Source organism: Dendrobates tinctorius, unplaced genomic scaffold, assembly GCF_039654945.1.
Source record: "Dendrobates tinctorius isolate UK_male_01 unplaced genomic scaffold, ASM3965494v1 ptg000155l, whole genome shotgun sequence".
NCBI classification, from domain to species: domain Eukaryota; kingdom Metazoa; phylum Chordata; class Amphibia; order Anura; family Dendrobatidae; genus Dendrobates; species Dendrobates tinctorius.
Genome location: NW_027361822.1, coordinates 18,475,415 through 18,619,593, shown reverse-complemented (window position 1 = coordinate 18,619,593; position 144,179 = coordinate 18,475,415). Strand labels below are relative to the sequence as shown.

General features: G+C 44.2%; 2 long non-coding RNA genes and 1 pseudogene across 2 annotated transcripts; 2 read left to right on the top strand and 1 right to left on the bottom strand.

Annotated features, from left to right (window-relative positions):
• Positions 1-40,814: 40,814 nt before the first annotated feature.
• LOC141051150 (uncharacterized) lies at positions 40,815-51,431 on the top strand. The gene is made up of 3 exons (XR_012220586.1): positions 40,815-40,903; positions 50,396-50,542; positions 51,061-51,431. It is a non-coding gene; the product is annotated as an uncharacterized lncRNA (long non-coding RNA).
• Positions 51,432-57,735: 6,304 nt separating this feature from the next.
• LOC141051127 (uncharacterized) lies at positions 57,736-126,720 on the top strand (annotated as a pseudogene).
• Positions 82,187-88,979, bottom strand: LOC141051143 (uncharacterized). The gene is made up of 3 exons (XR_012220579.1): positions 88,886-88,979; positions 84,642-84,693; positions 82,187-83,156 (listed from the first exon to the last, which is right to left on the bottom strand). It is a non-coding gene; the product is annotated as an uncharacterized lncRNA (long non-coding RNA).
• Positions 126,721-144,179: the final 17,459 nt, after the last annotated feature.

Sequence of the window (144,179 nt, the reverse complement as noted above, 5' to 3'; positions counted from 1 at the left end):
GTGGGTAACCAGATAAGACCTAGGCAAATCATTACCAAATACCTGAACTTTTCAGACAAAAATGATGTCATTCAGTCCTATAAAAGACTTAGACGACCCCTTGAAATTAGGGGGGAAAAGGTGCTCTTATTCGAAGACTTTTCTGCAGAAGTGACCAGGCAACGCAGAGTTTTCAGTGTGATCTGCACAGAATTACATAAAAACAATGTGCGATTCCAATTGAGATACCCGGCAACCCTCTACATCAGACATCAAGATGGCTCTTCACATTCATTTTACAATCCCAAAGAGGCAGAGAAATATCTCAAGACCCTGGGAGTCGACCACACAGAGGATGCAAGATCGCAGGGAAGCGCAAACAGTCCCAGAGATCATCTAAAGAGCTGGCCGACATACACTGAGGATAGAAGCCCGAATCTAGCATCGGATCTACCGAAGGCCCAGAGAACGTCCAAACAGTCCGGGAAGGTTTGAAGAGCGGTGTACGGGTTGCTACTGAGGACAGAATGGGGTCCTGATGTTTAGCTGTTTTTTTTTTTTTGTTTTTTTTGTTTGTTTTTTTTTCTCTCTCTTTCTGGGGTCTGATCACCTCTCGGACTGCCTGAGGTATCTGTTTTTTATATGTCTGACTGTCACTGATTACGCAATAATGGGAGAGAGGAAAGGGGGGAGGGGAGCAAGGGAAGGAAAATGTGCGGGGAAGAAGTGAAGTCAAGAATGGTATGCCAATCTGGACAAGGGTCCTGGAGACGTTCTTCAGGTCCCTTAGGGGATAAGGGGGCAGGGAAAATGTTAATTTTGGTTCAATTGGTTTGCTGGGGGTTTAACTGTAATTTTGATTTTTTTGATTTTCTTGTTAAGATACTAGCAAATGGCGCTCGTAGGCTATTAAGGCGACAGAAAACTGGCTCATATAGACAAAGCAGGATAGGCAGCTCCCATGTTCGTGCCCCTGTATTAGATGTCATTAGGACACCTATAGTTGGCCCACCTAAAAAAAAACAAATATTTATGAGGATAGTTACTTGGAATGTAAAGGGCCTGAGGTCCCCACAGAAGAGGCTAATGATTCTTAGACATCTTAAACGTATTAAGCCAGATATAGCCCTATTACAAGAGACACATTTGGAGTTGTCGGACTTCATGAGGATGGAAAAATTGTGGGTGGGCAAAACATATGGGTCTCCAGCTATTAATAACAAGGCAGGAGTACTAATTTTAATAGATAAAAATTTCCAACACCAGATGGTGAACACTACAACGGATCATGAGGGGAGGCTACACTCGATCACCATAACGGCATCTGGTAACACATACAAAATAATGAACGTTTATGCCCCCAACGAAAACAACAAAAAATACTATCATTATCTAGAACAAGAAATATTGAAAGATCCCACACAGAATCTGATAATTGGGGGGGATTTTAACTCGGTGGTGAATATCTTAGAGGATAGAAAAAACGAATCACGGGGGACACCGGGACTGAGAGGCCAAGATAAAGTAATTCCCCCATTGCTAAAAAACACGGGCCTGACTGACACTTGGAGATATCTGCACCCACAGGATAGGGAGTTCACTTTCTATTCACCCGCCAGGGATGCGTGGTCGAGGATAGACCATTTCTTTGTCTCCCCGCCTATCCTTAACAAATTGCTGTCGGCTACAATACACGATCTGGTGATATCGGATCATGCGCCCGTGATAATAGAACTGGCAGATACGTTCCCTAGAGGAACAGATTATCTATGGAGATTTCCTAGTTACTTATACGACAACGAGGATTTCGAATTAAAACTGAGGGAGTGGTGGGGAGAGATAAGAGAAGACAATAGGGCACACGAGACTAACTCACCCCTACTATGGGAAACAATTAAAGTAGTCATGAGGGGAAAAATAATTTCATACACGTCAGCTTTAAAAAAAAAACACAGGAAAAGTACACAGCACTCACGAACAGGCTCAGACAGACTTATACCCTATTTCAAAGCCACCCCAACAAACTAAATAAAGATAACTGGTTAATGGAACAAAGAGAATTTAATACTTGGATGGCAAAGAGGGAACAATTATTTAAATCATCTAGCGAGGCCAAATTCCACAGATACGGAAATAAAGCAGGAAAACTGATGGCCTCTATGGTCAGGAATAGATTCTTTGCGCAAGGCCCTTTTCATCTAAAAGATCAAAATGGCAACATACAGAATAAACCAAAAGAAATAGCCAGTATTCTGGGAAAATACTATAAGAACCTTTATATGGATAAGGCGGATCGGGGAATACCGACGACTACATTACTCGACCGACCAGATATCCCGAAGTTATCAGATGAACAAAAACAATTGCTAAATACATCCATCACACAAGAAGAAATTAAACAGACAATTAGGAACTTGGGGAATGGGAAAGCCCCAGGCCCTGATGGCTATTCGGGAGAATTTTTTAAGATTTTACAGGACGAAGCATCCCCTGTTTTAGAAAAATTATTTAACGGGATACTAGAAGGGAAACCTATGACGAGGCCCAGCAAATTAGCATATATCAAAGTTCTACCAAAACCAGGAAAGGATCCCCTGTCGCCGGGATCATATCGTCCCATTTCCTTAATAAATGTAGATAACAAAATAATGTCTAAAATACTGGCCGATAGATTGGCGGACATATTACCACACCTAATTTCAGAATCACAGGCGGGCTTTGTTAAGGGTAGGTCGGCAACGAGCAACATGCGAAAAGTCATGTTGGTTTTGGACAGGGTAAACCTCAATCCCACTCCAAGTGAAAAGCCAGCACTACTAACAATCGATGCCGAAAAAGCATTTGATAATGTCAGGTGGGAATGGCTTTTCAATGTATTGGCAAGAATGGGTTTTGGCGGCTCCTTCCTGACCTACATCACAGAGATATATTCAAAGCCGGAGGCCCAGATCTACATTCCGGGTTTCCTCTCGGACAGATTCCCACTGTCCAAGGGAACAAGGCAGGGGTGTCCTTTGTCGCCTCTGCTATTCAATATAGCTCTGGAACCTTTGGTGAGAGAGCTGTCTGACCCGCAGCGGTTTCCTGGCATTCAGATCGGTGGGGAGGCAGTGCGCGCTACTTTCTTTGCCGATGATATTTTGCTTTTCCTAAGGGATCCCTTTGTGCAGGTGGAATCGGCTATAGAAACGATCAATACATATGGGGACTATGCGGGTTTTAAAATTAACAAGATTAAATCCGAACTGCTTCCCCTGGGAAGGTGGGACGCGGCGAATAGACAGAAATTAAACAGAGCTCAATTGGGGGTGGGCATGGCGAAATCTTATATTAAATATCTAGGCATTAAAATAGGGGGGGAGCCATCATCTATATACAAATTAAACTACCCTCCATTAATAGCAAATATAGTAAATGATCTAGTAAAGTGGAAGGACCTGCCATTAAATTTGACAGGGAGAATACAGCTTATTAAAATGATGAGTACTTCGAAACTAATGTACCACCTTCAAACGATCCCACTCCTGAAACACAATGATGTAAAATCCTTGAATTCTGCGTTCTCCAAATTTATTTGGAGAAACAAAAAACCACGCATAAGTCTCGGGAAGTTGATGACTCCAAAGATGGAAGGGGGCTTAAACTTATCGAGTGTTAGAAACTATAATATAGCGTGCCTGACAAGGTATTTTTTAAACTGGTTGCATGGAGAGAGTAAATATTCGGCCTATGCCATAGAGAGGGATTATGCCCAACCTTGGGATCTCAGGTCCTTGTTGCACGCAAGACTAAAGATGCTTCCAGCCAAAATCAAAAATTCTTTGATATTCCGGGATACTATTGCCACCTGGAAGACGGTGAGAAAAAAATACAAACTTCCGTTCCGAATTTCTAAATACCTCCCATTGTGGAATAACATAGAGTTTTTACCGGGAGTAGAGAATAAATTGTTTAAGGAATGGAGAGACAGGGGTATACAGGAGATAGCTCATCTGACTCATCCTACAGAGAATAGATGGCTAAAACAAAACGAAATAATAGAAAAATTTGATCTCCAAAAATTTCAAACGGTACAATTTGAACAGATTAGGTATCATATCATGTCCCACTTAATTGACACGCAGGCGGAGTTCACATGCAACGAGTTCGATAGAATGGTGGATGCAGCAAAAAACTTCTCGTCTATCTCAATGTTGTACAGCACGTTGAGAGGGGTGCTTTTAGATAGTCATCCAGATACCTTCTATAAAAAATGGGAATCGCAACTGGAGGACAGGGCTATTGGAGACAAAATAAGGAAGGGGTGGACTAAAGCTCGCCAGTCCCTTATTAATGAAAGCTGGAGAGAAACTCAATTCAAAATAATACATAGGGCAATATACGCCTTCCAATTTCCAAGGAGCACTGATAAGCCAGAAAGACTCACGAAATGTCCCAAATGTAATACCCCACATACTGACTTACTTCATGGCCTGCTGATTTGCAAGCAAGTGGCGGACATGTGGGGTGCAGTTAGAAAATATATAAAGAACATTTGGGATTGGGGCGATGAAACCCCGAGAGATCTGGTTTTATTTCACCACTGGGAAAGGTCCCCCGATGCTCATGTAGGGGGGGGGGGCCCCCGCAGGTCGTCCACATAATCATAATGCTCATGAAAAAACTATTATTAAAATACTGGCTACAGAAGGACATGCCCACCATAAAAGAACTCTCGGGACGCCTGAAGCATGTAATGCTAATGGAGAGGTTAGAGGCAGAGAAGAGGAAGTCTTGCGAAACATCTAGATTTTTTACAAAATGGAGGCATTATATTGTGGAGCACTGTAATAAGGAGGAAATACAACGCATAGTTGGTCCTTTCAGAGACACAACGTGGTACCACAGGGAATCCTTGGGGGGAACACTGGGAATATTAAGCCTGAATTGAAGCGAATGATTTCTGTGAGCCAAAGAAAGTCAAAGACGGAAGGTCTTAGGGTCTGTGAGCGAGTAGGTTTTTTTTTTTTCTATAAAGCAAGGGAGGAAAAGGTTTTAGGGTTTTTGGGGGGCGGGAGAGATTGTTGGGAAGGGATAGGGGTAATTAGGTCAAGGTTGATCTTCTAATATGTAATCATAGGGAGGAAGTGAGACGTTAATGATTATTAGACAGACTGCTACGAGGGGTACATGTTTACAATTATTGCTGCGAGGATGTGTTTCTCCAAACTATGCAATTATGTACCTTGACTTGTATCTGGGGTTTCTTTTTCTTTTTTGTTTGGTAACAAAAATTTGTAATAAAAATAGAGTTTAAAAAAAGTCAACTATCACTGCAGCCCTCCACCAGTCGGGCCTTTATGGCAGGGTGGCCTGATGGAAGCCTCTCCTCAGTGCAAGACATATGAAAGCCGGCATAGAGTGTGCTAAAAAACACATGATGGACTCCCCGACTATGAGAAATAAGATTCTCTGGTCTTATGAGACAAAGATTTTTGGTGATAATTCAAAGTGGTATGAAAATCTGCAAGGAAGAATGGCAGAGGATCCCCAAATCTAGGTGTGAAAAACTTATTGCATCATTCCCAAGAAGACTCATGGCTGTACTAGCTCAAAAGGTGCGTCTACTCAATACTGAGCAAAGGGTCTGAATACTTATGACCATGTGATATTGTAACAGTCATAGAGGTTCACTCAGGAAACTCTTGGCTTGAGACAAGGCAGCAGAACCAGAGTTCAGTGTCAAGTCTGTATTATGCACACAAAACGTAGGTGCAGCGTGTGAACCCAGTTCAAATAAACAGCAGTGTGAAGTCAGAAACAGTTCATAAGCTGCACTGCTGCAGGTAGTGCGAATCAACGAGGATGCAGCACTAGAGCAACAGTTCAAATCAACACAGCAAACTAGATGGAATCAGAAGAGGTTCATAGTCAGCACTGCTGCAAGTAAGTCTCATGGGTGAGGCACTCACTGGGAAATGCTAATACGAAGACACAGTTCAGATCAAGGATGGCAGTCTTAGAATTAGGCCAGGGTCACACTAACCGACGCAAAATACGGTCAGTATTTTACATGCGTAATACGGATGAATGGCCCCTAAACAGTGCTCCGTATGTCATCCGTAATCAAGGTGTGGTCGCGTATTTTGCGCATGTAAGCATCCGTATGTAATCCGTATGTAATCCGTATGGCATCCGTATGGCGAGATTTTCTCGCAGGCTTGCAAAATGGACATATAATGGAGCCCTATGACAGGGTTTCTAACAGAAACCAAAGAATAGATATAGACACATAGAATGCATATATATATATATATATATATATGTATTCTATGTGTCTATATCTATTCTTTCTTTATTAAAACTGTCAGTGTGAGTTTACTGTATAGCGCACTGAATTGCCGGCTTTGCTAAAAGACACCTGGTGCGTATTTCTCGCAAGTCACATGTGTGGTCCGTGTGTAATCTGTATTTTTTGCGCACCCATAGACTTGCATTGGCGTACTACGGCCGTAGTACGCTGACAATCGCAGCATGCGGTGCGAGGGACCCCATAGAGAATCATAGGTCCGTGTCTAATGCGTGCTTTTAGCGCCTCTCACTCGGCCGTATTCCTCGCCAGTGTGACCCCGGCCTAAGGGCTCATACTCACTTGCGAGAGAAAACAAGAAAAAACAAAGAAAAAAGTATGTATAACAAGGGGATCCACATTGACAAGTATTTTTTATTAAGGTGCAAATACAAAAAAGGCATGGAAAAACACCACAGTTAAAATCATTTAAAAGCCAACATGGCAGAAAATAACAGACCAAACATGGTCCTCCTCAGGTGATAAATTTATGAACAAGTATATATCAAAACACTTTAAAGTGCACACATGACCTAAACAATGGGCACAGGTAAATACAATACTGACAAACGCCAAAGGCTATATGGTTAATAAAGACCAAATACACTATCAGCTATGCCTGAGGATATTATGTGAAAATCCAGAACCTAAAACATAGAAAAAGGATATACATCAATCACAATTATCATTCTGTATGGCATAGGCAAGCAAGGATACATCCATAAAGCCATGAATTATTGAAGAAATCCGAACCTAATACCCAGAGGCGCAGCTAGGGTTTTCGTTCAGGGGGGCGAAACTTCCGAGTGGGCCCCTAACCAGAGAACCTTGATTACAACTGGGTGACGCACCCTAATAATGGATGTAGGAGAACCTCAGCAGATAACACCACTGTTACTAAAAATAATCTCTATATAAAGACCAATATGGATATTACCACAATATGGTCACTGGTTGATACCAGTCCTACAGAACATATAAGTGATTACAGCAGAGTTACAGATAGTGTCTTACCGCTGACATTCTTTCTGATGGAATCGTTCACTTTTCATGTCTTTTCCATCTGGCCCAGAATGACAATGACAATTCTCCAGCCAGGACTCGGCTGCAGAGAATACAAGAAAGACACTGTTCTGTCCTCACTAAATGAAGCAGAATTCATGTAGTTATACAGGCAGCTAAACCGCTATACCGCGGTCCAATAAGGGGACTGTGGTTGAATCTGTGTTTTTATTAAACGTGATGATATATTGATGCGGTGAAACTACAATACAAACATATATACACTCAGTCAGTACGGGGTACATTGGAATACATATATACATTATAAATCAACATCTGCAATACTAGCTGAGCAGGTAAAAACTAACTAGGCAGGCTAATATGGGACAGAAATAAATACAGGAAGCATAATTACATACCAGCGATGCGCTCACAAGGGGAGAAGAGAAATGAGATGCTTCCAGGGCGCAGGCTGAGGGAAAATGGAGAACTGGAGGGAAAAAGGGGGCTGGACTAACCATAATTCTTTGCAAAAGCTTTCCAGAATGCCTTGCGATGAAGGGAAAAAGAGATTCAGAAAGTGAAAGTAAAATAACACAATAACACTGCGGTTATGACTCTGGTCAATAGATGGAGCCAAAAACAATGAAAACATTAACAAGCAGATAATCAGGATTATGAGTTAATGTCAGAGACAGAACACTCCCCTTCTGGCATCAGACGGATGTCACTATTATTTTTCTCTGAAGACAACAATAGGACCAGTTCAGTTACTGGTCTGAATAATGTCTTAAGTTCATTCCCTTTGGCCATCCTAAGTTCGACTTTGCGGACGTTGCCATCCTTACTCGGGAATGTTGCGGTCACTAGACCAAGTGGCCACTGGTTTCGATGGGCTTGACAGTCTCACAAGGACGAGGTCACCAATCCTCAGATTAGGCCTGATAGATTGCCACTTCATGGCTGCAGGGTAGACAAATATTGTTTGTGCCACCTGTCCCAGAATGTGTGTGGAAGACTTTGTACCTGTCTCCACTGGCGCTTGTAGAGGTCCTTGGCATCGAATCCTCCTGGAGGGGCACTGAATAGTCCTGTTTTCTGTGTAAGGAGAATAGCTGGAGTCATTATATGAAGTGTAGATACCTGAGGGTGGATTCCAGCATCTGAGTTCTCTCTCACTAGTTCAAACGTGTCTGGAAAGCGTTCCTCAGTGTACAATAATTTTGGTCCTGAGAGCCATGTTTTCCTCCCGAGTCGACTTGCATCAACTGCTCTAGTTGCATGATCTGCAGGATTTTGGTCTGTGGGAACGTAATGCCCCTGTTTTGGATGAACTGATCTCCTAATTCGTAGCACTCTGTTGTTGACATAAACATAGAATCGTCTGGTTTCATTGTGGATGTATCCCAGGACTACTTTGCTGTCTGAGTAGAACTTGGCTTGTGTCAGGTCGATGTCCATCTCGGATACGATGAACTCTGCTACCTCAACAGTTAAGACTGCAGCACAAATCTCTAACCTTGGTATAGTGTGCCCTGGTTGTGGAGCAAGTTTGGCCTTCCCCATAACGAATCCAATGTGGCTCTGACATTTGGAGTCCACAGTTTTGAGATAGGCAACAGCAGCAATTGCTTTGACAGAAGCATCTGCAAATACATACAGTCTTTGGCTTTGTATTTCTGTAGACAGCACAGGGGTGTATGGTCTTGGAACATTCAGGTTGGAGAGGGCTGCTAAAGAGTTCTTCCATACTTCCCACTGGATTCTCTTATCAGGTGGTAGAGGCACATCCCAGTCAGATATTTCCTTAGTTAAGTCTCTTAGTAAGGCTTTGCCTTGTATAGTAACAGGAGCTGCAAACCCCAGGGGATCGTACAGACTGTTGATCATAGACAGGACACCTCTGTGTGTGAAAGGCCTTTCTTCCTGGCTGACCTGAAAGGTAAAAGTGTCTGACTGTAGATTCCAGAGAAGCCCGAGGCTGCGCTGCATTGGTGTGGGGTCTGACCCCAGTTCCAAGTCTCTGAGACTTACATAAGTCTTGTGAAGGGAATGCTTCCATGAGTTCATGGCTGTTTGAGGCTATTTTGTTAAGCCTGAGGTTAGAGCAAGCAAGCATCTCTTGGGCTCTCCTGAGAAGACTGATGGCAGTCTTATTTGAAGGCATGGCTTTCAGTCGTCAACATAAAAGTCCTTTTCTATGAATTGTCTCACATCTGATCCGTATTCTGTTTCTCCTTCTTGAGCTGACCTTTTGAGTCCATAAATGGCGACTGCAGGAGGACTATTGCCAACGATGTGCACTCTCATGCGATACTCTGTGACCTCTTTAGTAGGATCATTGTCTGTACCAAAAGAACCTTAGGAAGTTCCTGTCTCTTTCACAAGGAAACAATGGAACATTTGCTGGATATCAGCGATGAAGGCAATGGATTCCTTACCGAAGCGCATAAGTACTCCCAGCAGTTTGTTATTAAGGTCTGGTCCTGTCAGTAGAACATCATTCAAGGAGACATCATAAAACTTAGCACTAGAGTCAAACACCACTCTAATTTGGCCCTGTTTCTTAGGATGGTATATTCCAAACATGGGTAGGAACCAGCATTCTTCAGAGTCTTTGAGAGTGGGAGCTAGTTCTGCATGGCAGTTCTCAAAAATCTTTGACATGAAGGAGAAAAAGTGATCTCTCATCTCTGGTTTCTTTTGCAGATTATGTTTAATAGAGGAGAAACATTTTAATGCTTGATTTCTGTTGTTTGGTAGACGTGGTCTGTGGGTTCTGAGGGGAAGAGGTGCGACCCAGCTGTTGGTCTCATCTTTTACAAGTCCCTTGTCCATTACTTCTAAGAACAACTTGTCCTCTACCGACATTGCTACTTGGTTGTCTTGCTTAGTTCTCTGGAAGACTGTGCACCCCAACTGATCCTCATAGCTTCCTGACACCATACTGCTGTCATGAGTAAAGTCTATTAAATGATTGGGCAGTCGGATGCTGTGTGGTAGTTCCTTGACATGGAACTTGTTGCAAGGTTAAGACAGAGATGGGCGTCCTTTCTCCAATGTATTTGTTAGCATACTTGTCACAGAAGATGGGGCGTGAATATATCCTAAGCATACGTTTCCCATTATGACCCATCCTAGGTGTAGCTTTTGGGCATAGGGAGCATTGTGGAGTCCATTGATGTGACTTCTCACTTTATGAACCTGTAGGATATCTCTTCCCAATAGCAGTATTATCTGTGCCTAATGGTCGAGTTCCGGTATAAAGTGTGCTATGCGTTTCAAGTGAGCATGATGGATTGCCACATCTGGCGTAGGTATTTCAGATCTATTGTCTGGGATCTGGTTACACTCGATGATTGTAGGTAGTGTTAGGCAGAATTGTCTGTCTATGGACTCAATTTGGTAGTCAGTGGCTTTTCTACCTGCAGTTGTCACAGTACCTGCATATGTCTTTAATGAGTATGGTGTGCTTGGCCCTTTGATGTTGAATAGGTCAAAGAATGTTGATCTAGCCAAGGATCGATTACTTTGATCATCCAATATAGCATACAGTGTTACAGTTTTGTCTCTATGACCCTTTGGGTACACTCTGACGAGGCATATTTTTTAACAGGACCTACTGTCTATTTTCCCTTTACAGACCAGTACATTGTGAAGTGATCTCTGGTGTAGCTGCATCAGTGTTCCTTTCCTCCCCACCATGCTCACTGTCAGCTGGCGTGTTTTGTGCACTGCATGGAGCTGGGCCAGGGTGTAGAGCAGTGTTATGATCTGTGGTGCCACATTCTGTGCATTTTACACTGACCTTACAATCCTTGGCGAGATGAGTGGTGGATGAGCAGCACTTGTAGCACATACCGTTCTCTTTCAGGAAGCTTCTGTGATCTCACATAGATTTTCCCCTGAAGGCTCTGCATTTCAGGAGAGGATGAAGCTTTTGATGGAGTGGGCTCTGCTTGTCAGGTTCTTGTACCTTTGTCTCTGATGGGGAGCAGCCAGCAGACTTGTAATTGGAACTTGGAGAAGAAACATAAGTCTTGTGCACTGCCACAGATGTTCTGCGTGGATTTGCAGCTGGTGACGGCGTGGCATATGACATTGCAAAGTCAAAGCTGGGATCGTTTCTAATTGTCACTTGTTCGTGTATAAAGTCTACAAAAACTGAGAAGGGAGGGAATGGAACACTGTGTTTGTATTTGTACATGGAACCACGTGTGAGCCACCTCTCCTGTAGATTGTAGGGCAACTTTAGGATTATAGGGTTAACACTTTTGGCTGTGTCAAGAAATGCAAGTCCTTGCAGGTCACCTTCACATTTGGCAACTAGGAATTCCTTTAGCAGGTCACTCAATTAGTTCTCTAAGTTTCTGGAGACCTTTGTTATTTTAAGAAAGTCATCGATTCTTTTGAACAAGGCTCTCTCTATTACCTCTGCTGAGCTGTAACACTCATCCAGCCTCTTCCAGATCTCTTTGAGTGTGTTTTATATTGTCTCTGATCCTTACTCCATGTTTGACTGACTCTTCTCCTAGGTATTTGACTGACTAAGAGGTCTGTCTCTTCCCTGTGTTGTAGCCCCAAGTCTCTACTGACATTTTGGAAGGAAGCTTTCCAAGCTCTGTAATCTTCAGTGTGGTCAGTAAATTTCATGAGTTCCTTGGCAACCAGTTGTCATGTGATGAACTTAGCAAATTCTGTTGTAAACCGGTTGTCAGCAGAGTATACTGGTGATGGGTCACCCTGATAGTGATGTGAGGTGCGTTCATACCTGTTAGTATCCTCAGGGTGGCGCCAGCCGGCACCATATTGCTTCGGTCTGATGTGTGGTGTGTCAGCAAGGTGATTCACGTTGGTTACCTGGTGAGGAGCAAGGTAGTCATTAGCAGAATTGTTTTGCTCCACATTTTCCTGGAGATTAGCCTCATGATGACTCTCACTCGCTTCACTGGATGTGTCGTGTTCTTGGTTATAGTTTGGGTCAGGAAGTTCATTAACATATTGAGATGTGCGTTGTGGCGAATCTTGCAGTGAGAACTACAGACTTGACGTACTGCTTCGGCTATGCAGCCCAGGGTTGTGCGCATCTTCTAGCGATTCTCCTTCGGCTAGTGCTCTCTTTTTACTGCAAGGCTCTCTAAGGTGGCTTCCACGCGTGCCATCTCTAACTGCGCCTTTCTCTCTTGGTCATCAATTTAAGTTGTATCTCTTCTTCAGCATAGCTTGCTCACATTTTGGCGGCTTCAGCATTTGCACGGGCAATAGCGACCGCGTTGCTGATGGATATAGTCTTTGAGGAGACGGAAGGAACAGATTTTGTCCTGTGTGATTTGTGGGACATGGTGTCTTGGGGAGATGCTTGGCTGTGCAGAGATTGCTGTAGCTATATTAGTCTCTGTTTAGCCGGTGACTTGAATCTCACTAGGTGGATTTCTGCAATTTCACTAGTTCCTGCAGGATGGAAGACTGTCTTTTCTCTAAATTCCCACTAGCTGGATGGCCGCTGTTTCACTGCGGTCCTGCAAGAGGGAAGACTGTCTCTTCCCTGAATTCCCACTAGCTGGTGGGCCGCTGTTTCACTGTTCTGTCCTCACTAAATGAATCAGAATTCATGTAGCTATACAGACAGCTAAACCGCTATACCGGGGTCCAATAAGGAGACTGTGGTTGAATCTGTGCTTATATTGAACGTGAAGGTATATTGATGCGGTGAAACTACAATACAAACATATATACACTCAGTCAGTACAGGGTACATTGGAATACATATATACATTATAAATCAACATCTGCACTACTAGCTGAGCAGGGAAAAACTAACTAGGCAGGCTAATATGGGACAGAAATAGATACAGGAAGCATGATTACATACCAGCGAAGCGCTCACAAGGGGAGAAGAGAAATGAGATGCTTCCAGGACACAGGCTGAGGGAAAATGGAGAACTGGAGGGAAAATGGGGGCTGGACTAACCATAATCCTTTGCAAAAGCTTACCAGAATGCCTTGCGACGGAGGGAAAAAGAGATTCAGAAAGCGAAAGTAAAATAACACAATAACACTGCGGTTATGACTCTGGTCACTAGATGGAACCAAAAACAATGAAAACATTAACAAGCAGATAATCAGGATTATGAGTTAAATGTCGGAGACAGAACAGACATGTTTCACTTCTCATATTCCAGCCCCATCACCATCTATCCCCAACCTGCACAAACCCCTAATCCTACTGATACCCCAATGCTGAGCCGCTGCTGCCATATGTGTTCCTATTACTGCATCTGCTGGGTGGTTCTCTGTGCCATTTAAATTCTAAACCCTCTACAATATAGTGATGCTGGGTGCAAGTGCCCTAGAAAAAAGTGCCCACACTTTGCCCCCTAGAAAGAAATAATTCCCTGTGTGTGCCCCTTTGACAGTCACAGTTACCCGAGTTAGCCTATAACAATAAGTGCCCACTTTACATTTAACAATGTCCAGAGTCACCCCTGTACAGCTCCCCTATACTTAGTATGATGCTCTCTTATACAGTATAATGCCCCCTCACTGTATATATACTGACCCCTTAATATCCCCCAAACTTTTTGATGGCTCCAACACTGTATGATGGCCCCCTTACTGTAATCTCCACACCGTATGATGGCACACTAGATAGCTCAATATAGTATAATGCACTCACCATAGGCAGACTCTACAGTATAATGCAGCACCCCATAGGCAGACTCTATAGTATAATGCAGCCCCCCCATAAGCAGACTGTAATGTAAGGCAGTACCCTCCCATAGGTAGACTGTAATATAAGGCAGCACCCTTGCATAGGCAGACTGATAGGTAAGGCAGCACCCCCTCATAGGCAGACTGATAGGCAAGGCAGCACCCCCCCATAGGCAGACTGTAAGATAAGACAGAACCCCCATAGGCAGACTGATAGGTAAGGCAGCACCCCCCATAGGCAGACTGTAATATAAGGCAGCACCCTCCCATAGGCAGACTGTAATATAAGGCAGCACCCCCCATAGGCAGACTGTAATATAAGGCAGCACCCCCCACAGGCAGATTGTAATATAAGGCAGCATCCTCCCATAGGCAGAATGATAGGTAAGGCAGCACCCCCCCATAGGCAGACTGTAATATAAGGCAGCACTCTCCCATAGGTAGAGTTGAGCGAAACGGGTCAAAAAATTTCAAAAGTCGCCGACTTTTGGCAAAGTCGGGTTTCATGAAACGAAACCCGACCCTAGGATGAGGTCGGCCACGAGGTCGGCGACTTAAGCGCCAAAGTCGCGTTTCAAAAGTTTGTTTGGCTGAAAAAGAGCGCAAATCGGGATCCACGGACACTGTGGGCAACGTGATGACATAGGCAGGGGTCACTACCATCTTTCAGAATGGCATGCAAGTGATTGGCTTGCTTTGGTGGGCGTCACAGGGGGTATAAAAGGGCGTGCACGCCGACCGCCATGTTACTCATGCTGATCTCAGAATAGGGAGAGCTGCTGCTGCTGATGATGATTTTGTAGGGAGAGCGTTAGGCAGGTAAGAAGACACCAAAAACTGCTTCTGCTGCTAGCGATTTTGCCTGTACAACACACCAGTCACTGTGTGTGCAGTGCAAGTGGAGGCTATATTTTGCTGGATCAGCGGTGTTGGTTGTTAGGCTGCCTTCTAAGGCTTCCTGATGGCTGCATTGCTGTTTACCCACTGCTCTGCAAACTGCTTTTTTAAAAGCAATCCCAATTTTTTTTTTTGTCCTGGTGAGGTACTGAGCGTGCATTTTTTCACACCATACAGCGGTGCACACTCCTCACACAGTACCGTGTAATGGCTGTTATCACAGCCACAGTGAAGCTATCTGTGTGTCACTCTGTAAGGATAAGTCAAGGACATGTTCCGTTCTTACAGACCTGCACCTTCTAGTTTTGTCTAGCTTTCAAACAGTTAAATATATTTGCTGTTTGATCACATTCAAAACTATAGAGAGACAGCGTGTGTCAGTCCGTATACTTAAAAAACACGGAGCTTGACAATTTTACGTACACCGGACAGCCGTGTACGTGCACGCTCCTCTCTCAGTACCGTGTAACGGCTGTTATCACGGCCACAGTGAAGCTATCTGTGTGTTGCTCTGTAAGGATAAGTCGAGGACTTGTTCCGTTCTTACAGACCTGCACCTTCTAGTTTTGTCTAGCTTTCAAACAGTTAAATATATTTGCTGTTTGATCACATTCAAAACTATAGAGAGACAGCGTGTGTCAGTCCGTATACTTAAAAAACACGGAGCTTGACAATTTTACGTACACCGGACAGCCGTGTACGTGCACGCTCCTCTCTCAGTACCGTGTAACGGCTGTTATCACGGCCACAGTGAAGCTATCTGTGTGTTGCTCTGTAAGGATAAGTCGAGGACTTGTTCCGTTCTTACAGACCTACACTCTAGGGAGATTCCTATTCTGCCCAATTCTATATACACCTTGTAGTTTGTCATACACTAGCCAATTTCTGCCTGTGACATAGCGCTGTGATATTCAGTGGGCCTCACACAATCCAAAAGTGTCCAGTGTCCACAAGTCTGTGCAGAAATTCAAAATCTCCGTTATCCTCTAGTCACATTTTTCACACCTGTGACATTAAGCCTGTGACATAGCGCTGTGATATTCAGTGGGCCTCACACAATCCAAAAGTGTCCAGTGTCCACAAGTCTGTGCAGAAATTCAAAATCTCCGTTATCCTCTAGTCACATTTTTCACACCTGCGACATCGAGCCTGTGACATAGCGCTGTGATATTCAGTGGGCCTCACACAATCCAAAAGTGTCCAGTGTCCACAAGTGTGTGCAGAAATTCAAAATCTCCGTTATCCTCTACTGACATTTTTCACACCTGCGACATCGAGCCTGTGACATAGCGCTGTGATATTCAGTGGGCCTCACACAATCCAAAAGTGTCCAGTGTCCACAAGTCTGTGCAGAAATTCAAAATCTCCGTTATCCTCTAGTGACATTTTTCATACCTGCGACATCGAGCCTGTGACATAGCGCTGTGATATTCAGTGGGCCTCACACAATCCAAAAGTGTCCAGTGTCCACAAGTGTGTGCAGAAATTCAAAATCTCTGTTATCCTCTAGTGACATTTTTCACACCTGCGACATCGAGCCTGTGACATAGCGCTGTGATATTCAGTGGGCCTCACACAATCCAAAAGTGTCCAGTGTCCACAAGTGTGTGCAGAAATTCAAAATCTCCGTTATCCTCTAGTGACATTTTTCACACCTGCGACATCGAGCCTGTGACATAGCGCTGTGATATTCAGTGGGCCTCACACAATCTAAAAGTGTCCAGTGTCCACAAGTGTGTGCATAAATTCAAAATCTCCGTTATCCTCTAGTGACATTTTTCACACCTGCGACATCGAGCCTGTGACATAGCGCTGTGATATTCAGTGGGCCTCACACAATCTAAAAGTGTCCAGTGTCCACAAGTGTGTGCAGAAATTCAAAATCTCCGTTATCCTCTAGTGACATTTTTCACACCTGCGACATCGAGCCTGTGACATAGCGCTGTGATATTCAGTGGGCCTCACACAATCCAAAAGTGTTCAGTGTCCACAAGTGTGTGCAGAAATTCAAAATCTCCGTTATCCTCTAGTGACATTTTTCACACCTGCGACATCGAGCCTGTGACATAGCGCTGTGATATTCAGTGGGCCTCACACAATCCAAAAGTGTCCAGTGTCCACAAGTGTGTGCAGAAATTCAAAATCTCCGTTATCCTCTAGTGACATTTTTCACACCTGCGACATCGAGCCTGTGACATAGCGCTGTGATATTCAGTGGGCCTCACACAATCCAAAAGTGTCCAGTGTCCACAAGTCTGTGCAGAAATTCAAAATCTCCGTTATCCTCTAGTGACATTTTTCTCCCCTGTCCTATAGACACCTTGTACCTTGTTTTACATTACTATATAGTTTATTGGATTTTGTCTACATTTCTACCAAAAATGAGGAAGGCTGGTGGAAGAGGCTGTGGAATTGGGCGGGGGTTGGCAGCTGGTAATGATGGTGTTGGTGGTGGATCTGATGGTAGCGGCAAAAGCAAAATAGGACCGAATGCAGGAGGTGTTGAGCCTGCGTCATCGTCTGGCTCCACAAGGCCCCAAAGGCTTAGTTTTCTAGGAGTTGGCAAACCGCTTTTAAAGCCAAAGCTTCCGGAAAAAGTTTTGTCATTACATTGCTCTATCGCCTCCTCTTCTGAAGTTGTAAAAAATAAGAGCACTGAGTCGTCATTGGAGGCTCATGTTCGTGAACCACACCTTTCCTTGTGTCCTTCACCCCAACCAAGATTGAAGGATGACGCAGGCCATACTACTGATTACTCCATGGAGCTGTTTTCACATGCCATGCCTGGATTATCAAGTGAAATGGTGAATTACCCAGGCCAAGATGAATCTGACATGGAGTGCACTGATGCACAGCCACTGATAGATGATTCTGCTGGTACATTCACTCAGAGCTCTACATTGTCCTCGCAGTGTACAGAGCCAGATTCTGACCCTGATGAGACTTAGGTGCCCCTTCCCGCACACTATACCACCATACACGGTGACACAGAGGAAGGTGCACATGACATTGAAGAGGAGGTGATGGATGACCCAGTTGTTGACCCAGATTGGCATCCATTGGGGGAAGAGGGTGCTGCTTCCAATAGCTCAGATGAGGAGGAGCATCCACAGCAGACATCGACATCGCAACAGCTGTTATCTGGCTGGCCCGGAGCACTCCAAAGACAGGTTCCAAAAATCAAAAGAGTTGCTGGACAGCTTGTCCAGAGGGTCAAAATATCACAGCGTGCTAGGCCGCAAAATGTCTGCCAAAGTAGGAAGAGTGCAGTGTGGCACTTTTTTGAACAAAATCCTCATGATCAGGCCAAGGTTATCTGTAAGAAGTGCGCAAAGACCTTTAGCCGAGGGAAAAATCTGAAAAATTTGAATACCAGTTGCATGCTTAGACATTTAACCAGCATGCACTTGCAAGCGTGGACACAACACCAAACCTCAAGTACCACATGTGCAACTGAGGTAGTCAGCAACGCTACATTGTTTCCTCCACTGTAAGCCCACCGGTTAGCACAGCAGCAAATGTTGAGGTGTCGTTGCAAGGCCACAGCAGTCAGGGAATCCCACTGTTATATCAACGAAAGACTGAATCTAGGCCATCAGAAAGAACAACTCCATCACCATCATCAACCCTCTCTCAGTCCGCACTGTCCACCGCTACTTCCACCATATGCAGCTCTCAAGTCTAGCTCACCCTCCCAGACACTATGAGTAGGTCAAGAAAGTACTCAGTCTCTCATCCGCGTACACTGGGTTTGAATGCCCACATTGCCAAACTAATCTCGTTAGAGATGATGCCCTATCGGTTTGTGGAAAGCGCAGCTTTCCGCGAACTCATGGCCTATGCAGTACCACGCTATGACCTACCCAGTCGTCACTTCTCTCGCAAAGCCATCCCAGCCCTCCACCATCATGTGAAAGACCACATTGTCCATGCACTAAAGCAGTCAGTGAGTGGAAAGGTGTACCTCACAACTGATGCATGGTCCAGTCGGCATGGCCAGGGCCGTTATGTGTCCATCACTGCGCACTGGGTTAATGTGGTGGATGCAGGGTCCACAGGGGACAGCGGTGGTGGGACAGTGCTGCCTAGCCCACGGTATAGGAAACAGTTGGCTGTAGGCGTTCGTCCCTCCTCCCCCTCCAGAAGCGAAAGCTCGTCCACAGAGCGCAGGCGTACGAGAACTCCATCTGCAGCTGCCACTGTTGCACACGAGGTGTCCCCCTATCGAACAGCTAGTGGAAAGCATCAGCAGGCTGTGTTGCAGATGATGTGTTTGGGCGACAGACACACCGCCGAGGTGCTGGCCGAGTACTTTCAGCGACAAACTGAGTCATGGCTGGGCAGTGTACATCTTGAGGCAGGCAAGGTAGTGAGTGATAACGGCCGTAATTTTGTGGCAGCCATAGCCCTTTCAAAACTCAGCCACATAGCTTGCTTGGCTCACACCTTGAACCTGGTGGTGCAGTGCTTCTCAATAATTATCCAGAGTTAACAGCCCTGCTCCAGAAGGTGTGAAGACTGTGCGCGCACATCCGCCGGTCGACTGTACACTCCATTCGTATGCAGAAGCTGCAGCGATTGCTCCACCTTCCCAACCACCGCCTCATTATCGACATTGCAACAAGGTGGAACTCCACCCTGCACATGGTTGAGCGGCTGTGCGAGCAGAGGCAGGCCATAATGCATTTGTGGGAGGATACACGGCCAGGCACTTTGAGAGCAGACATGGAGTTGACAGGTGTGCAGTGGTCGAAGCTGAAAGACCTCTGTAAAGTCCTTCAGTGTTTTGAGGAATGCACACGGCTGGTAAGCGCAGACGACACCATCCTAAGCATGAGCATCCCACTTATGCGTCTGCTCATGCAAACTTTGACGCACCTTAAAGAGCAGGCGTCTGCAGCCAATGTTGACGAGGAGGAAGAGGTGGAGGGAATCCTTGATGACATTCAGCCATTGTCTGCTCAGGGACCTCTCCTGGACGAGGTGGAGGAAGAAGAGGAGGAGGAGGATGATGATGGGGATGATTACTTAGGGGAGGAGGATGCATCTCGTGGGGCAAGTGAAAATGTTGGCGTGGCAAGGTCTGGTACAGGGTTTGTGCGTGACTGGAGGGATGTGGATTTGCCAGAAAGTGCTCCTCCACCCAGCACTCGCAGTGCATCATTGACACCGGGAACATTGGCCCACATGTCAGATTATGCCTTGCAGATCCTAAAAAGGGACCCACGCATTGCCAAAATGATGAACGATGGCGACTACTGGTTGGCCAGCATCCTGGATCCACGCTATAAAGGCAAATTACAAAACATCATGCCACAGGAAAACCTTGACCTAATATTGGCTACTAAACATGCAACTCTGGTTAACCGGTTGGTTGAGGCATTCCCAGCACACAGCAGCGGTGATGGTTCTCACACGAGCCGTACGGGCCGGGGGCAGCTTGGCAGAGGTGTTCGTGGTGCACACAGCAGAAGTGGCGTTGGAGACAGGGGTTTCATGACAATATTCTGGACTGATTTTTCACGGACCGCTCACACAACTGGTAATACTGCATTGATGGAAAGTGACAGGAGACAGCAGTTGTCAACTATGGTTAACAACTACTTTTCCTCCCATATCGATGTTCTCCCACACAGGTTATTCCCCTTTGACTATTGGGCCGCTAAACTGGACACCTGGCCTGAATTGGCACAATATGCCTTACAGGAGCTCGCTTGCCCAGCTGCAAGTGTGCTATCGGAAAGAGTCTTCAGTGCAGCTGGATCAATCCTGACAGAAAAAAGGACCTGTCTGTCAACCCAAAATGTGGATGATCTAACCTTCATTAAAATGAACCATGCATGGGTTTCCAAGGATTTTGTCCCACCTTGCCTTGATGACACATAGGTTGCCAGAAAAATGGCTTGCTTTGGTCCTCCTCCTATTCCGCGAACTTGACCTATTTCGCCTTTTGCAGCAGCTGAATGACCACATCTACATATGCCACTTTGTAAACCTCCCTAAGTGGGCGGCCCCCCCATGGCCGGGGTCACCACCTAGGGCACAAAACCGTGCGAGTGCCGTTGCCCTGGACAGGTGGGTAGGCCAACTCTTGGGCGCGGGCATTGGCATAGGGTCCCTCATAGTACAATCAAGTGTCTCTCACAGTGGTGGTGCACACCCGCCGTCAGACACACCGCCGTACTATGAGGGGCCCAGTGCCAGTACCGACGCCCACGAGTGTGCCCCCCTTGCTTGGGCAGGGCCCCAGCATTTGCAATGTTTACCTCTCCCTGCTCCTCCGCTGTGTAGTCTGGGCTGTCAAATCCTTCACTGGGACTGCCACTACAAATTGATTGAACTGAAAGATAATGGTTAAGATGTAGCTATGCCCTGTCCTGCTGGCCGGGCTCTAGCTCCAGATGATCAGTGGCTTCCATTTCTTATGGACGTCGACTCACAATTACCTGCAGTGGTGGTTTATCATCAGCTTTCAGTTTTCCTACTCACAAACGTGTGACATTCCGGCGCACATTTCAAAATGTGCCCTCTCATGCCAATCAAATAGAATCTCCTACGGCCTGTGGCTTCTGTCTTTTGCACTCCAAAGTTACGTGACAGATCATGATAGCCAGTGAGCACCATGTTTACATCGCTCCCTGTGATAAAAATTGGATTGAGATGAGTAACAGTGATGGAATCAACGGAAGTGCGATACAGCAAGACTTTATTCACAAAAAAATGTTTTCACTGTCTCAACACACAAATGAATTGAGGGTCAGCATCGCCTATGAGAATTGTGACGGAAGTTTTTCCCGTGAATAATAATTCCTAGATTTCTGCAATCAATAGCCTTTATGTCACTAATTGTATGCATCTCATTTCCTATTGCGGAGAGGCTGGACTGTATTACTGAGACAGAAATATATATGAAGATTTAAAAATAACACCAAAAGTATATAGTTGTGTACGCCTCAAATGCATTTCCTTTTTTCCACTTTTTAGATTGCTGTGTAATCCATACTGAGAACACGGAGATTTTACATGTTTAAACTATGCTATATATACCTGCTATCCAGTGATAAAGTACCCTTTCTCAACTTTGTACAATCTGGTCAAATCCATACTGGGCCTGAGAACATCTGAGTCTGCCTCCTGATCTATAGACATATATTTTTAATGTGTAAACTAGGCTACATATATACGTGTTATCCGGTGAAACTGTACCCTTTATCAACTTTCTACAATGTTGTTGAATCCATACTGGGCCTGAGAACGGCTGCCGAGCTGTTAAGCAAGCTACAGCACCTGTGGTTTGGACACGTAATTTTTTCAGGAATGATGGTTAGGCCTAACTCCGGAATTGCGGTTGACCTGAACTTACTGGGAAATCATCGTTCGCGGGGAATAATCTGAATCCCAGATCCCCATCACTAACGGAGTTCAGCAGGTTATCTGCACCTGTAAGCGACAAAAGCTGGTCCTTTCAGTGTAGCGTGCATGCAGCCCCGGACATGTACTGGAATGCTAGACCTGTTATTGCTTGATCTCACGTGCCACAGCCTCGCGTATCCCTCTAGTAAGCTTGACGCGTACCGCGGGGGAATGCCGGAGTCTCGGTCGTTAACGGAATAAAGCTGAGAAATCGCTAGCACAACTACAAACGGACATACCACACCACACACAGAATCGACAAAGCTTGCAATCTGTCCATCTTTTCTGTAGCTTGTATGGTAGTGGTTTCCCGGGTGCAGTCCAATTAAGCCACAGGCTCCACTCCTGGTGGTGCCCTTTTGGACATTCCTTTAAGGTTCAGCTTTGCAATCATACTGCCCCCGGAAACCAAAAACTTTGCCTTCAGGGACGCTGTTTGGAGGTTCGTGGGAATAATGCCGCCCGATCAGCAGTCAGCATATGGGTCGCCCTCCCAGGGCTGTGGGGTACTCGGTACCGGGCCGGTGTCAGTGGGATGTGTCACAGCAGCGGTGACCCGGACGGTGGCCCTGGGCGCCCATGTAAATGGCGTGGTATAATGGTAAAGAGTTTATATAGATGGTTTGACGCCACCTGTGGTGTTCGGCAACATAGATGTTAGGCCAACACTGCATGCAGATCCTCTGGGACTGATGGTGTTGTGCAGCAAAGATGTTGAAGCTCCCCACAGGTGGAGCTGGAGTCCCAGGGAAGTGTAGATGTAGTGATGGGGGAAAGGCACAGGCGGTGTAGGTGCTGGTGCCCAGATGTAGCAGTGCTGGAATAACTGTAGGACACCAGAGCGTGCAGTTCCAAAGCTTTACTCACAGTCTGCAGATTACACAGATGCCTGCCTCCGTGCTGTGTCCTCCGGGTCAGGACCTCTGCCAACCTCCGGGACCAGAATGGAAAGCTCCCTTCCAACACTCCGCCAACATGTACCTTCCTGAACGTCTCCTTTCTAGCGCTTGTGGGGGAAGCACTCACAGGCCCGTGGTTCACTGAAACGCCTCCTGTCTAACAGATGTTCCTCAGACTTTACTTGTATGGCAGACAGCTGTAGCCTTTTCCTTCTGCCTCGCACACGTCGATGCTGGGGCCTCCGAGCCTTAGTTGGGTACAGAGCATTTATAGCTGCTACTTCCCCCAGTTTCTGCTGCAGGAACGTCAGTGTCCCTACAAACTCGGAGACCGGAATCCGGACCATGCGCTCCAGCTAGGAGTGAGCCTTAACTCTGCTCATCCTCCAGCTCCCCTTCTCACGTCCACACACATCCCCTTCCCTGAACAGAGTGCCCTAACTTACCTCCTCACGATCACAGAGAGCAGCTCCTCAGCAGTCAGGTTCAGAGGTCTCCCTGCTGGCCTGGAGTGGGAAATGTGTTGTGTGTTGGTTTCACTGCTAGAGAGATCCTTCGTTGTTCCCAAGCTTGACAACACACTCCCTAGGAGGAAGGCAATGCCACAGTGGCGACCGTACTCTTGGGGACGCCACATGTGCACTGAGGCCAGCCACTGCTGGATGATGCTGCTGGTACATTGTCCCAGACCACTACATTCCCCTCACACTCTACACAGCCAGAATCTGACCCAGAGGAAACTCAGGTTCCCCTTCCCGCATACTATACCACCTTACACGGTGACAACGAGGAAGGTGCAGATGAAAGTGCAGGTTCCTTGAGCAGGTGGGGGGGCATACTCATGGGTGATGGCACTGGCACAGGGCACCGCATAGTACGCAAAAGTGTCTCTGCCGGTGGGAGGGCCTAAACAGCCAAGTGCAGTGAGATGGAAGATGGGGACGACAAGGAGTTCAGAGTAGTGCAGGAATTCCCTAGCAAGGAGACTTATGTAATTGTTTTCAATGTTGGGACAGCAGTTTTTGGGGAGCACTATACTCTGGTGAATGATATATGGGACCCACCATACACTGGAGCATTCCAAAGGTGGACATCAGACACTGGAGCAGCATTTACAGGGCCCATTATACACTAGAGCAGTAGAAATGGGGCCCATTATATATGGAGCATTATTTGGGCCCATAAGACACTGGAGCTTCATCCATTGGGACCAACATATACAGTCATGGCCAAAAGTTTTGAGAATTACACAAATATTATATTTTCACATGATCTGCTGGCCTCTGGTTTTTATGTGTGTTTGTCAGATGTTTTTATCACATACAGAAATATAATTGCAATCATATTATGAGTAACAAAAGGTTATATTGACAGTTAGAATGAGTTAATGCAGCAAGTCAATATTTGCAGTGTTGACCCTTCTTCTTCAGGACCTCAGCAATTCTCCCTGGCATGCTCTCAATCAACTTCTGGATCAAATCCTGACTGATAGCAGTCCATTCTTGCAAAATCAATGCTTTTATTTTGTCTGAATTTGAAGGTTTTTGTTTGTCCACCCGTCTCTTGATGATTGACCACAAGTTCTCAATGGGATTAAGATCTGTGGAGTTTCCAGGCCATGGTCCCAAAATCTCTATGTTTTGTTCCCTGAGCCATTTAGTTATCACCTTTGCTTTATGGCAAGTTGCTCCATCATGTTGAAAAAGGCATTGTTGATCGCCAAACTGCTCTTGGACGGTTGGGAGAAGTTGCTCTCGGAGGACATTCTGGTACCATTCTTTATTCATGGCTGTGTTTTTAGGCAAGACTGAGAGATAGCCCATTCCCTTTGCTGAGAAGCAACCCCACACATGAATGGTTTCAGGATGCTTGACAGTTGGCATGAGACAAGACTGGTGGTAGCGCTCACCTGGTCTTCTCCGAATAAGCCGTTTTCCAGATGTCCCAAACAATCGAAAAGGGGATTCATCAGAGAAAATGACTTTACCCCAGTCCTCAGCAGTCCACTCCCTGTACCTCTTGCAGAATATCAGTCTGTTCATGATGTTTTTCCTGGAGAGAAGTGGCTTCTTTGCTGCCCTCCTTGAGACCAGGCCTTGCTCCAAGAGTCTCCGCCTCACAGTGCGTGCAGATGCACTCACACCTGCCTGCTGCCATTCCTGAGCAAGCTCTGCACTGCTGGTAGCCCAATCCCACAGCTGAAACACTTTTAAGAGATGGTCCTGGCACTTGCTGGTCTTTCTTGGGCGCCCTGGAGCCTTTTTGGCAACAAGGGAACCTCTCTCCTTGAAGTTCTTGATGCGATAGATTGTTGACTGAGGTGCAATCTTTCTAGCTGCGATACTCTTCCCTGTTAGGCCATTTTTGTGCAGTGCAATGATGACTGCACGTGATTCTTTAGAGATAACCATGGTTAACAGAAGAGAAACAATGATGCCAAGCACCAGCCTCCTTTTAAAGTGTCCAGTGGTGTCATTCTTACTTAATCATGACAGATTGATCTCCAGCCCTGTCCTCATCAACACCCACACCTGTGTTAATGGAGCAATCACTGAAACGATGTTAGCTGGTCCTTTTAAGGCAGGGCTGCAATGATGTTGAAATGTGTTTTGGGGGATAAAGTTCATTTTCTAGACAAATATTGACTTTGCAAGTAATTGCTGTTAAGCTGATCACTCTTTATAACATTCTGGAGTATATGCAAATTGCCATTAGAAAAAATGAAGCAGTAGACTTTGTAAAAATTAATATTTGTGTCATTCTCAAAACTTTTGGCCATGACTGTACTGTAGCATTATGTGGAGCTCATCATATACGGTTTGAAACATTATATGGGAATAATGATTCCGTATGGAGAAATATATGGGCCTCATTACTCTGTATAGCGCGCTAAGCGCTGGCCATAATACTGTATGGAGTTATATACTGTCCGTTTTTGGAGGTATTGGAGAATTTAAAATGGATATCAGTCATGAGATGTAAGAAGTGAAGTATTTTTCATTGTACTATACTGCTATTTCTCTGCCGTATCGGAGCATCATGAGTTGTGGTATGTGTTAAAGGGGCGCTCTTTGGCCCTGGGCCCACGAACACCTGGAGCCAGCCCTCCCCCCCACAACTGTAGCCAAATAATCCCCATTTTTCAGTGCGTAACTAGTATTATGAAGTTAATTAAGGTTGACAAGCTTCAGTAACAAGAATTTATGCTTTTGGCATTCAAATGGGCACTGTTGGTGTGTTTCCTGTCCTCCTCTCACTGCCGACTTTAATTCTCCATTGACTTACATTGGGTTTCGTGTTTCGGGACGACCCCGACTTTTCCCTATAGTCGGCCGATTTTGCTCGACCCGACTTTTGGAAAAGTCGGGTTTCATGAAACGAAACTCGACCCTAAAAAAACAAAAGTCGCTCAACACTAGTGCTCGCACATCCGCAGGTCGCTCGTACACTCCAGTTGTTTGCAGAAGCTGCAGCGATTGCTCCAACTTCCCAAGCACCGCCTAATTATCGACATTGCAACAAGGTGGATCTCCACCCTGCACATGGTTGAGAGGCTGTGCGAACAGAAGCAGGTTGTATTGCATTTGTGGGAGGATACACGGCCAGGCACTTTGAGGGCAGATATGGAGTTGTCGGGTGTGCAGTGGTCGAAGCTGAAAGACCTCTGTAAAGTCCTTCAGTGTTTTGAGGAATGCACACGACTGGTAAGCGCAGACGACGCCATCATAAGCATGAGCATCCCACTTATGCGTCTGCTCATGCAAACTTTGACACACATTAAGAAGCAGGCGTCTGCAGCCGAGGAGGATGATGAGGAGGAAAGCCTTGATGACAGTCAGCCATTGTCTGCTCCGGGACCTCTCCTGGATGAGGTGGAGGAAGAAGAGGAGGAGGAGGATGATGATGGGGATGATTATTTAGGGGAGGAGGATGCTTCTCGTGGGGCAAGAGAAAATGTTGGCGTGGCAAGGTCTGGTACAGGGTTTGTGCATGACTGGAGGGATGTGGATTTGCCAGAAAGTGCTCCTCCATCCAGCACTCGCAGTGCATCATTGACACCTGGAACATTGGCCCACATGTCAGATTATGCCTTGCAGATCCTAAAAAGGGACCTGTTGTGAACTCATTTTCTGGTCTACCAGTTGTGAGTTCTCCTTCCAGGCTCCCTCTGGTGGTAACAGGAGGTAAAGTTGATTTAATTAGTAGAGATCCGCCACCTGATGATGAGGATAATGATTGGATCTCTGGAATCTCAGACTGGATTTAAGACAGCTGACACCCTATTCTGGTGCTGGTGATTCCTTCTGGCTTTTCAGGTCTTGGTTTTCAGCTCTGTTCCAGTCATCTCAAGCTAAGTGTTTCTGCTAATGTTCACACTCGATTTTGTTGGTCTATTCAGTTTTTTGTGTGGTCAGCCAGCCCCGGCTGGGGCTGTGCTGAATTTCCACTCTTATTTATCTGTAGTTACCAGTTTTGCTTTTTGTCCCTTATTAGATTGGCCTCTTTTTTGCTCTGTCTCAGAATATTTCAGAGTGCTGATATAGTGGGAGAAGTCTAGTGACTTCAGGGTTAATTTTGTTATCAGAAGTTTTGGACATTATTTTTGTAGGTTTTTTGGGGCAGATTGCAGACAGTGTCTTTCTTTTCCTGTCCTTTCTAGTTAGTTTGGGCCCCATCGTTTGCTCAGCCTATTTTCCTGCCTGTGTTTGTGTTTTCATCTTGTTTCACCGTCAATACATGTGTGGGGGCTGTCTATTCCTTTGGGGTCTCCTCTGGGGCAGTTAGTTTTCCCCTTTTCTTGCTTTTGGCTTATTTAGTCCTCCGGCTGTGACGAGGCATCTAGATTCATCGTAGGAACGCTCAACGGCTGCTGCTAGTTGTGTGGTTAGGATCAGGGGTCTGCAATCTGCATAGTTACCAACCTCTCTGGTCTTCTGTGACTTAGCTTGTTTAGTTTTCCTCCTCGGTGACCCATTCATAACAGAATCACCAGCCAGACCACAGATTCTAGGGTACTCAAAAGCAGGAAAAAATTGTTTAAAAAAAAAGTTAAAAAGTATCAGAATTTTTTTTTTTATGTATTTTTTCCTCTGGGGCCGTAGGAGGATTTTGTTTTTCCTAATGGAGATTAAGCAATTGTCTGATCGTGTGGAGCAACTTGCTGCTGAAGTATAGGGAATTTCCACCTACCTCATTCAGTCACATGCTGCTGAACCTAAGATCCCTACTCCTGATGTGTTTTCTGGGGATCGGTCTAAATTTTTGAATTTTAAGAATAATTGTCAATTATTTCTTGCTTTGAAGCCTAACTCATCGGGGAGCTCTGCGCAGCAGGTTAAAATTGTCATCTCCTTGTTGCGTGGTGATCCCCAGGATTGGGCTTTTTCTCTGACACCTGAAAATCCTATTCTGACTAATGTGGATGCATTTTTTTCAAGCCTTGAGGTTGTTGTATGATGAACCTAATGCTGTTGATCAAGCTGAGAGAACCCTGTTGGCATTGAACCAGGGTCAGGATTCTGCAGAGTTATACTGTCAAAAATTCCGAAAGTGGAATGATAGTGCTTTGGCAGCTCTCTTTCGGAAGGGTTTATCAGAGACCGTAAAAGATATTATGGTGGGCTTTCCTGTTCCCCCTGGTCTGGATGATTCTATGTCATTGGCCATTCAAGTTGATCGGCGTTTACGTGAATGTAAAACTACACAGGAGGCGCTGCCACCTTTTGAACAAACGTCTGAACCTATGCAATGTGATGGGGCTTTGTCTAGGGCGCAACATCAGGAGTTTAGAAGGCGTAATAAGCTGTGTTTTTTCTGTGGCGACGCCTCTCATACTATTTCTGTCTGCCCTAAATGACAGAAATGTTTTGCACACACATTTGCTGTGGGCAGTGTACAACCTAAGTTCCTTTTGGCAATTACTCTGATCTGCTCCTTATGCACGTTTTCCACTAAGGCTTTTGTGGATTCAGGAGCAGCTTTGATTCTGGTGGATTTGGACTTTGCTAAACGTTGTGGTTTTTCCATGATACCTCTGCGGACACCTATTCCTTTGAGGGGTATTGATGCTACTCCTTTGGCGGAGATTAAACCTCAGTTTTGGACCCAGGTGATAATGCGAGTTGCCCCAGACCACCAAGAAAATTGTAAATTTTTGGTGCTGCATAATTTGCATGATACTATTGTTCTGGGTTTTCCCTGGTTGCAAACTCATAATCCAGTTTTGGATTGGAAATCTGGGTCTGTGGTGAGTTGGGGTTGTCAGTGTGTTCTTAGGGACGCTCCTGTTTTCTCCACCTCTCCTCAGTCTCATGATATTCCTGATTACCTGGCCGATTTTTCTGATGTATTTAGTGAGAGTAAGTCTGCATCTTTGCCTCCTCATAGGAGTTATGACTGTGCAATTGAGTTGATGCCTGGGTGTAAATTTCCCAAGGGTCGGCTTTTCAACTTATCAGTACCCGAACATGATGCTATGCGATCCTATATTAAGGAGTCGTTGGAGAAGGGTCATATTAGACCATCCTCGTCACCTTTAGGTGCTGTTTTTTTTTTGAAAGATGGTTCATTAAGACCGTGTATTGATTATCGTACCCTTAACAAGATGACGGTTAAATATCAGTACCCGTTACCTCTGATGTCTGATTTATTCTCCAGAGTTAAGAGTGCCTGCTGGTTTACTAAGCTTGACCTCAGGGGGGCGTATAATCTTATTCGCATCAAGCACGGGGATGAACGGAAGACGGAATGGAAGACGGCATTGGACATTTTGAGTATCTGGTGATGCCTTTCGGGCTCACTAATGCCCCTTCTGTCTTCCTGTCCTTTATGAATGATATTTTCCGAGACTTTGTGGATAAGTTTTTGATAATCTATCTGGATGATATTTTGATCTTTTCTAGTGATTGGGATTCTCATGTGGAACATGTCCGGACTGTGTTCCGGATTTTGAGGGAGAATTCCTTGTTTGTTAAGGGATCGAAATGCCTCTTTGGTGTACAGAGGATTTCATTTTTGGGATTTATCTTGTCTTCGTCGACTATTGAAATGGACCCGGCCAAGGTACAGGCCATTTATGATTGGGTTCAGCCTACTTCTTTGAAGGCTCTCCAGAAGTTTTTGGGTTTTGCTAATTTATATCGGAAATTTATAGGTAATTTTTCTGGTATTGTCAAACCACTGACTGATCTGACCAAGAAGGGCGCTGATGTGCTGAATTAGTCTCCTGAGGCTGTCTCAGCATTTCAGGAGCTTAAGCGGAGATTTACTTCAGCTCCAGTTTTACGGCAACCTGATGTCGCACTTCCATTTCAGGTGGAGGTAGATGCTTCTGAGATTGGTGCAGGAGCTGTTTTGTCCCAAAAAGACCCTGTGACTTCTAAGATGAATCCCTGTGCCTTCTTTTCTCGAAAGTTCTCCCCATCTGAACGCAACTATGATGTGGGGAATCAGGAATTGTTGTCCATGAAATGGGCATTTGAGGAGTGGAGACATTGGTTGGAGGTAGCTAGACATCAAGTTGTGGTCCTCACCGATCACAAGAATTTGATTTATCCGGAGTCGGCCAAATGCTTGAATCCTAGACAGGCTAGATGGGCCTTGTTTTTCACGCATTTTAATTTTGTGGTCTCTTTTCTTCCAGGCACTAAGAATGTTAAGGCAGACACCCTTTCTAGGAGTTTCTTTGTTGATTCTCTTAATGTGACCGAGCCTACTACCATCCTAGGTGAGGGGGTAGTTCTTTCTGCCATTTCGCCCGACTTGAGACGTGCCCTGGAGGAATTTCAGGAGGATAAACCTGAGCGTTGCCCTATGGGAAAATTGTATGTTCCTGACCAGTGGAGAAAGAGAGTGATGTCTGAAGTTCATTGCTCCACATTGGCTGGTCATCCAGGTATTTTTGGTACCAGAGATTTGGTGAGTCGGTCTTTTTGGTGGCCTGCCTTATCTCATGATGTCAGGAATTTTGTACAGTCCTGTGGGACGTGTTCTCGGTCTAAACCCTGTTCTCGTTCTAGTGGGTTGCTGATGCCCCTGTCGGTGCCCAAGAGGCCATGGACCCATATCTCAATGAATTTTATTTCTGATCTTCCTGTCTCTCAGAGAATGACTGTTATCTGGGTGATTTGTGATAGATTTTCGAAGATGGTCCATCTTCTACCACTCCCAAAGTTGCCATCTTCCGCTGAATTGGTGCCCTTGTTTTTACAACAGGTGGTTCGGTTAGGCTAGTTTCACATTAGCGTTTTTTTGCGCAGCGCATCGTGCGCATAAAAAACGCAAAGAAAAACGCAAAACAAACGCGCGTTTTTTTAACGTCATATGCACGCTGATACGTCAAAAAACGCAGCGTTGCTGGCATTTTACATGCGTTTTTGCATGCGTTTGCGTTTTTTTATGCACATGCGTTTTTAGGTGTGACATTTTTTCCATTGTCTAGAGAACATTCTAGACTTGTTTCACTCAAAAACGCATGCGCAAAAAACCGCAACCGTGCGCAAGACCATGCGCACGCATGCGTTCCCATAGACTTCAATGTGTTGTTTTTCGCATTCCGTGCGCAAGCGTGCGCATGCGTTTTTTTGCCGAGACAGGGCGCACCAAAAAATGCAACATGTTGCGTCTGGCGCGCCTGGCGCAAAAGACAAAAAAATGCATGCGCACGAAAACGCAAGTGTGCGCAAGACCATGCGCACGTCATGTTAAACATAGGTGCGCAGTGCGCATGCGCACGGGTGCGCACGATGCGCTGCGCACAAAAGCGCAAATGTGAAACCAGCCTTACATGGGATTCCTGAGAACATTGTGTCCGACAGAGGAGTCCAGTTTGTTTCCAGATTCTGGAAAGCCTTTTGTTCCAATCTGGGAATTCAGTTATCCTTCTCCTCCGCGTTTCATCCCCAGACTAATGGGCAGACTGAGTGAACAAACCAGACCCTGGAGTCTTATTTAAGATGTTTTATATCTGCTGATCAGGATGATTGGGTCTCATTTTTGCCCTTGGCCGAATTCGCGCTGAACAATAGAGCTAGTTCTGCCAATTTGATGTCACCCTTTTTCTGTTATTTTGGGTTTCATCCTCGATTCTCTTCAGGGCAAGTGGAATCTTCGTCCTGCCCAGGTGTGGACACTGTGGTTGAGAGAATGCAGCAGATATGGGACCAAGTGGTGGATAAGTTGTCACTCTCTCAGGGAAAGGCCCAGCGATTTTCCAACCGGCATAGGACCATTGGTCCCCGGTTTAAAGTGGGTGATATGGTTTGGTTGTCGTCTAAGAATATTCCTATAAAGGTTGCATCTCCAAAATTTAAGCCAAGATTTATTGGACATTATAAGATTTCGGAGATTCTTAATCCTGTTTTTTTTCGATTGGCTCTTCCAGTTACATTCAAGATCCATAACGTATTTCAGAAATCACTGTTGAAGAGGTTTTTTGAGCCAGTAGTTCCTATGGCAGCTCCTCCTGACACTGTATTTGTTAACGGCAATGTGGAATATGAGGTAGAGAAAATATTGGATTCTCATTTGGTTAGACGGAGACTCCAGTATTTGGTCAAATGGAAGGGTTATGGCCAGGAGGATAATTCTTGGGTCTCTGCCTCTGATATTCATGCCAATAGATTGGTTCGTGCTTTTCACCAGGCCCATCCTGATTCGGTGACCCCTCCTCAAGGGGGGGTACTGTTGTGAACTCATTTTCTGGTCTACCAGTTGTGAGTTCTCCTTCCGGACTCCCTCTGGTGGTAACAGGAGGTGAGGTTGATTTAATTAGTAAAGATCTGCCACCTGATGATGAGGATAAAGATTGGATCTCTGGAATCTCAGACTGGATTTAAGACAGCTGACACCCTATTCTGGTGCTGGTGATTCCTTCTGGCTTTTCAGGTCTTGGTTTTCAGCTCTATTCCAGTCATCTCAAGCTAAGTGTTTCTGCTAATGTTCACACTCAATTTTGTTGGTCTATTCAGTTTTTTGTGTGGTCAGCCAGCCCCGGCTGGGGCTGTGCTGAATTTCCACTGTTATTTATCTGTATTTGCCAATTTGCTTTTTGTCCCTTATTAGATTGGCCTCTTTTTTGCTCTGTCTCAGAATATTTCAGAGTGCTGATATAGTGGGAGAAGTCTAGTGACTTCAGGGTTAATTTTGTTATCAGAAGTGTTGGACATTATTTTTGTAGGGTTTTTTGGGCATATTGCAGACAGTGTCTTTCCTTTCCTGTCTGTTATGAATGGGAAACCGAGGAGGAAAAAAAAGACAACAAGCTAAGTCTCAGAAAACCAGAGAAGTTGGTAACTATGCAGATTGCAGATCCCTGATCCTAACCGCAAAAACTAGCAGCAGTCGTGGAGCGTTCCTACGTTGGTCCTAGACGCCTCGTCATAACCGGAGAACTACATAAGCCTAAAGCAGGAAAAGAGGAAAACTAACTGCCCCAGAGCAGACCCCCAAAGGAAAGACAGCCCCCCACATTTATTGATGGTGAAACATGATGAAAATGCAAACAAAGGCAGGAAAACAGGCTGCGCAAATGATGGGGCCCGGCTAACTAAAAAGGACAGAAAAGGAAAGACACTGTCTGCAATCTGCCAAAAAAAACCCTTCAAAAATATCGTCCAACACTTCTGATAGCAAAATTAACCCTGAAGTCACTAGACTTCTAAACCTATATCAGCACTCTGAAATATTCTGAGACAGAGCAAAAAAGAGGCCAATCTAATTAGGGACAAAAAGCAGATTGGCAAATACTGATTAATAGGAGTGGAATTTCAGCATAGCCCTAGCAGGGGCAGGCTGATTACACAAAAAACTGAATTGACCAACAAGCGCAAGTGTGAACAATAGCAAAAAACAAACTTAACTTTAGAAGACTGGAAGAGAGCTGAAGTCCAGGAACTGAGAAGTAGACTGAATCACCAGCACCCGGAGAGGGCGTCGGCTGTCTTATATCCAGTCTGATACTCCAGAGATCCATTCGTTATCTTCCTCATCAGGTGGCAGATCACTACCACTTAAACCAAGAGCACTACCTCCTGTCACCACCAGAGGGAGAACGGAAGGGGAACTCTCAACTGGTGGAGCAGAAAATGAGTTCATGACACCTGTCCTTTCTAGTTAGTTTGGGCTCCATCGTTTGCTCAGCCTATTTTCCTGCCTGTGTTTGTGTTTTCATCTTGTTTCACCGTCAATACATGTGTGGGGGCTGTCTATTCCTTTGGGGTCTGCTCTGGGGCAGTTAGTTTTCCCCTTTTCTTGCTTTAGGCTTATTTAGTCCTTCGCCTGTGACGAAGCTTCTAGGTTCATCGTAGTAACGCTCCACGGCTGCTGCTAGTTGTGTGGTTAGGATCAGGGGTCTGCAATCTGCATAGTTACCAACCTCTCTGGTTTTCTGTGACTTAGCTTGTTTAGTTTTCCTCCTTGGTGACCCATTCATAACAGGGACCCCCGCATTGCCAAAATGATGAACGATGACGACTACTGGTTGGCCAGCATCCTGGATCCACACTATAAAGGCAAATTCCAAAACATCATGCCACAGGAGAACCTTGACCTAATACTGGCTAACAAACAAGCAACTCTGATAAACCGTTTGTTTGAGGCATTCCCAGCACACAGCAGCAGTGATGGTTCTCCAACGAGCCGTAGGGGGCAACATGGAAGAGGTGTTTGTGGTGCACACATCAGAAGTGGCATTGGAGACAGGGGTTTCATGACCATGTTGTGGACTGATTTTTTAAGTCCCGCTAACACGACTGGTAATACTGCATCGATTGAACATGACAGGAGACAGCAGTTGTCAACTATGGTTACAAACTACTTCTCGTCCCATATCGATGTTCTCCCTCAAAGGTCTGACTATTGGGCCTCTAAACTGGACGCCTGGCCTGAATTGGCACAATATGCTTTACAGGAACTCGCTTTCCCTGCTGCTAGTGTGCTATCGGAAAGAGTCTTCAGTGCTGCTGGCTCAATCCTGACAGAAAAAAGGACCCGTCTGTCGACCCAAAATGTTGATGATCTAACCTTCATTAAAATGAACCATGCATGGGTTTCAAAGGATTTTGTCCCACCTTCCCCTGATGACACATAGGTTGCCAGTAAAATGGCTCCCTTTTGTCCTCCTCTTCCTCGGACTTCTCCAATTCCTCCATTTGCAGCTGCTGAATGTCCAACATCAACATATGCCATTTTTTAAACCTCCCTAACTGGGCTGCCTCCCCCCCCCATGGCCGGCGTCACCACCTAGCGCACTCAACCGTGCGAGTGCCATTGCCCTGGACAGGTGCGTGGGTCGACTCTTGGGTGCCGGCACTGGCACAGGGTCCCTCATAGTGCAATCAAGTGTCTCTGACGGTGGGGGTGCACACCCGCCCTCAGACACACCGGCGTACTATGAGGGGCCCAGTGCCAGTACCGACGCCCATGAGTGGGCCCCCCTTGCTTGGGCAGGGCCCCAGCATTTGCAATATTTACCTCTCCCTGCTCCTCCGCTGTGTAGTCTGGGCTGTCAAATCCTTCACTGGGACTGCCACTACAAATTTGGTGAACTGATAGATGATGGTTAAGACGTAGCTATGCCCTGTCCTGCTGGCCGGGCTCTAGCTTCAGATGATCAATGGCTTCCATTTCTTATGGACGTCGACTCACAATGAGATGCAGTGGTGGTTTATCATCAGCTTTCACAGTTTTCCTATTCACAGACGTGTGACATTCCTGCCCACATTTTTAAATGTGCCCTCTCATGCCAATCCAATAGAATCGCCTACAGCCTGTGGCTTCTGTCTTTTGCACTCCAAAGTTACGTGACACATCATGATAGGCAGTGAGGACCATGTCTACATCTCTCCCTGTGATGAAAATTTGATGGAGATGAGTAACGGTGATGGGATCAACGGTACTGCGATACAGCAACCCTTTCTTCACAAATAACTGTTTTCGCTGTCTCCACACACAAAGTAATTGAGGGTCAGCATCGCCACTGAGAATTCTCCCGGGAGTTTTTCCCGTGATTTAGTAATTCCTAAATTTCTGCAATCACTCGACTTAATATCTGTACTTTTATCCATCTCGTTTCCTCTTGCGGAGAGTCTGGACTGTCTTACTGAGACAGAAATATATATGAAGATTTAAAAATAACAGTGTATACTGGTGTACACTTCAAAAACATTTCCTTTTTTCTACTTTTTAGATTGTTGTCTAATCCATACTGAGGCTGTGAGTGTCTTTGTCGGACTCCGGAAATAAACACGGAGATTTTAAATGTTTAAACTATGCTATATATACCTGTTATCCGGTGATACTGTACCCTTTCTCAACTTTCTGCAATCTTGTCGATTCCATACTGTGCCTGAGACCGTCTGAGTCTGCCTCCTGATTACAGATGAGTGGTGTTTGAGTGGAACTGTTGGCCAAGTTCAAATTCTAGCTGTTTTGGGCGGTGTTAGATCCGTTCGTCGAACTACAACACTTTGATTAAAATTCGGCTGTTCGAGTTTCCGTTCGAGAACGTTTCGTTAAACAAAAGCATATCTTTTTTTCACATTAATAATGGTTTTCAATGATAATAGACAGTTTTAGGGCATAGTAGCTGTGTCTGGTAGCCAGCGGTGTAGTACACCTGTGAAGGAGCTACACCGTGTGTGTTTCTAATAATTTTTTACCGCATATTGTCCTGAAAATCCTTTTTGGCCTAGTAACTGTGTCTGCTACTCAAAAGAGGAGCCCACCCGTGAACCGAGCTATGCCGCCTGTTTATAAAAGAAACAGTTTTTGACTGCATTTACACCACTTAATACTTTGGGCCTAGTAACTGTGTATGCTACTCAGCAGAGTTGGCCACCCGTGAACCAAGCTATGCCGCCTATTTATGTAAGAACTGTGTGCTACTCAGCAGAGGAGCCCAGCTGTTAAGCAAGCTACAGCACCTGTGTTTTGGACACTTAATTTTTTCACATTCTTTCTGGAATGCCGTTTAGGTCTAATTCCAGAATTATGGTTGACCTGCACTTACTGGGAAATGCTTGTTCGTGGGTAAGAATTGTAATCCCAGATCCCCATCACTAACGGGGTTCAGCGTGTTATCCGCACCTGTAAGCGATACACGCTGGTCCTTTCATTGTAGCACGCTTGCAGCCCCGGACATGTAAGGGCATGACAGACCTGTTATTGGCCGATCTCGCATGCCAGGGCCTCATGTGTCCCTCTAGTAAGCTGGACGTGGACCGCGGGGGCATGCCTGAGTCTTGTTCGTTAACGAAATTAAGCTTGCAATCTGTGCAGCTTTTTTGTGGATGGCATGGTTGAGGTTGCCCGTGTTGAGTCCAATTAAGCCGCAAGCTCCACTCCTGGTGGTGCCCTTCTGGACATTCCTTTAAGGTTCAGCTTTGCAACCATACTGCCCCCGGAAACCAAACACTTTTCCTGACAGTGACATTCTGGTCAGAGAGCGCGATGACATCATGTCTGCACGCCCTCTGCCTAAACAGTCCAAGTGCAGAGAGATGGAAGATGGGGATGACGAGGAGTCCAGAGTACAGGGATTCCCTAGCGAGGAGACTTATTTAATTGTTTTAAAGGTTGGGAGCAATTTTTGGGGAGCACAATACTCTGGAGAATGATATCTGGGGCCCACCATACACTGGAGCATTCCAAAGGTGGACATCAGTCACTGGAGCAGCATTTACAGGGCCCATTATACACTGGAGCATTAGAAATGGGGCCCATTATATATGGAGCATTATTTGGGCCCATAAGACACTGGAGTTTCATCCATGGTAAACAACATATACTGTAGCATTATGTGGAGCTCATCATATACTGTATGGAACATTATATGGGACCAATGATTCTGTATGGAGAAATATATGGGCCTCATTACTCTGTATGGCGCACTATGCGGTGGCCATAATGGATTGTGTCATGTGTTAAAGGAGCCTAGTGACACTCTTTGGCCCTGGGCCCACGAAAATCTGGAGCCAGCACTACCTCCTCCCCTCAACTCTAGCCAAATAACCCCCAGTTTTCAATGCCTAACTATTATTATAAAGTAAATTAAGGTTGACAAGCTTAAGGAATAAGATTGATGTTTTTGTCCTCCACTCACTGCCAACTTTTCTTCCCCATTGACTTACATTGGGTTTCGTGTTTCAGTCGGACTTCGACTTTTCACAATAATCGGCCGATTTCGTTCGACCCGACTTTTGCGAAAGTCGGGTTTCGTGAAACCCGACTCGACCCGAAAAAAGGCAAAGTTGCTCATCTCTATTAGTGAGTGCTGTCCAGCCCCTGTGTCTGAGGGATGGGGAAGAACCATGAGCCCAATTACAGGGCCTCTACCTCACCCCATGAAACATGTGGGAATCAATGACCAGAAGATCCTAGATCTCATCTACAAGATGATTGAGCTGCTGACTGGAGAGGTGACACTGCTGGGAATGCTGGGACATTATACAGTAATGCTAGGAAGGGATCGGGGGGATGATGGTATCATTGTATGTGTCAGGTTCCTATAAGATGTCAGGATGTCACCGTCTATTTCTCCATGGAGGAGTGGGAGTATTTAGAAGGACACAAAGATCTGTACAGCCCCTCACATCAACAGGTAATAGACAGGACTAAATACACACGGCCTATAATTATCTGTGTGGAAACAATTAATTCACTCCATGTACAGTGGGGCAAAAAAGTATTTAGTCAGTCAGCAATAGTGCAAGTTCCACCACTTAAAAAGATGAGAGGCGTCTGTAATTTACATCATAGGTAGACCTCAACTATGGGAGACAAACTGAGAAAAAAAAATCCAGAAAGTCACATTGTCTGTTTTTTTTTCATTTTATTTGCATATTATGGTGGAAAATAAGTATTTGGTCAGAAACAAGCAATCAAGATTTCTGGCTCTCACAGACCTGTAACTTCTTCTTTAAGAGTCTCCTCTTTCCTCCACTCATTACCTGTAGTAATGGCACCTGTTTAAACTTGTTATCAGTATAAAAAGACACCTGTGCACACCCTCAAACAGTCTGACTCCAAACTCCACTATGGTGAAGACCAAATTGCTGTCAAAGGACACCAGAAACAAAATTGTAGCCCTGCACCAGGCTGGGAAGACTGAATCTGCAATAGCCAACCAGCTTGGAGTGAAGAAATCAACTGTGGGAGCAATAATTAGAAAATGGAAGACATACAAGACCACTGATAATCTCCCTCGATCTGGTGCTCCACGCAAAATCCCACCCCGTGGGGTCAGAATGATCACAAGAACGGTGAGCACAAATCCCAGAACCACGCGGGGGGACCTAGTGAATGAACTGCAGAGAGCTGGGACCAATGTAACAAGGCCTACCATAAGTAACACACTACGCCACCATGGACTCAGATCCTGCAGTGCCAGACGTGTCCCACTGCTTAAGCCTGTACATGTCCGGGCCCGTCTGAAGTTTTCTAGAGAGCATTTGGATGATCCAGAGGAGTTTTGGGAGAATGTCCTATGGTCTGATGAAACCAAACTGGAACTGTTTGGTAGAAACACAACTTGTCGTGTTTGGAGGAAAAAGAATACTGAGTTGCATCCATCAAAAACCATACCTACTGTAAAGCATGGTGGTGGAAACATCATGCTTTGGGGCTGTTTCTCTGCAAAGGGGCCAGGACGACTGATCCGGGTACATGAAAGAATGAATGGGGCCATGTATCGTGAGATTTTGAGTGCAAACCTCCTTCCATCAGCAAGGGCATTGATGATGAAACGTGGCTGGGTCTTTCAACATGACAATGATCCAAAGCACACCGCCAGGGCAACGAAGGAGTGGCTTCGTAAGAAGCATTTCAAGGTCCTGGAGTGGCCTAGCCAGTCTCCAGATCTCAACCCTATAGAAAACCTTTGGAGGGAGTTGAAAGTCCGTGTTGCCAAGCGAAAAGCCAAAAACATCACTGCTCTAGAGGAGATCTGCATGGAGGAATGGGCCAACATACCAACAACAGTGTGTGGCAACCTTGTGAAGACTTACAGAAAACGCTTGACCTCTGTCATTGCCAACAAAGGATATATCACAAAGTATTGAGATGAAATTTTGTTTCTGACCAAATACTTATTTTCCACCATAATATGCAAATAAAATGAAAAAAAAACAGACAATGTGATTTTCTGGATTTTTTTTTCTCAGTTTGTCTCCCATAGTTGAGGTCTACCTATGATGTAAATTACAGACGCCTCTCATCTTTTTAAGTGGTGGAACTTGCACTATTGCTGACTGACTAAATACTTTTTTGCCCCACTGTATGTGTTTCCTCCAGTTCTATCAAGTGAGAGGACAACACCAGAGAGATGTCCCCGTCCTCTTCTTCCACAGGACTGTAAAGAAGAAAATCCCAATGTTCCTCAGGATTATCAGGTAGGTGGAGAGAAGGTGTCATGAGATCTCCCCTGATGTGTAGATGTCTGTGAAGGTCTTGTGCTCAGACTTGTTTTATCCACCAGTATTATTTGTTTTATATTTGTGTAATGAGAACGGTGGAGATGGCAGGATTAGAGCTGATCATAGATGTGTCTTCTCCATCTGTCTGTAACTTTTACAATATGTGTTTCAGGGTGAAGATTTGACCCATATTAATACTACAGAGACATATGTGAGGGGTGATGAGTGGTGTAAAGAGGAGATTCCTACAGATGACTACCCAGGTGAGTAGTACGTTAGTCACAAAATGCAGAGAAATCACAGATTGTACTACACAAAGGATAATGTGTTTCATTTTTTAGGGCTTGTTTACTCAGGATTTTTTTATGTGCATTTTTATTGACTGAAGGATTTAGTGCTTAAACAAAATAACGCACTATTTAGTATCTTTTTTTATTAAAGCATTTTAGCTACAACATTTCTCAGCCAAAAATAAAGTAATACAGTTTTCCCACTAAGAAGAATATAGGGCCGATCTCTGTACAATCTGCTTGTCACGTTCCATGCTGGATTGTGACAGATAAAGGCACATGTAACCTTTTTTTTTTCCTTTAAGCTGTTTGCTTAAAGTTAGTTTTGCCCCCGGTGGCCATTAGGGTCATTACACAGTGGTGTCTTTAGTTCTAGTTTTGCCCACGGTGGTGGCTAGTATTATTACATGGGAATCACTAGCAGGTGTGATGGCTCTGTCTCTTGCCTATAAAGGAGAGTCAGGTGGTCTCACTCACTGTTGGTGATATTGGTCATTTCCAACCATCCTTGGTAGAGGAAGGAGCTAGAGAAGAGTTCCTTGCAGCTCAGTCAGAGTCCTGGTGTGGAAGGAGCAACAGTGAGGAGTTCCTTGCAGCTCTGACAGAGCTTTGGTGATGTAGCAGCTATTCAGGAGGAAAGCTGCACTCAGGTGCTGGACTCTGTTGCTGGGAGCAATAGCAACAGAGCAAAGCTAAGTGGTTTTTCCCTGTTTGTATCTTTCCTTATGTGTGTTTTAGTGCAGTGGTAGGATTAGTTTCTGTACCTTCCAATTCATTAGAAAGGGATAGGTGCAGGGCGAGCTAGGGTTTTAGGTATCCTGCTCGTCGCCAGGTGCGGAACCTGTCTAGGGACCATCAGGAGTGTAGAGACACTGACTCAGGGGAGTGCAGGAGGACTCCACGTCCCCGTTCCCTACTGTAGTTCCCTCCAGTGTATCGGTTTCCCTGGTGTTTCCCTTAACTCTGTAAATTCGCCCTGCTGGAGGTGGTGTATCCAGATATATACATGTAACTATTGAAATTCGCCTGCTGGAGGCGGTGTATCCAGCTGCATGTTTCATTGTTTAAATTCGCCCTGTTGGAGGCGGTGTATCCAGGGTCACGGGTGTCATAGAAATTCGCCCTGCTGGAGGCGGAGTATCCAGTCACCCGTGACATTACACTGCTCTGACCGTTTGGTCATGTGATTGCTCCAGCCTAACTCATCCACAGCAGGAAAGGATTAGTCTCAGCTGCGGATAGTGATTGGCTACATCGATCACTAGTTCATCCTAAAGAGGAGGCATGGAGACTGGCGGGGCACCTGGCCATCAGTGGAAGGGGATTATTAGTAATAATTATATCTTATGAGCGATAAACCCTTGAGGGCCATGGACTTGGCATCAGCGTGTACAGGGCATGTGTTGTGTATTAGTCCCACCATGGACTTGATGCGGTGACTGTACAAAAGAGGTAAGTAACCCCTTATATGATGGACGTCTATGACCTCAAGTTAAGGATTCAGAGAATATGTAGATCCAGCACCACATAGAAAGGTTAAAACATGACTTTTATTCCTGGTTAAAACTATTCCTTCTGTGCAGGCATGTGCTAGCAAACAACACATACACTTATGGCCACTTCCCCGCCGACGCGTTTCATGCTTGTTCACAGCCCTTATTCATAGCTTGGGGAACAATACCCATTATCTGAGTATTAACCCCTTCACCCGAAGCCTGTTTTCAACTTCATGACCAGGCCATTTTTTTCAATTCTGACCACTGTCCCTTTATGAGGTAATAACTCTGTAACACTTCAACGGATTCCGGTGATTTTGAGAATGTTTTCTTGTGACATATTATGCTTTATGATATTGGTAAAATTTCTTCGATATGACTTACGTTTATTTGTGAAAAAAATGGAAATTTGGCAAAAATTTTGAAAATTTAGCAATTTTTGAACTTTGAATTTTTATGCCCTTAAATCAGAGAGATATGTCACAAATTTTAGTACATAAATAACATTTCCCACATGTCTACTATACATCAGCACAATGTTGGAACCAAATTTTTCTTTTGTGAGGAAGTTATAAGGATTAAAAGTTAGCCATGAATTTTTGATTTTTTTCAATAAAATTTACAAAACTATTTTTTTTTAGGGACCACATCATATTTTAAGTCACTTTGAGGGGTCTATATGACAGAAAATGCCCGAAAGTGACACCATTCTAAAAACTTCACCCCTCTAGGTACTCAAAACCACATTCAAGACGTTTATTAACCCTTCAGGTGCTGCACAGGAGCTAAAGCAACGTGGAAAGAAAAAATTAACTTTTAACTTTTTAGTCACAAAAATGATCCTTCAGCAACAATTTGTTCTTTTTTACAAGGATAAAAGGAAAAAATGGTCCACTAAAGTTGCTGAGCAATTTGTCCTGATGACGCTGATACCCCATATGTGGGAGAAAACCACTGTTTGGGTGCCATGGCAGGGCTTGGAAGGGAAGGAGCACCTTTTGACTTTTTGAACGCAAAATTAGCTGGAATTGAGAGCAGACGCCATGTCGCATTTGAGACCTCGATGTCCTTAAACATTGGAGAAACCCCACAAGTGACCCCATTTTGGAAACTAGACCCTTTAAAGAACGTATGTAGCTGTGTGGTGAGCACTTTGAACCCCAGGTGCTTCACAGAAGTTTATAACGTAGAGCTGTGAAAATAAAAAAGTCATTTTTTTTCCACAAAAATGATCTTTTAGGAACAATTTTTTATTTTCATAAGTGTAAAAGGAGAAAATTGTCCACTAATCTTGTTGAGCAATTTCTCCTGAGTACACCGATACCCCATATGTGGGGGAAAACCACTGTTTGTGCGCACAGCAGGGCTCGGAAGGGAAGGAGTGATGTTTTGGATTGCAGACTTTGATGTAATGGTCTGCGGGCGATCATGTTGCATTTGCAGAGCCGCTGAAGTGCCTAAACTGGAAATTCTCCACAAGTGACCCCATTTTGGAAACTACACCCCTGAAGGATTTTATCTAGACCAGACCTGGGCAAAGTGCAGGCCACATCTGGTCCTCTGGCTGTCTCAGTCTGGCCCTCTGATCAAGACAGCCGTCGGGCTGGAAATCAGAGGTCCACGGGCTGCATTATGCCTGTCTGGCCGCTCACTGTTTCCATGTGCACCATGGCTCTGTGTGGCGCTGCTGACTCCTGTGGTGGAGGAGGGGCCTCCGGCCACTTCCTCCACCAATCAGCGTGTGAAACAGCTGATGCAATGAAATGACGTCATCGCGTCAGCTGTTTACTCCAGAGAGTCCGTGCACTGGAGGCAGGGAAAGAAGCACAGTGCCAGGGAACAGGATGAGGTGAGTATATGGTGGGTTTTTTTTCCTTGTTTATGGGCTATTTGGGTGGGCATGAGGAGGCTATGGGGGTGATAACATGGTGCTGCACACATGGGGCCACAATATGGCTCTGCACATGGGGGGTAACATGGTGCAGGACATGGGGGATGACATGGTGCTGCACATGGGGGGGTGACATGGTGCTGCACATGGGGGGGTGACATGGTTCTGCACATGGGGGGTGACATGGTGTTGCATGAGGGTGACATGCTGCACATGGTGTTGCATATGGGGGAGATATGCTGCACATGGGGAGACTATGGGGGCAACATGCAGTGTATATAGGGAGGCTGTGTGGGGTTCATGCAGTGCATATAGGGAGGCTGTGTTGGGCTCATGCAGTATATAGGGAGGCTGTGTGGGACTCATGTCACATATGGAGGAGGCTGTGTGGGGCTCATGCCGCATATAAGAGGCTGTTGGGAGGCTCATACGATATACAGTAGGAGCTGTGCTCGGGTTCAAACGATATATAAGGGGATGTCGGCATACTTAATTCTGCTCAATATATAATTCTGATGCAATTAATATTAATAAAATTAGCAATAATATAATAATTATAAAATATCGATATTAATATTGAGCAGAATTCATTTTGGCCTATTGGTTCGGCCTTCCACAACAGTCATGGTCTTTCGTGTGGCCTCTCAGGAAAATTAATTGACCACCCCGGATCTAGAGGCATAGTTTTATAGTAATTATTATAATGCTTTTCGTTTTACTGGTATATGAATTTATATTGTGGTGTTATGTGTAAGATGTGCGGGGTACATCAGATTATAAAAGTGTTTTGTGTCAACAAGGTATAAACTAATTTAGCAATTTGTGGACGTGTCGTATGCTTTGAAACAATCCTTAATGCAAAGGCCAGGTTTCTCAGGGCTGGTTTCACAATAGTAAGTTGTGTCCTTTAGGATTCCCCTCTTGGAGCGTACTCTGCACCATTTTTGTGATCGTCCGCGCTGTTTGGTGAACCTGTCCTGTGAAATGATGACCTGGGACATTACGGGCACTATCAGATTCAGAAGTACTGGGACCCTCACCTCCCTGAGTGCCAAACATTAGTGCCTTGATGACTTCCTCCTGAAACTAAGCGAGATCCCCATATTGCTTGCAGATCGGAACAGCACAAAAGCATTGTACAGTGCCATCTGTACAATGTGCACAGCCAATTTTTTGTACCATACTTTGGCTTTTTGCATGGCACTGTATGGTTGGAGGACTTGATCTGAAAGCTCCACACCCCCCATGTACTGACTGTAATCCAAGATACAATCTGGCTTTGGGACTTGTGTTGTGGTCCCATGAACAGTGTTCTGTCCTCACTAAATGAAGCAGAATTCATGTAGTTTATACAGGCAGCTAAACTGCTATACCGGGGTCCAATAAGGAGATTGTAGTTGAATCTGTGCTTTATTGAATGTGATGGTATATTGGTGCGGTGAGACAGCGATGCTGTCACAAGGGGAGAAGAGAAATGAGATGCTTCCTGAATGCAGGCATAAGGAAAATGGTGGACTGGAGGGAAAATGGGGGCTGAACTAACCATAATCCTTTGCAAAGGGCTACCAGGATGCATTGCAAAGTGAAATAGCAAAGTGAAAGTAAAACACACAATAACACTGCGGTTATGACTCTGGTCACTAGATGGAGCCAGAAACACTGAAAACATTAACAAGCAGATAATCAGGATTCTGAATCAGATGTTGGAGACAGAACAAACTTTGACAAGGGTGCTCTTGTCACAGTGTTTGGTGGTCAAGATAAGAACATCCCTTTTGTCCTTATACCTGACCACCAGCATGTTGTCACTGCATTGGGCTCTGATTTCCCCATTTCTCAGCGTTTGCCCAATTAGCGGCTTAGGGAGGTCTCGCTGATTTTTTTCGCACGGTGCCACATGCAACTGTACCTCTGGCAGAGAGGGCCTTGAAGAGTGGGATGCTGGTGTAAAAGTTATCAATGTAGAAGGTGATAACCCTTATCCAGCAGTGGGTGCAGCAATTCCCACACAATTTTCCCACTCACCCACAGGACGGAGGGGGCATTCGGGGGGGTTAATCTGGGTGTCCTTCCCCTCGTAGACCCTAAATCTGTGGGTGTACCCTGAGGTACTCTCGCACATTTTGTACAGTTTTAGTCCATACCTGGACCTCTTATTGTGCAGCTATTGTCTGAATTTTAGCCTCCCTTTGAAGTGAACAAGAGATTCATCAATATAGATGTCCCTCTGGGGTGTGTACACCTCAGCAAATTTTCTGCTGAAGTGTTCAACCACTGGCCGAATTTTATATAGACGATCAAAGTTTGGATCGTCTCGGGAAGTACACTGCGCATTATCACCATAATGCAAAAATGTATGCATCCCTTCAAATCATGTTCTTTTCATGGCCATGCAGAATACTGCGGTGCTGTAGAGAATATCAGTACTCCAGTATTGCCCAAGCTCTGGTTTTTTATTATGCAAATATGCATCACAATTCCCCAAAATGTCATCATCTCTGCTGCATTTACGGGAGTCCATCTGGCGTATGATGACGTGGGATTTTGGGTGAAAAATTGTTGGGCATACAGGGTTGTCTGGGCCACCATAAGATTTATTATTTCATTACTGAAAAAGAATTTGAAGAAGTCAAATTCAGTGAGGCCTGTGGTGTCAAACTGGATTCCTGAGCTGCTGCTGAAATCCAGAATGACAGTCTGATAATTTTTGAGGGGGTGCAATCCATATGGGATCGATTGCTGCAGGAGTTGCCTGGGTCCTAGGGTGCCTTGTTGGGTGTCCTTCCTCACTAGATGAGGAGGAGGAATATAGGAATGTGGGATCTTCCTCACTGGCTGTATCCATGTCGCATGTAAGGATGGCGTAATGGGCCATTTTTTTTTATTTTTCCAAACCTCGGGGATGTATATGAAAATGGAGCTTTTACACGTGTAATGTGTGGGGCTTGTGTATAGGGTACTATTTATTATTACAAAAGAGAGAGAAAAAAATGTTGAGAGATAAATGTAGAAGGAAAAAATGGAAATAAAAATCAGATGTAAAAAGTTTGTATAAAAAAATACAGACGTTCACTACACTAATGCCCTCCCTATAAATTTACCCGACGCAAATTCTTTTTTTACAAAAGAAAAATGGACGTTACCAACAATGTGACATACACTCCCCTAATTCACTAGCTAAAAATTTACTCGACACAACTAATTATTTTTACAAAAGAAAAACAGACTTCACCAACAATGTGACATACGCTCCTATAATGCACTTTTTATGCAAGAAAAAAAGCTACCTCCCTACTTATAAAACTACTCTGCACGTTGTTTTTTTATTTTTCTAAAACAAGATCGGTCATCACTAACGCTGTGACGCCGGCTATACTAACACGCTACCTTGCTACCACTAAAACTATGCTATACATTTTTTTTTCTCTAAAACAAGATTGGTCGTCACTGACGATGTGACGCCGGCTACGCTACCTTGCTACGTCTAAAACTATGCTGTACTACCTACTATTATTATTTTTTTTCTAATAACAAAATTGTATGTCTCTTAGACTGCGATGTCCGCTATGCTAACTAGCTAAAAAAAAATTCCAGTGGCGCAGGGATGAGGGGGACTGGGAAAGGGGATGTCACCAAACACTGACACCGGCTATGCTACTTTACTACGTCTAAAACTACACTGTACTAACTACTATTATTATTTTTTTCAAATGCGGATCCGGCCACCAAAAAAACGTTTCATTGTCCATCCTGTCCTGTCAGCGGACGCCAAAATTTTGGCGGATCCGTAAAAAAACGGATCCAACGGATGACCATCCGTCAAGATCCGCTGATAATGCAAGTCAATGGGAAAAAAAGAAAATGGCGGATCCGTTTTTTTTGCAAAACAGCGGATTTTGACTGATGGACACAAACGGATGTGTGAAAAAGGCCTTAGAGTGCGATGTCCGCTACACTGACTAGCTAAAAAAAGAAAAATTCCTGTGGCGTAGTCTCTGATCAGCAGCGATACTGATCAGAGTGCTTTGGATACAGGAAGAGCACGAATGCTCTGTGCATGATGCCACATACATGAAAAAAAGTGCAAAAAAGTGCGCTAAAAATTAAATGGGGAGGGTGGTACTGGAACATAAATGGGTGGATTAGGAAAGGGATGAGGGAGGTGGTGCTGCTGTGATCACAGGAGTCACACAGCAGGCAGATCGCAGGAGGATCACAATGAAGCAGCAGCACTTGGAGGCAGGCGATCACTGGGGAGAGCACACTGGCCACCAATGGATTCTTTCACTCAGGTACACAGAGGGGCTTGGAGAACCGCTCTGCATGCCAAATCTTAGGTAAAGATGGCATGCAGGGCGGTGATCCCTATTTTAGATTAACCCCTTTGGCACTGATTGGCTAGAAGCTATTGTTCAGCCAATCGGTGCCATAGGGGTTAATCAGGTGAGTTGACATGGCAATCACCCCACCCACTGTGACAGCTGTGATTGGTGGTGTGTCACACAGCACAGATCATAGCCTGTCACATGCTTTTTTTTTTCCAATAGCTTTATTGGTAACATTGCTGTGATTGGCTGGTGAGAGTTCGCCAGCCAATCACAGCGATCGCAGACGCAGGAGGGCGGATCAGCCCCCCATGGTGACGTGCAGGGATGGTTTGCTGTCGGGAACAGCAGCCATCCTAACCGGATCACCGCACGATGCAGCGCGATGACCGGAACTAGCAGCGCCGTATAGTACTGCGGTTTGCGGGAACACAGCTCCCGCAGAGCCGTACTAGTACGGCGCATGTCAGGAAGGGGTTAAACACTGGTGATAACATGGTACAGGAGTAATCACTTAATCCAACGGTAGAAAATAGATCGTAACAACATTGAAAAGAGATGTAATAATAAAAAGAGAAATATATACTGTATATAAGATGTTGACAGGTTTACATGAGATCCGTCTCTTCGAGCCTCCAGATCATCGCCTTTTATAGATCTGTAGCTTTAGCAAAATTTTCCATTAACAAGCTGGACATAACAGGTCAATGTCCAAAAAACACATAAGCCTTAAGATATCTGTAATATAGCACAGTTGTGGTTCGGGATGTCATCTTGTCTTTTGCTATTTTTGCATATCTCGATTAACTATTTCACATCCTTAACAGATCAATATGCATTAATAAGATTTATTGCAAAAATGCATATATAGAATAATAAGTACTATTAGATCCCTCAGGATTGAAGTAATACAATCATATACATACCATTATAGCAGTAGAGGCACTAATGGATCATAGGTGAAATAAGTACAATCAGATATTAGATACTATCTAATCTTACCTTCAGACCCCACCAGTCTTTAAGGACAGGATGGACCTGCTGATAAGGAGAGCGTTTGATAATAACATCCTAAATAAAGAGGCTGACTTCCTGACCACCCACCATCCGGTAATACAAACGTTCTATATCTTACCAAAGGTGCATAAGTCTCCTACAAATCCTCCAGGTAGACCCATAGTGTCAGGAATTGGGGGCCTGATGGAGCGCCCTTGTATTTATATTGACCATTTCCTTCCACCTCTGGCCTCTTCTTTGGACTCTTTTGTTAGGGACTCAGCACATCTGATGTCCTTCTTGGAGGAATTTACAATCCTAGAGGGCACCACCTTGATTGGTTTAGATGTGCAATCGCTATACACAAACATTTCCCATAATCATGGAGTAGAAGCTGCCTCCTTTTTCCTTGATAAGCAATCTATAATGGATGGTGAGCATAAGAAGATTCTTCTAGAATTGTTGTATTTCATATTAGATAAAAGCTATTTCACTTTTGACAGGAAATTTTATAGACAGATATCAGGAACCGCTATGGGGGCAAGATGTGCGCCCTCATATGCGAACCTATTTTTGGGTTGGTGGGAGGAGCTAGTGGTATCAAGACATCCACTTTTTTCTGAGAAAGTACTGGCTTGGAGACGGTACATAGATGATGTCCTAATTATCTGGACGGGCACCCTGGACGAATGTAAACAGTTTGTTGAAGATCTGAATAACAACCCGTTAAATATTAAATTGACCTCTACATTTTCAGAGACTTCACTGGACTTTTTGGATCTCAAGTTCACGATCCAGGGTGACAAAGTCAAGTCTTGCCTTTATCGAAAGGAAACAGCTACCAACAGTCTCCTCCATTATGACAGCTTTCACCCAAGACATCTAAGAAATGGAATACCTAAAGGTAAGTTTTTAAGACTCCGTAGAAACTGCAGTTCTTATGAGGACTTCCGATCTTTAGCCACTGATCTCACCTCCCGGTTCACTAGTAGAAAGTATCCCAGGAGGGTAGTGTCTAGAGCCTTTCAATGTGCCAACAATACTGATAGATCTAGCTTGCTTCAGAAACGGGTACGGGATAGTAAGAGAGATCGTTCTCTAATTGCAACGTACAATAATCAGTAGACTGATATCCACAAAATTTTATCTAAAAATTGGAATATTCTATTAAGTGAGCCCAGACTCTCTAATTACATCTCTTCAACCCCTAAAATGGTGGCTAGGCGTGCAGAAAACCTGAAAGACCGGTTATGCCATAGCCACTATCAGAGACCAAGGGTACACATGGAAAGGGGAATTAGAATCTATGGGACCTACGCATGCGTAGGATGTAATGTATGCCAATATATGATCGGACAAGAGGGATATTCCATCCCCACAGTACCGTCTCAAGTAAGACCAAAATTCTTTTTTTAATTGCAGGTCTAGAAATTTGGTTTATCTTCTAATCTGTGGATGTCCGAAATCATATGTTGGTCAAACCACTCCAGAACTAAGAAGACGTACCCAACAACATCTGTCTAATATCTCTACAGCCAAGAAAGACAGGGAGAAAAATAAAGCAACCTCATCTGTGGCGGCCCATTTCCTGGACGTACATCAAAGTAGCACCAAGGGATTGAAGATTATGGGCCTAGAAATGGTTAACACCAATATTAGGGGAGGATACACGACCCTTAAACTACAGAAATGCGAATGGATATGACTTGTGTAGCCTTGCCCTGTTGGGCCTAAATGAGGAACTGTTATTCTCAGGCTTCTATAAGCAATTATAATGGATTGGTGTATCTATATTAATTGAAATTGAGCCTCTTGTTTCTTCTGCTTCGGCCATTTTTGCAGCTGTGTAACCCTTTTCACTCTATTTAGGCCTAGACGGCACCTTGGCAAAATTCCTATATAGGTTTAAATGAGTGCTTTACATGTTCCAGATGGATCAAACTATATATATATTAGATTAGGTTTAGGACAGTTGTCATCTTATATATTTTTAATTTGTAACATGTGCCGATCATAGTGGTTTGGGATGTGACTTACCCTACTTATTTAATCCCTTTTTTTGAATGGCACCAAATATAGTCCTTCTTAACACCTCTTTTGCCCCTACATAGGAAACTTTACTTCTTGGGACTAATCTTTCTCTTAATTTTGAGATAGATAAATATTCTTGTTACACCTTTTTCAACCATTAGGTTGGTTGATATGACATCTATCTTGAGGTGTCAATGTGTCACGATCACGTGTGTCTGGACGCAGCGAGTACCGCAAGGCAAAACCATATGACACACATGACCCTGGATACACCGCCTCCAGTGGGGCGAATTTAACTAATAAGATGTGCAACTGGATACGCCGCCTCCAACAGGCGAATTTAGGTATTACACGTAAATCTGGAAACCCCGCCTCCAGTAAGGCGAATTTAAATAATAAAGGGGGAACCTGGGTAACATTAACAATGGTGGGCCCTGCAATAGGGAATAGGAAGTGGAGACCTCCTGTACTCCCCTGAGCCAGTGTCCCTGCTCTCCTAACGTTCCTATGCCGGTTCCGCACCGGGCGATGCACAGGAACCTAAAAACCCTAGCTCGCCCTGAACCTAAACCCTCACTAGGGAATTGGTCGGTGCGGAAACTAATCCCACCACTGCACTAAACACACATGAGGGAAAATGACAATACAGGGGAAACACCACTTAGCATTGCTCTGTTGCGTACCCTCCTAGCAACAGAGGCCACCACCTGTGTGCATCTTCTCCTCCACCCGGATCCATCACCATAACTGGATCATTCACCATAGTGCAGCCTTGGAGCAGAGTCCACCACCAGTTGCAGCTGCCCAGTAAACAGAGTCCCAAAGATGAGTCCAGCTTCTGCCAAAAAGTCCAGTATGCTTGAGTCCAGTTTTCAGCAACCAAGTCCAGCATGCTGAGTGCAACTCTCACCATCGTCGCCACTCCACCAAGCCATGCCAGCACTTCCTGCCGACACCATAAACTGTGACTCCACCACGCCATGCCAGCCCTTCTTGCAGACCACATAGCTGCCACTCGTCCCCTCTGGCTGGGCTGCGCAGGACTCATGTTTAGCTCCTTCCTCACCCAGGCTTGCTTCCCAAATGACGAACACAATATCACCAACAGTGATTGAACACACCTGGCTCTCTTTTATTGAGCCTCACACCTGATTTATAATTACATGCACCAAACCAAAGAAACTAAAGTGCACTACCACTCACCACCACCGGGGCAACTTAGAATGAACGACACCACGTGTAATAATTCTAATGGCCACCGGGGCAATTACATCACTTTGGCACCTAGCCAAAGGAAAAAAAGTTCACTTATCCATTTAAACTGTCAGATCCACGCTGGATCATGACAGTACCCCCTCCTTAATGAGGGGCCTCTGGACCCTCAAGACCATTCCCCATTAGGGAAACACCAACAGCGGGGATGCCCAGATCCTGAGTTCACCCCACCACTACCTGACACTTCAGGTTAATGACAAACGCACCGCTGGTATTGGCAATACATGTTCTGGAGGCACCACTCATCTCCACAGTGCCGACCTGGGGAACGAGTTTATGTATGTGTATGTTTAGTATGCGCAGGTAACACTTCGCAACACTCTTCCACTGATGTTTTTTTTTTTTTGGTGGCCACCCATACACGCTCGTTCACACACAGGTCCAGACCTGAACATTTATTGCACACATTCGTTTGTCATTTATTTGGTGAACTCCTTCTGGACACGACAACAGAGGCGTCCCCCTGCTGTCACCACACTTACACCCCCGCTATTCACCAAGGGACACCACCCTCCAACCCTTTCACGAGGTCTACCCTCCCAGGTTTGGTTAATGGCGAGGGTTGAGATTTGTCCCTACTCCCCCGCAGCGCACCTGCTGCACACACCTGGAGGAGAAGGTGACAGGAATATGGAGGAAATATACACTCGCTGGTCGCCTTCCTCCAAGCGACCAGGAGGGGGCGGCCTCTTCGGTGGGATAGAAGATTTGGCGTGAGCCCTGCAGACTATCACCAGTCTGCTCAATACAGGGACGTACCCCTTCACCTCGGGGAACTCCAGACAGCACCATGGGAATCACCAACTCCACCCACCTGTCTGGTATGAACAAGTCCCGCTCCCCAGCAGTGACTCAAGGGGGCTTTTGCCAGACCCTCAATTTGCCAAAGCCGCCATTTTGATTTCCTGGTTGCCTGAGCAGAGGCCCCAGACCCTGATAACTGCTGCTGCAGCGGCTCTAACACACCTTACCGCTTCCCACTCACCTCAGTGAGGCCCGGCAGCAATTACTCACAGGTCTCCACATGGCCAAAGAACTCTGTATGATTTAAATGCACTTTTGCTTTTTACTTATTTAATTATAGCAGGGTTTTTATCATTTTGTCTTTTGTAGGTTTTGTATGCTTTTTGGCCATGTGAACATACATTTATATGCTGCATGTGTACCAACTCAAACCAAGCTCAATTTTTGTGTTTTTTCTTTGTATTTTTGCATTCTGTGCAAGCTGGGGTGTGGCCACCCTCTCCTGAGCTGGAAATTGTATTTAAAGGCTTCCCCTGACTGGTGTCCGGTGGTTGGGTCCCGGTCCTTGTCTGCCCTTATTCACACAGACGTCAACTTTGACACATGATAAGGTTACTAATACTAGACAGTGTAGGACCGCCCCGACCACAGAGTCACCTTGTCGATGGTGGGACGGCTTTTATGCTATGTTTGATCAAATACAGTATTACTAAGAACTCTGTATGATTTAAATGCACTTTTGATTTTTACTTATTTAATTATAGCAGGGTTTTTTTTATTTTGTCTTTTGTAGGTTTTGTATGCTTTTTGGCCATGTGAACATGCATTTATATGCTGCATGTGTACCAACTCAAACCAAGCTCAATTTTTGTGTTTTTCTTTGTATTTTTGCATTCTGTGCAAGCTGGGGTGTGGCATCCCTCTCCTGAGCTGGAAATTGTATTTAAAGGCTTCCCCTGACTGGTGTCCTCTGGTTGGGACCCGGTCCTTGTCTGTCCTTATTCACACAGACGTCAACTTTGACACATGATAAGGTTACTAATACTAGACAGTGTAGGACCGCCCCGACCACAGAGTCACCTTGTCGATGGTGGGACGGCTTTTATGCTGTTTGATCAAATACAGTATTACTAAGAACTCTGTATGATTTAAATGCACTTTTGCTTTTTACTTATTTAATTATAGCAGGGTTTTTTTCATTTTGTCTTTTGTAGGTTTTGTATGCTTTTTGGCCATGTGAACATGCATTTATATGCTGCATGTGTACCAACTCAAACCAAGCTCAATTTTTGTGTTTTTTATATAATACTCCCTGGTCCGACGTAGTCCATTTGATAACGAGTGTCCCATGACGATCTCCCATGTAGAACATTCACATGCAGCTATTGTGCCGTAAGTGACAGCACGGAGCTGCAAAACTCTGGTGAATTCCAGTGGCTCAGTGATACACTGACAGGAGCATAGCTCCTGGTAGTGTATCACCGGCGGATGTGGGAGATCGACGTGGGCCATTCATTATTATAGGATTACGGCGGACAAGGGAGTCTATTAATGGTTTATTATTTTTTATTTTTTTGCAGGAGATCGAGGGCTTCAGGGACTAGGTGATTAGTGAGTATGTACTCTATGTTGTATGTACTGTATGTTGTATGTACTGTATGGGATTATAGGCACTGTATGTGTATTGTATGTGATTATGTGGTTTGTTAACAATTGTACTCAGTCGCTGGATGACGGGACTACTCTCCATTCATCATAGCCAGATGGGAGCAGTAGTCCCATGCGACGACTGATGACAGACACACCCAATATTTACCAAATCAATCAGACGTCCGACATCAATCATCATGCGACAATAGGACTCCATTTTCCTCAAGATGGTGGCTCCTTCTTCCTCACCAACACAATACACATGCCCACACACTTCCTTCTTTGTGACATCATTTCCCTCTGCAGCGTTTTTGACATACAAATCTGCACCAACTCTGCAGCAAAATCGTAAATTATTTTACAACTGCGGTTTTGCTGTGGATTTGACTGACTCAATGGAAGTCAATGGGTGCAGAACCGCTGCAGATCCGCAAGAATTGAACATGCTGTGGGAAAAAAAGCGAAGTGATTCCGTGTGGATTTTTCCTCAGCATGTCCACACAAATTCTCAATTTCCCATTGACTATCATTGGTTGTGCACTGCACTGCTTATTGATGCAATTCCACGCGTCCAAAAACGCTGCGAATCTGCATAAAAATCTGCAACGTGTGCACATAGCCTTAGTGTTTTGTTTAGTGCATTCCTATATTGACCCTGGAGCGCCCGCCAGGGCCGTGGGGATACTCGGTACCGGACCGGTTCTTAAGGGGATGTGTCACAGTAGCAGTGACCCGGTCCGTGGCCCTGGGTGTCCAATGAAAAGAATTATAAAAGGAAAATAAAGTTTATAGGGGTTAATTCGTGACACCACCTGTGGTACTTGGCAATAAGGTGTTGGCCAACGCTGCTTTAAGAGACAGCTGGGGCTGATGGTAATGCAGCAGAGTTGGTACAGCTGTCCACAGGTAGAGCTAAGTCCCAGGGCAATTATATTATAAAAGATGGTGATAATGCATGTAATGCAGGGCAGGTGATGCAGTAAATAACTCTGAGGACACAGCAGGGCAACAGTTTCCTTTATCTTTACTGGATGTTCTGAGGTGCAGACCGGAGCACTGGTGCAAGTGGAAACGGAGATCCGGGCAGCCTGGAAGCAATTTAAAATCCCCTAAGACAGATGGTGTTGGAGGCCTCCTTACTATGCTGTTCTCTGAGGTCCTTACTGCCTGAAGCTATGCTCAGTCCTCTGTTCCTTACTGTTATTTAGTCCTTGCCTGTATGGCAGGCAGCTTGAGTCTTTTACAGGTGTCACTCCTTCGTGGTGGCTCCGGCTCTGGTATGCTGCCTTCAGGTGTGTGATGGGGCCAGGAGGCCTGTAGTCTCCTGTCCTCTGGATTTGGCTGCTGGGACTGTTGTACCCATTCAGCCACGGACTCCGGCGTCCCATGTCAAGCACTCTCCCCTGGGTTGCGCTTGGTCACAGCTCCAATCCCCCGGCTTTCCTAAACTTCCACTTTCCTCTCTCTTCACTCTGCTCTTGGGACCAGCTCCTCACAGCTCCTGTCCCTTGTACAGACTGCAACTCACTAACTCCACATCCAGCCCAGAGCTTAAAGGAAATCTCCCCTGAAACTGGGTTTAGAGCTCCCCCTTCTGGTCTGGAGTAGGAAAAGTGTTGGATTTTGGTATTACCTGGCTAAGGGACCCGTCCTTGCTTCCTGGCATGTCATCACCCCCTTGTGAGGGAGGCAAAGCCACTGTGGCAACCGGACTCCTGGTGTGCCCCAACCCCGCCTTGTTTTTGACTATTCTTATGGATCTTGATTTTGTCCTTGATGTGACCTCTCTGCTTGGAGACCATTCCTACCTTTGGATGGCGGCACTTCCATGGTAGCTTTACACTGGGTCCTATTATAAAACCAGATCCCTGAACAGGGGTGAAATGGTTTTGGGATTTCTCTGGAGTCTTCCAGAGTGGCTTGTGCCAAGTCTGTCCCAGGCAGCCTTTTGCGCTTGTAGCCTCAGGCAGACATTATAGTTGTCATGTAATTATATGACAACAAGCTGCTTTTCCTGATTTTCTCAATGTTCGGTGAAATACTGCTGCCATTTGCTCACTGAGAGAAGTAGAAAGAGAAGCTAGTTGTCACGTGACTGTGCTTCTGAAAGTCGCATATGAGTGATCACGTGATGACTGCTGCAACCAGGAATATTCATGAATGAGGGTCTGAAAAAAAAACTCACAACAAAGAAATTTTGAGGTAAAACCTGGTGATTATGGAGCTGGTACATCTCTCTGTAAATGCTCTGAAGTCTCCTGAGCAAGTGGTCGCTCTACGGGAACGTGCCCCCTGTGTGCGCTGCCTGGACTCCGCTCCTCCAGCACCAGGACAGCCAGCACAGTCCTGTATATACTGAGGCCCCTGATCATGTGACCCTGACTCCTCCCCTCCTGTGACCTCATCCTAGGTCCTGTGCGCACAGAGCAGCCATATATGTGGAGTGCGGCTCTGCAGGTGGAGGTAGGTGCTGGAGATTCCCCATTACTGGGCGCAGGCGCTAGGACATTTGTATTTGTCATTCTGGGCTTCATATAAGGGAACCTGTCACGATGAGGGTAGAAAATGTCCGCAATTCTCTCATCGTCTTCCTGCATTGTCGCCAGTTAGAGCCGCGCTCGTTTCTCCTCCGTCCCATAGACGATGAATAGGGAGGATCGCACACGTCCCCTGTAGAAGCCTCTCTGCGGTTCTATATACCGGACTTGTTTCTATTGCGATTTCTTCAGGCGACATTTATAATTGTGGCAGTTACAATGAATGACTCCTGTAAATCCCCCTCATGGCCGCTCCCCGGGACCCTCCCAGTGTCATTGCATTGTATTAATAATCTTCACCATTATCTGTCACGGGGTTACCGCGACAGTGTGGAGCCAAATGACTGCAGCATCTGATTGCATCTACTCTGGCACAGAGAAGAAGCACTTCTCCATTTATTCTGGCTGAACAGGGGTTAATCGGCCATGTTGGAAATCCCTGTACTCAGTTGTGCTTGGTTAGCCACTCCTTATCCCTTCATAATCTAGGCTCTGTTACTGATCCTCATCAGAGCTAGCTTTATTACTGCATGGCTTAAGGAGGGAGAGGAGTACAGATGAGATGGAGAGTTGAAGGCGTTATTAGTGACTGTTGCTTGGTTTGTATGCATGGTAATTCTTTATATTATGTTTTTGTTTATTCCCCTACCTTCACACCATGGTGCATTCCTCTGTTACATGTGAGTGAATATTCTGTGTGCCTAGAGTTTTCTGTTAACCCTTGTTCGTGTTGCCTTGTTTGTCGGATTGGTGTATTACAGTGCATAGTAGCGTCCTCTCTTCCCTGGGTGGGGGAAGAGAACAGATGGAGGGCTAACTTAAGAGATAAGGCAAGAGCAGAGGCCCTGGCATCTTCGCTATCTGAAGTATCCCGGGGAGCAGGGCGAGCTAGGGCGCCCCCTAGTGTTAGGGACAGGGAAGGCAAGCCCTAGTGCTGGGTCAGATGTGTCATGACATTATCCATGTAGATGGCAGATTCTGGGGAAAGGACACAAAATACATTGAGTTCAGGCCGCACTCCATCTTTATGATATATTTCCACTCCATCACGCAAGCGTCCATTGTTTCCTTCAGTCTGTTCACATCGCTACAACAACGTTGGATATTGGATGGCAGTATGTCTGAGATGTAATTGGTCTGTTATATTAGACCTGCGCTAAGTGCCTGCTCGCTCGCTCGCTGTCTTTGTTGTCTCCCTAGGCGCAGTCAGCATTGGTGGAGGAGGGGCCTCCGGCCACTTCCTCCACCAATCAGCGTGTGAAACAGCTGACACGATTATGTCATTTCATCGCGTCAGCTGTGTACCGCCGGAGAGTCAGTGCACCGGAGGCAGCAACAGAAGCAGAGCACCACAGAACGGGACTGAGGTGAGGGAGGCTGTGTGGGGCTTATGCTGTATATAAGGGGCTGTGGGAGGTTCATTCGATTTACAGAAGGGGATGTACTTGGGTTCAGAGATAAATAGGGGGATGTCAGCATATGTAATTCTGCTCAAAATTAAGTGATACAATTAATATCAATAAATTAATATTGAGTAGCATTAATTTCAAGCTATTGATTCGGCCTTCCACAACAGTCATGGTCTCTCATGTGGCCCCTCGGGAAAATTGATTGCCCACCCCTGTGTTACATTATGGGTTATGCCCGACATGCTGCCACCATGAAGATGTGACGTGAAGATTTCTTCATAGCATATGGATTAGATTCTTTATGATGTTATATCAGCTCATCTTCTTCCCATTCAGGTCCCTATACTATTTGATCCTCTTAGTGGAGATCTTCTATATAAGAGAAACCTACTGATTGACCCATCAAGGATGGATAGGGTCAGGAACAAGATGGTGGAGAGGATATTACACCTCACCCTAGAGATCCTCTTCCGGCTTACTGGAGAGGTGAGAGATTCTGATGACGTCACATTACATCATTCTTATCTATGGGAATAACAGATGGACAGAACTGGAGAGGTGAGGACTCTGGAAATGTCTGTAGTGAGATTTATTAATGTGTCTCTCCATAATCAGGAATACACAGTAGTGAAGAAGACCTCTAGTGAACGCTGTCAGGACCCTGTGTCTGAGGGATGGGGACGACCCCTGGGCCCAATCACGTGGCCTCCACCTCACCCCCTGATACATGAGGACATCAGTGACCAGAAAATCCTAGAACTCGTCTACAAGATGATTGAACTGCTGACTGGAGAGGTGACACTGCTGGGAATGCTGGGACATTATACAGTAACGCTATTGAGGGAACGGGGGGGATGACGGTATCATTGTTTGTGTCAGGTTCCTATAAGGTGTCAGGATGTCACTGTCTATTTCTCCATGGAGGAGTGGGAGTATTTAGAAAGACACAAAGATCTGTACAAGGACGTCATGAAGGAGGTTCCTGAGCCTCTCACATCACCAGGTAATAAACAGGACTAAATACACACGGCCTATAATTAATTTCATGTAAAGAATGAGTTCAGTCCCTGTGTGTGTTTCCTTTAGTTGTATCCAGTAAGAGAACAACACCAGAGAGATGTCCCCATCCTCTTCAACGGGACTGTAAAAAAGAAAATCCTAATATTCCTCAGGATCATCAGGTAGATCCTGCCACCATGAAGATGTGATGTGAAGATTTCTTCTTAACATTTTGAATAGATTCTTTATGATCTTTGACCTTCCCATTCAGGTCCCTGCAATACCAGATCCTCTCAGTGGAGATCTCCTGTGTAAGAAAATTTTCCTGATTGACCCATCAAGGATGGATAGGAGCAGTGACAATATGGCGGAGAGGATATTACAACTCACCCTAGACATCCTCTTCCAGCTTACTGGAGAGGTGAGAGATTCTGATGACGTCACATTACATCATTCTTATCTACAGGAATAACAGATGGACAGAACTGGAGAGGTGAGGACTCTGAAAATGTCTGTAGTGAAATTAATTAATATGTCTCTCCATAACCAGGTATATACAGTAGTGAAGAAGGACTTTAGTGAGCTCTGTCAGGCCCCTGTGTCTAAGGGGTGGGGAAGAACCTTGAGCCCAATCACGGGGCCTCTACCTCACCCCCTGAAACATGCGGGAATCAATGACCAGAAGATCCTAGATCTCACCTACAAGATGATTGAGCTGCTGACTGGAGAGGTGACACTGCTGGGAATGCTGGGACATTATACAGTAATGCTATGAAGGGATCTGTGTGATGATGGTATCATGGTATATGTCAGGTTCCTATCAGGTGTCAAGATGTCACCGTCTATTTCTCCATGGAGGAGTTTGAATATCTAGAAGTACACAAAGATCTGTACAAGGACGTTATGATGGAGATTCCCCAGCCCCTCACATCAGCAGGTAATAGACAGGACTAAATACACACGGTCTATAATTATCTGTATGTAAAGAATGAATCCAGTCCCTTTTATGTGTTTCTTTCAGTTGTATGCAGTAAGAGGACAACACCAGAGAGATGTCCCCGTCCTCTTCTTCCACAGGACTGTAAAGAAGAAGATCCCAATGTTCCTCAGGATCATCAGGTAGGTGGAGAGAAGGTGTCATGAGATCTCCCCTATGATGTGTAGACGGCTGTGAAGATCTTGTGTTCAGTCTTGTTTTATCCACCATTATTATATGTTTTATACTTGTGTAATGAGAACGGTGGAGATGGCAGGATTAGAGCTGATCATAGATGTGACTTCTCCATCTGGCTGTGACTTTTACAATATTTGTTTCAGAGTAAAGATCAGACCCATATTAATACTACAGAGATATATGTGAGGGGTGATGAGCGGTGTAAAGAGGAGATTCCTACAGATAACCGCCCAGGTGAGTAGTAATCACTTAATGCAGAGAAATCACAGATTATCCTTCCTGTACAATTCTGCTTAGCTTTTTAAGGCTTGTTCTCTCATAAGATTTTCATGTGAATTTTTATTAACCGAATGATTTTGTGCTTAAACAAAAGAACACCTTCTTTAGTATCTTTTTCTGTTAAAGCATTTTAGCTACAACATTTCACAGGCGAAAACTAAAATAATACCGTTTTCCCACTAAGAAAATTATAGGGCTGATCTCTGTATAATCTGCTCTGACCGTTTGATCATGTGATTGCTCCAGCCTAACTCATCCACAGCAGGAAAGGATTAGTCTCAGTTGCGGATATTGATTAGCTAAATCGATCATGAGTTCATCCGAAAGAGGAGGCATGGAGACTGGCGGGGCACCTGGCCATCAGGGGAAGGGGATTATTAGTAATAATTATATCTCATGATCTATAAACCCTTAAGGGCCATGGACTTACGATCAATGTTTATAGGGCATGTGTTGTGTATCAGCCCCACCATGGAATTAGTGTGATGGCTGTACAGAAGAGGAAAGTAACCCCTTATCTGATGGACGTCTATGACCTCAAGATAAGGATTCAAAGAAAATGTAGAAACAGGATTTGTACAGCGATAATCCAGCACCACATAGGTTAAAACATCACTTTTATTCCCTGGTTAAAACTATTCCTTCTGTGCAGGTATGTACTAACAAAAAACACATACACTTATGGCGACATCCCCGCCGACGCGTTTCATGCTTGTTTACAGCCCTTATTCATAGCTTGGGGAACAATACTCATTATCAGAGTGTTAAACACTGGTGATTACATGGTACAGGAATAATCACTTAATCCAACAGTAGAAAATTGACCTTAATAACATAGAAATGAGATATAATAATACCGTATATACTTGTGTATAAGTCGACCTGTGTATAAGCTGACTCCCCTAATTTTGCCACAAAAAACTGGGAAAACTTATTGACTCGCGTATAAGCCTAGGGTGGAAAATGCAGCAGCTACTGGTAAATTTCAAAAATAAAAATAGATACCAATAGAAGTAAAATTAATTGAGACATCAGTAAGTTAAATGTTTTTGAATATCCATATTGAATCAGGAATCCCATATAATGCTCCATACAGTTCATGATGGGCCCCATAAGATGCTCCATACAAAATACACCTCATATAATGCTGCACAAAGGTTAATAATGGCCCCATAAGATGCTCCATAGAATAATATTCCCCATATAATGCTCCATAGATTATGCCCCATATGATGCTCCATAGATTATGCCCTCATATGCAGCTTCATAGAATATGCCCCCATATGCTGCTCCAAAGAATATGCCCCCATATGCTGCCCCATAGAATATGCCTTCATGTGCTGCCCCATAGACTATGCCCCCATATGCTGCCCCATAGACTATGCCCCCATATGCTGCCCCATAGACTATGCCCCCATATGCTGCTCCATAGATTATGCCCCTATATGCTGCCCCATAGAATATGCCCCCATATGCTGCCCCCATAAGATGCTCCACAGAATATGCCCCATAAGATGCTCCATAGAATATGCCCCAGAAGATGCTCCATAGATTATTCCCCCATAAGATGCTCCATAGACTATGCCCCCATAAGATGCTCCATAGATTATGCTCTCATGCTGCCCCATTGAATATGCCCCCATATGCTGCTCCATAGAATATGCCCCCATATGCTGCCCCCATATGCTGTTCCATAGAATATGCCCCCATATGCTGTCCCCATATGCTGCTCCATAGATTATGCCCCCATATGCTGCTCCATAGATTATGTCCCCATATGCTGCTCCATAGAATATGCCCCCATATACTGCCCCATAAGATGCTCCATATATTATGCCCCCATATGCTGCTGCAAAAAAAATAAAAATGCCATACTCACCTCTCCTGCTCAGAACCCGGCTCCTGATATATTCACCTGCCTGGGTCCATCGCTGCTCACCGCTGTCTGCGAGTCTTCTGTCAGTGACTGTTCAGCCAGCAGAGGGCGCGGCGCGCACTAACCACGTCACCGCGCCCCCTGCTGGCTAAATGTCACGGACACAGGAAGCAGCAGACAGCGGTGATCAGCGATGGACCCCGGACAGGTGAATATCGCTATACTTACCCCCTCCTGGCACGGTCTCTGCAGCCCCACTTCTCCACTGTCTCCCTTCATGCCTTCAGCGGTCACGTGATACCGCTCATTACACTCATGAATATGTGCATATTCATGAGTTTAATGAGTGGTACCATGTGACCGCTGAAGGCAGACCGTGGAGAAGCGGGGGGGCTGCAGAGACCGCGCCGGGGGGGTAAGTATGATCTCTGACACCCCCGCTCCCCCTCCCATGCCGACGCCCAGGTATATGACGCGTGTATAAGCCGAGAGGGGCACATTCAGCCCAAAAAAATGGGCTCAAAATCTAGTCTTATACACGAGTATATACGGTAATAATAATAAGAGAAAAATATACTGTGTATAAGATGTTGAACGAGATCCTTCTCTTCGAGCCTCAAGATCCACTACACATTTTGTCTCCTGTCTTAGAAGGATTCCTTTTCATTCTCCTCCTCTTGAGGGATTTTTAACCCTTTCAATGCTATCAATACAGAAAAAGGTGTACACCTAAGAGTACAAAAGCAATTATATTTTATTAAACACCATATATCTCCAAAATTAAAAGAAACTAAAGCCAAAGCCTCTGCATAGACACTTATGGATCAATATGCATTAATATGATTAATTACAATAATGGATATAATAAGTACTATTAGATCTCTCAGGATTGAAGAAATACAATCAAATACTTACCAATATAGTAGTAGAGCAACTAATGGATCCCTAGGAGAAATTAATAAGTGCAGTCAGATATACAGTCATTACAGTCATGGCCAAAAGTGTTAGCACTGTTTAAAATTGTTCCAGAAAATGAAGTATTTCTCCCGGAAAATGATCAAATTTGCATAATGTTTTGTTACACACGTTACACACATGTTTATTTCCTTTGTCTATATTGGAACAACAGAAAAAAATCAGAGAAAAAAGGCAAATTGGATATCATTTTCACACAATACCCGAAAAATTAGCCTGACATAATTGTTGGCACCTTCCAAAATTGTGGATAAACAACTTTGTTTCAAAGCCTGTGATGCTCATTCAAACTCACCTGTGGCAAGGAACAGGTGTAGGCAATATGAAAATCACACCTGAATGGGGAGAAGTTGCATTGTGTGTCTGTGTTTGCCACACTAAGCATGGAGAACATAAATAGGAGAGACCTGTCTGAACACTTGAGAACCAAAATTGTTTAACAATATGTACAATCTCAAGGTTACAAGATCTCCAGAGATCTCCATGTTCCCTTGTCCATGATGCTCAACATAATCAAGACATTTACAACCCCATGACACTGTAGCAAATTTCCCTGGATGTGGACCTCAGAGAAAAATTGATGAAAGGTTGTAACACAGGTTAGCTTGAATGGTGGATAAGCAGCCCCAGTCATGTTCCAAAGAAATTCAAGCTGTCCTGCAGGCTCAGGATGCATCAGCATCATGGAAACCTAGTCATCAACATTTGAATGAAATTAAACACTATGGCAGGAGGACCCAGTGCTGACACTGAGGCTTAAAAAGATAAACTTTAATTTTCCAAAATGTACGACAGATGAGACCAAGATAGAGCTTTTTGGTATAGAACATTATTCTACTCTTTTCCAAAAAAGAAAAACAATTGCCAAAGGCAACAAAATGATGTACTAGTCCAAAGATGTCAAAAGAATTGTACATTTTATTGGTTCATAACAAAGAATAAATCAGAAAAAATCAGGAGAAGGAATCGGAGGAAAAAAATGTGTGCAAATTACTGCTGTAAACAAAGGGCACAGTACACCCCTGTGGACCCATCAATTGGAGCTAAAGATTAATCCGTATTAGAATATAATATATAGGTGTATAATGGCCTATATTATTATTATTTATTATAGCGCCATTTATTCCATGGCGCTTTACATGTGAGGAGGGGTATACATAATACATACAAGTACAGTAATCTTAAGCAATACAAGTCACGACTGGTACAGAAGGAGAGGGGACCCTGCCTGCGAGGGCTCACAATCTACAAGGGATGGGTGAGGATACAGTAGGCGAGGGTAGAGCTGGTCATGCAGCAGTTATAAAGAATAATACATATGCTCACATAGACACAGATTTCAACTCAATAGAGCAGCCATCATAGTACCTTTTGAGTACAGCAAAAATGCCCAGCTCAAGGGAGCGATCCAGAGAGGTGTGGGTGCCTGCCCCAACGCGCGTTTTGGTCCTGCCTTCATCAGGGGGCACACACACACTCTCACCATGCAGCCTGATAAATGATTACCGCTCACTGGCAACGAATAGTGAGCAGCATCTCGCATGCCAGAAGAAATACTCCCACTCCCAAATTACTCCCACCATGTAAACCACAACTGCGTCAGCATCACTCAGTGAAGGGCGTGGGCACAACCTTCATGTGCTGATGCCAAGAGCCGGGAGGAGTCAAGGCCACACAAGGACAACGCATGTGCAAGTGAAGAGTGAATTGCCGGTCCAGACAAATTAACCCATGAAGATAGTGAACGGATCACAAAATACACCAAAGTCGTCCCTAAACATATCAAGGTCTACACACTCAAACACCACAGGTATCAGTGCAAGAACACAAGTATACAAAAATACAATACAGTAATATATAAATAGGGTAACATTAAGCCCTATATATAAGATTATTCATTAGCGCAATTTGAAGGAATTCCATCGAAGTAATGCCAGAGGAGGAGAATGACATGATCCAAAGTGAGGGTTGTCAGATGGTTGTCAAATGTCATTTGAGAGACCAAGAGAGGCATGTTCTAAATTACTGTACAGGAGATATCCCCAATAATTAAAATCAAGATAAAATTACAATAATAAGAATAAAAAGATAAAACAATAATTCAGCAGTATTGCATCACATGTACCAAGATAAATCATTATCATAAATCAGCGGAAGGTCAGAGGAAGGGAGCATAACTAAGGTTTTCATTGAGGCCAGGTGGATGGAGGGTCCCCAGTCTTCAAATCCATCTTTACTCCATTTGTGAAAGTCTCCTCAAGACCCCACCATCACGGATGTTGGCCTCAATCATGTCAATCCCTCTTACCTATAGAAGGCTACCATCACAGCCATAATGGGACTTCAAATGGCGAGGAATAGTTTTAAGCGTGAATGAGTCCATCTGCGCTGCCGCAATGCCCAAAACATGTTCTCTAATGCACACTTTTAATTGGCGCATCGTAAGACCTATATAAATTTTTGCACAGGGGCAGGTGGCATAATAGATGACATTAACCCTTGTGCATGTGATGTGCCTTCTTACCTTATATTCACATGAACAATCAGAATTAGAAAACACATCACTCCACATTAGGGCATTCAACACAGCAGCCACAGGGGACACATCCACACCTAGCAGCCATATTATTTAGAAAAGTTTTGAATGTCTCACTGACATAATGACTTTGGACCAAAATGCCCCTCAAATTAAGTTATCTACGTGATGTGATGGCAGCCCTATCAGGCAAAAATCTGAAAATGACTGGTACTATGATGGCTGCTCTATTGCGTTGAAATCTGTGTCTATGTGAGCATAATATGTATTATTCTTTATATAGGCCATTATACACCTATATATTATATTCTATTACGGATTATTCTTTAGCTCCAATTGGTGGGTCCACAAGGGTGTAGTGTGCCCTCTGTTTACAGCAGTAATTTGCACACATTTTTTACCCTGATTCCTTCTCCTGTTTTTTTTCTGATTTATACTTTGTTATGAATTTTAACTGATAAAATTTATAATTCTTTTGACATCTTTGGACTAGTACATCATTTTGTTGCCTCTGGCAATTGTTTTCTTGTTTGAGCTTGTTGATGTGTCCATTATAGAATCGTAGAGTTGGAAGGGACCTCCTGGGCCATCTGGTCCAACCCCCTGCTCAAAGCAGGATTAGCGAAATCATCCCAGACAGATGTCTGTCCAGCCTCTGTTTGAAGACTTCCATTGAAGGAGAACTCACCACTTCTCGTGGCAGCCTGTTCCACTCATTGATCACTCTAACTGTCAAAAAGTTTTTTCATATCTAATTTGTGTCTCCTCCCATTCAGTTTCATCCCATTGCTTCAAGCCTTTCCTTGTGCAAATGAGAATAAAGATGATCCTTCTACAATGTGACAGCCCTTGAGATATTTGTAGACAGCTGTTAAGTCTCCTCTCAGTCTTCTCTTTTGCAAGCTAAACATTCCCAAATCATGCAACCGTTCCTCATAACACGGGGTTTGCAGACCGGTCACCATTCTGGTCGCTCTTTTCTGAACTTGCTCCAGTTTGTTGATGTCTTTTTTAAAATGTGGCGCCCAAAACTGGACACAGTATTCCAGATGAGGTCTGACCAAAGAGGAGTAGAGGGCAATAATGACTTCACATGATCTAGACTGTATGCTTCTGTTAATACATCCTAGAATTGCATTTGCCTTTTTTGCTGCTGCATCACACTGTTGACTCATATTCAGTCTGTGATCTATTAGTATACCCAAGTCTTTTTCACATGTGCTGTTGCTTAGCCCTATTCCTCCCATTCTGTATATGCTTTTTTCACTTTTATTGCCCAGATGTAGTACTTTGCACTTTTCCCTGTTAAAAACCATTCTGTTAGTTGCTGCTCACTGCTCCAGGTTATTTATATCTTTTTGACTCCTCTCGCTCTCTTTAGTATTAGCTATCCCTCCTAGCTTTGTGTCATCAGCAAACTTAATCAGTTTACCCTCAATTCCTTCATCTAAATCATTGATAAAGATGTTGAACAATACAGGGCCCAGGACAGAGCCCTGTGGTACCCCACTTGAGACATTCTTCCAACTGGATGTGCAGCCATTTACTACCACTCTTTGGGTCCGATCACTAAGCCAGTTATGAATCCACCTAACAGTTGCCTTGTCCATTCCATACCTAGTCATTTTTTCAATAAGGATTGTGTGAGATACTTTGTCAAATGCTTTGCTGAAGTCAAGATATACTATATCTACAGCATTTCCCTGATCCACCCAATCAGTGATTCCATCATAGAAGGAAATTAAGTTAGTCTGACATGACTTATTAGTTACAAACTCATGCTGACTCTGTTTAATCACTTCGTTCTTATCCAGGTACTGACATACATGTTGTTTAATAATTTGTTCAAAGATCTTTCCTGGTATAGAAGTCAGACTCACCGGCCTATAATTGCCTGGGTCCACCTTCTTCCCCTTTTTGAAGATAGGAACATTTGCTCTTCTCCAGTCTTCTGGGACTTCTCCTGTTCTCCAAGAATTTTCAAAGATTATGGAGAGGGGTTCATAAATTTCTTCTGCTATCTCCTTCAGGACTCTGGGGTGTAATTCATCTGGAAATGGAGACTTGAATTCAATTAGGTTAGCTAAGTGTTTCCTCACTATCTTTCTGTTTATAGATATCTGTTTATAGATGATCCATCACACTGACTACAGGACCCCTTAATTGTAAGATAAATTCTTTTGGGTATCATATCATGTGTCTATTGGTGGAGTATTTTGTGTTTTCCAAAAAAAGGAATGAGGTGTACAGAGAAATGCACACAGTACCTACAGTCAAATATGGTGGAGGTTCAAAGATGTTTTGGGGTTGTTTTGCTGTCTCAGGCATTAAGTGCCTTTACTGTGTGCTGTGTGCCCCTGATGAGGGGCAATACCCCGAAACAGCTGTCTGTGGATGGATACCATGTTTTGGCATAGGTGGTTTCCTTCATTGGAGACTTCCCTTCCCGTGGTTGTTCCTTCCCGGGGAAAGACCTGGCTAGTCATTGCTTGCGTTGAGAAACATGTGATGGTGTCTCCGTGGCTTGTGTTTTGCATGATTTACATATTTCCCATAAGGGATGGGGGCATTGCTCTAGAATCACTGCGTTGAGAAACATGTGATGGTGTCTCCGCAGTGTTGGATGTTGATCTCCATGAGTTCATTCATCCTCATTTTTCACAGTCTTCTATTAGACATTGCTCCTACTGGCCAGTTTCCTACTCCACACTGATAAGGGACAATACCCCGAAACAGCTGTCTGTGGATGGATATCATGTTTTGGCATAGGTGGTTTCCTTCATTGGAGACTGCCCTTCCCGTGGTTGTTCCTTCCCAGGGAAAGACCTGGCTAGTCATTGCTTGCGTTGAGAAACGTGATGGTGTCTCCGCGGCTTGTGTTTTGCATGTTTTACTGTGTGCAAGGCATCATGAAATCTGAACATTACCAAAGGATTTTGGGTCGCAGCATGGTGCCCAGTGTCAGAAAGCTGGGTTGGTGTAAATCATGGGAATTCCAACAGGACAATGACCCCAAACGTTCTTCAAGAAGCACCCAGATATGGATGGAAATAGCGCTGTAGAATTCTGAAGTGCCCATCAATGAGTCCAGATCGAAATCCGATTGAACACCTGTGGACAAACAACTTTGTCAGGAACTTTTTGAGGGTTGTAAGTGAAATAATGTCCATTTTGCAGGTGGGAGAGTGTCCCCCCCCCCCAATATCTCCCGCTACAAAGCTAGCACTACTGTGTGCTGATAGAACCTTGGTGAGGTCACAGTCATTTGATCAGTCACATGGTGAATGAGTCACATGGTCTAAGCTTAGATGGCTGAAGGAAAGAAATTTCAGTGTTCAGTGTGATCAGCCTGGAGAAGGAGCACTGCAGGAGAGTGCTCCATGGACTAAGTGAACCTGAACCGTGTGTTCTGCCAGCCGTGAGCAGGAGGGAAGCTGCTCACAGACTGTTTGTTCTTCCACCATCTTGTTTTGTTTTCCTGTTTTGCCCAGTGGGCTGTATTTTCTTTACTACTACCCCCCTTGGTTTATGCTGCCAATAATAAACCAAAGGAAGTCTTTAAAGCCGCAGTGTACCCGTGTGTACCTCCGTGTGCAGTCGAGTGAGCCGCTCTACCACACACTATTAAATAAGAAAAATTATAAATTTAAAGAGCACCAGAAAGCACTGATTGTGGTGTCTACCAAAATAACCAAATATAACAAAAAATATTTGACCACTGGAAGATGGGGAATAAAGGATTTCACAAATGAAGTTTGTTATAGGGGCCACATAAAGAGGCAATCAATAGAGGGTACATATTATAGGACCTGTAGTCCCAGCTAGAGGGATCAATGGGGAGAGACGTATCATGCAAAGAAAAGAAGCTTCCTCAGGGGAAAATGTCAACAAAAAGTAGTGTAACCCTTTCACAACTTTTGTTGTATAGGTATGTCAAAATTCGTGTCCCTGCCTGTGATGTGGGCTCCGACTCTGAGCCCACATCTTTCCGGACACATGGCAGCTGATCTGATCACCTGTCATGAGCCTCTAACAGCCGCAGATGGATCCGAGATCCATATAGTGGCTGGCGTTCATAGATCGTGATTTCTCAAATCCATAGCATTTCTGAATCGCTGCTATGTGTAGCACAGGCAACCGGATGATCGCAGGTTCAAGTCTCCTGAGGGAACTATAGAAGCCAGTAAAATGATACCAAAAAAAAGTTTATAAAAAATAAAAAAAACACAAGTTCAAATCAACCCCTGAAAGCAAAACAAAAAAATACACATATTTGATATCGCTGCTTTCAGAAATGTCCGATCTGTCAAAATATATATATATATATATATATATATATATATGTAAATTAATCCGATTGGCAAATGACATAATGAGAAAAAAATTGAAATGCCTAAATTACTTCTTTTTGGCCTCTCTAACATTGCATTAACAGGCAATAAAAACAAATCCAAAAAAATGGAAACGCTACGGATGTCAGAAAATGGCGACATAAGCGAATTTATTTTTTCACCACTGAAATAAATAAGAACCCATACATTTTTGGTATCTGCTTACTCATAATGACCTAGGTAATCATATTGCCAGGTCAGTTTTAGCATTTAGTGAAAATGGTAAATGAAAAACACAAAACAGAATTGTGGAATTTCACTTTTTTTTGGCAATTTCACCACATTAGGAATTTTTTTTACCTGTTTTCCAGTACGATATATTAAAAACAATAGTTTCATTAAAAAGTACAACTCATCCAGCAAAAAACAATCTCTCAAATGGTTCTATTGACAGAAAAATACAAATATATGGCTCTGGGAAGAAAGGGAGAGAAAAACGAAATCTAAAATAATGGAAAATCACAAGATCATGAAGGGGTTAATAAAGTTGCTTAACAGTATAAGAAACCCACTCCAAATCACTCAAATATTCTTAAAAATAAAGGAATTTTAAAAGTTGACATATTTGGTATTTCCAGCATGGCATTGATTAATCTGTAAAGTTAATGATACAAACGCTTAATTTGTTTTATACAAAGTTTTGAATTTTTATAAACTGTTGAGCCACCGGCTTATCAAGGTGCAGAACAAGATGGCAATGGAGGCAGGAATAGTGGTCTTTCCTCTACAGTGATGATTCCAGTTTTTATCTTGAATGCAACGATAGCCAGAGATTGGTCTGGAGACTATGATGACCATGCAGTGAAGAAGCCTTAACGAGGGAATGTCACGCTGGTCCTACTCCCATGATTATACTGTGGGGTGGCATAATGTACGGTATCCGGACCCCTATAATCTTTATTCTAAGTACACTAATAGCTCGGCGATGCAGTGATCTGGCCAGTTCTCCAAAGTATCTCAGGAGGTGTATTTCTACCCACACAACCCCAGGCTCCATATTGCTTGTGGTACTGTCATTGGTTGGTAATTGCAGCAGCAGATCTTGAGAATTTTCTTGCCCATGTGCATTCAGTGCGGCAGAACGTTCCTCGCACGACCAATAATAACCTCATTGATAGAAACCAAACCGTGTAAGCGCATTTTTACATAAGCTACTCATACTAGATACTGAAAAGATAGAGATGTTTTGAAAATTCTGTTTCCTTTTTTCATGATTTCCAAATTACTCACATGTTTTCCATCCTGTGATTTTCATAACTCCATTCTGGGTGTTACAATTTCAATATTGAGGAGTGTGGTAAGTCTGGCATATTGTGGTACGTCTTCACAACTGCTACCAAGCTCTAGCATCATTGCCTGCCAGACTGACATCATGTCAACAGCACTGCAACCAATCAGTAAGCTGACTAGTTGCCATGCTATCAATGTAATGTCATCGCTGCAGCCAATGCCAGACATCGGGAGCAGTGTCATAGACTCACCAGTGGACCCCAGGAAGGTGAGTCCACGGCAGATAGTTGTTTTTTTTTTTTTTTTAAAGCCAAATGCAGTGATGGACATGTTCTTTTTTTTTTTTGAAAGGCAACAACTCATTCAATGGTAATGGTCATTTATTCTGTTATGATTATGCTTACCAGCATGGTTGTGGAAAGCCGATGATGGCCAAAACAGGCAATGGTTCCAGGGCATCCCTGATAGTCAGGCATGCAAGGCGTCCCAAGGAAACAGGAATTAGTCACTGACAGGCATTTTGCAGGTTATGAAGTAAAAAAATAGTCGAGGTCATGCAGAGAAGTGAGGCAGCTGGATGTCTAAGCATTGGATGAGTCAGGAAGCGGTTCAGGAGCAAACCAAGATCAATTTTTAGGAATGATTCAATATTTATTGAAAAATTAAATATACATTTTAATTTTTTTGGCAGATAACTGGACCGTGATCTCAGGGAAGTACCAGATATTTTCAGATTTTGATGCAAATGATCCTAGTATCACACCTAATATCTTTGACGAGCATCCCATTATACCAGACATACCTTTAGTCCGTCTTAAGAAAAAGAAATATAACAAATGGGATGATGAACATCCAGGAGCACATACAAGAAAGAAGCCATTTTCATGCTTAGAATATGAAAAACATTTTTTGGACAAATCACGTTTTGCTCAGCATCAGAAAATTCAAACAGGGGAGAAGCCATTTTCATGTTCAGAATGTGGGAAATGTTGTAGATCGAAATCTTATCTTACTAACCATCAGAGAATTCACACAGGGGAGAAGCCATTTTCATGCTCAGAATGTGAAAAAAGTTTTTCAGACAAATCATCTTTTGCTCAGCATCAGAAAATTCACACAGGGGAGAAGCCATTTTCATGTTCAGAATGTGGGAAATGTTTTAATCGGAAAACAAATCTTGCTACACATCTGAAAATTCACACAGGGGAGAAGCCATTTTCATGCTCAGAATGTGGGAAATGTTGTCGAATGAAATTTGATCTTATTAAACATCAGAGAATTCACACAGGGGAAAAGCCATTTTCATGTTTGGAATGTGGGAAATGTTGCACATCAAAATCTGATCTTACTAGACATCAGAGAATTCACACAGGGGAGAAGCCATTTTCATGCTCAGAATGTGAAAAAACTTTTTCAGACAATTCATCTTTTGCTCAACATCAGAAAATTCACACAGGGGAGAAGCCATTTTCATGTTCAGAATGTGGGAAATGTTTTAATCGGAAAGCAATTCTTGCTACACATCTGAAAATTCACACAGGAGAGAAGCCATTTTCATGCTCAGAATGTGGGAAATGTTCTAGAACGAAATTTGATCTTACTAAACATCAGAGAATTCACACAGGGGAGAAACCATTTTCATGTTCGGAATGTGGGAAATGTTTTACAGAGAAAAAAACTCTTACTCGACATCTAAGAAATCACACAAGGGAGAAGCTATTTTTCTGATCAGAATATGGGAAGTGTTTTACAAACACATCAAATCTAGTTACACATTGGAGAAGTAATTTTCAATTTAAGAATATGGGGAAAAATTTCTTACATATTATTTTTTATTTTACTCAGAGAAATCACACAAGTAGACATTTTCTTAAATTTTTTATTTGAAAAATTGTATCTGTAACAGTCAATGTAAATTCACATGTCGTATTGCAAAAGGAATGGAAAACAATTTAAAGCACTAAATGATGACTAATAAATGTAAGTAATTACCAATAAACATCTGTTATCAAAAAGCAAACAATAGAAATAAAACACCTATAACCTGATTGTGCACTTTATTGGACACACTCATCTATTACTTTGTTGGGCCTCCTCCGCCTTTTCTAGGTTCTTCAATTTCTTGTCACAAAAAATTGAAATGCAGGAATATTGGCCCATGCAGGCTTGATATATTCTCGCATGTGTGGCAAGAGACTGAATCTCTGTTTACTTCTTCCAATTCTAATTTAACCCCTTAGCGACAGAGCCAGTTTGCAGCTTAATGACCAGGCCAATTTTTACAATTCTGACCACTGTCCCTTTATGAGGTTATAACTCTGGAACGCTTTAACGGATCCTGCTGATTCTGAGATTGTTTTTTCGTGACATATTGTACTTCATGTTAGTGGTAAAATTTCTTCGATAAGTCTTGTGTTTATTTATGAAAAAAACAGAAATATGGCAAAAAATTTTAAAATTTTGCAATTTTAAAACTTTAAATTTTTATGCCCTTAAATCAGAGAGATGTGTCACATAAATTTCTTAATAAATAACATTTCCCACATGTCTACTTTACATCAGCACAATTTTGGATGCAAAATTTTTTTTTGTTAGAAAGTTATAAGGGTTAAAAGTTGACCAGCGATTTCTCATTTTTACAACAAAATTTACAAAGCCATTTTTTTTAGGGACCACATCATATTTAAAGTCATTTTGAGGGGTGTACATGACAGAAAATACCCAAAAGTGGCACCATTCTAAAAACTAGACCCCTCAAGGTGCTCAAAACCACATTCAAGAAGTTTATTAACCCTTTAAGTGCTTCACAGGAACGAAAGCAATGTGGATGGAAAAAATTAACATTTAACTTTTTTTTGGAAAAAAATTACTTCAGAACCAATTTTTTTTATTTTCACAAGTGTTAAAAGAGAAAATCAACCACAAAATTTGTTGTACAATTTCTCCTGAATACGCCGATACCCCATATGTGGGGGTAAACCCCTTTTTCAGCACACGGCAGAGCTCGCAAGGGATGGAGCACCGTTTGACTTTTTCAACGCAGAATTGGCTGGAATTAAGATCGGATGCCATGTTGCGTTCGGAGAGCCCTTAATGTGCCTAAACAGTGGAAAACTCCAACAAGTGACCCCATTTTGGAAACTAGACCCATGAAGGAACTTATCTAGATGTGTGGTGAGCACTTTGAACCTTCAAGTGCTTCACAGAAGTTTATAAACGCAGAGCCGTGAAAATAAGAAATCCATTTTTTTTCCACAAAAATGATCTTTTCGCGCCCAAATTTTTATTTTTACAAGGGTAACAGGAGAAATCATACCCCCACAGTTATTATGCAATTTGTCCTGAGTACACTGATACCCCATATGTGGGGGGGAACCACTGTTTGGGCGCATGGGAGAGCTCGGAAGGGAAGGAGTGCCATTTTGGAATGCAGACTTTGATGGAATGGTCTGCGGGCATCATGTTGCGTTTGCAGAGCCCCTGATGGGCCTAAACAGTGGAAACCCCCCACAAGTGACCCCATTTTGGAAATTAGACCCCCTAAGGAACTTATCTAGATGTGTGGTGAGCACTTTGAACCTTCAAGTGCTTCATAGAAGTTTATAACGTAGAGCCGTGAAAATAAGAAATCCATTTTTTTTCCACAAAAATGATCTTTTCGCGCCCAAATTTTTATTTTTACAAGGGTAACAGGAGAAATCATACCCCCACAGTTATTATGCAATTTGTCCTGAGTACACTGATACCCCATATGTGGGGGGGAACCACTGTTTGGGCGCATGGGAGAGCTCGGAAGGGAAGGAGTGCCATTTTGGAATGCAGACTTTGATGGAATGGTCTGCGGGCATCATGTTGCGTTTGCAGAGCCCCTGATGGGCCTAAACAGTGGAAACCCCCCACAAGTGACCCCATTTTGGAAATTAGACCCCCTAAGGAACTTATCTAGATGTGTGGTGAGCACTTTGAACCCCCAAGCGCGTCACAGAAGTTTATAAACGCAGAGCCGTGAAAATAAAAAGTCTTTTTTATTTCCACAAAAGTGATTTTTTAGACCCCAATTTTTAGACCCCCAAAGTTGGTAAATAGTGGAAACCCCTCAATTCTTGCTCCAACCCTAACCCCAACACACCCCTAACCCTAATCCCAACCCTAATCCCTAATCCTAACCCTAATCCTAGTTCGCCCTAACCCTAGCCCAACCCTAACCCTTAACCCTAGCCCAACCCTAACCCTTAACCCTAGCCCAACCCTAACCCTAGCCCAACCCTAACCCTTAACCCAACCCTAACCCTAGCCTAGCCCTAACCCTAGCCTAACCCTAGCCTAACCCTAGCCTAACCCTAACCCTAGCCTAACCCTAGCCTAACCCTAGCCTAACCCTAACCCTAGCCTAACCCTAACCCTAGCCTAACCCTAGCCTAACCCTAGCCTAACCCTTAACCCAACCCTAACCCTAGCCTAACCCTAGCCTAACCCTAACCCTAGCCTAACCCTAACCCTAGCCTAACCCTAACCCTTATGGAAAACTGAAAAAAAAAATATTTTTTTTATTTCATTATGTGTGCCAGAATAAGGGGGTGATAAAAGGGGGGTTATGTACTATTTTTATTATTTTGATCACTATGATCGTTTATCATAGTGATCAAAATAATGAATGGAATCTGCCAGCCGGAGCCAGCAGATTCCCGGCGGGCGCACTGCGCATGCGCCCGCCATTTTCAAGATGGCGGCGCCCATCGGATGACGCCGGCGGGCGCGGGACCACCGGGAGGGGACGGAGGACAAGGGAGAGGTACCGGGAGGGGACCGGGGGGATCGGGGACCCTATTTCTCTATCCTCTGATGTGCGATCACATCAGAGGAAAGAGAAATTAAATGTAAAATCGCGGCTTTTTTTTTTTGCGGTCGCCGTTATAGGGTTAATAACGGCGATCGCAAAAGCGGGGGTCGGTAAAAACCGACCGATTCATGTTCTCTGGGGTCTCGGCTACCCCTGGCAGCCGAGACCCCGGAGAAAATCCGACACTGGGGGGCGCTATTCACTTAAATCACAGCGCCGAATTAACGGCGCTGTGGTTTAAGTACCCTTAATTACCGCCGTTAAAAGGCATATCGGCGGTCGTTAAGGGGTTAAACGTCAGTGATTTTTTTGTGTGCAAAAAAAAACGGTCTGAGTTTTATCGGTTCTTTTGATCACTGTCGGCAGAGTTTTGTTAAGAATTTATCAGTTTTTCTGTGATGAGAAAAAACCTGATGGCGGATTCATGTTTATTTATGCAGTATAGCTGAATTTTAATTTGAACCTGTTGAATATTCATATTGCCTAAACCAAGGGCAGCATGAGTAATGTTTGGACAAATGGCTGGGAGAGAAGAGATAAGTTCAGTGCTGCTATGGTGCTCAGTGCAGTAGTCAAGGGCGAGGGGCTGCAATATTTCCACAGCCTGGCACCCCACAAATAAAAAGTGTCCCATTCTCCTTTGCTATGCATGGTGTTTGACACTCACATTTTGGTCACGAGCCTCTGCTTTCTCCAGTTCTTCAACTTCATTTACCATCACACTCACATTAGAAGATATCCAATTTGCTTTATATATTGAAAACTTTATTTAACTGTCTATTTTCTTCATAATGAGACACGCAGTATTGGTCACAAACTTTTCCATTTTAAAAGTCCATAAAACACATTCTGATGTCTGCTGTTCACTTGCTCTGAGCTATCCCTTCCTGGACTGACATTTCTAGGCCCAGGGATACTCTGTCCAGCTACAGCTTCCAAGAGTTCCGTCCCTTCTCCCTCCACATCTGACTTCCTAACCTAGGATGATATTGAGGCACACTTCACAGTGCCTCAGTTGGACCATAGGCCCTGGATGTTCCAAAAATGTCCTCTCCAAGTTTATGGGTGACATTTATTTGCTGTTAAACAGCCCATGTTCCTCGTGCCCTCCAGTCCTCCAACTACTGCTATCTCTCCTCAACAACTCTCACTCTAACTTTGACTGCACTAACCAGTAAGTGTTCCTCTTGTTAAGTGGCCCTGCTCCTCCCACACTGGAGCTGTTCCTAAACACACTGATTGTTTCTATCCAAACCTGTCTACTTTCTGAACTTGTTATGCCCACCACTGCACTATACACAATCCTATCTTACAGTTACATCTTAACTAGAGATGAGCAAATTTGTTCAGATTCAGTTCCGAATATGATCGGATTTGAATTTTGATTTTGCAATATTCATCGAACACAGCCGAACGTCATTAGAGTCAATGGGAGTAGAAATTGGCGAATATGTTTGGAACGTATCATAAGACATTCAGCACAAATAGTGTTCGAATATGGCCCGAATATGGCAAAATCAGATTCTGGGCCAAAATCCGAACATATTCGCTCATCTCTAATCTTAACCTGTGTCCTCTGCACTAATCTGATCCTTTCCCTATATCTAATACATTCATAAGAACATTTTGAGTCATCCACATATTATAGCAATACATTAATCATGCACCTTGGTGCCTATAAGGTTCTATTCAATATAAAACACTTTTTTCATATACACAGGTTCTAACAGTTTTTCTAAACAAGGGAGAAGCTCATGACCATCCAGGTCACCCTTATACATTCCTCCTTTCTAAAACATGTTCGTCCCAACCATGACAGCAACTGTAAGACACCAAATACATTTATTTATGCATAAAATTTAAAAATCTCTTTGTCAGAGTCCTATCCTTAAACTGTCCCTTTTGCCCACATAAATAATCACCTAGACCCTTATGGGTGCAGTCCTTCTCTTCAACCCAGCATGCTCATCGGGTCATCAACCTGTTACATGGGTCCACCTGCTCAGGGGACTCCAACACGAATTGTCCAAGTTTCTTTTAAAAATGGGTCCGCATGACCCCCATCCCTCTGGTCTGGGTATCTAGACACAGTGAGTTCATATTGAAACACAACTGTCTATAGGCTAGCCTACAACAGTTCAGGAGCAATGACCCAGCACAATCCTCAGGTAGTCCTGTTCAATTTTATCACTCCCTCCTGTTTGCAGAATACGGTCCCTTTTAAAAGAAAGGTGTGCTGGCCGTCAGTCCCTGGGGAAAAGTTCAAGGTTAAACACCAGCAAAGTTCATGGGGCAATGGGACAGAGTCCAAAGTGCAGTTGCACACAGTCCTTAGGAGCCACATGGGTTTCTTGCCCTTTAAGTGTTTTCAGTCCCACAATCCTGCAGGGGGCACAGACATTTTGTTTTGCTTAGTGTATTCCTGTATTGACCCCTCCTTGTTTTTCTACTATTCTTATGGATCTTGATTCTGTCCTTGATGTGACCTCTCTGCTATGACCCTGCTTGGTGACCTTTCCTACCTTTGAATCCACATAGAAGAGATGGTCGCACTCAACGAGTTAAACAATGATTCACAGGTTTATTGAAACATGCACCACATGTCATGCCGGGGGAGTGACAAGGAGTGCACAAAAAGACTGACAACGGCCGTTTCGCGCTGTTTGAGCGCTTCAACGGGTCAAACAGTGGAAGGAAGTGACGAGTTCATATTGTAATCACATCACCTAATGCCTCCTCCTTCCACAGCTGTTGTCTAAGTGACATTAGTGAATGTTAAAACACAGAGGTACATTTAAACATACAAAAAACACACACAAAACTTAATTTACAAAGTAAAATAAACAAGTTATCATCAGAGAACATTCATTGTAGACGAAAAATACATCATAGAAAATTTAGTACTCCAACAATCATACACACCAAATGGTTAGCATAATTACCTAAACATGGTTATGGTGCACATAATATGCAAAAATATCAAATCGTACGAATACCTAATCCAATATCATCATTTTTATATATTTCCCAAAATAATTCATTATGTTCGTATGTATACCATTGAACTAAACCGGAGGAATACAATATCCAGTACTAATAAAATGTGCACCTGACGTTAAAGGTCGGGCACCCGAGGATCCCAGCTGTCTGCTTCTTGAATGCCGCACACCACCTGAGCTTCTACGGTAATAGCGGTGCCGTCCGCGTCTGTTTTCTTTCCTACCTTTGGACAGCAGCCCTTCCATGGTAGCATTTCACTGGGTCCTATTATAAAAGCAGATCCCGATAGAGGATTTAACCCCTTATTGCCATCGGATGGAATAGTACGTCCGATGGCTGTACCCCCACTTTGATGTGGGCTCCGGCGGTGACAGCGGCATTTAACAAGCGCTTCCAGACGGAAATGCGCTCACCGGTGACCCGCGTCACGTGATCGCAGGTCACCAGTGTGTTGGCATGACACCTCTATGGTTGTTGATGTGATGCCAGATTGCTGTGAGCTCCACCCTGTGGTTGGCGCTCATAGCAATGCAGTAAATCTGCTACATAGAGGCGATCTGAGCATCGCCTCTATGTAGGTGAGCTGATTGAGTTGTGGCAGCTTCTAGCCTTCCATGGAGGTTATTGAAACATGCCAAAAGTAAAAAAAAAATGTTTTTAAACATGAAAAAAAATAAATAAAAGTTCAAATCACCCCTCTTTTGCCCCATTCAAAATAAAACAATAAAAATCAAACTTAGATATATTTGGTATCGCCGCATTCAGAATTGCCTGATCTATCAATTAAAAAAAGGATTAACCTGATCACTAAACTGCGTAGCGGAAAAAAAATCAAACCGCCAATATTACATTTTTTTTTGGTAGCCACAACACTGAATTAAAATGCAATAACGGGCAATCAAAAGAACGTACAGTATCTGCACCAAAATGGTATCATCACTTTTTTTTACAATTTCACCGCATTTGGAATTTTTTCCCATTTTCTGTTACACGATATGGTAAAACCAATGGTATAGTTCAAAAGTACAACTCGTCCTGCAAAATATAAGCCCTCACAAGTTATGGCTCTGGGAAGAAGGGGAGCGAAAAACGAAAACGCAAAACCGAAAAAAGCTCCGGTCATTAAGGGTTTAAAGGTATTGGGATTTCACCGGAGTGTGCCAGAATGGCTTGTAGAGTCTGTCCCAGGCAGCCTTTTGAGCTTGTGGCCACAGGCAGACATAACTGTCATGGGACCACTTACATGCCAACAAGCTGTTTTTCCTGATTTTCTCAGTGTTCAGTGAAATACTACTGCCCCTTGTTCACTGAGAGAAGTAGGAAAAGAAGCTAGATGGCATGTGACTGTAAGGCCGGCATCACACTTGCCTTATGAAAAATCGTTCTGATTTTCTCAGCCAAGAATCGCAGGAGTGTTGTCCGTATGGTGATCCGCATGTAATCCATTTGCAATGCGGTGATGCAATTTCCTCGCATCTAGTATTCGTATGACATCCGTATGGAATGAGATTTTAACATGAGCTTTTACATACAGTATTTCTCTGTCGTTGACACATCGTTTTAAAAAGAAATATTCTTCAAAACATATATACGGGGGGGCATTTATATGGATACAGCTAAATAAAATGGGAATGGTTGGTGATATCAACTTCCTGTTTGTGGCACATTAGTATATGGGAGGCGGGAAACTTTTCAAGATGGGTGGTGACCATGGAGGAAATATTGAAGTCGGCCACTTTGGATCCAACTTTATTTTTTCCAATGGGAAAAGGGTCATGTGACACATCAAACTTATTGAAAATTTCACAAGAAAAACAATGGTGTGATTGGTTTTAAAGTAACTTTATTCTTTCATGAGTTATTTACAAGTTTATGACCACTGATAAAATGTATTCAAAGTGCTGTCCATTGTGTTGGATTGTCAATGCAGCCCTGTTCTCCCACTCTTGACATTTTATTTAGGTGTATCCATATATATATGGCCCACCCTGTGTAAATAAATATATATATATATATATACACATACTGCTCAAAAAATAAAGGGATCACTCAAATAAGACATCCTAGATCTGAAGGACTGGAATATTCTCATTGAATATTTTATTCTGTACTAAGTTGAATGTGCTGACAACAAAATCACACAAAAATCATCAATGGAAATGTCCTTAAAACAAGTCAAAATGAGGCTAAGTATTGTGTGTGGCCTCCACGTGTCTATATGACCTTCCTATAATGTCTGGGCATGCTTCTGATGAGGTTGCGGATGATCTCCCCCCACACCTGGACTAAAGCATCCGCCAACTTCTGGACAGTCTGTGGTGCAACGTGACGTTGGTGGATGGAGCAAGACATGATGTCCCAGATGTGCTCAATCAGATTCAGGTCTGGGGAACAAGCGGGCCAGTCCATAGCTTCAATGCCTTCATGTTGCAGGAACTGCTGACACACTCCAGCCACATTAGGTCTGGCATTGTCCTGCATTATTAGGAACCCAGGGCCAACCGCACCAGCATATGGTCTCACAAGGGGTCTGAAGATCTCATCTCGGTACCTAATGGCAGTCAGGCTACCTCTGGTGAGCAGAAAGAGAAAACAAAATCCAGCTCCAAGCGAAATTCAAGTTTCCAAAATTTATTCCAACATGGACAATGGACAGATCAGCTCCAGGACTGCATCAGCTCACACAGGAGAGATAGAGCAACGCGTTTCAATCGCTTCATGCGATCTTTATCAAAGCTGGCATGTCAAGATCACACACAGGTATAAAAAGAGACAGGAACCAATCATGTAACTAATACATGTCACATGATCAGAAGGTCCTGCTCTGAAAATGCAATTCACCAAATAACGAGATCATAAGAATTACATCAAATTTATATAGAAAAACATTTAAGATGTATCCACATAAATGTAAAAAAATTTGTTGATGTAAAGTGTCACAATTTTATCAAAAATTCATATGATTTCGTTGAATACTAAAAAATCATGTGACCAAAAGGTTCTCTTACTAATGTTACATATATCAATTAGCGGAATGATATAAAATTCACATGATTCAACAAGAAAACATAAGGTGAAGAACATACGAATATAAAAAACATTATTCAAATGAAAAATACTTTGAAAATTCAATAGTGGAACGTGATTTCGTTCTTTTTATTTAATCCATCAGGAAATCTGGTTCCCAAATTGAAAATCCAGAAAGCCTCCCGGGTGAGCAGTGTCCTTCTGGTATCACCACCCCTAGAAGATTTCCTGATTTTTTTCAATGCCTGTTACCTGAAAAGAAACGACATTACGAGAATGGAAATGAATAAAATGCTTGGCAGTGGAAGAAACATTGCGGACCCCATCTGACACATTAGTTATATCATACAAATGTTCAACTATCCTAGTTTTCAACTTCCTAGATGTACAACCTATATAGGATTTAGTACACACAGTGCAATCAATTTTATACACCACAAAATCCGAATTACAGTTAATAAAACTATTTATTCTATATGATTTGGTATTATCATTATTATGAAAAATGTTAGATTTCACCATGTGTTTGCAAGTCCTACAATTATTATCTCCACATTTATAATTCCCCTTATGGTCTAACCACGTACCAATATTTTTTCGTGATGAAAACTAGGAGATAAAATGTTGCCTAAAGTGGGGGCTCTACGTGCTACCACATTGCAACCATTTTCTAAAACTGTTGCCAATATAGGATCTTCATATAACAATGGTAAAAATGTATTTATGATTCCTTTAATTTCATTAAATTGAGAACTGTATTGAAAACATACAAAGGGACTATTAGACATGGTGATTTTTTTCTCTTGCCTATTTTCTAATATAGAACCATCATCCCTTACTAAATTCAAAGCTCTATTCAACATCCAATTAGGATAATTTCTGTCACTCAATTTGTTACAGGATTTGAACAATTCCTGCTGCAAACCATTGTTATTATTACAATTCCTTTTTATTCTTATAAGCTCACCAACAGGAACTGACTTCACTGTATATTTGGGATGACCACTATTGGCATGCAGGATGGTATTACCTGCCATCGGTTTTGAATAAGTACAAGTGGATATCAATTGACCCGGAATACCCTGCAAGAATAGATCCAAAAAGGAAATTTCATTTTTGTTACACATAAATGTAAATTTCAAGTTATAATCATTGGAATTAATATACTCCACAAAGTCTGGTATGGCAGAGACATCACCCCTCCATATGATCAGGGTATCATCAATGTATCTACCATACCAGACGATGTGGGGGGCAAAAATATTAGATGCTGAATACAAAAAATTGTATTCCCAAAATGCCATAACAATATTAGCCAAAGACGGTGAAAATTTGGCACCCATTGCCACGCCTTTACATTGCAAATAATATTGATGATCAAAGGAAAAAAAATTGTGAGTCAAAAGGTAAAAAGTGACCTGTAACATAAAATTAATCAAATCCAAAGAATAATTACTGTATTTCGCAAGATGAAATTCTAAAGCTTGCAGAGCAATTTTATGCGGTATACTCGTATAGAGAGCTGTAACATCACAACTCACCCAAGAATATTCATGCAACCATTTTTTCCGTGTCAAAATATCCAAAACATCTTTAGTATCCTTAATGAAGCCAGGAATCACACGCACTAGGGGTTGCAGCAAAGAGTCCAACCACTCTCCCAAATGTTCATTAATGGAACTGATTCCAGAGACAGTGGGTCTCATCGAAGGAAATTTCTCATTTTTATGAATTTTCGGTAAACCATGCAGTATTGGCAAGATCGGATTAGTGACTTCCAAAAAATCAGCCTGTTTCTTCGTTAGAACCCCCATTGCAACACCATCCTGTATAATTTTATCCACCTTAATTTTATACAAAGAGGTAGGATTACTAGATAATTTCTTATATATGGACGATTCAGAGAGCATTTCTTGTATTTTAGCTTGGTAATCATGAGAATTCATTATAACCACCACTCTACCTTTGTCCGACATTTTAATGACAATGTCCGTCATATCTTACAACTCCTGAACTGCCTTTCTCTCCTGAATGGAAAGATTAATTCTTTTATGTTCACTTTTATTATTTTTCAGAATTTTCAATTCACGCTCCACAGCTTCCTGAAAGCGATCCATACATACATTCAGAACGTGACTGAATCGGATAAAAAAAAGGGTTTTTGTTTTTTAGAGCATCAGATTGGTTGATTAGAACATCACCATTGCCATTTTCTCCTGACAATTCTCTCAATGACATAAGTGAAATCTGCTCCTGAAAATCGAGCTTATGATATTCCTTGAAAAAAAACGGATCAGAATCCTCCAATACCGCAGATGAACCAGTCCAAAAATGTTTCCTAATGGTTAGATTACGAATAAATTTATTTACAACAAGTAATGTCGAAAACAGATTAAAATCCTTATCAGGAACAAAATTGAGCCCATATGCCAATACCTTCATTTGTTCAGATGATAGAATCCTAGAGGAAATGTTGAGTACACTTTCAGAGACATTCATTTTCTTTTGAAATTTTTCTTGCAGCGAGTCATCATGCCAAAATTGTTTTCTATGTTTCCGCCCGCCGCGCCTTTTGCGTTTTTTGATCTATTAAAAATAACTGAACTTCCAGAAGACATTTCTGATGTATCTAAATTGATTTCAATAGAATCCCCTTCAGAAGAAAAACTGACACGCTGTTTAGATTGCGATTTTTTATAATGGCCTCGCCTCAAAATGGATTTAGGTGATTTGGAGGATTCCCAGGTGTTCCAATCAAACACTTTATTCTGGGAGTAGTCCTCCAAATCACGTTGGAATTTGCGTTTTTTTCTCTGCATAATGTCATCCTCCAATGCATTCATATTATCTTGGATATTTTGAATCCAATCCTCATACTTAATCAACGCATCTGCTGCATTAAAAGACTGTTTAATATCAGCAATTTCCTTTTGGATATCAAACAATTTAGTTTCTTCATATTTAATAATTAAACGCATCAAATTCAATGAGCAGTTCTTCAAAACCGCATTCCATTCCTCCACATATTTATCACAAAAGATTGTGGTGCACTTCTTCTTAATCCTAAGTCCACGAGGAACCCTGTCCTTGGAAGTATAATTTTGTAAGGTGGTTAAATCCCACCAAGTTTTCATCTCTTGTACCATCGGCTTTTCCAGCTGTATATAAGAGGCAGACACACCAGAGGGCACATTCCCGTCCACAGGTACATAAGAAAAAACCTGCGCGACTTTCTTGATTCTGTCAATTGAAGAATCAGACATGTTCCACACACACAGTCGTGATCTCAAAACAATATCGTCCTGTTATATTTCAAGCTGAATTAAATGCAGCCAAATGCAGATAAAATAACTGGAGCAAAGTCGGGTGCCAGGCCATCAGGAAAACGGTCAAATAAAGATATAAAGCCAGCTCACCGCCTCAATAGGAGCGCGGAACACCATCCTGCAGTGGTCAATATTCATGAAGAGAAAGAGAAAAAAATCCAGCTCCAAGCGAAATTCAAGTTTCCAAAATTTGTTCCAACATGGACAATGGACAGATCAGCTCCAGGGCTGCATCAGCTCACACAGGAGCGATAGAGCGACGCGTTTCGATCGCTACATGCGATCTTTATCAAAGCTGCCATGTCAAGATCACACACAGGTATAAAAAGAGACAGGAACCAATCATCTAACTAATACATGTCACATGATCAGAAGGTCCTGCTCTGAAAAATGCAATTCACCAAATAACAAGATCATAAGAATTACATCAAATTTATATAGAAAAACATTTAAGATGTATCCACATAAATGTAAAAAAATTGGTTGTTGTAAAGTGTCATTTGAATAATGTTTTTTATATTCGTATGTTCTTCACCTTATGTTTTCTTGTTGAATCATGTGAATTTTATATCATTCCGCTAATTGATATATGTAACATTAGTAAGAGAACCTTTTGGTCACATGATTTTTTAGTATTCAACGAGATCATATGAATTTTTAATAAAATTGTGACACTTTACATCAACAAATGCTGAAGGATGTTGCAGGCAGCAGATCGCTCTCCACAGTATCTCCAGACTCTGTCACGTCTGTCACATATGCTCAGTGTGAACCTGCTTTCATCTGTGAAGAGCACAGGGCGCCAGTGGCGAATTTGCCAATCCTGATGTTCTGTGGCAAATTCCAAGCGTCCTGCACGGTGTTGGGCTGTGAGCACAAGCTCCCTCTGTGGATGTCAGACCCTCAAACCATCCCCATGGTGTTGGTTTCTAACCGTTTGTGCAGACTCGTGCACATTTGTGGCCTGCTGGAGGTCATTTTGCAGGGCTCTGGCAGTGCTCATCCTGTTCCTCCTTGCACAAAGGTGGAGGTAGAGGTCCTGCTGCTGGGTTGTTGCCCTCCTACAGCCCCCTCCATGTCTCCTGGTGTACTGGCCTGTCTCCTGGTAATGCCTCCAGCCTGGACACTACGCTGAAAGACACAGCAAATCTTCTTGCCACAGCTCGCATTGATGTGTCATCCTGGATGAGCTACATTACCTGAGCAACTTGTGTTGGTTGCAGAGTCCGTCTCATGCTACCATGAGTGTGAAAGCACAACCAACATTCAAAAGTGACCAAAGCATCAGCCAGAAAGCATTGGTACTGATATGTGGTCTGTGGTCTAATCCATTTGCACAACAGCATGTGAAATTGATTGTCAATCAGTGTTGCTTCCTAAGTGGACAGTTTGATTTCACAGAAGTTTGTTTTACTTGGAGCTATATTCTGCTGTTTAAGTGTTCCCTTTATTTTTTTAACAGTGTATATACACTTGCTGAAGAGCCCGGCGTTGCCCGAGCATAGTAACTAACTGTGGATAGTTATAACAAATTATTATTATCCATAGTCTTGTGCCCATATACCCATTATACATATCCTCCATCCCATAGTCCCGTGTCCATATTCCCATAATATATATCTTCCATCCCATATTCCTGTGCCCATATTCCCATCACACATCCTCCATCCCAAAGTTAAGTGACCATATACCCATTATGACATCATCTTCGCCATGGCAACCATTCTGACAATAGTCGCCATGGCAACCTAGTATGACATCATTGTCACCATGGCGACCATTATGACATAACCGTCACTATTGCAACCTACTATGACATCGTCGTCACCATGGCAACTATTATGACATCATCTTCGCCACGGTATCCTTTATGACATGATCGTCGCCATGCCAACCTTTATGACCTCATCATCGATACACACACACACTCATCTATCTATATAATCACCAGTTGGCCGCTGTCTCCGAATCCCATAATGCACCGCGGCAGTGCCACTTGCTGAATACAGTACAGCAGTACAGCCAGAAGTCAGACTCCACCCACACATGTCACATGGTCCTGACATCATCACAGGTCCTTCAGCCCAGCTGCCATCAGTGGTAGTGAGGCTTGGAACGCAGACAGGAAGCTTAAGATCCCATCAGACATCTTCCTCCTAGGCCTGCGGTGTGGGTAGGAGCCGGGCAGGGTGGAAGTGGTGCCTGCTGCAATGACCTTCCTGTCTTCGTCCAATAGTGATCTGCAGAGCAGCGCCAGGCAGTCTGCAGTGTATGGGAGATGCAGGGGGAGAGTGCTGCTGCTGTTGCTGCTGCTCCTACTGCTGCTGCTGGGATGATTACAGCAGGAGAACTGACATGAGCTGGAGGCTGGGCTGCTGATGAGCTCACCCACAGCCTTACACTGGCATGGATGCCAACGTGCAGATATCAGTATGGAAACCTGCTACCCCACCATGAGGAGAGCAGTCAAGGTTCTCTGCAGAGGATTCCTGCTTTCCACCCCAGTAGATGGTGCTGCAGCATCAGACATTAAAGGGGTACTCCAATTTGACTATCTTCTATCTATATAATCACCAGTTGGCCGCTGTCCCCCAAATACCATAAGGCACCGCGGCATTGTTATTTGCGGACCATGGCCTGATACACTAAGAGCAACCTGTGGGAGGCGTGGGCTGAGAGATGATGGCAGTGGCTCAGTATAACTCCATACGTGACACAGCGATGAGCACTGCAGTGTAGTCTGCAGGGATGTGACGATCATACACACTGCATGTGTGGTGGGCCTGGTACTGCCCCCTATGTGTATATGGTATGCTGTATGCCACCTACATGTGTGAGGTGCCCTGTACTGCCCCCTATGTGTATATAGTATTAGGTATGACACCTACATGTGTGGTGTGCCCGGTACTGCCTCCAATGTGTATATAGTATACTGTATGCCACCTATATGTGTGAGGTGCCCTGTACTGCCCCCTATGTGTATATAGTATACTGTATGCCACCTACATGTGTGAGGTGCCCGGTACTGCCCCCTACGTGTATAGTATACTGTATGCTACCTACATGTGTGATGTGCCCGGTACTGCCCTTTATGTATATATAGTATACTGTATGCCACCTACATGTGTGAGGTGCCATGTACTGCCCCCTATGTGTATATAGTATACTGTATGCCATCTACATGTGTTATGTGCTCAGTACTGCCCCCTTTGTGTATAGTATACTGTATGCCACCTACATGTGTGATGTGCCCAGTATTGCCCCCTATGTGTATCTATATATATAATCACCAGTTGGGACTTTCGGCTGCTGTCCCCGAATCCCCTGTCCACAAGGCCTCGAACTGCGCCTGCGCAAGTGATATACATGGCTCTGCTATTCCCACTCAGGTGCAGTAACAGCAATACAAAAATCCATATATATACTGTATATACAGTATATGTATATATATATTAGCTGCTACTAGCTGAGGAGCCCGGCGTTAACCTGACATAGTAACTAACTCTGGTTAGTTATAACAAATTTTAATGATTATATCTATATCTATATATATTTAAAGCTGAGTGTATAGCCCCGCCCACTCCGCATGGCCACACTGCTACCCAATATATCCCACATCATCCCGTCAGAGCCACCGTATTACTACCCCTAATATCCCACATCATCCTGTCAGCCCAAGCCACCGGACTACTACCCCTAAAATCCTACATCATCCCGTCAGCCAGAGCCACCAGACTACTACCACTAATATCCCACATCATCCTGTCAGAGTCAGCGGACTACTACCCCTAATATCCCACATAATCCTGTCAGCCAGAGCCACTGGACTACTACCCCTAATATCCCACATCATCCCGTCAGAGCGAAAATTGTCAGGCTGGCGCTGTTACACCGATTAAAATGTTATCTGGGTTGGAGAAATCTGTCTTGTGTTTCTTTTTTTAATCTGTGTTTGAATGTTTAAGTTAACGACGATGCTTCATGCCAGACAAAGAGAAGTTCCTGATTCTGGGCTCCCCCTGTAGTCTGTGTCAGAGGGTGGTCTGTTTCGGCACGGTAATAAATTGTGTTATTTCCAGCTTTACAGAAGGACAATAACACCATAGAAATGATGAGAATAATAGGCCTCTGCTACCACAACTGTCTCCAAGGAAAACCGTTGCTCATAAGAAACCAATCACAACTCAGCTTTCATTTTTTAAACAGCTCTGGTGAAATGAAAGATGCTTAGTGATTGGTTGCTGTGGGCAACCCAGGCAGTGTAATCTGCTGTGGTCAAGAAGATGTGCCCTATTAAATATATATATATATATACAGTATATATACTGTATATACATTAGATTAGATATTTATTATATGGGGCTTTGCATGTGGAGTGATAGTGGCTATGCGGAGTGGGCAGGGCTATGTGGAGTAGGCATGGCTTGATACACACACATACACTCATTTATATATATATATATAATATATATACAATATGTATTTATAATGTCAGTGTCACACTTATATAAATATGTCTTTATATTTCAAAGAGAAATAGAAGAATAGCCAGTAATTCGCTTGTCGGCTTCTGTAAAATCACTACAGGAGCCGACAGGATAGAAGACATGGTTTACATACAGTACATAGATGCAGAATAGGTAGATATATAGATGTCAGTGACCAATCCAATTAGTAGTGTGTGTGCAAATTAGGACCATGGTTATTGCCTCCCGGCTAAAAACATCAGCTCCCAGCCGCCCCAGAAAAGGCGCATCTCTTAGATGCGCCAATTCTGGCACTTAGCCTTGCTCATCCCACTTGCCCAGTAGCGGTGGCAAGTGGGGTAATAGTTGTGCAGTTAATGTCACCTTTGTTTTGTCTGGTGACATCAAGCCCATGGCTTAGTAATGGAGAGGTGTCAATAAGACACCCCCATTACTAATCTTATAGTTGTTACAGGTTAAATAAAGACACAGCCAGACTAAAGTATTTTAATGAAATAAAACACTACACAGTTTACCATATTTATTATACAGCTAATCCATGCGATGCCCTCAATCTCCTTTAAAAGTAAAAAAAACAAACCGACAATATACTTTACCTGTCCGTCGTTCTGTCCCACGCCGTAATCCATATCTGGGGGATATACAATTTACAACCAGGATGGTGCCAAGATGTGACCACCCAGGCTGTAAACCACTGAAGAATGAGGAGATGCTGCCATCGCAGCTTCAGTGAATAGCGGTGATGTCACTGATACTGCGCTCCCTCACAGCCTGACCCGTGCTGAACTCTGGAGCCTGGGAAAATGAACCGGCATTTTCCCACGCTCCAGAGTTCAGCCCAGGTCAGGCTGTGACGGAGCACAGCATCAGTGACATCACCGCTATTCACTGAAGCTGTTCTCGCAGCCGGGCTGAACTGCTGTGACCTCAGGACCATTGGAAAATGTCTGTGATGAGGTCACGGCAGTTCAAGCTCAGTGTCTTCATAGCAGATCACCGCGAGAAATTCTCAAGGTGATCAGCTGTGAATACACTGAGCATGAACTGCAGTGACCTCTTCACTGGCATTTTTCCACGGTACAGAGGTCATCGCAGTTCAGGCTCTGAGTGAGCGCAGATTCAGTGACATCAGCGCTAGTCACTGAGGCTGCGCTTGCAGCATCTCCTCATTCACCATTGTTTTTCAGCCAGGTCAGTCGCAACGTCCAGGTTGAAAAATGGATATCCCCCAGATATGGATTACGGCATGGGACACAACGATGCACAGGTATGGTATATTGTTGCTTTTTTACTTTTATTACAGGAGAATGAGGGCTTTGCATGGATTAGGTGTGGTTGTAAGTATGGTTTAATTAAGAATAATAAAGGAGCCTGTGTCTTTATTTCAATTAAAGGATTTTTTACTGGGTGTCTGTGTTTTCTTTACAATTTGAATATGGGGTTAGTAATAGGGGTGCCTTATTGATGCTTCTCCATTACTAACCTCGAGGCTTGATGTCACCTGAAAGGTGACATCAACCGCCTAACTATTAAAGCCATATGCCACCGCTACAGGGCAGTGGGAGAAGCAACGCTATGTGCCAGAATTGACCCATCTTAGAGATGTGCCTTTTCTGGGGAGGCTGAGAGTTGATGTTTTTAGCCAGGGAAAGCAGTATCCATGGCCCCTTTCTAGGCTATTAACATCAGCCCTCAGCTGTCTGCATAGCCATTGCTGGCTATTAATTAGATGGGGACCCCACGCCATTTTTTTCAGTAAAATAATCTTTTTTTAATTAAATACATGTCCAGTATTTTGCACACACTATGCTAATTGTATTTGTCATTGAAATCTATACATCTACCTATTCTATATAAATTTACTGTATGTAATCCATCTCTCCTATCCTGTCGGCTCCTGCAGTGTTTTTATAGAAGCTGGCAAATGAATTACCGGCTATTCTTCTATCTCTCTCTGCAATATAAATACATATATATACTGCTCAAAAAATAAAGGGAACACTTAAGCAACAGAATATAACTCCAAGTAAATCAAACTTCTGTGAAATCAAACTGTCCACTTAGGAAGCAACACTGATTGACAATCAATTTCACATGCTGTTGTGCAAATGGAATAGACAACAGATGGTAATTATTGGCAATTATCAAGACACCCTCAATAAAGGAGTGGTTCTGCAGGTGGGGACCACAGACCACATCTCAGTACCAATGCTTTCTGGTTGATGTTTTGGTCACTTTTGAATGTTGGTTGTGCTTTCACACTCGTGGTAGCATGAGACGGCCTCTACAACCCACACAAGTTGCTCAGGTAGTGTAGCTTATCCAGGATGATACATCAATGCAAACTGTGGCAAGAAGGTTTGCTGTTCAAAACCACAAAAAAGAGTACAAAGACCTGTATAGAATATCAAAAAATGCCAAATTTTATTATTATTACATCATAAAAAATATTTAGGACAACACATTGTTCAAAAATGACACATTGTTCAGAAATTAAAATTAAAAAGGGCATGGACAGTGACAATGTGGTATAAATAGTTCATATAAGGACAGGTTATAGGAAAATCCAAGTAAAATTGTCTATAAATATTGCACAAAATTTTGTCCCGGTGCATATATGGGCACATAAAATAGGAGACTAACCTATATAAATTTGTACATTATTGGTAATCATCTATAAGAAGAGTTATAAGCTCCAAATTATTAAGGTGCCATACTATGATCATAAGGAAGACTTCTTACCCAATAAGTCCAGATATACCACACGCAAAGCGAAAGCCGTCCACCGCTCTGTCTCCTGGGTCTCTGCAGTGACGTTCAGCAGAGGGCATGCACTGACTACGTCATCGCGCACTCTGCTGAACGTCACAGCCAGAGGACCCGGAGACACATCGGTGCACTGCGATGGAACGGGGACAGGTGAATATTGCTCTGCCCCCATCATACTCATCCCCTCCTGGCGCACGGTCTTCTCTGCAGCCCCTGCTTCTTCCTCGGTCGTCTTCTTCCTGCGTTTAGCGGTCACGTGGTACCGCTCATTAATCTCATGAATATGCCCATATTCATGAGTTCAATGAGTGGTACCACGTGACCGCTGAACGCAGGAAGAAGACGACCTACGGAGAAACAAGGGCTGCAGAGACGTGTCAGGAGGGGTGAGTATGGTCTCTGACACCCTCGCTCCCCATTCCCCGCCGACCCCCGGTATGACTCGCGTATAAGGTGACTTTCAGCTCAAAAAACTGGTCTGAAAATCTCAGCTTATACTCGAGTGTATACGGTGTATATATATAGTGGTGTAGTGACCACTATGTCCGCTAGGGGGCTCTGTGTGGGTGGCCCAGGACGGGCCTACAGGTATATCCATTGTGGTAATGGGTATAGGATGCGGAATGACCGTTATGTATCCCAAGACCATAGGTGGTCTTGTGATAGAAGCTTGAATATGTGTATTGATCAGCAGAGGTACTGCTGACGCTTCCGTTACAATGTGTCAGGGAAGCCTGTGTGTGGTTGTGTGTGTAATAGGACCTTTAGTGAGGTCATAGCCATGTGATCACCTGTGGGTGTGGTTATGGACCATATAAGGTACCTGAGGTCTGGTCACATGAAGGGAGAGCGCAAGGATCTGATTGGGCCATGTGGAAGGTCCCGGCAGGCCTAGGTGGAGGAAGGTGGGCTACCTTCCTGAAGACCACGTGCTGAGGCTGCTGACCCGGTGATGCCTATGTATGCTGGCTGTATGTGAGGAGGGATAAGCCCCCTGTGCTTTGCTGAGGCTCCAGGACTGAGCCTGAAGTAATGGACATTTTTATGTTCTTTTTTGCCTAAGCTAGAGGCTATTTTTGGTGATTTATGGTTTATGGCTAGTGTTGAGCTTTCCGATACCGCAAGTATCGGGTATCGGCCGATATTAGCTGTATCGGAATTCCGATACTTTTTTCATATCGGATACCGGAATCGGAAGTTCCCATAAAGCTATCAGCCTGCTCGATTTGATTCAATGGGAATCCTCAGAAGTGTGGGCACATCCTGTTAGGCATGATAACTATTGGCATGACTGTGATTGGCTGCTGAAATGACGTCATCATGATGCGTGGTCTGTGCGCATCATGATGCGCGATCTGTGCCAACTGCAGGGGGTCTGTGCCGACTGCTGGTGGTCTGTACGGGCCTCTCGGGGGCCTGTGCCAGCTGCCGGTGGTCTGTACGAGCCTGCCGGGGGCCTGTGCCGGCTGCCGGTGGTCTGTAGGGGCCAGCCGGGTGCCTGTGCCGGCTGTCGGTGGTCTGTGCGGGCCTGCCGGGGGTCTTGTGTGTGTGCAGGCATCGTCCCATCGGGTGATGCCTGCTACACTGACAGTGATTGACACTTTAGCCAATGATGGGACAGTAGTAGTCCCATCATCCGGCTAATGTGTTGAATGTAAAAAAAAAAACATACTACATACATACTACATTCATACAACATACATACATACATACTACATACATGCTACATATATACTACATTCATACAACATACATACATACTACATACATACTACATTCATACAACATACATACATACTACATACATGCTACATATATGCTACATTCATACAACATACATACATATATACATACTACATACATACTACATATATACTACATTCATACAACATACATACTACATACATGCTACATATATACTACATTCATACAACATACATACATCCTACATACATGCTACATACATACTACATTCATACATACATACTACATACATGCTTCATATATACTACATTCATACAACATACATACATATATACTACATACATGCTACATATATACTACATTCATACAGCATACATACATATATACTACATACATGCTACATATATACTACATTCATACAACATAAATACATACATACTACATACATACTACAGATATACTACATACTACATACATACTACATACATACTACATATATACATATATACTACATACATGCTACATATATACTACATTCATACAACATACATACATACTACATACATACTACATATATACTACATACATACTACATAGATACTACATATATACTACATTCATACAACATACATACATATATACTACATACATGCTACATATATACTACATTCATACATACTACATACATGCTACATATATACTACATTCATACAACATACATATATACTACATACATGCTACATACATAATACATACATACAACATGCTACAGACATACAACATACATACATACTACATACTGCATACATACTACATACTGAATACAATACATTCATACAATACATACATAGACATACAGTACATATAACATAGAGTACATACTCACCAATACTTGTCACATTGTTCCCCGAAGCCAGTGTCATCTAAGGAAAAATCTGAAAATAACAAACCACCAAATACTCCCTGATCAGCAGAAATCCACGAGTGAGTGTCCCACGCCGATCTCCCGTGGAGAGCAGCAGCATCAGCTGATGCGACCGCTCTCTACGGGGCTCAGGAATCCAGTGTCGGGAGGTAGGTATCCTTCCGCACTGTATTCCTCTGCCACTGTAAAAAAATAGTCCCTAGTCTCACTTTTGGCATTGCTGTGTGAAAAAGTTCCCACGCAGCATTTGCCATAAAGTGAGACCAGGGACTATTTTTTTAAAACTGTCTGAGGACTTGAGAAACCAAATTGTGAGGAAGCATGAGCAATCTCAAGGCTACAAGTCCATCTCCAAAGACCTGAATGTTCCTGTGTCCACTGTGCGCAGTGTCATCAAGAAGTTTAAAGCCCATGACGCTGTGGCTAACCTCCCTAGATGTGGACGGAAAAGAAAAATTGACAAGAGATTTCAACGCAAGATTGTGCGGATGTTGGATAAAGAACCTCGACTAACATCCAAACAAGTTCAAGCTGCCCTGCAGTCCGAGGGTACAACAGTGTCAACCCGTACTATCCGTCGGCATCTGAATGAAAAGGGACTGTATGCTAGGAGACCCAGGAAGACCCCACTTCTTACCCCGAGACATAAAAAAGCCAGGCTGGAGTTTGCCAAAACTTACCTGACAAAGCCTAAAACGTTTTGGAAGAATGTTCTCTGGTCAGATGAGACAAAAGTAGAGCTTTTTGGGCAAAGGCATCAACATAGAGTTTATAGGAGAAAAAAGAGGCATTCAAAGAAAAGAACACGGTCCCTACAGTCAAACATGGCGAAGGTTCCCTGATGTTTTGGGGTTGCTTTGCTGCCTCTGGCACTGGACTGCTTGACCGTAAGCATGGCATTATGAAGTCTGAAGACTACCAACAAATTTTGCAGCATAATGTAGGGCCCAGTGTGAGAAACCTGGGTTTCCCTCAGAGGTCATGGGTCTTCCAGCAGGACAATGACCCAAAACACACTTAAAAAAAAAGCACTAGAAAATGGTTTGAGAGAAAGCACTGGAGATTTCTAAGGTGGCCAGCAATGAAAACCCATAGAACACCTGTGGAGAGATCTAAAAATGGCAGTTTGGAGAAGGCACCCTTCAAATATCAGGAACCTGGAGCAGTTTGCCAAAGAAGAATGGTCTAAAATTCCAGCAGAGCATTGTAAGAAACTCACTGATGGTTACCGGAAGCGGTTGGTCACAGTTATTTTGGCTAAAGGTTGTGCAACCAAGTAATAGGCTGAGGGTGCCAATACTTTTGTCTGGCCCATATTTGGAGTTTTGTGTGAAATGATCAATGTTTTGCTTTTTGCTTCATTCTCTTTTGTGTTTTTTCATCTAAGACAAATTAAATGAAGATAATAATACCAAAGAATTTGTGTTTGCAATCATTTTCAGGAAGAAACTGAGTATTATCTGACAGAATTGCAGGGGTGTCAATACATTTGGCCACAACTGTATGTATGTATGTTGTATGTAGTATATATGTAGTATGTAGTATATATGTATGTTGTATGAATGTAGTATATATGTAGCATGTATGTAGTATATATGTATGTTGTATATATGTAGCATGTATGTATGTATGTTATATGAATGTTGTATATATGTAGTATGTATATATGTAGTATGTATGTAGTATATATGTATGTTGTATGAATGTAGTATATATGTAGCATGTATGTAGTATGTATGTATGCTGTATGAATGTAGTATATATGTAGTATGTATGTATTATGTATGTAGTATATATGTATGTTGTATGAATGTTGTATATATGTAGTATGTATGTAGCATGTATGTAGTATGTATATATGTAGTATGTATGTAGTATGTATGTATGTTGAATGAATGTAGTATATATGTAGCATGTATGTACTATGCATGTATGCTGTATGAATGTAGTATATATGTAGTATGTATGTAGTATGTATGTAGTATGTTTTTTTGTTTTTTTACATTCAACACATTAGCCGGATGATGGGACTACTACTGTCCCATCATTGGCTGATGTGTCAATCACTGTCAGTGTAGCAGGCATTGCCCGATGGGACTTGTAGTCCCATCGGACGATGCCTGCACACACACAAGACCCCTGGCAGGCCCGTACAGACCACCGACAGCCGGCACAGGCCCCCGGCAGGCCGCCACAGGCCCCCGAGAGGCCCATACAGACCACCGGCAGCCGGCACATGCCCCCGGCAGGCCGGCACAGGCCCCCGAGAGGCCCATACAGACCACTGGCAGCCGGCACAGGCCCCCGGCAGGCCGGCACAGGCCCCCGAGAGGCCCATACAGACCACCGACAGCCGCACAGGCCCCCGACAGGCTGGCACAGGCCCCCGAGAGGCCCGTACAGACCACCAAGAGGCCCGTACAGACCCTGCTCGCACACACAGACACGCACAGTGTCCGCCCACGCACCACCCACACTCTTCCCCCCTCCCGAACAGGCTGTACAAGGCAAGAAAGGGGTTTTTTCAATTCCGATATTTCTGTCCCATTAACTTGAATGGGACTTCCGGGATCGGAATCGACGATACCCGATACTTTTTTTAGATCGACCGATCCATTCCGATCCGATATTTTTCAGTATCGGGTGGTATCGCTCGACACTATTTATGTCACAAATAAACCACATGAACTTTAAAGGAACCTGCTTCTTGACTGTCTCCCGCTGCACCTGAGCGAGTCGAATCCCTACAATATATATATATAAATCAACTTTACTTTTATATATATATATATATATATATATATATATATATATATATATACAGTATATACTGTATATATATTTATACAGTGCGTCGCAAAAGTATTCGGCTCCCTGGAACTTTTCAACCTTTTCCCACATATCATGCTTCAAACATAAAGATACCAAATGTAAATTTTTGGTGAAGAATCAATCTATGTTGAAGCGCAGTTGGCGTGAAATGGCCGTTGTCCACAGTTCACACATCTCTCCCGAGCCTATGCTTTTTACCTGAAAATAAATTCACTACTTCAGAATGGTGAGTGCCATCCCTTTTGTTCTTCTCCATACAACAAAAACATCAGCTTGGTGCACAAAAAAATAAACCCTAATTCGGCCCAATATCACGAAAAATGGAGGCACCACAGGTCTTTTGGATTTTTTTTTCACCACTGAAATGAAAAAGAACCTATACATGTTTGGTATCTGCCAACTAGTAATGACCTGGAGAATTATAATGGCAAGTCAGTTTTAGCATTTAGTGAATATGGTAGAAAAAAAAAAAAAAAACTATTGCACAATTGCACTTTTTTTACATATTCACAGCACATTTAATTTTTTCCCGTTTTCCAGTACAACATGGTAAAACAATAGTGTTGTTAAAAAGTACCACTGGTCCAGCAAAAAAACAAGTGCTCACACTGCCATATTTACTGAAAAATAAAGAAGTTATGGCCCTGGGAAGAAGGAGAGCAAAAACTGAAAACTCAAAAACAAAAAACCCAAGATGGTGAAGCCAGACGTTACTAGAAGCAAGGATCACCAAACTACGATTTGTCTACTTGGACACATCATATGAAGAAAGAAATCACTGGAGAAGGACATCATGGTCGGAAGATTTGAAGGAATAAGGCGAAGATGAAGATCAGCAATCCTGTCATGTCCCACGACTTGGGAAATCATTTAATATTTGCATTGTTTGTGTTGCATCATCTGTTGCTAGGCAGAAGTTTGCCTTTCCCTGTATTTTGTTCCAACTCTCTCCCTGTAGTCCTGTGATGTATGTTTATTCCCTCCTTCATTCTCCATTTTGTGATCGTCCCTCCATCTGTATGCATCCTGTTACATGTCCTCTGAAGAATATTCCTTTTTACCTGCTGCTTTCATCATAATACAAGAATTTCAGTTAAAGCATCCCTCTTTTCCTGGAGTCTTCTTACATGAGATTGTGGCTGAGTTAAGCTGTCTGATTAATCGGTATGAACGTGAGTACAGGTCGATACGGAAGGGGCCCAGAAAGAGAGGTCTATCCAGGCACCATACGTTCTACATATCCATGAGTCAGAATAAATCCAATGATTTGATACACTTAAAATAATGGCAGAGAAGACCCTGGTGGACCTATCTAGGCTTGCACAAGATTGATCTTCCCACAGATTGTTCATCCATGAAGTTGCCATGGCCCGAGATTGAGCCGAAGGCTGATAATAATAATAATAATAATAATATCAAGCTGTATTTCCATGCTGGGTGTTCCTTGGTAACTTTCTTATATCAACCATAGCCGCTTTTACTTTAGATTCTGGCTCCCCCTTACCTCACACTATAAATTTTCTCTGTAAGGCCGGAGTCACACTACCGTATAATACGGATGAGTGCTAGGCAATAAAAAATCACATAGCACTCGTCCCAATGTTAATCTAGGGGGCAGCTCCCATGAGTCGATTTTTTATAAAATGTGCGAGAGAATTCGCAACATGCTGCGATTGTACGCATATCTCAGCTGAGAATGGCCAATGTAAGTCTATGGGTGCGTGAAAATAACAGATTACACACGGACCATGCGTGTGACTTGCGAGAAATACGCAGGCATTGGCAAGGTGACAGGAAATTGCATCAGCCATTATTCAGGAAGCTTTGGCATGCTAATTAGCCTGGGAAGTTCTGGAACAAGCCAACATCACGCCTCCACAGAGTACATGAAGATAGCCAGGCAAATTAATGTCGAGCTACTGATTTTTCTTGTACAGGAGACCTCAAAAGTTTGGGATGTACGTGATGCACATTATGCCGACCGTGCTCGCAAAGATGCCTCATGGAAACCTATCTGCCGGTAAATGTTTAGAAACTATGCAGAAAGTTCACCTGAGTTGCAGCAGGACATGAGTAAGTACTAACCTAAATATACAAACCCAAAGCATGGTTTAACATTAATCCACAAATGAACCTAACAGGATCCTATGTGATGTTCTGCCTGCTAGCCTGCATGTTTGCCATTTTACACTTGTGAATTAGCATGCCACAGCAGCCTTTAAGCTACATTTGACTATGCTTACACTGTGATCCTAATGTCAAACATTTGTTGGCTTATTTTGCAGTGGGTGATGTCACTAGACCGTGGCAGAGCTGCCGTGACCAGTTCCGCAGAGAGCGACAGAATCGGGCCAGGAGTGGGTGAGAGAGACCCCAAAAGGGGAAATACATCTATTATGACCTTTTAAATTTTCTGGCACCAATTATGGATCTCCATCCGTAAGTGCATGCTTCAATTCACCACACATTTGCCAAGTTGCCTTAAGGTATGATATTAATTTTTTTTTTTGGCTGCAAAATAGAACCAAATCCAATCTAACAGAGCGGGAGATTGGCTCTGACTCGGAGGTCCACGTGGACCCAGTTGGTGAAGGGAAAGAACAGGCTGGACCATCTTCCCAACAAGTAACAAGTCAATAACCACCACCACCAGCACGGCCTTCTGCAGGACAGGAGGCAACTCAAGAAGAGGAGGACCGTGGGCAGAGTAGCAGCACAACACTCCCGCTTGTTACCTCACCATAACCTGCAGTAGTCTCACTGTGTGGCCACCGCAGAAGGGAGCTTGCCACCACTGGGACCAAACGTCAAGTGGATACTGGTTTATTGAACTACCTGTCCCGTACTTCCAATGATGACTAGGAGGAGGCCTATGCCTGTAGTCTTGCGCGATATCTCCGCACTATCCCCCGAGAAGTTAGGCTGCGGGCCAGAGGTGCTCTCCAAATCGTAATCGATGCCTGCACCCCACCCAATAACCCAACTCAGATCTTGTCTTACCTAGAAAGATGGCAACTTTCTCGTGAAAACTGTCTACAAATGCCTGTACCACCAGAGGATAACACAAGGTCTGAAAGTGAACCCCCTCCCACACGTAGTCCATCACCACAAATACCTCAAGGTGTTATACAACACCGCCCACAACATGCCCATGTTTATCCTCCTGCAGGGCATCACCAGTATGGCCACTTGACCATACCCAGTGGAGGAGAGTGGCCACTACATGGGTGTGGTCGTGCATGGGCCCTGCCAATACCCTTGATTATGTCCCTCATTACCAAAGTGCACAGTACCACCATGTTCCATCCCAAGTACCTTCCATGCTCCATCATGCCGCCTCAGCCACCACTCAGCATCATGGTCAATTAGGACAACAAAGTAGCGGAAACACTCAGGCTGTTGGTCCTCCATCTCCTCCACCTACATATATAAATTTGCGATTTTTTTTTTTTTTTAATTTTTTTTTTTAAATATTTGTTTTGATTTTGTATTAGTATCCTTTTCTGACAAACTTGTTTGAGGGCCGCCAATACAGGCCATAATTTCCATATGACGTTAATATGGTATCTTATCGCAAAACAATTATGCCAGTAAAATGCGTAAAGTCAATATGTTTTTTTTTACATTCTAATGTATAGATGATGTTTGTAATTTCTTATTGTATACATACTGTATTTATTTTCCCCAAAAAAAGGGCCAAATGAGCATAATTTTCTGGATCACACATACAAAAACAAAATCATAACATAGACACTGCATTCTCTTGCCAAGGAGTATATCCCTCCAGGGAAACAAAATAATTAGTGAAGACATCCCGCACTTTAAGTCCAGATGGTGGCCGACGTGGTTGATGTCCATGTGGAGTAGGCCCAACATTATTTACATCTACAACATCAGAAGCTTCATTGGCAAGACATTTATGTTTTCGGGTAAAGTTGTGAAGTACCACAAATGCTTTTATAACTTGATTTACATTTTCTTCGCTTAGTTGAATTGCAGACTGCCGAAACCACCATTTGGCACTGAGAATGCCAAAGGCACACTCGACCAGGCGGCATGCGCAGGATAGGCGGAAATTAAATATTCTGCGCTGGTGGTCAAGGGTTCGCCGTGGATAGGGAATCATGAGTTTCCTTGTTAACTGAAAGGCCTCATCACCAACCATCACATAAGACACTGGTTCTAGATTAGACCCTGGTAGCTGACGTGGGGGTGAGGTCCAACTGATTAGTGCGCATATGCCGACCCATAATGGATGCATTGAAGACTCTGGAGTCTCCTGTTCTGCCATAGGCCCCAATATCTACTATTGTAAACATAGTAGGCAGCACGGTGGCTCAGCTGGGGTCCTGGGTTCGAATCCCACCAAGGACAACATCTGCAAGGAGTTTGTATGTTCTCCCCGTGTTTGCGTGGGTTTCCTCCGGGCACTCCGGTTTCCTCCCACACTCCAAAGACATACTGATAGGGAATTTAGATTGTGAGCCCCATCGGGGACAGTGATGAAAAATGTGTGCAAACTGTAAAGCGCTGCGGAATATGTTAGCGCTATACAAAAATAAAGATTATTATTTATTATTATGTATGCGCTGTCGACCAGGGCCAACAGCACTACAGAAAAATATTCTTTGTAATTATAATATTGTGAGCCAGAGTTGGGCGGCTTACATACACGGATGTGTTTCCCATCCAATGCTCCTATACAGTTAGGAAACTGGCACGTCTCCTCAAACCAAAGGGCAATACGCAGCCAGTCTTTTTGTTTGGGCTCAGGCAATACCATTTTATGCAGTCTTGACCAAATTTCTGAGCAGGTAGACCGGACAATGCCGGAAATGGTGGATTTACTGATTAAGAACTCAAGGTGTAGGGCCGCATAGGACAGCCCAGTGGATAGAAAGCTGGAGGAAAAAAAAATGAAAAAAAAAATAGGGAAATTAGAGTTTAACAAAATACCAATATCAAAAACAGACACAACATAAAGGTTTGTAGCATACCGTAAAGTCAGTAGAAGCTGCTCCTCTGCCGAAATAGACTTGCGCATCACGGTGTCCTTGTACGTAATCCCAGGGCACACAGTCTCAAGAAGAATATCAAATGTGGCCAGGCTCATCTGACAATATTGATAGAGCTTGTCAGGATGGCTGCGTAGTGAAGCACACAGATGGTGAAAATGGCCTTTTGTCACCCGTTGCCTCAAAAGTGGATGGACCCACATTCTTCTCCACCTCCTCGGATCAACAATCACTGGGTAAGGCTCACCAAAACACTGGGACAAAACCCAGTGTAAAATAACCTGCTCAGTGGTGTTAAAGGTTAGCCTGTATAACATTGCACTAGAAACACCACAGCAAACTAGGAGGAGGAGACTTGTTAGTCACCCAATAAATAGCCTTCAACATTAATTTAAAATTAATTTCAGGCCATGAATCCTTCATTTGCTCATATTGCAAGAGTGCTATTACATCACGCCATACGGAGGCCATACGGATGTCACAAGGATCCTTAGATGCGAGGAAATCGCATCATCGCATTTAAAAACGGATTACATACAGATCAACATACGGAAAACATTTGTGCGATTATCGCATTACAAAATCGGACCGATTTTTTACACGTTGTGTCTGACTCCGGCCTTATGCAGTTTTCTGATTGCTGAGCACTTTGTTATACTTTCTCATATTATACTGGTTTTCTGTCTGTATTTAGCCTGAGGAAGGGTCTGTGAGCTGAAACACTGCGTCCACAAAAAAGACATGAGGCAGCACGCTGGCTCAGTGGTTAGCACTGCAGTCTTGCAGCACTGGGATCCTGGAATCAAATCCCACCAAGGGCAACATCTAGAACCATATAAATCATGCAGCAATTAAGTTGCATATAGATCAAGAGTGTTACACACTAATAAGATAAAACATACAAAACCGACTATTATTAAAACAGTGGTGCCTCAAACCATAAAAAACACACATGGGGAGAACAGCGGCAGTGATAGAATGATATAAAGTATTTATAGCCTGTCTTGTAATAGGAACAGATCTCCAACATATGCAATCAATTTACACAGACATAAAGTAGTCGGTAGATTGAACTCTACTGCTGATTAGCATTGAAAGGGTAAATCCCTCATATTTTTAGGGATCTGAAAAATATACTCTTTGACTAATCAGTATTAAAGGGTAAATCCCCTTATCCTTAGGGATCTTAATCCTATATCCTCAGACTAATAAGCATTGAGGGGTTAATTCCCATATCAGAAAATGGGAACACACATTTGCAAATCCCAAAGATGAAATATCAAACAGTTGCTCACATGTCTGGAAAGGAATAGATCCAATAGATATGATTGTAATGCATACATAAACAACAGAGTATCTGTACCAGGGGCGGACATACCGAATGTGCAGCCAGTGATTCGTTCAAGTTTCTCACATGAAAACCTAGCACTCAGACCGGAGCGTGCAGCTAGATGTATTTCTATGCAGCCGCACGCTCCGGTCCCAGTGCCAGCGGCACTGCCGGGTTTTCATGCTAGGTACTCGCACAAGAATTGTGCGAGTCTCTCGCATGTGAGTATGAGCCCTCTAAAGGGCACAATGCCCCTTCTGTTTCTCCTGTGGCAGCCAGGTTCTTTTTTGTAAGAAAAAAAGACGGTGGTCTTCGCCCTTGCCTCCACTTTCGGGAACTCAATAAAATCACTGTTCGAAACACATACCCACTGTTAGGCATCGAGTTCCCGCCACGGCACAGGGGGAATCTCAAGCCATGTCCTCTGCGGTGTCCCATTCTTCAGCCACAGAGGTTCCTGTTTAGCAGAGACGTCAGTCCCAGCATCTTGCTCAGGCTAATGCTATGCGTCTGGCTCCTTCTTCGCGTCTGGCTCCTGCTGCTGCCCCAGGTTCAGGTATAGCATTCAACATTAGTCATTAGTCATTAGTCAGTGGCGAGCAGATGCCCCTGGGACTAAGTCCTGCTTTTCTCCATCTGAGCATGCCCGTGAGACGACTGCTTATTGGTGGTCGGAGGTCACATTCTCAGGTCCTCAAGCAGCTCGGATTGGGCCATCAGCAAGGTCCTGGAAGACTGCGATTATAAAAGGATTGCACAGCCACACTGCCGTGCGCTAGTATAGAGCATGTGGAGTGAATGTATGCACATATAATGTGACTCATTATTAAACCCTATCCTTGGTACGCATGTGTTGTTAGACTTGCCAGTTAGTGCCTAGGCTGATAGCGCAGGTAGGAGGCAGAGTCATGGCCCAGCATCAGCGCCAAGTAGTGACTTGCCTGTATGTCACTGTGCAATTTGCACTCCACGGTAGCCAGCATCTATTAGCGGCATTCGCAGGTGCGATGCCGCACTCTTAGTGGGTCTAGAGAGGCTCTTACCCAGTGTCCTTGGGGTAGAGTCTTGTGACCAAACACTAGTGCTGACTCAGCTGTGCCCTGTGACAGTCAACAGGGTACGTTGCCTGTGTTCTGCGGTTTTGTGGCTCTGTGAAGCAACAGAGCCCGTCACTACTACACACTGGGTGGCGTTTAACCCATGTGTGTCCAGTGCGATACCGACATTTTGTGTCCGCCATTACCAAGCAGCAGTTAACATCTCTGCACGGTGGACCCCAGGCTGCGAACGCACCTTATTACCATCTTCATATTATTTGGTGTGTTGCGCCAACCCTAACACCCGCTGCCTTTGATCCCTGATTTGTGTAACCAATTGTCTGGGGCCAAATGGTTTTCTAAACTCGATTTACAGGGGGCCTATAAACACTGTGTTACCAAGATTTTGTCCCTCAGGCAACTTGGAGTGTTCCTGATAGATTTTTTCATGCTGATTTCAGAAATGACTTCAGATTTTTCCTATCACGTAAGGTTTTTGAGAAATGATACGAAATATTATAATATATTATAATTCTAAAAACTCATATATGAACTTTTTCTGAAACAGTGTATTCTGAATTTTCCACTGAAATAACATAAATTGCTGATCTACACATATGCAAGCATATATTATGCGAATTCCGCGCAGGCGCAGTGAATCATGTACGGAGCATACCACATCTCCTGGGCAGGGTAGGAATCAAAAGGCAATACTGACATACTTAGAGCATGGCTGAATGGACCACGACCTTCAATGCCGTTCGCTGTCCCAATGATATGGAGAGAGCAGAGAGATCATGTAACAGATTGCTACTTCTGCCTTACAAATGTAACAGGATATTAAGCAAAGAAAAATAAATCAATAGAATATCCTAATCTTCCTTCAGCCATAAGATCAGTGCCACACGATAAAATTCTTTGTGTTCCAAAGCTGGCCAAAGTATGGACAATGGAAGACGACGGAGATGAACTAACAATGTCAGTGGAAAATGAAACTGCTGCAGACCCAGACTTTGAGCCTCCTACATCTAATCCACATCTGTTCAGTCAAGCTGATCTGAGTGACTTGGTCAGAGATTTGAAATTGTCAAAGAGGCAGGCAGAATTATTGGGATCAAGGCTACAAGAACGGAATCTCTTATAACCAGGAACAAGAGTTTCTGTTTTTCGCAGTCATCAAGAAGACCTTAATCAATTTTTCAACCATGTCGACAGTTTAACCTTTTTAATACAGAACCTGTACCTGACCGGTACCCTAAACATATAGCAGGCTAGAGACTCAGATGTTGAGCCATGGGTATGAAGCCGCATAAATGAGCAATCTGCCTGCCACACGTATATAGTCTCAGAGCATAGACGGACACATGCAAACGTGCAGATGGAGTGAGGAGTAACCACCCACACACACCTAACCAAATGACACTAGCGTGCGCCGCTGAGAGCCTTTTATACACTAGGCTCCACTCCAAACACTCATGCCCAGTCGGCCAAGACATCACCCGTGGGTCAATGTGGAACTGCAACCTCACCAGAGCAGCTAGCGTCTGACCACCAATGAGAAGATGCCACATCACGGACATGCATAGTAAGGTTATCTCTGGACTTAGACTCCAGAGCGCAAGGCTACACCTGCATATCACTGATTACCATAGACTTGGCTGGAGAGCCGGCAGTAACCAAACGTATACCACGAGCCTGAGCAAGATGCTGGGACCGACATCTGTGCTGAGCCGCAATCACAGCGGCCGAACCTGAATGGGGAACCACAGAACCAGATAATCCGGCATAGCAGGAGAATCCCGACGCCTAACTTTACCCCCCGCTAGCATTCCCCCGGCGACGTTCGCCACGCGCTAAGGCCGCAATAAGCTGGGGGGCGCGAATGTGCTCAATAGGCTCCCAGGTCCTATCCTCTAGTCCATGACCCTTCTTGGTGAGGGCTACCAAGGGAGCTGCTATTGTGGAGAAGTGGGGAATGAACTGGCAGAAATAATTGATGAAACCCATAAAGCACTGCACCGCTTTAAGGGAATGAGGCTCCTGCCAGATCAACACCAACTCCAGCTTGGCAGGGTCGATAGCTAAACCTTTGGCCGACAATGTGCCCCAGATATGGAAGGGACTCTTGCTCAAACACGTACTTCTCAAGTTTGGCAAAAAGGAAATTGGCGCGTAAAAGCTCAAAGACTCTACACACATCTATATTGTGAGTGTCAAGATCTGGGGAATAGATGAGTATGTCATCTATATATACTAACACAGACATGAAAAACAATTCCCAAAATATGTCATTTACGAAGTCTTGAAAGACTTCAGGGGCATTACAGAGACCGAATGGCATAACTAAGTACTCATAATGATTGTCCCGGGTATTAAAGGTGGTCTTCCATTCATCCCCTTCACGTATACAAATAAGATTATAGGCCACACGCAAGTCCAACTTTGTGAATATCCTAGCACCCCGCAGCCTATTGAAGAGCTTGGAGATTAATGGCAGAGGATATTTATTCTTAATAGTGATAGCATTCAAACCCCTATAGTCAATGCAAGGGCGTAACTCTCCATTCTTCTTTTGAACAAAGAAGAAACCAGCCCCAGCAGGAGACAATGACTTCCTGATAAACCCCCCTCATCAAATTCTCCCTGATATATTTAGACATAGCTTCAGTCTCCGGGAGAGATAAAGGGTAGATACGCCCAAGAGGAGGCTTTGCCCCCAGAATGAGGTCTATAAGGCAATCAAAGGGTTGATGAGGAGGGTCTCCGCAGCCTTTTTGGATAATACGTCTGCATACTGCCAGTAGTATCTAGGTTGGGAGGATACGTCAGTTGTGACCTCAGACGACCCAATGAGAATTTGGGCCCTAAGACATTGTCCCTCACATGAGTTACTCCATCCCTATGTAGGGTCGTGGGCCGGGCTGGGGGGTGGTCCCTCTTCTGACCACGCAGAGACAAAACAGAGACAAGATAGAGACAGATTCTGGGTGCAACAGGTCCAAGTTTTATTCTCTCTTGCCGCCCACTTGACGGCCTCCACAGTACACCGCACTTCTCTTCACCTCATGGCCCATCGTTTCCAGGGCCCGTTATACACACCGTACTTTTACATTAGGGACGTACATGCACGTACTGTCCCTTCTTCACTGTTTGACGCTCCTGACAGGTCCGTCACTGTGGCCGTCTTAGGCCCATAAACCAACAGCAATTTTACTGGTCAGGCGTCGTGTCAAATACGGTGTCCCACACCCGGTGTCTCGTCTCTTCTGCAGTTCTTCCTGTCAGGACCACCCCCCTGATGTTCTCTCTCCTCAGTCCCCCCTGGTCTGGTTCTCCTCAGAGCGCACAGACTGTCGTAGTCCTCCTGTCACTTGCGCTCCCCCTGGGGACTGGAACTTTCTGGAACCCTCCCTCAGTATTTATACCTTTCCTGGTTCCCTGTGACTCCACCCCCCATGACCAACGGTTTCCTAAGCCCTAAACTGATGTCATGTCCTTTGCTCACACTCCTCCCTGCCCTCTAATGGTCAACCCAGGTACTGCACGTCCACTACACTTTCCTAGCTGTTTCCCCACTGTAGTAACTGACAACTATCTAAACTGCAAACTTTTCCTTCTCTATACTGACAGGTCCGTCCATCCGGTCACCTTCCCTACACTTATATGCTCCCAGATCTCCAATCGATACAGGGTGAATGTCAGCGAAACCAAGGTATGCCCAGAAGTACCTCATCCATGTAATCAGCAGTTACTAGGAAAGATATTATCTCCTGAAGTTTTGGAGACATCATGAGGGTAAGCGGTATAGTCTTTTGAGTAATTTGGGTAGGAAGGACAGACCCGTTAACCACTCGGATGGTGACTGGCTTTGGGAGCATCACTAAGGGGATTGCGTGCCGTTGGGCGAAGGTGGAAGACAAAAAATTCCCCCGGAATCCACGCAGGCCTCTGTAGTGACAGGGAAACCTTAAAGATCAATTTGGAGAATAAATCTACCGTGTCTAGTGAGCCTCCTCTGATAGCCACTAGACGGGGTCGTTTCCCTGACACCTGGGACACCTATTGGCGTAATGGCTAGCCTGCCTACAGACAAAGCAGGTCGTATTATCAACCTAAAATAATTCCGTGGCCATACGGATATACCTCTCAGGCCTCAAACTACAACCAAAACGATAACAAACCCCAATATCCAACTAGAAAAGTCAGAGCATAACTAATAACATAACAGTTAATGTCACACTTGAATAATTTATATGATCGACTTCAATGCTGTCAGTCCTTATCATATTTATATATATTATATTATCATATGGATAACTTTGGATATAAAAATTAAAATCAAATTATATATATATATATATATATGTGTGTGTGAAGATGGGAGTATGATGGTATTTATGCATTTATTTACTATGACAATAGGCTAGCCTCTTTCTGTTTATAATGAGAAGCTTTTTTCAATAATTTGGTCCATGTATGTTTCATGTTTAATATGACTCTTTCTATTTTTTGGGCTATTTAAATGCATTATATTTATGTGCATATATGCTGAGATACCTGTGGGCTGTATGCACTTTGTATGTAGACAAAGACAGAATCTGTTATATATGACCATTCATGTATTACAGGCTATGTCGTATGGCTTTATGTAATTGTGGCATATATGCGTGCTCCCTAGTTTGAAAGTAATCTGCCTATTACAGTATGGGATATGTATTTTATGCCCCTAAGGTATTATACTGTTGCACTCCATCATGGGTAGACGTCATATTCTATCGTGTCAAAATGCAAATTTAACAATATGTCGGCACACAGCAATAGGCTACCATAGGAACGTTCACTTCTGCCCCCATATATCGCGTCACACAGACGCGCCCTACACATGCGCTGTACTCATTGAGCACATTCGCGCCCCCCAGCTTATTGCGGCCTTAGCGCGTGGCGAACGTCGCCGGGGGAATGCTAGCGGGGGGTAAAGTTAGTCCAGTAGCTCCAGCAGAATTGAGCACTGGTTCATGAAGCCCCTGCAAGCCTTGCTGTCCCCCCGAGAACTTCTCAGGCAGAGAGTAAAGAGAAAAAGGTAGGACAGGAGGTGCAGCAGAAACCATAGTGTCGGCTTTGCCGGATGCTTGTGCTGCCATTGCGATAAGATCCACAGTTGAAGTCACCCGCTCAAGAGTGGACAACCTGCCCTCTAGCTGCTGGATGTGGAGCGCCTTCACTCACCAGGGCTGTGGGGTACTCGGTACCAGGCCGGTTGATCTTCTCAACGGGGGGTTGTCACGGCAGCAGTGACCTGGTCCGTGGCCCTGGGGCTCCATTACAAAAGGGGTTGTTTCAGTGTGCTTATGGTGGTGAAAGTTTATAAGTGATTCGTGACGCCACCTGTGGTATTCGGCAATGAAGATGTAAGCCGACGTTGCAGACAGATCCTCTGGGACAGATGGTGTGGTGCAGCAGTGATGTTATAGCCCTCCACGGGCAGGGCTGTAGTCCAGGGCAGAGTAGGTGAAGTGACACTTAGATGGTGTAGTGTCGGGCGCAAGGGATGTAGCAGTACTGGACGGGTTGGCGCCGGAATAAGTGGAGGACACCAGGGCATGTAGTTCCAAAGCTTTACTCACAGTCTGTTGTGGTACAGGTGCCCGCATCCGTGCTCTGGGGCAGGAGCTCAGCCAATTTCCAGGCAAGATGAAGTACTCCTTTCCAACACTCCGCCAACATATGTGCCTTTTCTGAACGTCTCCCTCTTAGCGCCTTTGAGTGAAGTACTCACAGTTCTGAGTTACACTGGAGTTCCTCCTGTCAGATGTTCTTATGAACTCTACTTGTACGGCAGACAGCTGTAGCCTACTTCGGGGACTCCTTCTACCTAGTCCCGGCTCACTATCGTTGCTGTTGTGCCCCCAAGTCTTGTGTGGGAATAAAGTGGTCACTACTTCTATTCCTCCGGTGTCTGCTGCAGGACCATTAGTATCCATACAACCTCGGGGACCGGGCCTCGGCCTTGCGCTTAGAACTTGGGAAGGGTTCTCCTCTAACCCTGATCCCTTGTCCTCTTATTCTCCTCACGTTCCATACTAATCCTTTCCTTCTTATGGAGAATCAGGCTTTCTAAAATGTCTCTTTCCTGTGCCAGCAGACTCAGGTCACTGAGGTCTGCTGCAGCACTTCCATCAATCCATCCCTCTCCTGGGGATCTCTCAAACTCTCTCTCAGTCACACTGACTGAATCCTAAACTCTTCCCGATCTTTTAGTGCAAACTCAGCTCCACCCACCTCCCAGCACGTTTCGTGTTCCAAGCAGGGAGCCACCAAGGGGTGCTTTGCTATACTCCAAGCAGGGAGCTGCCGAAGGTGCTTTGCTACACTACTTTGTGGTGTGGGGTGCAGGTGTTGGAGTGTGGCCTGGTGTCTCCACCTTACCTGGATAGTGGCTTCCACACCTCAGGAGGAGGTGCAGTACCTCTGTGGCGACTGAACCCTCCGGGGAGTCACAGATGTACTGCTGGAGTCGCTGCTCGTCCGCCATTGCTAGGCAGACCCTGGCATTAGTGTATTGATAGGGTTGGTGGATTGAACTAAATAAAATATAAAAGTAAAGTGCAATCGCAACCTGGGGTCCACCGTGAAGAGAAGTAACCTGCTGCTAGTGTGAACAATGGTGGAACAAAACAGCGAGCGTTCACCTAAAACAAACTGTGTTAACGCCGCACAGTGTGATCGGAACACTGCGTACCAAGCTCAGTTACTTCACAGAGAGGTACTGCACCAAGTATGCCAACACTGGGACCTTGAGAGAGGTGCTACGCCCCGTGAGAGAGTCACACCACAAGCATCCTCGGTATTGCTCACCGGCTGGAGGAGCTCCGCCTGAGTGTGCTGATTATTGTGTTCGGAGCAGACCCTGCGAAAGGACACCAAAGCCCACTGCGACGCCACAGTAAGTAAACGTGCACGCATCATAATATATTTTTGGTGCCAAGAGATAGAAGGCCTATAGATAGTTAGGTATATTGACTTTATGGACCACTTTTGCGGTTAAGTGATTGAATATTCGATGCTACTCTTTGGTGCTGACACAGCGCGCAGTGAACCCCAGCCAAGACTTGTGTTTCCTATTTGTCTGCTGGAAGAGGAGTCTCTGTGGAACAATATAAAACGGGGCAGTGGATCAGCTCCAACAGATTTTGCCCATCTTTGCTGATATGTATGTAAATATGATTAATTTTGGAATATTCTTAATATAGTCGAGGACGGACTTTTCCTCTAGTTTTCATGAGATGACACTGGACGGGGAGGGGAATATTTGACTGGAAAATAGGTATAGAAGTATATATTCTTAGGATTGTGGATCACTGTGCTGCCCCGCAGGCGAGCCTGCACTTTGCACTCATTTTATTAAATGAGCTTCTCTCAGAGTGTAATAAGGTAACTGTGGTCGGTTCAGACAGGCGCGTCAACAGGTGAATTTACGTAGAGAATAAAACAGAAACAGTTCTCTTCAGCACAGAGGATATAGCCTGATGGCGAAATATTTGTTTGATGTGTTCTCTTGGGGTGGTTCTCAAAACCGAGTAGGAATAATTTAATCTCTAAGTAAAATAGTTACAGAAAGTGGAGTGTGTGAAATTGGTTCTTTTCACATTCGTAACTCAGCTGTATCTGGAAGGATCAAAATCCTCTGTGCATGATTTACTCATACACTGAGGCCCCTGGTCATGTGACCCCTGACTCCTCCCCTCCTGTGACCTCATCCCAGGTCCTGTGCGCACAGAGCATCCATATATGTGGAGTGCGGCTCTGCAGGTGGAGGTAGGTGCTGGAGATTCCCCATTACTGGGTGCAGGCGCTAGGACATTTGTATTTGTCATTCATATAAGGGAACCTGTCACGTTGAGGGTAGAAAACGTCAGCGATTCTCTCACCGTCTCCCTGCATTGTCACCAGTTAGAGCCGCTCTCGTTTCTCCTCCGTCCCATAGACAATGAATAGAGAGAAGCGCACACGTCTCCCCGGGACCCTCCCAGTGTCATTGCACTTTGGATTTCCGGAGTCCCTGTGACCAGAACATATCCTGTATTAATAATCTGCACCATTATCCGCATAGATGGCAAATTCTGGGGAAAGGACACAATACACATCGAGTTCAGGCCACGCTCCATGTTTATGAGATATTTCCACTCCATTACTCAGGCGTCCATTGTTTCCTTCAGTCTGTTTACATTGCTGCAATGACGATACTGGATGCCGGTATGTCTGAGATGTAACTGTTCTGTTACATGATGGTTTATGGAGATCATCTGCCCAACATGCTGCCAACATGGAGATGTGACGTGGAGAAGATTTCTTTATAACATATGGAATAGAATCTTTATGATGTTACATCTTCTTCCCATTCAGGTCCCTACAATATTGGATCCTCTCAGTGGAGATATTTTATATAAGATACATTTCCTGATGGACCCATCAAGGATGGATAAGGACAGGAAAAAGATGGTGGAGAAGATATTACACCTCACCCTAGAGATCCTCTTCCGGGTTACTGGAGAGGTGAGAGATTCTGATGACGTCACATTACATCATTCTTATCTATGGGAATAACAGATGGACAGAATTGGAGAGGTGAAGACTCTGGAAATGCCTGTATTATTATTATTTATTTATATAGCTCCATTAATTCCATGGTGCTGTACATGAGAAGGGGGGTTACATACAAAGTTATAGATATCGTTAACAGTAAACAGATTTACAATGACAGACTGATACAGAGGAGAGGAGACCCTGTCCTTGCGGACTTACATTCTATGTAGTGAGATTCTATGTAGTGAGATTTATTAATGTGTCTCTCCATAACCAGGATTACACAGTAGTGAAGAAGACCTCTAGTGAGCGCTGCCAGGCCCCGGTGACTGAGGGATGGGGAACACCCCTGAGCCCAATCACAGGGCCTCCACCTCACCCCCTGAAACATGAGGACATCAATGAGCAGAAGATTCTGGAATTTGCCTACAAGATGATTGAGCTGCTGACTGGAGAGGTGACACTGCTGGGAATGCTGGGACATTATACAGTAACGCTATGAAGGTATCGAGGGATGACGATATCATTGTGTGTATCAGGTTCCTATACGGTGTCAGGATGTCACCGTCTATTTCTCCATGGAGGAGTGGGAGTATTTAGAAGGACACAAAGATCTGTACAAGGACGTCATGAAGGAGGTTCCCCAACCCCTCACATCACCAGGTAATAGACAGGACTAAATACACACGGTCTATAATTATCTGTATGTATAGAATGAATTCAGTCCCTGTATGTGTTTCCTCCAGTTCTATCCAGTAAAAGGACAACACCAGAGAGATGTCCCCGTCCTCTTCTTCCACAGGACTGTAAAAAAGAAAATCCCAATATTCCTCTGGATCATCAGGTAGATGCTGCCACCATGAAGGTGTGATGTGGGAGAAGAGTTGTTCTTAACATAATGAATAGATTTCATGACGTTACATCAGTTCATCTTCTTCCCATTCAGGTCCCTACAATATCAGATCCTCTTAGTGGAGATCTTCTATATAAGAGAATTTTCCTGCGTGACCCTACAAGGATGGATAGGAGAAGTGACAAGATGGCAGAGAGGATATTACACCTCACCCTAGAGATCCTCTTCTGGCTTACTGGAGAGGTGAGAGATTCTGATGAGGTCATATTATATAATAATTATCTACAGGAATAACAGATGGACAGAACTGGAGTAATCAGGACTCTGGGAATGTCTGTAGTGAGATTTATTAATGTGTCTCTCCATAACCAGGATTACACAGTAGTGAAGAAGACCTCTAGTGAGTGCTGTCAGGCCCCTGTGTCTGAGGAATGGGGAAGACCTATCAGGCCAATCACGGGACCTCTACCTCACCCCCTGAAACATGCGGGAGTCAATGACCAGAAGATCCTCAAACTTACTTACAAGATGATTGCTCTGCTGACTGGAGAGGTGACACTGCTGGGAATGCTGGGATATTATACAGTAACGCTATGAAGGGATCGGGGGATGACGGTATCATTGTATGTGTCAGGTTCCTATAAGATGTCAGGATGTCAACGTCTATTTCTCCATGGAGGAGTGGGAGTATTTAGAAGGACACAGAGATCTGTACAAGGACGTCATGATGGAGGTTCCCCAGCCCCTCACATCACCAGGTAATAGACAGGACTAAATACACACAAACTATAATTATCTGTATGTAAAGAATGAATTCAGTCCCTGTATGTGTTTCCTCCAGTTGTATGCAGTAGGAGGACAACATCAGAGAGAAAACCAGAAAAACACAAAAAAATGAGAAAAAAAGGAAAATTTGACATAGTTTTCACATAATACCCCAAATAAGCCTGACAAAATTGTTGGCTCATTTCCAAAATTGTGTATTTGGAGTTGTTTTACTGTCTCTGTCACTGGGTGCCTTGACTGTGTGCAAGGCATCATGAAATCTAAAGATTACCAAAGGAGTTTGGGTTGCAGTGTTGTGCCCAGTGTCAGAATGCTGGATATGTTTCCTAGGTCATTGTCCAGCAGGACAATGACCCCAAACATACTGCAAGAAGCACCCAGAAATGGATGGAAACTTATCAATGGAGAGTTCTGAAGTAGCAAGCAATGAGTCCCGATCAAAAAGCCATTGAAAACCTGAATCATGTATAAGTAAAGTAATAAAAAACAAATGAGAAATAGATGTAATATCACAATTAAATGCAAAAAATATAAATTATACATTTAAGAGTATTCACCTGTCATGAGCCTCCACCTTGAGGTCGGTGTTCATAGGAGATCATGATTTCTCCTATTTCTATTTCTCCTATTCATAGCAATGCTGAATCTCTGCTATGATATGATCGCAGCTTTAAGGCTCCTAAGGGAACTATTGAAGCCAGTAAAAATATACAAAAAAACAATTTTTTACAAAAAATAAAAAACACAAAGTTCAAATCACCCCCCTGAAAACAAAACAAAAAAATTACACATATTTGATATTGCTGCTTTCAGAAATGTCCAATCTATCAAATTATAAAGTAAATTAATCTGATCGGTAAATGGCCTAACGAGAAAAAAAAATTGAAATGCCTGAATTACGCTTTTTTGGCCACAGCAACATTGCAGTAACAGGCAATAAAAACACTGTATCTACCCCAAAATGGTATCAATAAAAACGTCAACTCGGGAAGCAAAAAATAAGCCCTTACCCAGAGGCAAATCCAAAAAATGGAAACGCTAGGGGTCTCATAAAATGAGACATAAGCAAATTTTGTTTTACCAGTTAAATAAAAAAGAACCCCTACATTTTGGTATCTGCATACTCATAATGACCTAAGTAATCATATTGCCAGGTCAGTAGCATTTACTTAACATAGTAAATAAAAAACACAAAATAGAATTGTGGAATTACACTTTTTTTTGGAATGTTGTCGCATTTGGAATTTGTTCTCCAGTACGATATATTAACGCCTAAATGACCGCCGATACGCCTTTTAACGGCGGCAGTTAAGGGTAAACAGCGCTTTTTAACAGCGCTGAGAAATAACTGTATAGCGCCCCCCAGGCTCAGAATTTCTCTGGGGTCTCAGCTACCAGATAGTAGCCGAGACCCCAGAGAGCATGATTCAGTTTTTACCGATCCCAGTGTTGCGATCACCGTTATTAATGGTATAACGGCGACCACAAAAAATGTCAGATTTTCCATTTAATTTCTCTTTCATCTGATGTGATCGCACATTAGAGGAGAGAGAAATGGAGTTCCCTGATCCCCTCCAGTACCTCCTGAGTCCCTGCAACCTCCGGCGAAGTGCCCCGGGCTGCTGGCGTCTTCTTCTAGGAGAAAATGGCGGGCGCACGCGCAGTGCACCTGCCGAGATCTGCTGGCCGAAACTCGGCAACATTAGGAAATTTTTCCTATTGGTTCATGTTGATCACTGTGATAGACCTTATCACAGTGATCAAAGTAAAAAAAATAGTAAATGAAATCCCCCTTTATCACCCCCTTAGGTAAAAATAATAAAATACAAAAAATTATTTACTTCCATTTTTCCATTAGGGTTAGAGTTGGGCTAAAAGAGTTGGGCTAGGGTCAGGGTTGGGCTAAAGTTAGGATCAGGGTTGGGCTAAAGTTAGGTTTAGGGTTGAGGCTAGGCTTAGGGCTGGAGCTAGGGTTAGGGTTGGGCTAAAGTTAGGGTTGGGCTAAAGTTAGGGTTGGGGCTAGGGTTAGGGTTGGGCTAAAGTTAGGCTTATGGTTATGGTTGGGATTCCGGTTGAGGTTGGGATTAGTGTTAGAGGTGTGATTAGGGTTAGGGGTGTGTTAGATTTATGGTTAGGATTCTGATTATGGTTAAAGGATTTGTTGGGGTTAGGGTTGGGATTAGGGTTAGGGGTGTGTTGGAGTTAGGGTTGGAGTTATGTTTGGGGGTTCCACTTCTTAGATACATCAGGGGGTCTCCAATTGCGACATGGCACCACCATTGATTCCAGCCAATTTTGCTTTCAAAAAGTCAAACGGTTCTCTCTCCCTTCTGAGCACTGCCATGCTCCCAAACAGTGAATTTTCCCACCATATGGGGTGTCATGATCCAGTGTTGGATCTGGCGGTATTAAAAGCACAAAGTGAACTTTTTTTACTTTGGTTAAGTTCAAAAGTGTTTTGACTGTCCCCGGTGGTGGTTGTGGTATTGCACCTTAGGTTAGGTTGCACTTAATTATGGATCAGGTGGGACTCCCTATAAAGGTGTGCTCAGGGTGTTCACTCACTGCTGGTGATATTTCTTGCTGAGTTGTTGGAGAGCCTGGTGGAAGGATGGAGCTGGATAGGAGTCCTGCGCAGTCAGCCAGAGAGAATGAGTGCCAGCTAATGGTGTCTGCAGGAAGGACTGGCATGGCTTGGTGGAGTCGCAGTTTATGGTGTCGGCAGGAAGTGCGGGCATGGCTTAGAGGAGTGGCGACTAGGAAGAGAGTTGCACTCAGCATGCTCTACTTGGTTGCTGAGAACTGGACTCGAGCATGCTTGGATTCTTGGCAGAGGCTGGACTCATCTTGGGACTCTGTGTACTGGACTGCTGCAAGTGGTGATGGACTCTGCTCCCAGGCTGCACGATGGTGATGGATCCAGTTATGGTGATGGATCAGGGTGGAGGAGAAGATGCACACAGGTGGTGGGCTCTGTTGCTAGGAGCGCACGCAACAGAGCAAAGATAAGTGGTGTTTCCCCTGTATTGTCTCTTTCCTCATGTGTGTTGTTAGTGCAGTGGTGGGATTAGTCTCCGCACCGACCTATTCCCTAGTGAGGGTTTAGGCTCAGGGCGAGCAAGGGCGTTAAGGTACGCGTGCGGCGACAGGTGCGGAGCCTGTTTAGGGAATGTGAGGAGTGTAGGGACACTGGCTCAGGGGAGTGCAGGAGGTCTCCATTTCCCCATTCCCTATCGCAGGGCCCACCATTGTTAAAGTTTCCCAGGTTCCCCCCTTTATTATTTAAATGCGCCTTACTGGAGGCGGTGTTTCCAGAAATATATTTATAACGTGTAATACCTAAATTCGCCAGGTGGAGGCGGCGTATCCACCTGCACGCTTTATTATTTAAATTCGCCCCACTGGAGGCGGTGTATCCAGGGTCACGTGTGTTATGGGTTCGCCTTGCGACATCATCTGCGTCCTGACACACGTGATCATGACAATATCACCAGCCCTACTTTTTTTTTCTGGTGAGCTTTGGCCATGTGGAGACCTGTGGTAATTGCTGCCGGTCCTCACTGAGGTGCTGTGGGGAGCGGCAAGGTGTGTTTAAGCCGCTGCAGCAGCAGTTATCAGGGTCTGGGGCCTCTGCTCAGATAACCAGAAAAACAAAAATGGCGGCTGCGGTCTGGCAAAAGCCCCTAGAGTCGCTGCTGGGGAGCGGGACTTGCTCTTACAGGGGACGCACCCAGACAGGTGGGAGGAATGGTGCCCCACGGAGCTGCCTGGTATTCCCTGAGGTGAAGGGGTACGTCCCTGTAGTGAGCAGATTGGTGAATAGTCCGCGGGGCTCATGCCAAATCTTCGATGCCGCCCCTCCTGGTCGTGTGGAGGCGACCAGCGAGTATATATATATATATATTTTCCTCCATATTTCTGCGGCTATGGTACTAAAACCCCCTAGAGTCGCTGCTGGGGAGCAGGACTGGTTCATGCAGGCGGGCGCACCCAGGCAGGTGGGAGGAATGGTGCCCCACGGAGCTGCCTGGTATTCCCTGAGGTGAAGGGGTACGCCCCTGTGGTGAGCTGACTGATGTGATAGTCCGCGGGGTTTTACGCTAAATCTTCATACCATCGAAGAAGCCGCCCTCCTGGTCGTGTGGAGGTGACCAGCAAGAGTATATTTCCTCCATTTCCCGGTCCCCTTCTCCTGGTGTGTGCAGCAGGTGTGCTGCGGGGGAGTAGGGACAAACCTCTACCCTCGCCATTAACCAACCCTGAGAGGCGCAGTCCTCATGGTGAAAGGGTTGGAGGGTGGTGACCCCTTGGTGAATAGCGGGGGTGTGAGTGTGGTGACACAGGGGGACGCCTCTGTTGTCAAGTCCAGAGTGAGTTCACCAAAAAAATGACAAATGTATGTGTGCAATAAACGTTCAGGTCCGGACCTGTGTGTGAACGAGCATGTATGGGTCCCACCAAAAAACATCTTGTGGAAATGTGTTGTGGAGTCTGATCAGCTCTGAGCAAACATACACATACATTAACTCGTTCCCCAGGTCGGCGCTCTGGAGATGAGTGGTGCCTCCAAAAGGAACTTTATTGCCAATATCAGCGGTGTTTGTCATAAACCTGAAGTGTCGGGTGGTGGTAGGGTGAACTCAGGGTCTGGGCGTCCCCGCTGTAGGTGTTTCCCTAATGAGGGGTGGTCTTGAGGGTCCAGAGGCCCCTCATTAAGGAGGGGGTACTGTCATGATCCAGTGTTGGATCTGGCGGTATTAAAAGCACAAAGTGAACTTTTTTTACTTTGGTTAAGTTCAAAGGTGTTTTGACTGTCCCCGGTGGTGGTTGTGGTATTGCACCTTAGGTTAGGTTGCACTTAATTATGGATCAGGTGGGACTCCCTATAAAGGTGTGCTCAGGGTGTTCACTCACTGCTGGTGATATTTCTTGCTGAGTTGTTGGAGAGCCTGGTGGAAGGATGGAGCTGGATAGGAGTCCTGCGCAGTCAGCCAGAGAGAATGAGTGCCAGCTAATGGTGTCTGCAGGAAGGACTGGCATGGCTTGGTGGAGTCGCAGTTTATGGTGTCGGCGGGAAGTGCGGTCATGGCTTAGAGGAGTGGCGACTAGGAAGAGTTGCACTCAGCATGCTCTACTTGGTTGCTGAGAACTGGACTCGAGCATGCTTGGATTCTTGGCAGAGGCTGGACTCATCTTGGGACTCTGTGTACTGGACTGCTGCAAGTGGTGATGGACTCTGCTCCCAGGCTGCACGATGGTGATGGATCCAGTTATGGTGATGGATCAGGGTGGAGGAGAAGATGCACACAGGTGGTGGGCTCTGTTGCTAGGAGCGCACGCAACAGAGCAAAGATAAGTGGTGTTTCCCCTGTATTGTCTCTTTCCTCATGTGTGTTGTTAGTGCAGTGGTGGGATTAGTCTCCGCACCGACCTATTCCCTAGTGAGGGTTTAGGCTCAGGGCGAGCAAGGGCGTTAAGGTACGCGTGCGGCGACAGGTGCGGAGCCTGTTTAGGGAATGTGAGGAGTGTAGGGACACTGGCTCAGGGGAGTGCAGGAGGTCTCCATTTCCCCATTCCCTATCGCAGGGCCCACCATTGTTAAAGTTTCCCAGGTTCCCCCCTTTATTATTTAAATGCGCCTTACTGGAGGCGGTGTTTCCAGAAATATATTTATAACGTGTAATACCTAAATTCGCCAGGTGGAGGCGGCGTATCCACCTGCACGCTTTATTATTTAAATTCACCCCACTGGAGGCGGTGTATCCAGGGTCACGTGTGTTATGGGTTCGTCTTGCGACATCATCTGCGACCTGACACACGTGATCATGACATGGGGTTTCGGCATACTCAGAAGAAATTGCACAACAAATTTTGTCTTACATTTTCTTCTTATACCCTTGTGAAAATAAAAATAATTGGTTCCAAAGTAAATTTTTTGTGAAAAAAGTAAAATGTTCATTTTTTCCTTCCACATTGCTTTAGTTCTCGTGAAGCACCTGAAGGGTTAATAAAATTCTTGAATGTGGTTTTGCACAACATGAGGGATGCACTTTTGGGTATTTTCTGTTATATTGTCCCCCCCAAACTCACTTCAAATGCGAGGTGGTCCCTAAAAAAATGGTTTTGTAAATTTTGTTGGAAAAATGAGAAATCGCTGGTCAACTTTTGAGCCTTATACTGGCCTAACAAAAAAAATGCATTCATTAAACCTGTAAGGTAAACGATATAACCATTTTTTTTATTTTTTACAAAGTTTTGCATTTTTATATGCCACTAATCCACCGGTTTAGCAAGGTGCAGAACAAGATGGCAATGGAGGTATGAATAGAGGTCTGTCCTCTACAGCGATGATTCCAGTTTTGCTCTTAAATGCAACGATAGCCAGAGATTGGTCTGGAGACTATGATGACCATGCAATGAAGAAGACTCAATGAGGGAATGTCACACTGGTCCTACTACCATAATTAAGGTGTGTGGTGGCATAATGTACAGTAGCCGGACCCCTCTAAAATTCATTCCACGTACACTAATAGCTCGGCATTGCAGTGATCTGACCAGTTCTCCAAAGTATCTCAGGAGGTGTATTTCTACCCACACAACCCCAGGCTCCATATTGTTTGTGGTACTGTGAGCTGCCTGCGTGGTCTAAACGTGCTCTCATGTTCTGCAGCGTCTCCTGACTTCTCTGCCATTGAGCATTTCTGAGACATCATTGGTTGGCAATTGCAAATTGAGCTGCCAGCAGCAGATCTTGCGGATTCAGTGCGGCAGAACATTCCACATACGACCATTAATAACCTCATTGATATCAACCATATCATGTAAGCGCATTTTTATACAAGACATTCATACTTGATACAGAAAAGATAGAGATGTTTTGAAAATTTTGTTTCCATTTTTTATCAATTCCAAATTACTAACATTTATTTCAATCCTGTGATTTCCATAACTTCACAACTTTTCCTTCTGGGTGTTACCACACTCCTCAATATTGAAATTGTAAGTGTGGCATATTGTGGTACGTCTCCACCACTGCTCCTAAGGTTTAGCATTGCCTGCCAGGCTGACATCATGTCAACAGCACAGCAACTAATCAGTAAGCTGACTAGTTGCCACGCTGTCAATGTAATGTCAGCGCTGCAGCCAATGCCAGACATGCGGAGCGGTGTCAGAGACTCGCCAGTTTACCCCAGAAAGGCGAGTCCACCGCAGATAGTTTTTTTTCTTTGAAAGCCAAATGCAGTGATGGACATATTTTATTTGAAAGGCAACAAGCCCATCAATGGTATTGGTCAGTTGTTCTGTCATGATTATGCTTACCAGCCAGGTTTTGCAAACTGTAGAAAGCTGATGATGGCCGAAACAGGCAGTGGATCCAACAAGTGCCTGGTAGTCAGGCAATCAGGGATACCGTAGGAAAAAGGAATTAGTCACTGACTGGCATTTTACAGTTTATGAAGTTAAAAAATAATCTAGGCCATGCAGAGTACTGAGGCATATGGATGTATAAGCATTGGATGAGGCAGGAAGCAGTTCAGGAGCAACCCAAGATCAACTTTTAGCAATGATTCAATGTCTATTGAAAAATAAATATACATTTAATTTTTTTTGGCAGATAACTGGACCGCTACCTTAGAGAAATACCAGATCCTTTCAGATTTTAATGCAAATGATCCTAGTATCACACCTGATACCTTTGAAGCGCAACCCATTACACCAGACCAACCTCTACTCCTTCTTAAGAAAAAGAAATATAACCAAAGAAATGGTGAACATCCAAGAGCACATACAAGAAAGAAGCAATTTTCATGTTCAGAATGTGGGAAATGTTGTATATCGAAATCTGGTCTTACAAAACATCAAAGAATTCACACAAGGGAGAAGCCATTTTCATGCTCGGAATGTGGTAAATGTTTTAATCGGAAGAAAAATCTTGCTACACATCTGAATATTCATACAGGGGAGAAGCCATTTTCGTGCTCAGAGTGTGAAAAAAGTTTTTCTGACAAATCATGTCTTGCTCGGCATCAGAAAATTCACACAGGGGAGAAGCCATTTTCATGCTCAGAATGTGGGAAATGTTTTAATCGGAAGATAAATCTTGCTACTCATCTGAATATTCACACAGGGGAGAAGCCATTTTCATGCTCAGAGTGTGAAAAAAGTTTTTCTCACAAATCATCTCTTACTCAGCATCAGAAAATTCACACAGGAGAGAAGCCATTTTCATGTTCAGAGTGTGGGAAATGTTTTAATTTGAAGAAAAATCTTGCTACACATCTGAATATTCACTCAGTGGAGAAGCCATTTTCATGTTCAGAATGTGAAAAAAGTTTTTCATACAAATCATCTCTTGCACAGCATCAGAAAATTCACACAGGGGAGAAGATATTTTCATGTTCGGAATGTGGAAAATGTTGCATAACAAAATCTGATCTTACTAAACATCAGAGAATTCACACAGGGGAGAAGCCATTTTCATGCTCAGAATGTGGGAAATGTTGTATAACGAAATCTGATCTTACTAAACATCAGAGAATTCACACAGGGGAGAAGCCATTTTCATGCTCAGAATGTGGAAAATGTTGCATAACGAAATCTGATCTAACTAAACATCAGAGAATTCACACAGAGGAGAAGCCATTTTCATGCTCAGAATGTGGGAAATGTTGCATAACGAAATCTGATTTAACTAAACATCAGAGAATTCACACAGGGGAGAAGCCATTTTCATGCTCAGAATGTGGGAAATGTTATATAAAGAAATATGATCTAGCTAAACATCAGAGAAGTCACACTGGGGAGAAGCCATTTTGATATTCAGAATGTGTTAAACGTTTTTTAAACAAATCATGGTGAGAAGCCATTTTCATGTTTACAGTGAGGCTAATGTTTTACAGAGAAATAGCATCTTAGACATCACAGATGTCACAGTGGGGAGAAGCCGTTTTTCATGTTTAGATTGTGGGAAATGCTTTAGAGATAAATCACTTCTTCTTAGACATCACAGATGTCACACAGGGGAGAAACCATTTATATGTTCAGAATGTGGAAAATGTTTTCAACAGAAAAAACTTAAGTAGACATCTGAGAAATCACACAGGGGAGTAGCCATTTTACTGATCAGAATATGGGAAATGTTTTACAAACACATCAAATCTAATTACACACTGGAGAAGTCACACAGGAGAGAAGTAATTTTCATTTTCAGAATGTGGGGAAAATTTTCTTACATGTTTAGTTTTTTACTCAGAGAAATCACACGCGCAGGTAGACATTTTCTTTTAAATAATTTACTTGGCAAATTGTATGAGTGACAGTCAATGTAAATTCACATGTCGTCATACAAGAGAAATGGAAAACAATTTAAATCATTAAATGATGACTAATAAATGTAAGCAATTTTCAATAAACATCTGTTATCATAAAGCAAACAATGGAAATAAAGCATCTATAAACTGATTGGTGCACCTTATTAGAGGCACCCATCTATTAGTACATTGGACATCCTCTGGCCTTTCTTAGTGCAGCAATTTCTTGTCACAAAAATTTTAAATGCAAAAATGTTGGCCAGGGGTTGACACAGACAGCTTGGGGCCCCTGTGCAAGAAATGTGTCTGGGCCCCCCTCCTTTTATGGCAACCAAGCTACAGATATAAATTTTTTTACAGTCTGCTTTCATTATATTTATATTGCCGCCCCTTATTACACAGTACCCCATCTGCTCTTGTTAGATATAACCTGAAATCATGGATGATGGAGCATGAGAAATATAATCTATCTATATAATTGCCTTGTAATGTTTTCATTTCCTGTTCTGTCCAGATGTCACCGTATCCCAGAATTCCAAGCGGAGGACGTTCACTGACCGCCGTATTGGGACACCCAAGTGATGTGCGTCTCAATATGGAAACTGCTGCTGGTATCAACCTACTGCGCATTACCACCAGCAGAACACTTTTGCACCACACACACTCTATACGCCTTACGCACCACACACACTCACACACTCTCACACACTCACATTCACACACACACTCAACGTTCACTCACAGCCACACTCACATACTCACACTCACGCAGCCTCTTGCGTGGTACCACTAGCGGAACATCGTCGTACTGCACCTGCACAAATTCCACGCAGGCGCAGTGAATCATTCAGCTGATCCCGGCAGCAGATGCGCGATGTGTCTACAGACAGAGGAAGCCGGTCACGTTAAAGGGGTTTTCCCATGAACAAAAGTTCATTTTAACAGTTGTCTGTGTCTGACCATGTACGGGGCATACCACATCTCCTGGGCAGGGGAGGAAGCAAAAGACAATACTGACATTACAGCAGGGGATCACATTTGTAAGGTAAAATATTTCACTGACTGTTTTTAAAAAATATATTACCTCACAAAATGTATCCTCTGCGATCCCCTGCTGTAATGTCAGTATTGTCTTTTGCTTCCTCCCCTACCCAGGAGCTGTGGTATGTTCTGTACAGACACAGGAGTGAGAGACAGAGCACAAGGGGGAGACAGATCAAACGGGACAGCACATGAGGGTAAAACAGCACAGGAAGGAGAGAGACCGCAGACAAGGGGGATAGCACATGGGGTAGACAGGTCAAAGAAGAGAACACAAAGGGAATAGGTCAGCACATAGGAAAGAGAGAGTGGATAGGTTGGTGAGCACATGGGAGATATTCTCAATGCTGAAAAGCCTGCCCTGTTATGATGAGTCACCGAAGGAGGAAAAAACAAAATACTAGCTAAGTCCAGAAAAACCAGAGAGGTTGGCAGCTATCGGATTGCAGACCCCTGAACCTATCCACAACAACTAGCAGTAGCCGTGGGGGGTTCCTACGGTGCCCTAGACCCCTCGATCACAGCCGGAGAACTACATAGCCTAAAGACAGAAAGGGGAAAAACTAAACTGCCCCAGAGCAGACCCCAAAGCAACAGGCAGCCCCCAACATATAATGACGGTGAAGCAAGATGAAAACACTAACACAGATAGAAAGATAGGTTGAGCAAATGATGGGGCCCAAGCTATCTAAAATAGGACAGGATAGGAAAGCTGCTGTCTGCCATCCGCAAAAACCCTATCCAAAATGTGCCAACCGACTGATAGGAAAAACAGGCCCTGAAGTCGCTAGGCTTCAAAAGACTAAATCAGCACTCAGGTATATTCTGAAGACAGAGCAAAAGATCAACAGATCAGAGACAAAAATGGAATTCAGCTCACCCCCGGCCGGGGATGGCAGAACTCCCAAAAAACAAGGCAAAACAAAACTGAAGTGTACCAAGCAGAGCAGAAAAACTTAGCTTTGAGATGCAGGAATCAGACTGGTCTCCAAGAATCCAGCAGGATCACCAGCAAGGCAGAAGGGCGTCGGCTGCCTTATATCCAGTCCTCAATTCCAGCCACCCAGTCATCATCTAGCTGCCCAGGTGTTTGGTAATCAGCCTCACTACCTTCCTTCACCAGAGGAGGGAGTTCATCAGACCTCAACGGTGAAGGGAAAAATGAACTCACAACAGTACCTCCCCCTTGAGGAGGGGTCACCGAACCCTCATCCATGCCACCAGGGCGATCCGGGTGAGCCCGATGAAAGGCACGCACCAATCTTTCGGCATGAATGTCAGAGGCAGAGACCCAGGAATTATCCTCCTGACCATAACCCTTCCACTTAACCAAATACTGGAGTCTCCGTCTAGCCAGATGGGAATCCAGTATCTTCTCTACATCATATTCCATGTTCCCTTCATAGCGATATTTTTTGATGACAACCAAACCATATCACCCACCTTAAACTGGGGACCAACGGTCCTACGCCGGTTGGAAAACCGCTGGGCCTTTTCCTGGGAGAGAGACAACTTATCCACTACTTGGTCCCAGATCTGGTGCATTCTCTCCACCACAGTGTCAACACCTGGGCAGGCAGAAGGCTCCACCTGCCCTGAAGAAAATCGAGGGTGAAACCCAAAGTTACAAAGAAAGGTGACATCAAAGTGGCAGAACTAGCTCTATTATTTAAAGCAAATTCGGCCAAGGGCAAAAATGAAACCCAATCCTGATCGGCAGAAGTAAAACATCTCAAATACGACTCCAAAGTCTGGTTTGTCCTCTCCGTCTGCCCATTGGTCTGAGGGTGAAACAGAGGAGAAGGACAACTGAATTCCCAGCTTGGAACAGAAAGTCCTCTAAAATCTAGACACAAACTGAACTCCTCTGTCAGATACAATGTTCTCTGGAATCCCGAGCAAGCGAACCACCTGTTGCAAAAACAAGGGCACCAACTCAGAGGAAGATGGCAACTTAGGGAGTGGTACAAGATGGACCATCTTAGAGAATCTATCACAAATCACCCAAATAACAGTCATTCTCTGAGAGACAGGCATATCAGAGATAAAATCCATTGAAATATGGGTCCATGGCCTCCTGGGCACCGGCAAAGGCATCAACAAGCCGCTAGAGCGAGAACAAGGTTTAGACCGGGAGCAAGTCCCACAGGACTGCACAAAATTCCTGACATCATGAGACAAGTCGGGCCACCAAAAAGACCGACTCACCCGATCTCTAGTACCAAAAATACCTGGATGACCAGCCAATGCAGAGCAATGAACTTCAGACATCACTCTCTTTCTATACTGGTCAGGAACATACATCTTTCCACTGGGACAACGCTCAGGTTTGTCCTCCTGAAACTCTTCCAGAGCACGTCTCAAATCGGGCGAGATGGCAGAAAGAACTACCCCCTCGCCTAATATGGTAGCAGGCTTAGTCACAACAGGAGAATCAGCAAGGAAACTCCTAGAGAGGGCGTCTGCCTTGACATTCTTAGTGCCCGGAAGAAAAGAGACCACAAAATCAAAACGTGTGAAATACAAGGCCCACCTAGCCTGTCTAGGATTCAAGCGCTTGGCCGACTCCAGGTAAATCAAATTCTTGTGGTCAGTAAGGACCACGACTTGGTGTTTGGCTCCCTTCAACCAATGTCTCCACTCCTCAAATGCCCATTTCATGGCCAACAGTTCCCGATTCCCCACTTCAGTTACGTTCGGATGGGGAGAACTTTCGGGAAAAGAAAGCACAAGAATTCATTTTAGATGTCACAGGATCTTTTTGGGACAACACCGCTCCTGCACCAATCTCAGAAGCGTCCACCTCCACCTGAAACGGGAGTGAGACATCAGGTTGCCGCAAAACCGGAGCAGAAGTGAATCTTCTCTTCAGCTCCTGAAAGGAAGAAACAGCCTCTGGAGACCAATTCAGCACATCAGCACCCTTCCTAGTCAAATCAGTCAATGGCTTGGCAATACCAGAAAAATTAGCTATAAATTTCTGATAAAAATTAGCAAAACCCAAAAACTTCTGGAGGGCCTTCAAAGAAGTGGGCTGAACCCAATCATAAATGGTCTGTACCTTGGCCGGGTCCATTTCAATAGTTGACGGAGACAAAATAAATCCCAAAAATGAAATCCTCTGTACCCCAAAAAGGCATTTCGATCCCTTGACATACAGGGAATTCTCCCTCAAAATCCGGAACACAGTCCGAACATGTTCCACATGAGAGTCCCAATTCTTGGAGAAGATCAAAATATCATCCAGATAGATAATCAAAAATTTATCCACAAAGTCTCGGAATATATCGTTCATGAAGCACTGGAAGACAGAAGGGGCATTAGTGAGCCCAAAAGGCATCACCAGGTACTCAAAATGTCCCTCCGGAGTATTAAACGCCGTCTTCCATTCATCCCCATGCTTAATGCAAATAAGATTGTACGCCCCCCTGAGGTCAAGCTTGGTAAACCACCAAGCACCTTTAACTCTGGAGAATAGATCAGAAATCAGGGGTAACGGATACTGATATTTAACAGTAATTTTGTTGAGGGCTCGGTAGTCAATACAAGGCCTTAATGAACCATCCTTTTTAGCCACGAAAAAAAAAACAGCACCTAAGGGTGAAGAGGATGGTCTAATATGACCCTTCTCCAACGATTCCTTAATATAGGATCGCATAGCCCCGTGCTCGGGTACAGATAAATTGAAAAGCCGACCCTTGGGGAATTTATACCCCGGGTTCAGCTCAATTGCACAGTCATAACTCCTATGAGGAGGCAAAGATGCAGACTCATTCTCACTAAATACATCATAAAAGTCAGCCAAATAGTCAGGAACATCATGCGACTGGGGAGAGGTGGAGAAAACAGGAGCATCACTAAGGGCACACCGACAACCCCAACTCACCACAGACAAAGATTTCCAATCCAGAACTGGATTATGGATTTGCAACCAGGGAAACCCCAGAACAATGGTATCATGCAAATTATGCAACACCAAAAATCTGCAATTTTCTTGATGGTCTGGGGCGACCCGCATTACCACCTGGGTCCAAAACTGAGGTTTATTCTTCGCCAAAGGAGTAGCATCAATACCCCTCAAAGGGATAGGCGTCCGCAGAGGTGTCATAGGAAATCCACAACGTTTAGCAAAATCCAAGTCCATCAAGTTCAGAGCTGCTCCCGAATCCACAAAAGCCTTGGCGGAAAATGTGGACAGGGAGCAGATCAGAGTAATTGCCAGAAGAAACTTAGGTTGAACACCACCCACAGAAAACGTGTGTGCACAACGTTTCTCTCGTTTAGAGCAGACAGATATAATATGTGAGGCATCTCCACAAAAAAAACACAGCTTATTACGCCTTCTGAACTCCTGACGTTGCGCCCTAGACAAAACTCTATCACATTGCATAGGTTCAGACATTTGTTCAACAGGTGGCAACATCTCTCATGTAGTTTTGTGTTCACGTAAACGCCGATCCACCTGAATGGCTAATGACATAGAATTGTCAAGACCAGAGGGAACAGGAAATCCCACCATAGTATCCTTTACAGTTTCTGACAAACCCTTCCGAAAGAGGGCTGCCAAGGCACCATCATTCCAGGTCCGCCCACTTTCGGAATTTTTGACAGTACAACTCTGCCGAATCCCGACCCTGGCTTAATGCCAACAGGGTCTTTTCAGCCTGATCAATAGCATTAGGTTCATCATACAACAACCCCAAGGCTTGAAAAAATGCGTTCACATTATTCAGAATAGGATCATCAGGTTTCAAAGAAAACGCCCAATCCTGGGGATCGCCGCGCAGCAAAGAGATGACAAATTTAACCTACGCGGAGTTCCCCGACGAGTTAGGCTTCAAGGCAAAAAATAATTTACAATTATTCTTGAAATTCAAGAAGTTAGACCGATCCCAAAAAAACACATCAGGAGTAGGAATCTTTGGTTCAGCAGCATGTGAATGAGCAAGATAGGCGGAAATTCCCCGCACTTCAGCAGCGAGCTGCTCCACACGATCAGACAATTGCTTCATCTCCATTGAGAGAAAAATTCCCCCTACGGCCTCAGAGATATGGAGGAAAAAATATGCACAAAAAAAAAATTCTGACACACTTTTTTTTTTTTTTTTTACAATTCTCTCCTGCTATTGAGTACCCTAGGATCTGCAGTATGGCTGGTGATTCTGTTATGATGAGTCACCGAAGGAGGAAAAAACAAAATACTAGCTAAGTCCAGATAAACCAGAGAGGTTGGCAGCTATCGGATTGCAGACCCCTGAACCTATCCACAACAACTAGCAATAGCCGTGGGGGGTTCCTACGGTGCCCTAGACCCCTCGATCACAGCCGGAGAACTACATAGCCTAAAGACAGAAAGGGGAAAAACTAAACTGCCCCAGAGCAGACCCCAAAGCAACAGGCAGCCCCCAACATATAATAACGGTGAAGCAAGATGAAAACACTAACACAGATAGAAAGATAGGTTGAGCAAATGATGGGGCCCAAGCTATCTAAAATAGGACAGGATAGGAAAGCTGCTGTCTGCCATCCGCAAAAACCCTATCCAAAATGTGCCAACCGACTGATAGGAAAAACAGGCCCTGAAGTCGCTAGGCTTCAAAAGACTAAGGTATATTCTGAAGACAGAGCAAAAGATCAACAGATCAGAGACAAAAATGGAATTCAGCTCACCCCCGGCCGGGGATGGCAGAACTCCCAAAAAAACAAGGCAAAACAAAACTGAAGTGTACCAAGCAGAGCAGAAAAACTTACCTTTGAGATGCAGGAATCAGACTGGTCTCCAAGAATCCAGCAGGATCACCAGCAAGGCAGAAGGGCGACGGCTGCCTTATATCCAGTCCTCAATTCCAGCCACCCAGTCATCATATAGCTGCCCAGGTGTTTGATAATCAGCCTCACTACCTTCCTTCACCAGAGGAGGGAGTTCATCAGACCTCAACGGTGAAGGGAAAAATGAACTCACAACACTGCCCCCATCGTGACATTAACGTCCTCCCAATGTGATAGCATCGGGCCTCCATCTAGTAATAATAATAATTTTATTTCTATAGCGCCAACATATTCCACAGCACTTTACATTTTAGAGGGAAATTTATGGGAAAGCTTCTTTTGTGATGGATGCGGCTGATGGACTGGTCGTCTGGTCAGATGCTGCTCCATCAGCTGTCATTTTACTAGAAAGGACTCTACATAATAAAGAGAGGGTGCTGCAAATAACAAAAATAATAAGAATACTCAATGTAAGGGATGGTGCTGTAGATGACAAGAGATGATATTATGTGATAATGGACATGCGCTCCACATAACAGGAGGCTATATAATAAAGGATGGCACCATACATAGAGAGGATGTTACGTAATAAGGGAAGACAGGGTACTGACACCGCAGATGCAATTTCATGATACGGACACTGCTGAAGCAGTCACAGGAAGCGAGCACTAATAACAGGACACAAGGGATACTAATATCAGACTAGAGATGGGGGACCTGGTAACATACAGATGCATACACACAATCACCTAAAACATAGCTATAGGGGTTGCTCGGGTACCTCCCTATTGGGGAGGGTATCTTATATGCAAGATGTTTCCAAGCTATTGGCTGGGAGATACCTTGCAAGCGAACATACATTTAACTAAATGCCTCCCAGCTGTTGCTGGGAGCATTTATAATGTGCGCGTGCTGTCCCATTTAGAACAGGGGAGCACGCACACATGCACCCTGGGCACACCACCGTAACACAATGCAGCGTACACAGAGGAGGAAGGAGGCAAGAGTAGGAGCACGCCAGGTACCGTGCTGTGGGCCGGTGAGTAAGCTGGCGTACCTGCATGGAGGGAGGAAGGACACCATGCCGGGCATAGCACTACATGCCCCTTTCTCTGATAATTTGTCATGTTCTTCTGCAACACATGAAAAAATATGATTCTATTCGCCTATCTCCGCTCCCATGCCACGCGTTTTCCTCTTCTGCAACCGGCGCAGGATCCACCAGCTGACTTTGGCTTCCCCAACATCGCTCATGACATCACTGCCATATGCCCTCAAGTCATGGGCACACTGAAGTCAGATGCTGGATGAAAATTGGTCAGTGACATGTACTGCAACGGAACTGGCGGATCCCCGGTGCTGCAATACATTTCAGCTGAATGTGCATCAGGTCTAGCTGAAGTATTAGCTGGTGTCAGTGGGCTCACTCCACCTCTGGGCCCCATGCAGATGCACTGACAATTTGTCTGACCCAAGAAACCCCTGTTAAGCAATGCTTATCTTTACACATACGATCTACTGTATCTCAGATACTAATATATATATATATATATATATATATATATATATATATATATATATATATATATATATATATATACACACTAGCTGAAGAGCTCAGCGTTGCCCAGGCATAGTAACTAACTGTGGTTAGCTATAACAAATTCTAATGATTATATTGCATATAAAACATTTCACATCATATATTCAACACTACAGATTTGCACCACAAATTAACTAAACGATTACCCAAGTATTCATAGTATTTTATTACTGACTGCTGAGCCATGTATCTAATCCTCTCCTGTGTCATATTTCTGCTGAACCGTGTATCTAATCCTATCCTGTGTGATACTGACTGCTGAGCTGTGTATCTAATCCTATCATGTGTGATACTGACTGCTGAGCCATGTATCTAATCCTATCCTGTGTGATACTGACTGCTGAGCTGTGTATATAATCCTATCCTGTGTGATACTGTGTGCTGAGCTGTGTATCTAATCCTATCCTGTGTGATACTGACTGCTGAGCTGTGTATCTAATCCTATCCTGTATGATACTGACTGCTGAGCTGTGTATCTAATCCTCTCCTGTGTGATACTGACTGCTGAGCCGTGTATTTAATCCTATCCTGTGTGATACTGACTGCTGAGCCATGTATCTAATCCTATCCTGTGTGATACTGACTGCTGAGCCGTGTATCTAATCCTATCCTGTGTGATACAGTCTGCGGAGCTGTGTATCTAATCCTATCCTGTGTGATACTGTCGACTGAGTCGTATATCTAATCCTATCCTGTGTGATACTATCTGCTGAGCCGTGTATCTAATCCTATCCTGTGTGATACTGGGCTGTGTATCTAATCCTATCCTGTGTTACTGTCTGCTGAGCCATGTATCTAATCCTATCCTGTGTGATACTGGGCTGTGTATCTAATCCTATCCTGTGTGATTCTGTCTGCTGAGCCGTGTATCTAATCCTCTCCTGTGTGATACTGTCTGCTGAGCCATGTATCTAATCCTATCCTGTGTGTTATTTCTGCTGAGCCGGGTATCTAATCCTATCCTGTGTGATACTGACTGCTGAGCTGTATATCTAATCCTATCCTGTGGGAGATACTGACTGCTGAGCCGTGTACCTAATCCTATCCTGTGTAATACTGACTGCTGAGCCGTGTATCTAATCCTATCCTGTGTGATATTGTCTGCTGAGCTGTGTATCTAATCCTATCCTGTGTGATACTGACTGCTGAGCCGTGTATCTAATCCTATTCTGTGTGATACTGACTGCTGAGCTGTGTATCTATTCCTATCCTGTGTGATACAGTCTACTGAGCTGTGTATCTAATCCTATCCTGTGTGATACTGTCGGCTGAGCCATGTATCTAATCCTATCCTGTGTGATACTATCTGCTGAGTCGTGTATCTAATCCTATCCTGTGTGATACTGGGCTGTGTATCTAATCCTATCCTGTGTTACTGTCTGCTGAGCCATGTATCTAATACTATAATGTGTGATACTGGGCTGTGTATCTAATCTTATCCTGTGTGATTCTGACTGCTGAGCCGTGTATCTAATCCTATCCTGTGTGATACTGTCTGCTGAGACATGTATCTAATCCTATCCTGTGTGATACTGGGTTGTGTATCTAATCCAATCCTGTGTGATAATTTGCTGAGCCGTGTATCTAATTCTATCCTGTGTGATACTGTCGGCTGAGCCGTGTATCTAATCCTCTCCTGTGTGATACTGGGCTGTGTATCTAATCCTATCCTGTGTGATACTGGGCTCCCCCTGCAGTCTGTGTCAGAGGGTGAAGTATGCATAATCTATAGTGGTATGGTGCCACATAGATAGGAAGTGAAAAGACAAAAGTGGAAAATAAAAACAATATTTTATTGAACTTTACAAATTAAAAATTAATAAATTTGATATTTAAAAAACAGAATGGGGAGACTCCAAAAATGGAAGTGGGGAGGGGTGTGTCAGAGGGTGGTCTGTGTCTGTGGTCTGTGTAATAAATTGTGTTATTTCCAGCTTTACAGAAGGACGATAACACCATAGAAATGATAAGAATAATAGGCCTCAGTTACCACAACTGTCTACAAGGAAAACTGTTGCTCAAAGCAACCAATCACACCTCAGCTTTTTTAAAACAGCTCTGGTGAAATGAAAGATGTTTAGTGATTGGTTGCTATGTGGAGTGGGTGTGGCTGATACACACAAACACTCATTTTTATATATATATTTTGACTAGATGGTGGCCCGATTCTATCGCATCGGGTATTCTAGAGTCTCTGTTAAAATAAAAAATAGTGATATACTCACCTCCCGACGGCCCCCGGACTCTTTCTCTCATCTCACCACGCTCCCGGCATCTTCCGGTCCCAGTAATGCTTAGCGCAAAATGTACTCCAGTTACACCCAGAGCTGCAGTCACTGTTCAGATCTTACCTAATGCATTGTAGTCCAGTTACACCCAGAGCAGCATTCACTTTTCTGCTGTCACCTAATGTATTGTACGCAAGTTACACCCAGAGCTGCAGTCACTGTTCTGCTGTTACCTAATGTATTGTACTCCAGAATATGTACAGGACTGTGCCTGTGTAATGAGCAACGCCGCAGTGATGACTTTAACGGCTGTAATGTGCCTGTACAATAAGCAATGTGGCCGTGTTGCCACGATGACTGAGCAACTGTTGCTGATTGGTCGCGGCCTAACTGCCGCGACCAATCAGCGAGGTGGGATTTCCATTACAGACAGACAGACAGAATTAGACAATTATATAGTAGATTATATATATATAGTGTACTATTATCAGCGTAGGATATGGAGGAGAAATATACACCTGGTGCGAGTGACCCCATAGAGAATCATTTGTCCGTGTCTAATGCGTGCTTTTAGCGCCTCTCACTCTCCCGTATTCCTCGCCAGTGTGACTCCGGCCTTACACCCAGATCTGCAGTCACTGTTCTGCTGTTAGCTAATGTAGTGTACTCCAGTTACACCCAGATCTGCAGTCACTGTTCTGCTGTTACCTAATGTACTCCTGTTACACCCAGATCTGCAGTCACTGTTCTGCTGTTACCTAATGTATTGTACTCCAGTTACACCCAGATCTGCAGTCACTGTTCTGCTGTTACCTAATGTACTCCTGTTACATCCAGAGCTGCAGTCACTGTTCTGCTGTTACCTAATGTAGTGTACTCCAGTTACACCCAGATCTGCAGTCACTGTTCTGCTGTTACCTAATGTATTGTAGTCCAGTTACACCCAGATCTGCAGTCACTGTTCTGCTCTTACCTAATGTATTGTAGTCCAGTTACACCCAGATCTGCAGTCACTGTTCTGCTCTTACCTAATGTAGTGTACTCCAGTTACACCCAGATCTGCAGTCCCTGTTCTGCTGTTACCTAATGTATTGTAGTCCACCAGTTACACCCAGATCTGCATTCACTGTTCTACTGTTACCTAATGTATTGTAGTCCAGTTACACCCAGATCTGCAGTCACTGTTCTGCTCTTACCTAATGTATTATACTTGTCAGGAACACCGCACTGCACTTGCTCACTGTGCCATTGCGGGTGTCCTGAGTACAAAGACAGTACTCACAGATACCTGTGAAGCAGGGCAGCAGCGGTGACGATGCGTGCTTCAGAGTATCAGGACCTGAAGCACATGACTGCTGGGGGCGTGGCCTAAGCTCCACAGATCTAGGAGCTGCAGGGAAACTCCTAGAAAGGTAACTACGGGGCAATGTTACCAAGGGGCATAGACAGAGACAGAAACCAGACGAAGCCAGGGTCAAAGCACCAGATAGCAATACAGTACCACGGGGTTTAGACAGAAAGGCTAGTCAGGACGTAGCAATAGGTCAGAAAACCAGAACGGGCAATAGACGGTACAATAGGGACAAACTGTAACGGAGTAACGATAGCCAAGCCAGGAGGTCAGAACCGGAGAAGACAGTAGTACCAAAGCGAGAGACGGAGTACAGAGTGAGGGGACAGGCCGGGTCATACACGGGAAGCAAACAAGCAACGCAGAATACACGCACACCAGGAGTCAGACACACCAGAACAACAGTATAGCTGACAGAGAACCCTGGTAAAGAGTGAGTATAAATACCCCTCCCAGATCCAGAAAGAGGCCACGAACACTTAACCCTGTGAGTGCAGGGCAAGAACCCTGTTCAAACCATGACAGTACCCCCCTCTTAATGGGGGGCCACTGGACCCCCAGGCTTGTCTGGGTATCTGGCATGGAAAGCCCGCACCAGACGATCGGCATGCACCGAACTGGCCGGAACCCATGACCGATCCTCCAGAGAGTACCCCTTCCAGTGTATCAGATACTGGAGTCTCCGGCGCACCCACCGGGAGTCAACAATGCGCCCTACTTCATACTCCAGCTGCCCCTCTACCAGCACTGGTGGAGCATTTGATGAGGGATCCTCTCTCACCGTCCCCACAGGCTTTAACAGGGACCTGTGGAAGACATTAGAAATTTTAAAGGAGGTGGGCAGCTGCAGTCGGTAGGCTACTGGGTTAACAACCTCCACAACTTTGTATGGGCCAATAAACTTGGGGCCCAGCTTTATAGAAGGTATCTTAAGCTTGATATTGTGGGTGGATAGCCACACCTTCTCCCCTACTGCAAATGCTGGACCTGGCCCCCTCCTCCTGTCAGCAAACCGCTTATAGTTTTCCTGGGCCTTGGAAATATTCCTCTGAACCTCCCTCCAAAGAATTCTAAGACGTTGTGTCACATCCTCAGCACCAGGACAACCTGAATCCATACGGGAAAACTCTCCAAAATGTGGGTTAAAGCCATAGTTGACCTGAAAAGGAGACTTCCCAGTAGACTGACTCACACGACTGTTGAATGCAAACTCTGCCATGGGCAATACCTCACACCAGTGCTCCTGCCTGGAAGAGGCCAAGCATCTCAGAATCTGCTCCAACGATTGGTTCGTGCGCTCCGTCTGTCCATTAGACTCTGGGTGGTAGGCAGAGGAGAAGGACAACGAAATCCCCAGCTTTTTGCAAAAAGCCCTCCAGAACCTGGCTACAAACTGTACCCCTCTGTCTGACACCACATTCATAGGCACTCCATGTAACCTAATTATATGCTGCATAAATAAGCGGGCCAGGGTTTCAGCAGATGGTAACGCGGGGAGAGGTACAAAGTGAGCTTGTTTTGAAAACCTATCCACCACCACCCATATCACCGAGTTGCCCCTGGAAGGAGGAAGATTTGTGATAAAATCCATGGACAAATGTGTCCATGGTCTATCCGGAATTGGCAAAGGCACCAATTCCCCGGCCGGCCGGACTTGAGAACTTTTAGAACGAGCGCACACCCCACATGCAGTCACAAACTTTTTAATATCTGTTACCATAGAGGGCCACCAGAAATCCCTCGCAATTGCCCCCCGGGTAGCTGCAATCCCAGGATGAGCACTCAACACAGAATCATGAAATTCCTGCATAAGTCCGAGACGGAAACGTTCCGATACAAACAATTTACCCGGGGGTTTACCACCATGAGCCCGAGCCTGGGCCTGGGTCTCCAAAATCCCTCTCTGTAACTCAGATGAGATTTCGGCCACCACTACTCATGGCTGAAGAATGGAGGAGGGAGGTTCTGGAGGGGACACCGAATCAAAGCTTCGGGATAAGGCATCAGCCTTGATGTTTTTAGATCCCGGGCGGAATGTGATGGTAAACTGAAAACGAGAAAAAAAAAAGCGCCCACCGAGCCTGTCTGGGGGTCAATCTCTTGGCAGACTCGATATAGGCCAAATTTTTGTGATCAGTGATGACTGTAATGGGATGAACAGACCCCTCCAGGAAATGCCTCCATTCTTCAAAAGCCAACTTTACCGCCAACAACTCTCTATTGCCGACATCGTAATTTCTCTCGGCAGAGGAAAATTTTTTAGAGAAGAAGGCGCAAGGCCTCAGGTTAGTAAGGGTAGGAGGGCCCTGAGACAAAACTGCCCCCACCCCCACGACAAAAGGTCTTGACGGGTCGGGTTGTACCAATACAGGGGCTGAAGAAAAGCACTTTTTTAATGTCATGAAAGAGTTTTTTGCAGCTACAGACCAATTTTTTACATCAGCTCCCTTGAGAGTGAGGTCCGTTAGAGGCTTTACCACCTACGAAAAGCCCTTAATAAATTTCCTATAAAAGTTGGCAAAGCCCAAAAATCGTTGCAACCCTTTCAAGTCATGAGGTTGCACCCACTCCGCAACAGCCTGGACTTTCTTAGGATCCATGCGGAACCCCTCCCCTGACACAATCAACCCCAGAAAGGATACTTCTTGCATGAAAAATGAGCATTTTTCCAGCTTGGCATACAAATGATTCTCCCTCAGTCTCATGAGAACCATCCGCAAATGGTGCAAGTGAGATTGACTGTCCACCGAGTACACCAGTATGTCATCCAAATAGATAACCACAAAACGACCAATTAAATCAGAGAAAATTACATTAATAAAATTCTGAAAAACAGCAGGAGCGTTGGTGAGACCAAAGGGCATAACCAAGTTTTCGAACAGCCCTTCAGTCGTCAGGAATGCTGTTTTCCATTCGTCCCCTTCACGGACTCTTATAAGGTTATATGCCCCACGTAAATCCAGTTTAGAGAACCACTTGGCCCCAGTGAGTTGGTTACATAGATCAGGAATTAGGGGGAGAGGGTATGTATTTTTCACAGTAATTTTGTTTAATTCCCGAAAGTCGAGGCACGGCCGCAAACCACCATCATTTTTCTTAACAAAAAAGAAGCCCGCTGCCACAGGTGAAACAGAAGGCCTAATATGCCCTTTGCGGAGACTCTCAGTAATGTACTCCTTCATGGCTAGATGTTCGGGCCCGGACAAATTGAACAGGCGAGCCTTGGGTAACTTGGCTCCAGGGACTAGATTAATGGCACAATCAAAGGGTCTATGTGGTGGTAGCGCCTCAGCCTCACTTTCAGAAAATACGTCTTCAAAATCTTTCAGGCACTCCGGAATACCTTCCAGATCGACAGACGACACTGACACAGATTTTACTGGGGTGACAAGGGTTGTCAAGTTACAACATAGACCGTTAGCCATACAACCCCACTGAATGATCTCTCCCCTGTGACCCAGTCAATAGTAGGATTGTGACGTTGAAGCCAAGGCATACCCAGTATCAGTCCAGCCGGCAGATTATTTATGACAAAACATCTTAATTTTTCCACGTGAGTGGAACCCACTTTCAGAGAAAAGGTATCAGTCATGAAACAAATTCCCTCCTGGGTGATAGGAGAAGAATCAATTGCCACGATTTTAACAGGATCTTTTAACCTGACTGTCCCTATCTTATGAAAAGTCACAACTTTGGCATCGATCAGATTAATAGAAGAACCACAGTCAACAAAGGCGGTAGTCCCAACCGGACCGCCTGTAAGTTCCAGTTCCACCGGAAGCAGAATTTTAGTAAGCGAGTAAAAGGGTACCTGGGAGTCTGGGCAACCTCCTCGATTGTTACCCAGACTCAGTCGTTTTCCTGACGGCTTCACTGAAGAAGGGCAAGAAGGACAGTTCCTTCTCCAATGTCCAGCGGATCCACAGTAAAAGCACAATTGGTTGTTTCTTTGGTGTCTCCTCTCTTTTTCCTCCAATGACGTGGCACCAACCTTCATGGGCTCAGGACTAGATGCAGAGTCTCTCAGATTGGAGAATAAAGGGGTCCCCTGCAGCATGACCCCTCTTGCCCGCAGCCTACGGTCCATGCGGACAGCCTGGATCATAGCGTCCTCCAAAGAATCCGGTGGAGGATGAAGGGCTAGGGCATCTTTCAAACGTTCGGACAGGCCTCTACAGAACAAACCCCGGAGGGCAGCGTCATCCCAGGAGACCTCCGCTGCCCAGCGTCTGAACTCAGAGCAGAACCATTCAGCAGAGTTCCTTCCCTGTGTCACACTCATCACCATATCCTCTGCCTGACGCACTCTATCAGGCTCATCATAAATGTGCCCCAGAGCCTCAAAGAACAAATTCACAGACATGCGTTCAGGAGCAGAGGAAGAGAGAGAGAAAGCCCATGCCTGTGGAGCCCCCCGAAGTAGGGAAATGACGACCCCCACCCTCTGGAACTCATCCCCGGAAGAGCGGGGCCTCAGAGAAAAAAACAGCTTGCATCCTTCTCTGAAAGACCTGAACTCCTTTTTATCCCCTGAGAAAAGGTCTGGCAATTTGACCGGAGATTCTGGGAATGCCAATGACACATCTCTATCCCCAGCACAAGAATCCCCTGTAGCGGCAGCCCCCTGTACCGTATCCACCAACTGTTGCTGGGTCTGGGCCATCGTGCGCTGTTCCACATTAAGTTTGTGGAACATTTGGGTCAGGTGCTTGACCTGACCAGCCAAAGCTTGTATGGGATCCATGAGGATAACACACTTTTTTTTTTTTCCTCAGAGGGGGAAAAAAAAAACTGAAATGGTCAGCTATAATGTCAGGAACACCGCACTGCACTTGCTCACTGTGCCAGTGCGGGTGTCCTGAGTACAAAGACAGTACTCACAGATACCTGTGGAGCAGGGCAGCAGCAGTGACGATGCGTGCTTCAGAGTATCAGGATCTGAAGCACATGACTGGGCGTGGCCTAAGCTCCACAGATCTAGGAGCTGCAGGGAAACTCCTAGAAAGGTAACTACGGGGCAATGTTACCAAGGGGCATAGACAGAGACAGAAACCAGACGAAGCCAGGGTCAAAGCACCAGATAGCAATACAGTACCACAGGGTTTAGACAGAAAGGATAGTCAGGACGTAGCAATAGGTCAGAAAACCAGAACGGGCAATAGACGGTACAATAGGGACAAACTGTAACGGAGTAACGATAGCCAAGCCAGGAGGTCAGAACCGGAGAAGACAGTAGTACCAAAGCGAGAGACGGAGTACAGAGTGAGGGGACAGGCCGGGTCATACACGGGAAGCAAACAAGCAACGCAGAATACACGCACACCAGGGGTCAGACACACCACAGGACATGTACAGGACTGTGCCTGTGTAATGAGCAACGCAGCAGTGATGCCTTTAACGGCTGTAATGTGCCTGTACAATAAGCAATGTGGCCGTGTTGCCACGACGACTGAGCAACTGTTGCTGATTGGTCGCGGCCTAACTGCCACGACCAATCAGCGACGTGGGATTTCCATTACAGACAGACAGACAGAATTAGACAATTATATAGTAGATTATATATATATATATATAGTGTACTATTATCAGTGTGTGCATATACACATACAGTACATACA